Here is a 114,012-nt window from a genome sequence, read left to right as displayed (position 1 = left end):
TAATTTTTTTTTCAGGATCCATCTTCCGAAAAAAGACAGTTCTTGAATGATATACATATTCTATTATATTTCAAACTATTGTTAAACAGATATTACATTTAAATTTTGTTGGTTCAATTTTTTCACCTTTATTTGTTCACCATTTTATTTTTTTTAATAATGTCAGCACCGTGCGTAGCACGGGTATTCACACTAGTGATGTATTAAGTGAGATGAGATTAGACCTTTTGGACAAAGAAATATTTGCAAAATGTGATTTTTTTTTTCTTTACACCACTGTTCATTTAGAATTTGTGAAATTGTCAAAATTATTAGTCCTGTCATAATACTAACAAAGGTAATTATAATTTTTCAAACGTCAAGAAAAGTGGCTGTAATTGTCAGAAAGCTTGGGGAAGTTTATAACATCATCCTTAATAGTAAGGATAAATATAAGCTCTATCTTGACTTTTAAATCCTCTCATTTTATCCTCTAAAATGGAAAGACACGAGTAAAATTTTCCGTATAAATTAAGGACCACCAATACCAATAGCTGCACCACCATCAGCATATTCTCAAGTCTCGTAAGAGCAAAGCTTTTCTCACTTTCTGTAATCTGCACAGACAACGTATCCATCAACAATGTCGGTCCCTGACCTAGAGTTTTCCACTTCACTTCTTCTTTGCCTCATTCCCCTACTCTGCTTCTTCCTGAAAACTACTCTGACAAACTTCTTCTCATCCAAGGCCGGTAAGCTTCCAAGATCATACCCCTTAATCGGTTCATACTTCGCCATTAAAGCAAACATGCACCGCCGAGCTGAATGGACTGGCGAAATCGTGACCACCTTACCCAACTTGACGTTCACTCTTCGCCGCCCACTTGGCCACAGCCAAGTCTTCACCGCCAACCCCGCCAACGTCCAGCACATACTCAAAACCAACTTCTCAAGTTACCGAAAGGGAGAACTCATGCACGTAACCAACAGAGACTTCCTCGGTGACGGTATCTTCAATATAGACGGAGAAAAATGGAAATTCCAGAGACAAGTATCCAGTCACGAGTTCAACACAAAATCCCTGCGTAAGTTCGTGGAAACAGTAGCGGAAACCGAGCTGTCCGAACGCCTCATCCCAATCTTAACCTCGGCTGCAGCTAATAAAACGGTTCTCGATCTCCAAGACATACTTCAGAGATTTGCTTTTGACAATATTTGCAAAGTAGCATTTGGCTACGACCCTGCATATCTATTACCATCTCTCCCTGAGGCCGAATTCCCCGTGGCTTTTGAAGATGCCACTCGTCTCATTAGCGAACGGCTCAACTCCCCTCTACCGCTAGTCTGGAAAATCAAGCGCGTTTTCAATGTTGGGTCTGAAAAGCAGCTCAAGGAAGCTGTGCGGATAGTTCGTGAATTTGCCAAAGAAGTCGTGAGGGAGAAAAAGCAGGAACTGAGAGAAAAGTCATCAATTGGTTCAGTTGATATTCTATCTCGATTCTTGACCTCTGGCTACTACAACGAAGAATTTGTTACCGATGTAGTGATCAGCTTCATCTTAGCCGGTCGGGATACGACATCCGCTGCGTTAATATGGTTCTTCTGGCTAGTCTTTTGCGACCCACGGGTGGAAAAGGAAATTTTGAGGGAAATCAGAGAGAAATCCGAATCCCCAGTTTATGATGAAGTGAAGGATATGACTTACACACACGCTTCGCTATGCGAAACCATGAGGCTTTATCCGCCGGTGCCGCTGGATACCAAGGTAGCTATGAAGCATGATGTCTTGCCTGACGGGACAGCTGTGAAGAAGGGTACGAAGGTAATATACCATCCCTACGCTATGGGGAGAGTGGAGGCAGTGTGGGGGGAGGACTGGGCGGATTTCAGGCCGGAGAGGTGGCTGGAGGAGGAGGCGGCAGGGGACGGGGAGGGGGAGGGGAAGTGGAAGTTTGTGGCAAGGGATCCTTACACGTATCCGGTTTTTCAGGCGGGGCCCAGAGTGTGTCTGGGGAAGGACATGGCGTTCTTGCAAATGAAGAAGGTGGTGGCTGGTGTATTGCGACGGTTCAGGGTAGTCCCGGCGTTGGAAGAAGGAGAGAAGCCGGTGTTCGTATCGTACTTGACATCCAAGATGAAGGGTGGGTTTCCGGTGAGGATAGAGGAGAGGGTGGAGTAGTCTCGCTGTTTGTTGACTGCTCGCAACTGATCACTAAACTGATTAGACTGTTACGCCGTCAGTTTTACAATTGTATCAGTCATAGTCTTGAGAAATTGGATTGTAATGCAATTGCAGCGAACATTCAAATCCAATTTTGGCATAGAATTTTGATGAACCTTTGTTTCTTGAGGCTAATTTTACGCTTTTTAGTGGTGACTTTTGCTTTTATTTTTCTTTTTTGAGGGAAATAGGCATTGAATACTTCGGTTGATGGTTCAAAACTTGTGAACCGGTGTTTCTTCTCGCCTCGGGTGATAGTTGATGACTTCGCTGATCAACCGACAATCTAGTATAGTTTTTTTTTTTTTTAAAATTTACAATTCTTTTCACCTTATCCTCCAAACTCACTCTTAATATAATATAGCATCCAGTGATTCATTAATTTAAGATTTAAAAAAAATAAAGATGGGTTGCACATTTTTTTTTTATTTTTAAGATTGGTTGTGCATTTGAGTATTTCTTATCCAATACTTAAACTTTGTTTGGATTGCTTGTTTCTGTCGGAAAATATTGTCATTTTTCGTGATCACATTTCCCTATCACCTTTTTCTCTCACATATATCAAATCACTACAGTATTTTTTTCATGAAAAATGACGAAAAATGCAATTCAAACACAACCTTATTGTTCTGATCAACACTCAGATTTCATAAGCGGACATCTCATTTCTTACAATAAGTTGGCCCGTTACGTATGCTAGCGAAATTAGTAGTGCTGGTACATGTACTTGTTTATATGCTGCTAGATGTAGTACTGTATATGTACATGGCCTTAAATTTTTTTTTTTTTTTTGGTAATAATAGGGACTATATATTTGAAGGGCTTAAATCTGATGATGTAGTCCATTACGTGTGTACACAGTTCAATTTTAAATCTGATGATGTAGTCCATTACGTGTGTACACAGTTCAATTACTGCTAGATTTGTTGTTTATATGGGACCAGCGGCAAGCCAACGCCAGGCTTAATTACTTTTAAGCGGCAGCCCATCTACCATCTACCACCTCCAAATCCAAGTATTCTAGAGACCCCGAATGACAATATATGAAGGCACTGAATTAGCACCGGTCGAGACGAATGCGCTCCTCTCTGAAGAGATTCAAGAATAATTCGAAGAGAATTAAATCACCATTGATTCAAGTGGAGACAGGAAAGTCTTGAAGAGGCCATCGAAAGAAAGTAGGAAAATCTAGATTTTAGAATGTAGGCAAAAAAATTTGATCACTTAGGCCACATCCAAGTAGAGTTTTCAAACTCCCTTGATGAATATACATCAATCTGTCCTCTACCTACGATCCAGAACATCTAAGGACCTGTTATTGCCTCAAACTTTTGCAGCCTAAAAGGTCGTAGTCCCTCTAAGAAGTTCATTGTTATGGAAAAGATTTAAACATTAATTAACTATTTCCGCCAGAAATTCTTTACTTTCGATTCTGGACGATGGACTCGTCTCAAAAAATATATGTACTCCAGTGTTAGAAATCTCAAATGTGTCGGCACTCAACTTTTAAAAATACACGAACGAATGAAAAAGTGAAAACATGATACCATATAATTGAACTCAAAGTCTCGGAGATTGTGGATGCTGTTTTTTCCCTCTATGGATAAGATAATATGGGCCATTCTTTTTTTTTTTCCCGGTCTTGAATATTAGTGCCTTATTACGTTTATTACGGCGGATTCCAACAATTGCTATCTCTTGATCAAAATAAATAAATTAATTAATAATTGCCATCACTGAACATAAAATGTTTCATGTATACATTTATATATATATATATATATATATATTTTGTATTTACTTTAGATGGTCATAGTTAATAGTTATGGACGGCGATGAACACACGTCATAATTCTCATTCATTTTTTATGCATGTGTTGCATAGTGGCACTCGAGAAATATTCTCTGCAGGCAAATTCTGATAGAAAAAAAAAACACAAGACACAAATTCAATGCCAGAGAAATATAAACCCAAAAAATGAAAAAAGAAAAGAAAAGAAAAGAAAAGATGTCGGTAGAGAGAGATGAGAGATCCACAAGGATAAGGAAGGGAACCACAAATTGAGCCTCATATAGCCTAAGAAGAAACACTTGGGATTCTCGGTGACATGTTTTCTATGCCAATTCAATGCCACCAATAATATTGCGCTGCTAAGTGTCTTGTTATTAATTACACTTTAATTTTCTAATAATTCAACTTGGCTTGATTTAATACAAATATAAATAATAACAAGACACTTGGCGTAATACTATTGGTGGCATTGGATTGGCATAGAAAACATGTCACCGAAGATCCTAAGTGAGGAAGAAAGCCTCATCATGTTTCGGTCAGAGAAGCGAAGAATAGCTTGACAAAGTTTTTTACGCACATACACGTCATGTCATGACCCGTGGATTTCAACGTGGCATCCGCCTTAGCCTTGCCAAAGGCCGTCCAAGTTTCGAAACCTATTTTAACGCGCAAATAAACGAATGATGCCAAGACTTAATAATTATAAGGGTAAAAAATAAAAAAGTCTCCTGTGGTAAGTTTAATACACAAAAAAAATTTCTTATGATTTCAAAATATATAACACAATACCTCATGCTTTGAACTAAATTGTAAATGTGACGAAATCCGTTAAATTTAACGGAAATGACTTATTGGAACCTAAAAATTTTTTTTTTTTATCAAATATACCTATTCTACCCCTTAACCCTCAATTCTCTCTATTTAGACAATAAAACAAATGATTTTTTTGAACTGTCTTTTACATAATTATATCAGGGTATTTTGGTCATTTTGTCCATTTCCGTTAAGTTTAACGGATTCCGTCACCTTTACAATTTAATTCAAAACATGAGGGGTCGTGTTGTATATTTTGAAATCATTGGAGACTTTTCTGTATATTAGATTTATCACAGGAAATTTTTTTGTTTTTTACCCTAATTATAACAATAGAAACATACACTCCCGTCCAACTTAATGCAAAACCGAGTTGCTTCTAGTTTTAAAATAATGTCGTCCCAATCAAAAGCCATCCGCGATGCTAAGCAGCTTTCAAGGACCGTATATGACGTGTTCTATAACTAACGAGGTATTGTTAAAGCTTATTAAAGTCGTTAGTGTTATGTACTTATGTGTTGCAGTAACCTTCATCCTGGACAAAATAATTGGTCTTGAACGGCGCGCCAGAATTAGTACTCCCTCCGTCCCATTTTGTTAGTCTTGGTTTTTTTTCACACAGATTAAGAAAGTGTAATTAATTTGGTTGGAAACATAAATTTAGATTAATAATTTTCTAAAATACTCTTATGCTAATCACGAAGAGTGCCAATTAATATCAGTTACAGCTAATGGGTTAGTATTGGAAAAACTCAATGTATTCAATGTAGTGGGTTAGTATTTAATAACAATGTATTAATAACAAGATATTTAATAATGGTATTTTAGACAATTTGAAAGATTACTACATTTTTTAATGGGAAAGTGGACTATAATTTGGGACAGACAAAAAAGGAAAACAAGACTATCAAAGTGGGATGGAGGGAATACAAGATATAGTTAATTAATGTATGAAAATGAACAGTTTAAGGGCCAAGTCATATTAATGATGCTTGAGACGGGCACGTTGCAATTAATTCCCTGCATGAAAAGGATGTAGATACAACTCCTTTACCTAAAGGAGGTGGCCATCATATGTTTTGTGGGATGAAAGATTAATCTGGTTCAAATCTTATCCCCCGTAAAATAATTGTCACTTAACGTGACTTCTTTAAAATTCATACGGGTGCATTGGTCGATGGTTGTTCAATCCCCGTCCGTTTCCCGTGATCTTGTTGGATCACCTCTCCCCGGAGTAGATATAAATGTTGACAATAGATTAAAAAACAAAAAGGGATGGAGATACAATATAATACTGTTTGACGGCCCAATTTTACTTGGCCCAAATCTACAAGCTGGACTGGACAGCCTACTTCGCCAGCAGCATAGATAGAGTACCCAGTACGCACAAGTCTCACAGTTTGGATTTGACCGCGGTCCATCCTTTGTCTACGACGGACGGTTGTGCCGTGTGTAACATATAATAATAATAATTAATAAGGCAGGGGGAGTCTGGAGTGGGATTGGGAGATCTACGCAGTCCTCAAAATCACGGACGGACGTTTTGCTGTCCTCAAAATCAGTCACATGAAACACGAGCAGCATCTCACTCGTCTGGTCCCTGTTTCGAGGTAAGTAGTGATTTCTACTCCCACCTTCTGATTCCTCCGCTTCTCTTCTGGTACCTGTTCGCCTTCTTACCTCGTTCGCATTTCTCATGTTTGGATATCCTACGTTTTCAGCGGTTCTTTTTGTCTGCACGGGAACAACTTCCCCAAATCTCACAGATAAAACTCAATAATATGAATCTCCATCTTTGTGGTTTCTTCCTAACGAATAAGTTGTGAAATCGCTAAGCAGACCCTTTTGCTTATTATCCTTTTAAGTTCGTCACAAAAAATTTCAGAGATTTACTTCTTGTACTTGTTTTAATTAAGCCAGCTCACGTTTAGAAACTTTGTGAAGTTGAAACCCACGCGGACCGTTTCAGAGTTTTGGGCTTTTTGTTGTAGGATTAATATATCACACAGTATCATTTGTTTAACTTTTCGACAGCTATTCTGGATCCTGGGGTTGCATCGCGAAATAGTCAGATTTTGAACAAGTTTATGACAATTTTCTGGTTGGGAAGTACCGGAAACTTTAGTGTGAATTAGGTCCAGTTGGTGCGGGGACAGTGCAAGGATGGGGGAGAAATTTTGGTTAATTGAAGAGGACAAGGCTCTGGTTGAAAGTGTGCTGGGCGCCGAAGCCGTTCAATTCTTTGTTTGGTTGGCTTCCAGTAATATATTGTCAGAATTTGCTGCACCTGCTGGGGTTGCAGGAGTTCAGGATGGGCTATCCAAGGTTGTCGAGGGGTCTGATTGGACTTATGCCATTTATTGGCAAGTTTCTACGTCAAAATCTGGGAAATCAGCTTTGATTTGGGGGGATGGGCATTGCAGAGATCCCAGGGGAACCGAGAAGATGGATGGAAATGATTATAGAGATCAAAGATTCGCGGGAGGAGACAGGAGAAAGCAGGCGCTTCAAAAGATTCATGCTTGTTTTGGGGGTGCAGAGGATGATAACGTTGCTGCCAAGTTGGATTCAGTTTCAGAGCTGGAAATGTTTTATCTAACATCCATGTACTATGCATTTCCGTTTGACAAGCCTTCTACACCTTCTCAAGCCTTCAATACCAGCAGAACGATCTGGGTTTCTGATCCACGGAGTTGTTCTGAAAATTATCAATCAAGAGCCAGTCTTGCAAAATCAGCTCGGATTGAGACCGTGGTCTTTGTTCCGTTCAAGTCCGGTGTTGTGGAGATTGGTTCTGGAAAATCACTCTCTGAAGATCCGAATGTTGTTCAAATGGTCAAAACGTCTATCACACCTAATGTCGTGCATCCCAAAACGGCTCCGAAGATATTTGGTCAAGAACTTAGTCTTGGAGGAGGGAAATCAGGTCCAATCAGCATTAGTTTTTCTCCAAAAGTAGAAGATGATTCACTTTTTGTTTCTGACTCGTATGAGTTGCAAGCCTTAGCTGGTTATGGACCTTCCAACGGGTACCGGAGCGATGACGGTGAAGTGAAGCTTTTTCCCCAGAGGAACCAAGGCATTCTCTCTAGTTTGGAGCAAGCCAAGGACGATTCCTTGATGCTGTCCGACGATCGTAGGCCTAGAAAGAGAGGTAGGAAGCCCGCCAATGGCAGGGAAGAACCACTGAATCACGTGGAAGCAGAAAGGCAAAGACGCGAGAAGCTGAACCAGCGATTTTATGCACTGAGAGCTGTTGTCCCAAACATCTCAAAGATGGACAAGGCCTCCTTGCTTGGTGATGCAATTGCATATATTACTGATCTACAGAAAAAGATAAGGATCATGGAAGCTGAGAGAGAGATGGTGAATGACAGGCAAAAGCAGCCTGCTGTGACAGATATTGATCTTCAGGAAAGGCATGAAGATGCAGTTGTACAAGTGAGCTGTCCTTTGGATGTCCACCCTGTTTCTAGAGTTATAAAGGCGATGAGGGAACATCAAATTGTTGCTCAAGAGTCCGATGTTTCTTTGACTGAAAATGGTGAAGTTGTGCACACATTCTCCATCAGGACTCAAGGCGGCGATGCTGAACATTTGAAGGAGAAGCTGACTACAGCTCTTTTCAATTGATCCGTCCGTTCAATTGTACTTTGTGTAATGTGTACCTGATTTGAGTCCGTGCAATCTTTTGTAGTAAGAGGGATTCATGACCTACAGATTGATGAGTCCTCAGTGAAGAGAACAGGTGTGCTTAAATTACTTTCTATTGCAGTTGTATTTGACTCGATGGTATGTGTAATAGTTGAAAATTACTTGTTAATAATTTTAATTCTGTTCGCTCGATTTTTTATTTTTTATTTTTTTTGCATTAAGGTTATCATCCCAATTCAAATTTTTTTGGTGAGAGAGGATTGCGAGATTGCGTTAGATTGGAGATTACGTTATGAATTTGCCTTGGCAATACCATTTATCAATCGAGTCATATTATTCTACAATGGTGAAATATCTTTTGCTGCAGTTAGCAACCCACGCCCAGCCAGCGCCGACTTCTGTTATTATAATTTTTTTTTTCTGGACTATTGTATGCTTTTGAATTACAACATAGCATAATTTAGTAGCATAGAACATAGCATAATTACAACATAGCCATGAAAAAAATTAAGTAGCGAATCAAAGAATGAAATACAAAAACGAAAAAATGTTCATCAGCTTGTTTAATTTCTTCTCGTAGTTAATTACTTGGCCACTTGAGTCGAGGACATTAGCGTGATAAAGTGATGAAGCAGCTTCTTCATAACAGCTTGCGATTAGTGGCCACGCCAGACTGAACCATCTGCTGCGGGTACGCATTGCTGCTCGGTGGCGGCGGCGGCGGTGGTGCAGCCACTGCAACAACGCGGCCTGCGAAGTTCTTCTCACTGATGGTGCTAGCGGCGCATGGCGTGCCACCATTGCCGCCGATGAAACTGCACCCACTCGGCGCTGGAGGGTTAACTTTCCGGGACTGCAGAGATTGTACAAAAAGATGCACCTTTCTAACCATAATGCAATCTTCTTCCGCGCCAAAGATTCTAGTGGCTTCATGTGGTTCGATGCTGATTGCAAGAATTATTAGGGCCATGCAGAACATACAGTTTAGAGTTTTCATCTTGATCTCTCTCTCTCTTTGTTTTTTTGGGTCGGACGTAGAAGCAAATTAAGACAGATTACAGCAGATTGGATAATATTTGGTGGGGGGGTTTAGGGGCAAGACGAGCTACTACTTATATACAAACTACCCTGTTCATTCATGAAGCCATGATGAACGACGTTGTATGACTTGGAATTCTTCTTGCATGGTTATTCGTTAGTTTGATTTTGATCAAAAGCTCTGACTTTTGACCTTACGATACACCTTGAATTTTGAAATTGAATGGGTCCTGCAGATGGAAATTTCTGAGGTACGGCATCCCCAAATGATGGCATTATAGTAGTGCATGGATTATGGAGAGTCGAGACTGGATCAAATTCGTAATAACTAGATAAATAAAACAAGGAAAAAGCGTCTAACTTTCACACGATCCCTATTGAAATTCACAATCAGAATAGGACCGAGTTGGCGGGTCATAGTAGTGAATTGGAAAAATCGTGGTGGATGTGGATCTCATTCATTCATTACTAAATGCTGAAGAAAATGAGTGCCAAAAAAAACGAAAGGAGCCCTGGCTCCTACCTCTCTTTATGTCTCTCAACTAAACTCCTTCATTAAAATGCATCGCCAATTCTTCACCACCAGTCGCTTATATTAGTAGTATCATTTAGTAATTCTGTCCATGCCATGCAGGGTCAAGAGGACAGACCCGTTTAATTCTGTCCATGATTAACTAGCAGTGCTACTGCTATTTTAAAACCTTTACGTGCCCATTTCCAAATCGAGAGAGAGTTTATCAGTTTCTTTATTGCCAAATCAAGACTAGTATTAGCTCATTTTTCCTTGATACTATACTATTTACCAAGTAAAAAGTGACGGCATCATAAATTATATTGACCGCGGCGTTGAGTCCTCCCTAAGCCGCTCTACTTACCCCGCGGGCATGGGAATTCGTTTTGCCTGATAGCCGCCTTCCTCACCAGTATTTTTTTTGACATGTTTATTAACGCACGTCTACGGTGTATCCTCCGTCTATGTTGGGGGTTAGTGGGTCTTAGGGTTTGACTGAAGATTTGAATTAGGGGGCGCCCGGACCGGCGGGGGTCTCCGGTGTTTTTTAGTTAGTGGGGAGGATGGACTTTGTGTTTGTCCGAGCTTCACGCGACGGAATGTTTCAACTTTCAACACAAGAAATGGTATTTAAAATATGAACTTGAATTCAATTCCGCGGCCACGACTCTTCTGCTCAAAGTCCAACGAGCCAAATTCTATGCGCCATACGTTGGATGTCCTAAAGACTCTGCTCCCCGTTTGAATTGCATTCACCGTCATTTTTCTTGTTTCTCTTATGCGCAGGCAGATAGACCAAAGTTGGGCTCTCGGTATTTGTCTTCCACTCGGTAAGCAAATCAAGCCTGTTGAATCTGGAAGCAAACCGGGAACAAGTCTTGGACAGAATGAAGGATGAAACTTCCAGTCAATTTTCCCTGCATTAATTATTAGATTTGATTCATTGTTTTCCATTCCATCCTCTACTCCTACTAACTAATCACTTCATGTCTTAAAACTAAACTAATCCTAGTTATGTTATCAAAGAACCCCACCACCCCATAATAAGATAAAGAAGACTATTATCTCCAACCTGTTTTAGATTGAAAGAAGCTGGACCCTGCAACCAACCTCCTGGATCCTTTACTCAGAGCTTATCCTGTACTGCCTGTGTAACTCTCTGTCTGCTCGTAGTGTAGCATTTTCCATGCGCGTGCTTTTGCAGTTCACATTTATACATGTTGTTCATGTTTATCCAGATCTTTTCCATGCGTGCTTGACGATTCACATACATACATGTTGTTCATGTTTATCCAGATATCTACTCAGCTCAGTCTAGTCTTCACAATAATGACACCAAACTAGTCCTTTTTTCATCTTACTCGCTGCTTTAGCTTCATCTCCATCCCGAACCGTTTCTTTCGCCTGTCTTCTTTCTCTTTCAAAGAAGGGTCTCTCATTTTGTGTGCTTCAGATTTAGATTTATTGGAATTCCTTGAACCGGTTCAAGCTCTGAACTTGCACGGGTACCGTACCAAACATTTATTACCACATCCTTACTATTGCACTGCTTAATTTTCCAGCCGCTTGAGGATGGCAAATTCACCCATTAAGGATTAACAGTACTTGTTGCATTTAATCGCCAAACACAGAATGAATGCTTTCTAATATATTTTTTCACATCCATCTCGAAGTAATTTCCAGCTTCACTAAATAAGAAGTGTTCGTAATACTTATGGAGGATCCTGGAAGACAGTCATTCCCGGAGCTAAACCCTTTCCGAGCTGTGCAAGATAATCTGCACAACAGTTTCCTTCATGGCACGAATGTTCCAAGCAGCATTCCCATTCATAGCCTAGCAACTCCCGGATACCCGCAACCATGTTCCAATATGGACTCTCGTCAGATACATTGTTAATCAGTGTCAAAGCCACCTGCGCGTCTGACTCAACAACCACCCTCCTATACCCTTGCTCCCAAGCTAGTCTTAGTCCCAACAAAATCGCCCAGAGCTCTGGTGTTATATTACTTGAACGCCCCAAATTTGCACTAAACCCCTTAAGCCAACATCCTTGATCATTTCTTATAAGACCTCCAGCACTAGATGCACCTGGATTTCTCGTGACTGCGCCATCGAGATTGAGTTTAACCCATTCCATTGGTGGTTTCCTCCAATTGATGAACTTCATTTGTCGCCCATCCACCAAATTGCAGTCAGCATGTAACTCCTGTACTATCCGAGATTGTTATAAGAGAGTCTCAGGCCAAACTCTGACCTTTCTCAGCACACCTTGGTGCGTGACTTCATTCCGTGCAGACCACACCCAGTAAACCACTTGCTGGAATAACATAGGCTAGTACACTTCCTTCATCCTTCCAATGTCCTTCTTCTCAATATTCCAATCAACCCACTGGATTAGAGATTTAGTATTAAATGTTTGCCAATGCAGAGGGTGGACTAACTTTCTCAAAACATCACTGATCCACCGACAGTCCCTGAGCGCATGGAGCGTAGTTTCCCGCCTCGCTTTGCATAGGTCACATAGCCCAGTAGCATGCAACTGCTTGGCTTGTTTATCTGAATTGGTAAGAAGTTTTTTATGTCTCACAACCCAAAGTAAAAATTGCCATCTACCAGGCCCCCTTAATTTCCACAACTTATCCCAATTAGTATCTATGTGCTCGCTAGCATCATGTTCCCCATCTACCTCATAAGCAGATGCCATTGTAAAGTCTCCATTCGCTGTCAGCCCCCATGATAATCTGTCCTCATTCCCAGCTCCTCCATAGACTTGAACTGCTCGTATGGCTTCCAAATGGTCCTGCTGCAAATAATTCCCAAGGGATCTCCAGTCCCATCCTGTGCCAGTCTAGTAATCACTCACCACCTTGTGGACCTCGTCCTGCGGGAGTTCAGTCAAAATATTCTTGATCAAAGGTTCCCGAGTTATCCGGTAATCCAGCCAGAATTTTATCCTTTTACCATTCCCTAGCCTCCATTTTATTCCTTTCTGTAATAATTTAGCCCCTTCCAATAGGCTCCGCTAGGTATATGATTGTTTACTTCTACCTTTGACCGGGAGCTCATCTCCGCTGCAGACGCCATACTTCCCCTTCAGTACTTTGGCCCATATAGCATCTGGTTGTTTTAAAAACCTCCAACATGTTTTTGCAAGCATGGCTCTATTAACTCTCTTCAATTCTCGAACTCCCAACCCCCCTCTATCCTTAGGTTGTGTAATAGTATTCCAATTGATCAGATGCATTCTCCTTTTCTCAACTTCTTCCCAAATGAAATTCCTAATTTTCTTCTCAATGTCGGCTGAGGGGGTGATTTTTGGTTGGTAACTGGGCCGACCTAAATCAGTCCTCTCTGAGATGAGGTGAGGTGAATTCTTGAATGTCTCACCTCGGATGGAATGGAATGAGGTCGTACGGTCGAAGTGAATGGCGGGGCTTCTCCCTTGTTGGGAGTGTGTGTGGGGTATTTATAGGAGAGTAGAGGACAGGACGGAGGGCTCATGCTAGTGGGACCCATCTTGGCATTACGGCTCTGTCCCCTGTCAGGAGGTCTGACTCTGACACTGTAGCCGCCTGAGTATGATGACGGAGAGTATTGTGCAGGTGCCATTAAGTGCCTCCAGTGCTTTTCAGATAAAGCACTGGTCCCGGGTGATGTCAGGTGGCCTGACATCATCAGCGTGCGGCCGAGGTGGGGGTGCCGAGGTCACCCACACGATAGACTAGGGATCCGGCCGAGCACAGGGGTGATGCTCAAGACGCGGATGAGCTCGGATAAGGGACGAGGTGGTGGTCCCTAGAGGTCATCGGAGGAGGTCGCCCAAAGCCTTACTCGACCTCAGGGGTCATTTGTGGGACTTGACCGTGCTTGAGTGGACGGGAGCAGGGTTCACCTCGGCCAGGCGGTGTTGGCCGAGGTGAGCATCTTCAATAAGCCCCCCAAGCCTCGGGAGCTCGGGGGATTACGAGGTGCCGAGGCTTCATGGTGCCGAAATCATTCAAGATCGGGGTCCTGTAAAGGGCTCCGGAAGACGCGGGGGCGTGACACGTGGGCATGTCAGTTGAAGGGACTTGGAGGGTCAGTTGGCACGTAACCGTCACGTCGTGAAGTAGTGGGACGTTTCGTGCAGAGGGTGTCAGCCGAAAGGACGGGGCATTAATGAAGAGAGAGAAAGACAGAAGGGCAGGTACACAGTATCTTGAATTCGAATCGTTGCCGCCTTTCCGTATTCTGACTGCCTCTTCGGATTCTGGCCCTCCCCTATAAATAGGGGGTCCCTTTCACCGTATGGCCCATCACTTTCTTTCTTCGCTTGTGACTTGCAAAATTTGCGTGTTGCCGAAGTCAGTCTATTAGCCGAGATCACAGCCGAGGTCATCAACTTCGTCCAGTTCCGTAGACAATAGTAAGTATCCCTCTTTCTTTCTTATCTCGTCTTTCACTCATTGCCAAAACCGCTAAGACCCATAAAGAAACTGTGACCCCGAGCTACCAGACCGAGGTGAGGCCGGATCCTGGGGAAGAAGCGACAACGTCCAGCTCTGAGGGGTCGACGCCGAGTTCTGAGGAAGGATCAACCGAGGTGAGAGCCGGAGAGACAGCCTCGGAGTTGGAGTCGTCCGAGATGAGCGAAGGTGGTTCCGAGGTGGACTATAACGAGGAGCTTGGCGTCGAGATACCACACGACGAGGGCGTATTGGAACCCGTCGCTCCTAAGGACGTAGCCAACCTTGACTTTGGCAAGATGCCGAAGTTTAGAAGTCGCGTAGGAAGAGATAGGGCCGAGAAGGTGATAAACAAGTACCCCTTCCGGCCGGGGTACGAAATTCTGCCGCCCGAGGTGGATGACACAGCCGCGAAACCCCCCTTTGGCATGGTGCCCGTTTACTTTCAACAGCTGGAGGCCGGGCTGAGGATGTCGACGTCGAAGTTCCTCCGGGACTTACTTCGTCACTTCCACGTGAGGATCACCCAACTCACCCCGAATGCGATCCGCATCATTGTGGGGTTCGAGATGCTGTGCCGACATCAGGAGGTGACTCCCTCCGTCGACCTCTTCCGCCGATGCTACACCCTCAAGGCACACGCGACGGATAAGGGATGGTTTTATGTTGCCAATCGGAACAATGCCATCCCGAAGTTGGTGATTGGTGCTCCCAGCTCGATCAAGAATTGGAAGCGCGACTATTTCTTCGTGTCCGGTGTGGACTTCCCTAGGGGTTTTTGGTGGAGACCAATCAAGGCGAAGGCCGACCCCTCTGCGGGGGATGCCGAAGAGGAATCCTTCCAAAAGTTGATGAAGTCGGACCTTCGGCTGTTCAACCATGACTACCCCGAAGTCGTGCTCGTTGATGGGGGAATAAACCGAGCCGTGATCAATACTACCAAGACTCCCTTCTTTTCCATTAAACTTGAGAAACCTTGTAATTTTCTTTCATGGCTTTTCTTTTCACTTCGGCTATGGCAAATAATAATATTCGTTTCTTGTGCAGTGACTAAACTGTCTGACATCGTCGTCTCGGGCTCATCCGAAGTGGCCAAGAGGCAGAAGAGGAAAAACTCTGACGAGACATCGGCTCCTCCGCCAAAGAAGAAGTCACAAGACCCAGCTGTCAAGACTTCGGTGGCCAAGAGCACTCCCATCTCGGGAGGCCAAAGCAGCTCGGCCGCCGCGGCTATTGGGTCCACCTCGTCTGTGCCAGAGGGGGTGCCCCTTGGAGTCGTCGCGGCACTCCCGCCTCCTCATGGCCGAGGCAAGCAGTTGAAGGCCCCGGTCAATCCAGTCTTAGGGACTCGCTATGGAATCGTTTCCATAGCCCCCCGGTGTTTCCCGGGGACGAGAAGACGCACCCCGGCGGGCATTGGTGTCTGAACTGGAAAATTTCAGTCAACGACAGGTGCCAGTATCCTCGGGTTGCCCAAGAGCTAGTAATGCACTCCCCCTTGCCAAGGGACTTGGAGTTCATGAAGAAGCTGTCCCCGGCTGAGATGGTCCAGAGCCTCATGGTGTCCACAGCCTCCACCTCGGCCTTTGTGGCCGAGATGACACACCGGTACTGTGCTCTGGTAGAGGAGCAGGACACCGGCAAGTTGCAGAATCAGATCTCCAAGTTAGAGAAAAAACTGGCGGTGTCCGAATCCGAGAAATTGGAGCTTCAGAGGCGACTTCAGGAAGCCGAGGCTAAGGGCGAAGAGGCCGAGGCTACAATGAATAGTTTCAGGTCGGCCCTCGAGGAGGAAGAAAAAAGGAGGGACGAAGTGAAGAAGTCCCATGAACAGGCTCTCGAGAGTGCTGGAGCCTCGGCCGTGGAGGCTTTCCTGAAGTCCGAGGCCTTCATCAAGGACCTCGGCCAACTACTTACGCCTAATTTCATGTTTGGCTTCACATCGGCCATTGACGAGGCCGCAGCTCACCTCTCCTCCGAAGCCTTGGGGTCTTTGAAAAATCATGCCAGCTACAATGAGAACTCCAAGGAGTTATGTGATCGGATGGCCGAAGGCATTCAGGCGGGAAGGAATTTGGCCGAAATCCAGGTCGAGTTCAACAAATGGCTGTCCGAGCTCGACGAGGTGCTCGAGGAGGTTGAAGAGGAAGGAGCTGGAGAAAATGCTGAGGGAGACGAAGCCGGAGGGGGCGAAGTAGGAGGAGACATCGGCAAAGAGCATGGAGATGAACTTCACCCTAGCGGAAAGGAGGCCGAAGAGAAGGATGCCCAAGAGGGAGTCAAGACCGGGGATGGAGCCGAGACGGGGGTCTAGGCTTCATAGGCTTTAAGGGGGTGGTCGAGGTGAAGAGTGCTTAGTAGCACTCGGACCTCGGCCTTGTATTTTTTTGTAACGCTCTTTCCTATTGAATGAAAGCCTATTTCTTCTCATCTCAGCGCTTTAATTTCTTACTTTGACTTCATCCTTTGCTTGTCCCCCTTATTTTTTAATAGCGTAACAACGATATTGAAAAATAACATAATAGCTGAAGTCATAACTTGAATAAAAATTCAGGCGTAATACAATATGAGGTTCTCGGCGTGCCAAGACCTCGGCACTAATGAGCCATCTCGGTAACTCAATTTACAATATCCCTTGAGGTCAGATTCCACAACTCGGTAAGGGCACTCCCATTTCGGGCACAGTTTCCCTTGAGGTTCAGCTCGGCTGACTGAGTTTTTTCTGAGAACCAAGTCTCCAGGTTGGAATCTACGGTGTCTGACGCGGGCATTGTAATAGCGTGCCAGTGTGTTCTTGTATGAAGCTATCCGGGCTGAGGCGAGGTCCCTTCGTTCTTCGACGAGGTCGAGATCCAACTGTCTCTCTTCATCGTTCACCTCGGCTGCATAGGATGCCAGCCGGGGACTGGGGGTAAGGATCTCGGCCGGGACGACGGTCTCGGCGCCGTAGGTCAGGGAGAAAGAGGTCTCTTGCGTGGCGGATCTCGGCGTGATCCGATAAGACCACAGGACATTGGGAAGTTCCTCCACCCAAGACGACCCAACTTGGTGGAGTCGAATCTTGAGACCATGCAGGAGAGTTCGGTTGAAGTTTTCTGCTTGACCATTGGCCTGAGGGTGGCCTACCGAAGTGAAGTGTTGTTTGATGCCGAGATTCTCGCACCAGGTCTTGAATGGGTTCTCGGCAAACTGTCTCCCATTGTCCGAAATGATGATCTGAGGTATGCCGAAGCGACAGATAATGTATTTCCAAAAGAATTTTTGAATAGTCAGCCCTGAGATGGTCCGAAGTGGCTCGGCCTCGACCCAGTTAGTGAAGTAGTCCACAGCGGTCACCAAGAAGGTATATCCCCCGACGGCTTTAGGGAAAGGACTTATGATGCCTGTCCCCCATTGCTCAAACGGTCAGGGTGAAGTGATGGGGAACATGAAGTTTGAAGGCAGGTGGTGCTCGGGTACGTGGATTTGGCAGGAAGGGCAGCCGAGAACGAGGTGTTGGGAGTCTTGCCGAAGTGATGGCCAAAAATACCCAAGAAGCATAGCTTTCTTAGCTAACATCCTGTGGCCGATGTGAGCCCCACATAGGCCCTCGTGGAGGATCTCGCGTCCTGCCTCGGGGGTGACACACCTCAGCCATGGGCCGAGGTAGGAGCGCTTATAGAGTTCTCCATCGCGGAGTGCATACCGAGCGGCTTTGCGTTGTATCTTCCTTGCCTCGGCTCGGTCTACGGGAAGGACTCCTTGACCCAAGAAAAGGATGAATGGGGTCATCCAAGTTTTTTCAGAATGCACGGGGCAGGTCACTTCCTCCACGTATTCCGGTTCACTCAGGACTTCTACCAAAACTGCTTTGTTGAGGTCAGAGAATGAGGTGGAAGCCAGCCGGGATAAGGCGCCGGCTCGCTTATTCTGAGACCGGGGTATTCTTTGGATTTCGAAAGACTCGAAGTACGCGGTGAGCTGGTGAATCTTGGAGAGGTATCGTCGCATGGTCTCATCCTTGGCCTCGTACTCACCAAGAACCTGGCGTACCACTAGTTGGGAGTCACTGCGGACATGGATTTGTTGGGCGCCGAGTCTACGGGCTAGTTGGAGTCCAGCAATTAAAGCCTCGTACTCGGCTTCATTATTGGTGGCCGGGAAGCCAAAGCGGAGGGCGTATGAGCACACTTCTCCCTGAGGCCCTTCTAGGAGTAGTCCGGCTCCGCTGTCGTCTCCATTAGAGGATCCATCTACATACAACGTCCACAGGGATGGGATGGACACCTCGGCTAAGGCGGAGGTGGACTCCGGACCTTCCGTGAAGGTGAGCTCGGCAAGGAAGTCAGCTAAAGCTTGTGCTTTTATGGCGGTGCCTGGCTCGTATGACAAGTCATACTCCCCCAATTCGATATCCCACTTGGTGAGTCGACCGGAAGCCTCGGGGCGCACCAATATTTGCCGAATGGGTTGGTCAGTCCGGACGGATATGTGATGGGCGAGAAAGTAGGGCTTCAATCGCCTAGCTGCGTGGACTAGTCCCAGCACCAGTTTTTCCACCTGAGTGTATCGAGTCTCCGGCCCGCGGAGAGCTCGGCTGACGTAGTAGACTGGCACTTGGGTGCCCTCATCTCGGATGAGCACCGCGCTGACAGCCTCGTCGGCTGCGGAGAGGTAGAGGTAGAGCTTCTCCTCGGGCCGAGATGAAGCAAGGGTGGGTAGATGATGCAAGTACTGCTTCAGCTGGTCGAAAGCAGCCTAACACTCTTCAATCCAGGCGAACTGGTCAGCCTTTTTCAGCACCTTAAAGAAGGGCAGAGCTTTCTTGGCGGATTGGGACAGGAAGCGATCCAGCGCGGCCAGACGTCCATTCAATCTTTGTACTTCTCGGACGTTCCGAGGTGGGGACATGTCCTGAATGGCCCTGACCTTGTCGGAGTTGGCCTCGATTCCCCGGTGGGAAACCAGATACCCCAAGAATTTTCCCAAAGTGACGCCGAAGACGCACTTCTTGGGATTCAACTTCATCCTTGAGTCCCGCAGGACGCCGAAGACTTCCTTCACATCGGACAGAAAGGTCGAAGTGGCCTGGCTTTTGACAAGGATGTCATCCACGTAGGCTTCCACATTACGGCCGATCTGATTTCTGAAGAGACGATTTATCAACCTCTGGTAGGTTGCCCCGGCGTTCTTTAGCCCAAATGGCATGGTAGTGTACAATAAACACCTTGGTCGGTGTAGAACGCCGTTTTCTCTTGGTTCTCTTCACTCATTCCTATTTGATGATACCCTTTGAAGGCATCTAGGAAGCAGAGGACTTCATACCCCATCGCCGAGTCGACGAGGGCGTCTATCCTCGACAGAGGATAGCAATCTTTGGGGCAGGCCTTGTTAAGGTCGGTGAAATCTACACACATCCTCCATCCGCCAGTGTCCTTTTTGACCATGACTGGGTTGGACAGCCAGGTAGGATATTGGACCTCGTGGATCATCTTGGCCGGCAAGACCTTATCGACCTCATCCGATATGGCCTTGCTACGCTCGGGGCCGAAGTGCCTCCGTTTCTGCCGCACAGGTCGTGCCTGTGGGTTGACGTTAAGTTGATGAATCATGAGCTCGGGTGGCACTCCCACCACTTCATCGGCGGACCACGCGAAGATGTCTCGGTGGTCCTTGATCAGGGAGATCATTTCTTCCTTCAGGGGTAAGGGGAGTCCGGCCCCTACTTGGACCACTTGGTCAGGTCTCGCCTCATCCAAGACCACTTGTTCCACTTCATCCTCTGACTCAAGCCTGCTGGGCTCTCCTGTCTTGTGAGGGTCGATGCAGTCTATGGAGAGGACCGCGGGCCTCTTATCTTCTGACTTCGGCAAGGGTCGAGGTGCGACTGCTGCTTGAATGGTGGCGAGGTAGCACTCCCGGGCGGCGCCCACGTCGCTGCTCACCTCGGCCACCCCTGCAGATGTTGGGAATTTAAAGCTCAAGTGGTAGGTTGAGTACACAGCTCTCAAGGCATTGAGCGTGGGTCGGCCTATCAGCATGTTGTAAGGAGAATCTGTTTTGACCACCGCAAAGCTGACAGGCACGGTTCGGCAGCGGGGATGGCGCCCAATGGTCACCATCAAGGTCACCATACCCTCCGGGTGGACGACATGTCCCCCGAAGCCGACGAGGGGAGTTCTGACTGGAGTGAGTTGTTCCCGGGTTAGTTTCAAACTCTCGAAAGTTCGGTAGTACAGGACGTCTACCGAGCTTCCGGGGTCAACGTAGACCTTTTTGACGATGTAATTATTAGTGAGGACCTCAATCACGAGGGCCTCGTGATTGCTGGAAGCGGCGGGGACGGGGTCACTGGGACCGTAGGTGATCACATCAGATAGCCGGGAGCTCGGCTCGGCCGCTTCCATACCGGCCTGGCGGTAAGTCCTTTTTCGGGAGTTCTGGCTGTCTCCTCCCGTTGGGTCACCCGCGATCGTGTTGATCACCCCGGCGATGTTTGGGCCGTAGCCTGGTGATCCGTCGCGTTGAGGCCTCTTTCGTTCGTTATGGTCCTCGGGACCTCGGCATTGAAGTTTCGTGTCCCGCCTGTCTTCTCGGCGTGGACCTCGGCTCTCCCGGTGGGAGACGCTTCGATTGAAGCCTCCATCTTTGCGGACAAATTGTTTCAAGTGTCCTTGCCGAATCAGGTTTTCGATCTCTCGCTTCAGATCGTTGCAGTCTTCGGTCTCGTGCCCAACGTCTCGGTGGTAGGCACAATAGAGATTGGAGTTTCTCCTATCCCTCCTCCCCGGAATCTCAGGAGGTGATCGGCCGAAATGATTTTGCCTCATCACCGCCAAAACATGAGACCGGCTTGAGTTGAGCGGGGTCAACTCGGCGTCCGAGGTGGACGACCTTCCCTTCACGATCCGGTCGAAGACACTCCGGCGGTCTCGAAGTTGGGTTGAGGTGCCACTCGGGCTTGGCTCACTTCGGCCGGTGTCTTTCCTTCTCCGGGGATCTTGCCCCGTACGAGATGCTTGGGCTTCTCGCTTCATGCGGTTTACATCTTCACTTCGGATTCCCTGGTCCACTCTTTCCCAAAGTTCCCGAAGTGTACGGGGGTATTCCCGATGGATTTCGGTGTTGAAGATCCCAGCTACTAACCCGTTGGTGAAGGCAGCAATAGTTACCTGCTCGTTTTGATCAGGTATCTGTACATTCTCCTCGTTGAACCTCTGGGCGTATGAGCGAAGTGACTCGCCCTGACCCTGTTGCAGGTTCAAGAGGTAAGCTGAAGTCTTTGTTATTGGACGGGACGACACGAAGCGGTGGATGAACCGGTCTATCAGCTCATCCAGGGAGGAAATGCTCCCCGGTTCCAAACTCCAGAACCATTTTCGGGCAGTCCCATGTAAGAAGATGAGAAAAGCCCGACAAATCACGGTGTCAGGGACGCAGTAGAGGCGGAAAGCGGAGATGAAGGCGCGGAGGTGATCCTCGGGGTCACCTCGGCGAGGATCACCTCCGCGGTCATAAGTGTGCAAGTTTGGAAGCTTGAAGTTCGGGGGCACCATCTCCCCATTGATGTCATCAGTGAAGGGCGGAGCCCTCATGTAATCAGAAGTTAGGCCTGCGGGACGCCGAGGTGGGTCCTCGGCTCGTTTCCCTAACAGTCCCCGGGAAAACGCCCGGAAGATAGAGGCGAGTTTAGAGGTCGCCTTAGAGGAGGCGCGCCTGGAGGTACTCCGAGAGAGACGCCCCTCGTCAGAGTCCTCGCCCGAGGGCACTTCAGGAGGCTTCGTCGGCCTCCTCTTGGAAGATTCGGCCTTTTCTTTCCCCTGTCTTTTGAGGTATCTTCCTAGCTCCTCAAAAATGTTGGGGTTGTCTGATACGAACTCGGCCATCTTGGCGATGGCGTCCTCGTTATTGGACTGGGTCCTTTGGGACCCTTGTTCTTCAGAAATGCGATCATGCTGGGCTCCCGAGGTCTGCCCAGCCCCGTTTGAGGGAACTCTTCCGCTTCTGGAGCGCGTGGATCTCATCTTAGCAAGTCTCGTTCCCACAGACGGCGCCAATTGAGGGGGTGATTTTTGGTTGGTAATTGGGCCGACCTAAATCGGTCCTCTCTGAGATGAGGTGAGGTGAATTCTTGAATGTCTCACCTCGGATGGAATGGAATGAGGTCGTACGGTCGAAGTGAATGGCGGGGCTTCTCCCTTGTTGGGAGTGTGTGTGGGGTATTTATAGGAGAGTAGAGAACAGGACGGAGGGCTCATGCTAGTGGGACCCATCTTGGCATTACGGCTCTGTCCCCTGTCAGGAGGTCTGACTCTGACACTGTAGCCGCCTGAGTATGATGACGGAGAGTATTGTGCAGGTGCCATTAAGTGCCTCCAGTGCTTTTCAGATAAAACACTGGTCCCGGGTGATGTCAGGTGGCCTGACATCATCAGCGTGCGGCCGAGATGGGGGTGCCGAGGTCACCCACACGATAGACTAGGGATCCGGCTGAGCACAGGGGTGATGCTCAAGACGCGGATGAGCTCGGATAAGGGACGGGGTGGTGGTCCCTAGAGGTCATCCGAGGAGGTCGCCCAAAGCCTTACTCGACCTCAGGGGTCATTTGTGGGACTTGACCGTGCTTGAGTGGACGGGAGCAGGGTTCACCTCGGCCAGGCGGTGCTGGCCGAGGTGAGCATCTTCATCGGCAATAATTGTAGCCGATAACAACGAAGTTTGCATAGCGTATATCGGTATGGAGGATATAACCGATTTCACCAAGAGAGCTCGGCCTGCATATGAGAGGCACTTGCTCTCCCAACCCTACAACCTCGTATGAATCTTTTCCAAGATTTCACCATATGTGTTTCGGTTTACCTTAGAGTGTGGTAGCGGCATTCCAAGGTATTTCCATAGATTATTTGTTAAGCCCACTCTTGTTCTAAATTATTCACCCACGGTAAAAACCTAGTGGTCTATATCTTTGCATTCATTAAACAACCTCTCAACGTTTCCCCAAACCAAAAGAAAAAAAAAAAAAGCTCTCTAACCGTTGCATCTCTCAATCGAATATGGCCTAGGTCAAGGTCTCATTCCCTGTTTTAAAACGAATTCCAATTGTGACTTATGACGGCCCATATTTGCGTCCTCTTCGCTATTGAATTTCCTCAAATACAACAAAATGACACTTCTCAGTCTGACGGAGTTCTGAAAGACGTACTAGATAGTTATCCAACAATGATTAAGGTCATAAGGCTTCACCTACCAAGTTATTCATCAGATTCCCGGGCACCATGTTAGTCTGTATCACGATGAGATTTCCGAATTGCACGGCCATCTGTTGGTTTTAACTGAGATTCTGTCACCTCAACGGTCAACACCCGTATAAGCCGATACTTTTATAAGCCAAACAGATGTGTTACTTAGAACTTAGAAGCGCAACTAAGAGAGGTTATTATCAATCCGGGTACATTTGCGAATGCCTAAAACGGCGGGACTGCAGCGCGCGGCCGCTGTAGAGACAAATCCAGGCTTAAATGATAAGAAATTTTGCTACATATACATATTTGCATCCAAAAATTCTGTTGATTAAATGGTGTCTACCAACTTCCAGTGTAGACAACAACAGAATTCCAGAAACTGAACGAGAGCTAGACCATGGGTTTTTTCCCCCTTTCCCTTTCTATTTGCACCGCACACGATGGCATTACAGTAATTCTTCTACGAAGGCTAGCATCCTCGTCAAGCTATAAACCGGCCTTTACAAATAGCATAACAGCATGCACCTACATGACAACATGAACAATCTATGCAAGAATACACAATACATGTATAAAGGAAGTTACCCAACCCTATAGTCCAATGGCGCATATAACAGCCATCCTGAAATTTAAAGGGCGATTGAATGGTGGCTTCGTAATCACGGATCGCCACCTCTCCTTCTTAGGATGATATATCTGTAACAGAAGTGCTGCTGACCTCTTGTTCCGTCTTAATTTCTGAGTGTCTGGTAGTTTAATTCCATCTAAAAGCGTTAGTACATGCAGCTCTCCATCCAGTGCAACAAAACCGACTGATGACTCATCTGATGCTTTTCTAGGGACACTTGTCTCCTTTAACCACTGATTAGAAGCCATGTCGTATCTGCAATATTCGAAGGCTGGAAGATCAATTTAGTGCCCAGAAATATTTGGAAAACTTAAGAGCCTATGTTGGTCAAATAAAAACAACGGTTTCAGGTAGTCAGCAAAGTCCTCACAAAGCAACACGAGACATCGTGTCGTGTAAACAGGCTAGTACACATGCATAATACATTTACTATTAGTACAATAGTGGCATGGAGCAATTCTTTTCCAATAGTGACCGGAAAGTCGTCTTATTTCTTCACTCTCCTACACAGTCCTGAAGCATCAGGTAGAGCCACCAGCCTCATCAGTCGTGGCAGAAAAGAAACCAATAATATGTCATATGCAGGTCAATTACCATTGTGAATCAATTGAATCCCAAAGATGACAGGGCAAGGAGGAACATATTCAATAGAAAATCCTCTGATTATGGCAGGAAAAAACCCCAATGTGCTAATCACAGGGCAGCGAAAGATGGTCGGCATACACTAACAACACTAAATTCAACTGAAAGTCATGAAAAACCTACAATAGCTGCTAGTGTTAGATTACAAGAATAACAAATATTTAATCAAGAAGAACTACAATTCAAGCAACAAACGAAAACAATAAACCACAGGGCACAAATCCTGCTTAGTGTTTCCCGCTAGGATCTGAAGATTTTAAAACTTGTAGCCTCAAAAATTATCTGGCCTCATCCAATTCTAAGATATAATTAGGTATCTTGCTGGCTGTTTATCCACAAAAATCAAAGTATATTAAGGCTGAAGTTGGTGAACGCCATGAATAAGGTACAACCATTCCGTAAAACTGGAAGCCTATGAACAGCATATTAGATTAAAATACCTTGGCTAAAAGTTCATCATACAGAGCACCATCACTATATCTCATGTAAGTTCAATTTAAGTACTTGGGTTAGTCGTTAGAGTGGTCCAAGGCAGACGAGCCACAAAGAAATAAACAATTCCTAGTATGATCACATTGCTGCCAATATTTGTAATAACTGGCAAGAAAATATCATCTATCAACAATATGTACAAACCCAAGAGCATCTCCCACTTCACACAAACAAGCAGTCAAAAGGTTAATTAATCAGAGATAAGCCAAGTGACCAACTTCAATGAATAGTCTAAATCCTCAAATTGTGGCTCAGTATCACAACGTACCTGAAGATGTCACCCCTGTCAAGCATGAAAATGGCAGGAACATGCCAACCGTCACCCTCGAGAACAACGATCTTTCCCAGCATTCTCCTCTCCCCTTCCTCCCACATGTCGCCAACCTCCCTCCACTTGCCACCGCTCTTCAACTCCATCACGACAGCATCCTTATAATACTCATCCACAGGGAACACTCCAGAGATGGTCCGACACTCGCCATACCCTCCCATCACCCAAAACTCCTTCTCCTCTCCATTTCCAACGAAAAACCCAACGCACCCAGCTCTAAACCTCGGCAATCCATCCAGTGGCACCCACTCATCCTTACCAATATCATACATCTCTACCGAGCTCATCCTACTCCCAGCCGCCCCATACATGGGATGCCTCGACCCACCCCCAGCCACGACAATCTTATTTGAATTTGGAATCACGGCGCAGGCAAAACTTCCCCTCGGGGAGAGCATAGAAGAGAGAGACTCCCACTTCCAATTCAGGAAATTAAAACGGAAGGTGGAGGAAGAAGAGCAGGGGCGGTCGAGAGGGAAGGAGCGAGTATCGAAGAGGGATCCGCCAATTACGTATAAGTGAGGCCCGACGGAAATGGAAGTGAAATTACAGAGGCCATAGGCGTGAGGGTTACAGGGCATGGCCGGGAGCTCACGCCAGGCCAGATTTTTGGGGTCGAAAAGGTAAGGAGAGGAAATTGAAGGGTCCTGAGGGAAAATACAGAGTAGGTGAGAGCGGGCGGAGGATGGAAGCAGGGATTGGCGGAGAGAAATTAGGGTTCCGGAAGAGAGGAACAATTTCCATGACTTAGAAACGGATTTGAGGCGGGATTGATGAGAATAAGGAATAAATGCTAGAATCAAAGATGCTAGATCGTTGGGGAGACCAGGAATTAGGGTTAGAGTTAGGGTCTGTAACTGAACCTCTTCAGTCGACATCCACGAATACGGCGGCGCCATTTTCTCCTTTCCTATTTCTGATTCAATGAAAAACAACAATTCAACAGCTCCGAATCGATTTTCTTTGGAAAACTTGAAATAAATCTGAATCAATTATACAAACAAAAATTGTCGATAATCTCAAAATCTGTACAGAAATGATACGATCAGGTACACACACGCTTGCGGAATTTGATTTGATTGATTATTCACAGTCTCTGCAACTCTCTGTGAAGCGTTGGCAGTTATGCAGCATCTAGAGAGTGAGCTCATTCAGTAAGGGGTGAAAATCGTGTACTATCAAAGAATAGAATCTGCAATTATGTTGCGAGTCATGGCGGTTTCTTCTTGAACAAGAATTTCCGAATCGAGCAAATCTAATGTCCATTTCTCCATTTTTCCTGTTGGTTCATTAATTACATTTACCTCCTTAAGGTTTGGAAAATTACAAATTATTCCCTGAAATTTAGTCATATTACGATCACCCCTCGAAACTAACCACCATTCATGCTTAAAGAAAAAAAAAATAGACACAGTGGAAAGCAACAAAAATATCCTTTTGCATGCAATGAATTAAAAAAACCGCATTCAAAGAAGAAATGGAAAAAGACGAACACATTCCCTACCATGCTGCCACTCTCGGTTCTCTTCATTATAAATCCTATCTTACTTGAATAATCACTGCGTTCGTGCATTTGAAGGACTATGGACCCGTTGGTAAAAACCTACTCCGCTCGCAATCATATTTGATGACTAAATAGACCCGATCATCATATGATTTGTCAAATCCAACATAAAAGCTTTCTTGAACTATCGTCGCCACTAATTGTTTCAAATACATACGGGTTAATATACAATTGAATTCATTTTGTTTATGATTATGTATACCAGATGGCATGTATATTTTATATGCAAATCTCGTGGATTCAGAAGTAAAGAGATCATCAAAAGGTGGTGGTGCAAGGAAAAGGAAGATGGCTGTTTTTTCCCCTCATGAGGAAATGCCCGAGTTGAGGATTTTCTATTGTCTAAATTGGATTTAGTATTTGTTGGACTTTACTCATTTTAGAATAAATAAAATATGTTTTAATTTACAATTTGCAATTCTTTAGGGATTTGATGTTTGTGAGCGAAAGAGCTTTTGTTGTTTAGTTGAAGTTGAAAGGCTCTTGTTTAGTACAGGACCTTAGAGAAAAATACATGCTAAACGCTTTAGGCATATGAAAGTCATTAATGTTAGGGGTCTAATTGTTATAGAATCATTGGGATGAAGGACGTTTTGGTAACATTGTCAAATCTCATGATTTAGTTGGCAATTATTATTATTATTTTTTTTTTTTTTTGGGTTAGATTTGAGGGCTTTCTAAACTTTCTGGATTTCTGACACATGGCATAGTCGTCATCTAGACACTAAAACAGAAGGAATAAAAAAGCTAAGTACTTCTAAAGAGTACGGTCATAGGATTCCACCTGCCCCATTTATAAATTGAACTCATAATTTATTAATTACGAGTGAAATGTCTTGCAACTAATAGCTAGTTTGGAAGAGCAGATTTGGTGAGAAAAGAAAAGATTACAAAGGAAAGTTGAATCTTTCTCACATTTGGGACTCTGGATAGGAAATAATTGAATAGAAACCGAAGGATGTCAACTCCCTTCTACGTCAGAAAAACTTTCTGCCCAAAATCGGCGGAAAACGTTAGAAAGTGGAGTGAGTTAAATGAATTATACCATATGTCATTTTTACTCTTAAAAGATTAAAATATAAATATATAACCTAATAAAATTCTCATGGTATCTTAAGGTTTAAGGGTTTTTATGTAAAATTGAATTTTGTCTTTTCAGTTCTCTCCCTTCCAAACAAAGAACGTTATTTCATCTCTTTTCTTCTCCAAAATTCCCAAATAACATGAAATGATATTATAATCTTTTCTTTTTTTCCTAACTTAAGGTTTTTGTTCTTTTCTTTTCTTTCCTAAACTCCCAAACTAGCTATAAATCAAGGAAATAATTTTCCCCAACAGAAATGCAAGGGAAATATTTTTAAATGTGTTGCAATAGCATTTCAAATCAAAAGTAGGACATGTGGATTTATATGTGTTTGTGTCTATATATATGTGTGTGTATGTGTGTGAAGCAATTCTACATTTTTATTAAATGCTCAGGGGGAAAGTGTTTTACGTTTGAACATGATATAAAGTGATTTTCAAAGTCTCGTCCTCCTTGACTCCATTTACCTGGTATATAAGCCCTCATTTATTCCTTAGTAGGATTATTCTATTATGGAACAACATGATAAAAAGAAGGACTAGTTATTCCTTGTATGTAAAAGTTTGAATTTTTAAATATAGGTGAATTAGGAGAAAAGGACAATATTAGAATATTATGTCAGGCTCACACTCTTTTTTTGGGGTGCTCATCCTTTGTACCGTTTACTAATATCATAGATATAGAGCTATGAGATAAAAAAGTGGATGAGGTGTTAAAATTAATAATAGTGAGTATTGTGTCATATAGGGTTTTTCTAATAAGTAGGTATTCATCAATATACTCAAATTATATTCATTTTATCGTGTGAATGTACAAACTGACATTTATCGTCCCCTTGTAAGTTGACACTTTTTAAATTTGATCTTATTTTTCTAAAAAATTAATAGTTAATGTCTCCATTAGCGAGTGTACCCATTAATCAAACCCTATTACATATTTGGTGAAAAAATAACTTTTTTGTTAAATTGTGTGCACACCAATGATTGATGGCAATTTTGGAACCCTATCGGCATGCACTAGGAATACGTATAGAACAAAGCTTTCTTTATAGAACACCAGAGATGGTTTAAAATATGAGCAAGTTATCCGGATGGCTGTTGGACTTTTAGAATCATCGAATTTTGATCACTGAACTATTTAAAGTTTATATTTCAAGCTATTCCTTCAGATTTAATCGAGTTTTGACCACTAAATTATGCTCTTTTCTTTTTGTCTCGTGAATTATGTGAGCATTCAAATCTGTCATGACTCGTGTTTAACGATGAAATATAACAAAATGGTTTGAAATCTAAACTTTAGATAATTTAATAGTCAAAACCAAACTTTTAATAATTCAATGGTCAAAATTCGACGATTCCAAAAGTTTGATGGCCATTCAAATAATTTGCTCTTAAAACATAGAAATTACGTTTGCTTTTGTAGGTAAGGGTTAGAATGGCTATTATTACCTAAAAGAAGGCATTGAGGCCAAAAAGGTTAATCTTAATCTCTGAGAGAGCAAATTAGTACCACCTGAAACTCAGATAACTGCTCATTTTACTGCTGTCACACATCTTAACAAACACAAGACTCGAGAGGGCTCTCAATTGTCATAATCCGATAAGCGTGCAATGTAAAGTGATGTTCTGGCAACGGTTCAAGGGTACTTTGTACAATTAACCATCCCTAGTTTTTTTTTCCCCCAAATAGTTAACTCTTACATTACTCCTAGGGTTGCAAATGAATCGAGTCGCTCGCGAGTCAAGCTCGAATTGAAATTGAACTCGAACTCGAGTTCAAAATATTAAACTCGTTAGCTCGCGAGTTCGAGTATATAAAAAAATATATATATATATATAATATTTTTTATTTTAAGTATATATAAATATTTTTTATTTTAAGTATATATATTTTTTATTTTCTTATTTTAATAGTAAAATTACATATGTATCCTTAATATTTTATTATTTATTAAGAAAAAATATTATTTTATTTTATTTAAATAAAATAATTATTTTTTATTTTTTTTCGAGCTTGAGCTTTAAATTGCCGGCTCGTCGAGCTCGAACTCGAGTTCGAACTTGGTAAAATTTAGTCAAGACTCGGTTCGATTAACCCAAAACTCAACTCGAGTCGGCTCGTTTGCAGGCCTAATTACTCCTACTCAAACTTATTTAGTAGAGGATCTAACATGGTCAATGGGGCTAATCCTACACTAATCTATCTATAAGAGGACTCAATTAGGTCAAAGTGCTAGAGGGAGTGACTCCTACCTTTACACTCGTTGAATTTTATTATAGTTGCAAAGTTTTGAACTCCTGACTTGCAACTAAATTTGCATCTTATGTTGCACCTGATGGGCAACTCACCTAAGACCAGCTAGTTAAATAAACAGTACATATAAAAGGATTGTGTAATTATTTGTTTCAAAGCCTCCACAATTTCTTTTTGTATTCTAACTACAATACCTGTTTGCATTGCAAGAAACAATTTCACTTGTACCTATCAATTACGCGTGTAAACACATATATTCCTATTAGTGATAGATAAAGAAATGCATAATATTTATGATCGATAAATTTTAAATAAACCTTTTTTTATTGTTAATGCAAACTTTAATCTTTTAAATTGGTTTGTGTTATGTTGCCAATTACTACTTAAGGGTAGTTTATATTGAAATATATGTTTAAATGGTCAATTAAAAATGCTTATAGATAATTATGTTGACAACATGCATTTGGGATGTTAATGCAATTAAAACTACTTTATATGAAGATAAATATGAAAGTACATAAAGTGACAATAAAATATTTACATCAAATCAAACTCCCTCATTTCCCTTAATATATAGATATGGGATAATTTCAGATTCCTCCCTTGAGGTTTTTGACAAATTCACTGAGTTCCCTTGAACTTTTAAAAATTGTACATACCTCAATTGTCATTTAAAATGACAACACTACCTTTAAATATTTTAATGAAATTCCCTTATTTGTATGCATATACTAAGAATGAGTTTTAAAATTATTATTTTTTTGTTATTCCTCTTCTTTATTCATTTTTTTATGCCAACAAAATCATGGAACTACTACTATTGCTTTTAACTTCTATCAAAACCAATTGTCCAGCTAATGAGTTAACTTTAAATGCGATCCAACGTATTTGCTGATCTTTATTTTTTTTTTGTATCAAAATTAACAAGAAATAAAAAAGAAATTACCTAAAATTATTACTAAATTATGGTAATTCCACTACTCAAAAATTTCACAAATTTGAAAAGAATTATTTCAACATTTTCTTCTCTATTTTATAAGTATAAATCCATAGTAAAACACCATCAAAAGTATTTTATCATAGTAACAAATTTATTATTATAGTTAATTATCAAACAATAGATATGGACATAAAGAAAAATTGGCACATGTTCTTTATAATTGTGCTAGATATAATCTTACAATTGCATAAGCAATTAAATCAAAATTCATTAAGCAGGGGCATTTACGGCATTCATTAAAAATTTGACCAACTCAATGTTATTTTAAGATTTGGTTGCTAAAACTATCAAATCAAGAGAGGTATCTATAATTTTGCTGATCTTAAGGGAACTCAGCAAAATTGTTAGAAACCTCAAGGGAGGTTTATGAAATTATGCCTTTGGATATTAATTACCTCATTTAATCCTTTCTCAAAATTTCAAAATTGACAAGTCTTAAGGTAAAATTTCAGGGCTTTTGTTGCTGACATTTAATCCTTTCTTGAAATTTCAAGATTGGCAGGTTCTAAGGTAAAATTTCAAGGCCATAGGGATATTAATTATGTTTTTCATAACAATAACGTAGTACAATATTGTTTGTTATGAAAACATAACATGTACCACTTCTCACTTACAATTGTATATGACGAAGATGAGCAGTTGAATATCGGACAACTATTTTTTTAACCTTTTTACAGAAAAATATTGAACTATTATCTGAAAAAGCACTTATGGAATACAACTTTTTTCCTTCATTTTTTTGGAAGGAATTTTTCCCTTTATTGAAAACGTTAATATGTTTCACATTTTCGATAAGTTATAGTTTTTTTTTTAAAACAACGTCGTTTTATTAAAATAAAATTTTAAAAAAAGAAAGAGAAAGTTTGACGACAGTGATACTTAAATAAACAAAACAAGGTCAAGTCAAGATATATATATATATATATATATATGTACACACACACATATACATACGAAGTTTATTGCCAAAATAACTTTTCTTCTAGAATATATACTCAAAGTAACTTAATTTTAAAATTTATTACCTTTGTGATCCTTTTTTGCCACTTAATTTTAAAACTTATTACCTTTGTGATCATTTTTTGCCACTTAGGCTGTATATGTGTCAGGATAGAGATAAAAACGTCCTCTATTTCTCTTTCTCATCTAATATTTTCTTCAATTTTCTCTATAAAGCTTCCCACATTTTTTTCTTTCGTTATCTTTCCCTTGTCAAACATAATCTAAGAAGCCAATCTTTATATTAACAGCATCTAAAAAATATGTTTCGCAAGTCAATAATGTTAAGGTAGATGAAGATTATTTTCGTCTTTTCAAAGAGTAGAAAGGATAACATAAACAAATATGATAATCTTGAAATTTTTGTAATTGATTACAATTTTCGTTGCAATTTTTGTATTTTTAAAATTATTTTTTGAAAAAATATATATGCAATAGGTTTGATACATTTAAAAAAATTCGGAGACCAATAATAGTAAGGTTAATAATGGTAAATTTTATTTTAGATAATTATAAGGAAATTATAAAAGTTATGCAATCTTCTTGTGCCTCTATAATAAAAAAAATTAAAATTTTAGTTAATGTTAGAAACTATAAATTGGATTAGAACTTTCCTTTCTTGTTATTCTACATGACAATCAGGATAATTAGATGAGAACAATAATATCATTATGGTAATAAAATTTGAAAGTGAATCACATTGGGAATATTTTGTAGTAAGAGTGTTATTTTGGCAAAAAACTCTATACATACGCTACCGTCCCGCCAAAAACTCCAGCGGACGCACACAAGAGTGAAAGAGAACCACAAGACCCTGAGATCAATCGGCGAAGAATTCAACCTGCACTCCGATCGCGTAGGCTTCTCAAAATAATGTCAGCTCTACACGACGTATCTGTCTGGGAACTTGGTTCCATACCCAGAAGGAGATCAGACAACCAAGATTATCCATCATCAATCAACGGTCATTCCACCAGATTTGTCCTCAAGCCCCCAAAAAGAACCAAAAGGAAAAACCCGCAAAAAGAAAAAAAATCACCTCTTTATTATTTGCCGATCGTACCGCTCCTTCAATCTCCGCTGATTCTTCAAGATTCCGACGTCTTCTCCGATTAGTCAACTTGTGCGAAACCATTTGCGGATTCGTGAGTTTGTTCTCTCAAGATTGAGAGTCGTAGGGATATGTTTGGACGGTGAAGGACTGACTTTTTTCCTCCTAAATTCGTAAATGGTATTAAACTTTTCCAAATTATTAATGCTATATTGTGCTCATGCTGATTATTGTAACGTTTTAATCTTGAGAAAGGATCCGAAGATTGTTTACAGTATTCCAATGTTGTCTCTCGCTGGTTTCAGCTTAATCTTTGAGTTTATCGTATGGACATGCTTTTATGTGTCTACGTAATTTGTCATAGTTCCTTAGGAGTGAATTTGGGGCTGTTCTCTGAATAACTGGTATGGGATGATATTTTATTAAAATGTAGTACCAAGTGTTGTTGGTGTCTAATTTACAGCAGATTACCAACTTGACTGAGGGGGTTTAACCCGGATAGGTCATATGGTTTGGCTTGTTAAAACCTATGCTTTGGACGGTCAATCAAGAGTAGTTTTGTGTAAACATTCTGCTGAAGTACTGTTGGTGGATTTAGAGCAAGTGTTACATTGTAGTGCTACCACCTTAGCTCAGGGGATAGCAGTGTTCTTTTATAGCTTATTCAACTTCATGAGCCAGGTATCTTACTTTGATGATGAACTCAACTACGGAGGAGGATTTATAACCAAATTAACAGTGAAATTTTTTTTACAATCTCACATTCTAAAAGAAAACCTGTACATTCTAGACTCAAATTATTAAGTATTCGGGTTGTCGACAACTTTTCTGGAAATGCATATTGAATTCTTCCCCCAATTATTTACTATTTAATAAGTTCTAGGCGCTTCCATTACTTCAATTGCATAGCTCATCCTTATTCAAGATCTCAGGTTATGACAAGAAAGCTGACTTTCACGTGCAGGGTACTCCAGTAAATATCATTGTTGGGAGTCATGTTTGGGTTGAAGACCCATCTGTTGCTTGGATAGATGGACAAGTAACTAAGATAAATGGAAATGAAGTTGAGATCCAGTTGTCTGATGGGAGGACGGTAGGCCAAGCTCTTCTGCAGTAGTGAATATAAACTCAATTGAGTCTGTGGTCTTCAAAATGATCTTTTCAAGAGCAGTTGCTTCCAGGCATATAGGAGGCAATCCATTGTTTACATGCAACTACTAAACCTAATCAGATGTAGAGTAGCATTCAAAGTCTAATCAGGAATTCCCTGAATTGGCAATGAAGAGTATCCAAGATTCGTTAACTGTGCAAAACGGCTTATTCTAGAAAATAAGTTCTCTTTTTTAATTTTTCCACACAAAATTGTTTGAATGGTTGATTACATTGATTCTCTGTGAATAAGTATTTGTAGTAAAGTGCTTCATCTGGATGAATGTTATTTTTCATCAATAACATGTGCTAATTTCCTTTTTTCTTTTTATTACCTTATGAACGTCCTCCTTCCTTTGTCTTTTTTCCTTTCCTGAATATCTCCAGTTTTTCACAAAAATAAAAGGAATGATTAAAGAGACAGGCTTTCTTTGATCTCCATCTTTTCTTTTGGGCTGCTTACGAGAAATCAAAGGGCATTTTACATGCTTGATGGAATATTTCTTTTGAAAAAAATTTAGGGTTCTTGTTGCTTCTTCTACAACCTAAGCAGTGTTTTTGCTAATTTGAAACTTGCAGAATTCAACTTTTGGCATTTCACTGTAATTTAAGCTGTTAAGATGTTTTTGGGAAATCTGTAATTTGGAACTTTATTATCCACTCATGCATATTTGTCTAATCCAACCAGGTCGTTGAGAAATTGTCAAAGATCTATCCCAAAGATGAAGAAGCTCCTGCTGGTGGAGTGGATGATATGACGAAATTATCATATTTGCATGAGCCTGGAGTACTGCAGAACTTAGCTGCAAGATATCAACTCAATGAAATCTATGTAAGATGACTTTTTCTCATTGATATTTTTTACTTAACCTATGGCCATCCTGGTGAGAGAAAGTAATGAATTACTGCAGCTATGGGGGGCTCTGTCATAATATTATATCCTACTCTGACATTATGGCAGACTTACACTGGAAGTATTCTTATCGCCATTAATCCATTCCAAAGACTACCTCATATATATGATTCCAGCATGATGGAACAATATAAGGGAGCTCCATTTGGGGAATTAAGCCCTCATGTTTTTGCAATTGCAGATGTTGCCTATAGGTGATCTTTTGAGTATTGTTTTGCTACATAATTCTTCCAAATCATGATGTAAACTATAGACTGAAATGTTTGAATTTAACCAGGGCAATGATTAATGAAGGAAAGAGTAATTCTATTCTGGTCAGTGGCGAAAGTGGTGCTGGTAAGACTGAAACAACCAAAATGCTTATGCGATATCTTGCCTTTCTGGGTGGACGTAAAGGCACTGAAGGAAGGACTGTGGAACAACAGGTTTTAGAGGTGAGATAAATAATGTGACTTCTTTCCATGCTCGTAATATCAATTGTTCTAATTTTTTTGTGCCCTGCTAATCCTTTGATATAAGAGTTGTTTCAACATGATAGATTTTGAGATTAAAATATAAGAACATATCTGGAACTCGTCTTACTGTTTAGCCCGCATATCTGGCTTTTACATTCTTTATATAAGCAATTGCTATGCTTAATTCTTTGGTTGATCAAAATTGTATATTGCTGAAACAACATCAATGTACAAGGCATGGATGGGCATATGGTGTTGATGCTAGGGATAGTTTTGAAATGTGAAAGGTAAAGAAGTAAAAGGAGGAAATGTGTAAAGGGTTTACAAGGTAGAGCTGAAATTGCACATTGGAGGTCCACAGGGAAAATGGAGCTTTCAGTTCCACTAGTTCTCTGTTCATATTTTTTGTGTAGATATGTAAAATGTAAAGGGCTCCTTAAGCTTAGCTATAGTAAGCTGGTGCTTTCACTATGCAAAACTAAAGTTGTCCAATACTATGAGGAACTGTTCCCTATTGTTTCTGGAAGAATAGCTCACAACACAAGGCAAGCACCATTTAGGAAGATTAGGATTTTAAGCTGCCTTGTACTTTATAGAGACTTTGTTTAAACTTCGGAGAATAGAATAATAGGACAGCCTATCCATCATCCTCTATTTTGTGGATTGATTTTCCTCATTATCAAACTGAATGAGTTCAGATGTATTGTTTACCTTTACTTTTAAAACGTTTACATATCTGAAGCTGACTTGTGATAAAAATTGCAGTCAAACCCAGTCCTTGAAGCTTTTGGTAATGCAAAAACTGTTAGGAACAACAATTCCAGGTGAGATGCAAATTTCAGTCTTCCAAAGAAAATATTTCTTGTAGTTGTGTTTGAAAATTACTTGGGACATTTAATACACTGCCAATTTTTTGTGGTGCAGCCGTTTTGGTAAATTTGTTGAGATACAATTTAACAAGAATGGAAGAATATCAGGAGCTGCAATTAGAACATATCTTCTTGAGAGATCTCGTGTTTGCCAAGTTTCAGATCCAGAACGCAACTATCACTGTTTCTACCTCCTTTGTGCAGCACCACAGGAGGTAGTTTGCTTATATGTTATACCTTCACACTTGTGTTTTATAGCAATGAGTAACTGCTTGACTGTTCTGAATCTTTACAGGAAATTGAGAAATATAAGTTGGGGCATCCCAAAACATTTCACTATCTTAATCAATCAAATTGCTATGAACTAGTTGGCATTAATGATGCTCATGATTATCTTGCAACAAGGAGAGCCATGGATATCGTTGGCATTAGCCAAAAAGAGCAGGTTTAGTCTTAACATCAATTATGTGGAAGGTATGCTTTTTTAGAATTTCTACACCAAACCTGCAAGTAATTCATCTTCTTTTCTTTTTAAGGATGCAATTTTCAGAGTTGTGGCTGCTATTCTCCATCTTGGTAATATTGAATTTGCGAAGGGTAAAGAAATTGATTCATCGATCCTCAAGGATGAAAAGTCTAAGTTCCATCTGCAAACAACAGCAGAGCTACTTATGTAAGATCAGTGCCTTGATCTAATCACTTTGCCTAATTTTTCCTTGTCAATGACTAGAAAAATTTCAATAGGTGTGATCCTGTTGCACTGGAAGATGCACTATTGAAGCGTGTGATGGTAACCCCTGAAGAAGTTATCAAAAGAAGTCTTGATCCAGATGGTGCAACAGTTAGTAGGGATGGTTTAGCAAAGACAACATATTCCCGTTTGTTTGATTGGTACTTAGAATTACTGATTTTGCTAACACTTAAGTCTATTGTTCAATATTATAGTTTTACGCTGACACACTTATGAATATCTAAACCTTTTACAGGTTGGTGGACAAGATTAATGTCTCTATTGGACAAGATCCTAATTCAAAATCCCTTATTGGAGTTCTTGACATCTATGGTTTTGAAAGCTTTAAACTTAATAGGTAGGTAGTGTGTCATAATTGAAGGTTTTTATACAAATACTCAGGTGATTTTGTTTTTCTTCTCATTTATTTGCATACTTAGAGGTCCTTTAATATGTGCAGTTTTGAACAGTTCTGTATTAATTTCACAAATGAAAAGCTGCAACAACATTTTAACCAGGTATCAGAGGTGAAACTTTTGCAGTAGCACCACTTTTATAACAGTAATGTGAGTATTGTGTTTTCTGCCAGCACGTGTTTAAGATGGAGCAAGAAGAATACACAAAAGAAGAAATTGATTGGAGTTACATCGAATTTGTTGATAACCAAGATGTCTTGGATCTTATTGAAAAGGTCTGCAACTTAGTCTTATGCTGAGTTGTCTTCTTTTCTGTTATAAATATTTTGGTATAAGATACAGTGTGCTGTTGATAATTAATTACAGAACCGGTTATTATGCAATAAACTTTATCTGGAGGATATTAAGTGCTTATAAATTTGAGAGACTATATGTTGAGTTCTTCTGGAATCTGTTATATACGTAAAAGAGGGAATATTAGGTGAACAGGTTTGGGAAGATTACCAAAGAGACTAGGTGAACTAGGTAAAAATAGTTTTTTAGCTGATACTTTTGCTTTTCTAATTCAAATTTATTGTCTGGTACTATATACTTCTGTGCATTATCTACTCATAGGCTTTGATGAAATCAGTTTGACTTTTCCTTATTAGCTTCAAGCAGGAGGATTATTGTAAAGGTCATTTGAATATGTAGACTACAATACTACTATAACAACTTCAACCTTTGTATGCTTAATAGATAGGTCGCTTTAGTTGTGATGGTGATGGTAACATATCGTGAACCTGGAAATATTTGAATTTCCAATTTTTACTAATTGAGTTGTGATCAATTGTATAGCTGTTATTATAGTTTCAATCAACCTAAGTTAGTTTGAGCCTTAATAACATCATAGCTCATTTGTTCAACTTACAGGGTTAGTAATCATACCTGCTCAAGAAATAATGACATCTTTTTATTTTTTTTCCCTTTCTGTTTGGCAGAAACCAGGAGGTATTGTTGCTCTCCTTGATGAAGCCTGGTATGTATTTGTGTATTGTCTTCACACATCTTTCTAAGTGTTGTGTGGAATTTTGGGCACTCCTGTCACAAAGTTGACCATATACAATATATTCACAAACTTGGAACTGACATGCATTCTCTTTCCAGTATGTTTCCCAAGTCAACTCATGAAACGTTTTCTCAAAAGCTTTATCAGACATTCAAATCCCACAAACGCTTCATCAAACCAAAGTTGTCACGTACGGATTTCACAATTGCTCATTATGCTGGCGAGGTGATTGGAACAACATGATTATTAATGAATTTAATGGAGTTCTTCTGCTTGAGTTTGTAGTCCATCATGTATTTCCTACTTTTTGTTTTGCTTCAGGTCCAGTATCAATCTGAGCAATTTTTGGATAAGAACAAAGACTATGTTGTCCCTGAACATCAAGATCTGTTGGTTGCTTCCAAATGCTCTTTCGTAGCTGGGCTTTTTCCCCCACTTCCTGAAGAAACTACTAAATCTTCGAACAAATCTTCCAAGTTCTCATCCATTGGTTCTCGTTTTAAGGTACATTTTGCTAACTTGCTTACAGAGCTGTTCAGTGTTTTGTCACTGGAGTATACCTGACAGTGGCAATTTAGTGTTAATAGTTTGGTGTTTTGGGTACAAGAAAACCTGATCTTCCTGTAAAATGGGTGCAGTTACAACTTCAACAGCTGATGGAAACATTGAACTCTACTGAACCTCACTACATTAGATGTGTTAAACCTAACAATCTTCTGAAACCAGCTGTTTTTGAAAATGCCAACATCATGCAGCAACTGCGTTGTGGTGTGAGTATAGTAAATAATAATGCTGCAAAACATTGATTATGCCATTTGAATTGAATGATGATGTTTTTCACTGCAGGGTGTTCTAGAGGCAATCAGAATCAGTTGTGCTGGATACCCTACACGTAAGACATTCTATGAATTTCTACTTCGGTTTGGTCTTCTAGCACCAGAGTTCTTGGAAGGGAAGTAAGTAATGCTTATTTTTCCTAATTTTAGCAAAAAAATCTTAGTTGTTTTTAACAATAGCTTAATTCTTGGCAAACTCTTCCAATTTTCTGATCTTATTTTCTCATTTGAACAATAAGCAGTACTGATGAAAGGATTGCCTGCAAAAAGATTTTGGAGAAGTTGAATCTGGCAGGATATCAGGTGATGAGAATTTCCGCTGCCCTTACAAAGCACTAGTTCTTATATTTTGACATTTAAATAGAGCAAGTTAAAGTCAATCAATCGCTGTGCCCTTTAATGCTTGTAATTTTGAATTAAGCTTTAACTGAGATATAAAAGACTCTTTAGCTTTTTTGGATTATATCTTATGACCAGAAATATTTTTTTAAGTGTTTCTTCTTTTGCCTTCTTGCATCTAATGATAGCAGGCTCACTTAAGCCAATAGTCCCCGTTAAAAAATGAGAACTTTTAAATTTTCATTAGTAGCAAGTATTGAGTGCGGCTTCCTCATCATGCCAATCTGTAATGAAAGTGTTTATTTTGAATCACCTTTCCTTTATATAAAATTTAAGGTGGGGCTGCAGCTGTTCAGTGTAATTTTAGTATTTTTGATAGAAACTCTTCTAGACAGATATTGTTGCAATCAGATGAAGTCATAAAACAGATATTCTGAATGGCATTTTCATGAATCATCTACCACTGCACTCTCCAACACTTCTTAAGCACACTCATGGATGAATCACTAGATCATATCAATGTTATTCTGCTTTCTCCAGTCTCTGTTTATTGTGAACTGAGTCCTTTATAACATGCTTGATGTGTGTATAATTCTATCTTGTACATGGTGTCTTCTCTGCTCTGTACGCACTGTCTTGAGCCCTAAAATGTGGATTTGGGTATCTATATCTTATGCTCCTTTACAGTGATGGGGTTCTATTAATTTTTTCCAAGAGGTACTCATGGTTGGACTTCACAGATAGGAAAAACGAAGGTTTTCTTAAGAGCTGGTCAAATGGCTGAACTAGATGCACGAAGAGCTCAAAAGCTGAACAATGCAGCTAAGACAATCCAAAGGAAGACTAGAACTCATATTGCTCGGAAGCATTTTCTTGCTTTGCAGGAGGCTGCAGTTTGTATACAATCTGTTTGTCGAGGTTTCTTCAACTGGAAACATATTTACTCTTGAAATCTTTAGCTTGCTAAGTATTCTACTTTTTAATGGGCTTTCTTTAAAATCTCAAGCTGTTTTATTCTTGTTTCATAGCCCATGCAATCTGGTTCATTATAGTCTTTGGCTTAAGATCTCATGTCTGCTTTTCTTAGAGAGTATATAGAGCTAGTCTTTTCTTTTCTTTTATAAGTTTTTTGGTTGCTTATGTACTTGCAGGAAGGCTTGCTTGTAAAGTATATGATGGTATTAAAAAGGAGGCAGCTTCACTTAAAATCCAGGCAAACTTGCGTTGTCATCTGGCCCGGAGGAAGTACACAAACATAAAGCTGGCAGGAGTTGTACTGCAGACAGGAATGAGATCAATGGCTGCACGAAAGGAATTCAGATATAGAAGGCAAACCACGGCAGCAACTCTTTTGCAGGTTATCAATTTGCTTCTGATTTTTGTTGCTTTGTATAGTATGTCCATTTTGCTATTAACAGGTAAAGATGTTTGCAGGCCAATTGGCGTGGTCATAGAGCCTTCTCATACTATAAGAAACTTATAAGAGCAGCCATTATAACACAATGCAGATGGAGGGGAAGGGCGGCTAGAAGAGAACTCCGAAAATTGAAGATGGTATGTCATTGTGCTATTGTGAAAAGAACAATGTAATGACTAGTTTATGTTTGGGAAGCAAGTTTCCACAATTACTGCTGCTTGATACTAATAATTTGCTGATGCATGCTTATATTACCAAGTATATCACATTTGTTTATCTTCGAATACTTTGTCACATTCTCAGGTGGAATAAAGTCATATATATGCTGTGTTATTGTGATTGGCCATTTATTTTACAAATTCATACTTGCACTTAGAGGAATGCTTCTTTTCCTATCATTTCAAATGGGAGTATGGGCTTGATAACTGATGCATTTCTCCTGGAATATCCCTGTAGAAGCCTTAAGTAATTTATTTTAAGTTGCCTGCACTTCTTGTTAGCCTCTACATACTAATATTAAAGCTAAACCTATATTAATCTAGTTTTCCTTTGAAAAAACTTTTGACTTGCAGATCTCTAACATTAAGCATGTTTCGTATCTTAGGCTGCAAGAGAAACAGGGGCTCTGCAACAAGCAAAGGATAAGCTTGAAAAACAGGTGGAAGACCTTACCTGGCGATTGCAGTTGGAGAAACGTTTAAGGGTAATGCTTTTCTTATTTAGAGCAATTGTTTCTCTTTTCAGGAGATTTCTCCACTCCCACTAAAAAAAGTTTTGCGATAAATCATCCCTTTTTTTTTTCACTGTACTCATAGACACGCGTGCACAACAATTGTAATTTTTCTGTATTCTCTGGATTGCATTTTCATGTAGGGGGCCCTTGTAAGTGATTTGAACCTTTTGTTGTATTACTGATTATCTTGTTGTTTAAAGGCACCATTTTAGTTCATATGTTTTTTTAATTCTCAACATTTTTTTTGTTGGGTTGAGTGTTGTCATTTCTGGAAATATTTCAGCTCTAAGCAATGCAACTGTAGCTTGACTTTGTATTTTATTGACCATTATCTTTGCAGACTGACTTGGAAGAGGCAAAAGGCCAGGAAATAGCAAAGTTACAGCAATCGTTGCAAGATATGCAAAGCAAAGTGGATGAATCTAATGCATTGCTCATCAAGGAACGTGAGGCTGCTCAGAAGGCAATTGAAGAAGCCTCTTCAATTGTTAGAGAAACACCTGTTCCTGTTGAAGATACTAAAAAGATTGATGCTTTAACTGCAGAAGTTGAAAATTTGAAGGTAGTGCTTGTGACCTAGGATATTAGAATGTCTCCATGCTCTTCAGCATTTTCCCTGGACTTAACCTTCAATTACATTTCACAATCGTGTGGTTTTAAACAATTTAGACTTTGCTACAATCTGAAACCCAAAGAGCCGATGATTCTGAAAGGAGATGTGCGGAAGCTTTGCAGTCAAGTGAAGACAAGCGTCAGAAATTAGAAGAAACCAATAAAAGAGTTCATCAACTTCAGGAATCTTTGAACAGGTAGCATCAACTAAAAAATGGTTTTGCATTGATTTCCTTTCTCTTTCAATATACAGATATTACCCTTATCTGACATATAGCTGAAAATATTTTCTTCCATAAGTAGCCTTAAGCTCATGGTCATCAATGAGTCTGTTTAAATTCAAGTTGTTTCATCTCCCCTATATTTTTGTGGGGACTCCTTACTGGAAATTTGCTTTTGAAGGCCGGAAAAAACCTAAGTTAAAAATTAGGTCCCGATTACAGCACTTGTTGGGGTGTTTTGCTCACATATCTTGAGTATAACACAGAAAACCACTACGCCTGCATAATGCTAGGCATATCATTTTTTGTAAGTAGCAACGTAAGGGATCTTATCTTGAGATATGGTGGATTGGACAGATATGCATGACTCAAATGTATATACATTTTTAAGTAGGATGCCCAAATTGTTAACACAATGGCTTTCAATTACTAAACTTCTGTTAGATGTATCAGTATAGCGTGGAGTTGCATGGTCCCCATTCAAGATCAATGCAGTTAACTACTTTACTTGAATGACATCTAAAAGTTTGTGTTGTTCCACTGCATCTCGAAACAATCTATCTTAAGATGGATGTTTTTGTAGTCTACTGTGGGACATTTATTAGATGTGTTCTTTGGGAATGGCTTGACTTATGACAGATAATTCTGATAAGATAAAACTACTTGAATTCATTTGAACAACAGTAGTACATATGGATTTATCACTTGCAAGGTGGCCGATTTAGCACCCCTTGTTGCCTCTTTACTGAAGCAGATGCACTGCGCTGCCAGCTGTAACCTTGTCTCTCCCACTGTTCTAATGGTTGTGCCACCATCAATCTCAGGTTAAATCTGGGTCTGGCTGCTTCCTGACCTAAGAAAAAACTATTATCCTTGAAACAAACAAGTATTGGCTTTCTTATTTCTCGAGCGATAGTTCCATGATCCTGACCAGCAACTTGGTGGTGTAGGCAGAAAAGCCTTATTTGGAGCAATGTTAACCCCCTTCTTAAGTGATAGATGATTGCACAAACTTGCAAGAAGGTATCATCTTTAACGAAATAATGTTCCTTAAAGAGTTCATAAGGTTAAATTATAATTACTTCAGCAAGTCAATATAGAAGAGATATCAGGGTAAAAAGTGTAGCAAGAAATGATTGAGTGGACTTAAAGTCTAGAGATGATTGATTATTTTTAGCGGACTGATTGAGCGAGAAAGAACTGAAATCTGATATCTATGTGCTTTATCCTGGATTATATGGCCCTGTGGATATGACTAGCTGATGTATATGTCCCATTTTTAAGGTTCATTCTCAAAATTTCCATGCTCTGGTACTACCATCTAAATGACTCTTCTTTTGTTTTATCTATCCCCATCAGTACTCCTCAGTTGGTTCCCACATGATTTGTCTGCTAAAATGCCTCTTTTCTTTCTTAATCTTCTAAAAGAAAATAAATAGTTGCTTTTTGGTTGTCAATTAATGAGCACAAATCTTGTATCAAATGTTTTGTAAGCAATGTACAGGGAGAGCATAATTTTTGGCTTCCTAAAATTATGCTCAACTGAAAATTTAAAACTAAAAAGAAGATAAAAGTTATTTGAGGAGGAGTAGGTGCGCCTTCACCATTTTGAACCTATCTCGGGCTTTTCGATTTTGCCAATTGGTTGCAGGAGATATATCTTACTAACTGAAGAAAAGAGTAAGGATCCCTTGTGCCATCTGACTAATACTAGATATGATCTAGTGTGCCTCAGGATGATATACAGCATGTCGGACCAATTTTTGGAGCTGAAAATGACTTTGTCCTCATCCAACTTCAGTTCATCTTCACGATTTTTTGGTAGAGAAAGTCAGGGTGATGCTACGTCCACTTCTTCCGACACTACATCTACTGATTCTGATTTCACCTTTCCAGCTCCTGCTTCAACTCCAGCAAACTTTTCTTCATTGAATCCTGGTGCTTTTCAGCTCGTAGTTCAGGATCTTTCAGCGGCTGAGATGTCAGGTTAGTCTAGATTTATGGGAGTCTCCAGTCTGCTCTTGAACTCTTTTGATACCTCGTGTAAATTTTGATCCACCAGTCTTTTGCTAGTAGGGGTCTTTCTCTGAGACCCAATCCTTCCACTTTTGGTCTTTCCCACTTCTTTTTCACCTTAAATACTGATCATTTTGTTCCCAAAATGTGTTCACTTTTCTTTAAGTGAGACCCTCTCAAAGTGACTGTATTATATACACCTTTTTCTCTTCATGGTTGCATTGTGCAGGATCCGAAAACTGGGAAAATGATCGGGAGGGGGCATTCGATGACTTCTTCTGAGGAAACTTGCTCTTTCAAACTGTTGTATCTATAATCGTGCTAGCTAGATGTTAGTCTGACACTCTCTTGATCTGGCCATTTTGGCATTTAAGTAGGTACTTCAACCCAAAATTGATTAACATCTTTTGTACTATACAAACCAAGATTGAAAAGTTAGATACTCCTGAAAACTGGTTCAATCATGTACAGATTGTTTCCCATTAAGGTGGATTATCTACTTTTAAAGTCTATGAGATGTTTCTAGTTGATGCAGAGTTCTGTGTTGTTGGGGTGGCACTGTTAATTTTTTGTCCAATTTTTTTTTAGATTTTATGATGAAATTTGCTCCACTGGGTTAGTGATTAAATATTTGATCATGTTGTTAGGCCTGATTATCCTGGGAAGCTCATCATTTTGGTAGATAGGAAACCTGTAAAAGAAGAACCCTGCATGTATAACCAGCTAAATATATCTTTAGCATCTTTACTGATGAGTTAAAAATGATTCTCCTTCTTTTAGTGGTTCCTTTGTGTTGCAAATGGAACCATGATTTCAGGAATGATTCACCTACTGTTATAGCATGAACTGGCCTTCATTCTCCAGTTGGTGCTTAAATCTTTAAAATACCGATAGATTTAGAAGCGTGATCTTTAGTTGCAATACAAACTTTTGGGGTTCATCCTATGTCTTGCCTAAAAATCCTAGAGCTTTGTCAAGCATTTGAAAAGGTCCAAGGTCTTTTTCTTCCCGTTATCTAGAACTTTTTCTCACTATAATCAATCTGCAAGGAAGAAAGATGTTATTCCCCCTCTCACATCAGTACCAGTGGAAGGGCCGCATAAGCAGCACCAGCTGATTCCCTTTATTCAGGTTTTCATCTTCCTCCTCTTCATTTTCTGTACGATTCTGATTTCTTCTCTCTCCTCTTGTTGTCCTCAGATTTCATCTGCTCAATCCTATGCGTCTATGTTCCAATTCTACACATTTGTTGCTCATCCCCCAATTTGGACCCTAAATGTCTATGCTAGGAGAGAGCTGGTATAGAAAATCTTGGAATTATAAGTACGTTATGCATATATTAAGAGTTTGGGAAGATGTTGGATATCACCTTTGTGGGGACATCATTTGCTACTCTTTCATTTATCGTGGAAAATGCATTCTAACCCTTCATATACGGAATGACTACAGCTCTTCATGAGAAAAAAGTGAGAAATTTTAAACATTTATGTATTAGATGTAAATCTAGCTAGTAGCGGATGTTGAGTTTGCTCGAGTGGTGTTATGCTGACAAGTGGTGTAAGCAAAATCCTGTCTCAATACAGGATAAGGATGAAGAAAGCAGTTACTTGGTCAAGTTGTTTGTTGCAGAATCTCTACCGAAAATCTTAATTATGCCTAGTCTGGATTGCCTTCAAGCTGCAAAAACTGTTCTCTTACAATTTCTGTTTAAGGATACGAGCCTGCTGCACCTGATAGATGGACAAATAATCTAAGACAACTATGTTGATATCTTCGAAAGTTTCTTAAACCATTTCAAGTCTCTAAATCTTATCAGTTTTTGTTGAGGCAATCCAGCCTTTTCCTTGGGCTGATATGGTTATTAAGGCTATTTTTAACTTGATTTATGAATCCTTGACTGCTATCCATAAGTTATGTCAAATATTCAGTTATTTCTCAGAGTTCTTTATTGCGGGACGTTGTACTTATGCATATGAACTTATGTAAATATCAGTTCTTCTAGAGAATTTTGTGATACCGAATTTTTTTTGCCTTTTGGCAGAGGGCTCTCTCTCTCTCTCTCTCTTCCTCTACATATAATGCCAATATGTGCATGTGTGACTATGTTTGTGTTAGCCATACCATCTTTTGCCAATTTATTTCTTGCCCACTGTCTTGCTCTTCATTATCCTTTTAAGTAGATCCCATGCTCGTGAGGGTTCTTGCCATGCAATAAATAATGTTCATGTTCGTCCAGGTATGTGAGAGTTCCTAGGCTATTTTCAATTGTGAAATGCTTACTACTAGAACCGAAAAACAGGGAAGATGAGTTTTCACTAACATCAGTTAAAATAGCTTTTGCTTGCTTATGCTTGCTGTAGTTTTCTCTCTGGTAAACAGGATTGAGAAATTAGGACTAAAGAAATATGATCAGAACTTTTACTATTTCTAATTCTCCTTAACAGGAAAGAAAGTGTCTGATTCTCTCATAATGCTTCAGCTGGATTGCAAAATTGAGGATTTCTAGTTTTGATCTCAATTTGTAAGATCCTTGTTAACACAAGTAAACCAAATGATAAATTGCCTTCATAGCATAATCAATAGGTCTGTGTTGCTGGGCTGCTTATAAAATGCTGTTTAGCATTTTGACATTGACAATTTTCATTTGGGAAGTACATGATTTTGGTATATTCTCTTTAGCAGTGCATGCAATATTATTATTATTATTATTATTATTACTTTTTTTTTTTAAACAGTTTTCAGCTGAATATCTTATTCTTGTATAAGAGACAAGCAACAATCTTGAATTACTTTGTTATCCTTATCTATACCTTTTGTGCTTTCATGTTAGTACTGTCCTTGTACTGCAAAATGGATATTATGCTAGGTACAGTTGATGGAAGTATTGTCCTTGTGAAAATAGGCTTGAAGAGAAACTTTCCAACTTGGAATCAGAAAACAAAGTTCTTCGCCAGCAGGCCCTTGCAATGGCACAAAGTAATAAGTTGCTATCCAGCCGCTCAAGGTCAATTATGCAGGTAAATTTCGAAAATTGAACTGTTTGTCTGTGATTACAATGTATTATCAGTTACTAACACCTTCGGTTTCGTTGTTATTTTTTAAAACTGACAGAGGACTGAAAGTACAAAAACCAATGTCGTAAGTTCAACTTTAAGAGTTTATAGTTTAATTCTAATATTTCTGTATATGTTAGGGTTATATTCATATATTCACTGTTACAAATTTATAGGACCTACATAGTGCTTCAATGAATGCAAGGGATTCTTCAGAGGCAGAGGGAAGACCTCAGAAATCGCTTAATGAGAAGCAACAGGAGTATCAGGACTTGCTCCTTCGCTGTGTTGCGCAGCATCTAGGCTTCTCTAAGGGTAGACCAGTTGCTGCCTGCATCATATACAAATGCCTGAGACAGTGGCATTCATTTGAAGCTGAGAGGACAAGTATTTTTGACAAAATAATCCAGACCATCGGCCATGCTATTGAGGTGATAAGAAGAAAACTCACTGTTTACCTGCAATTGAGGACTGGTATTAATAATTGAATTTTCTTTCTAGCAGAAGACTCAGGACAATAATGATGTCTTAGCCTATTGGCTATCCAATGCTTCAACATTGTTGCTGCTGTTGCAACGCACACTGAAAGCTGGTGGCACTACCGGGGTGACTACTCAACACCGGCGATCACCATCAGCAACTCTGTTTGGGAGAATGACACAGGTAAAATATCAGATCTACTTCTAGATTTCACTCCATAAAACATATACATGTTTTACAATACAACCTTCTGCAGAGTTTCCGGGGAACTCCTCAAGATGTCAACCTTTCTCTGATTGATGGTGATTTGGCTCGTAGAGTGGATATTCTACGCCAGGTTGAAGCAAAATACCCTGCGTTGCTTTTTAAACAGCAACTTACAGCTTATGTGGAGAAAATTTATGGAATGATCCGTGATAATTTAAAGAAAGAGATTTCTCCAGTGCTTGGGTTGTGCATTCAGGTGCTAGCCTATATTCAGAAATCATAACATATTTGCACAAAGTATTTGATCTGATTTGAAATTGCATGACTAATGCAAGTTTAATCATCCAGGCACCAAGACTATCCAGAGCAACCTTGCTTAAGGGCACAGCACGCATGCTTGCTAATGCTGCTGCTCAGGAGATTTTAATTGCTCATTGGCAAGGCATTGTGAAGAGCCTAGGAAACTTTTTAAGTATCTTAAAAGCTAATCACGTGAGAATAGCATTTGCTGCATCTTTGTTTGGTGTGCTTTCTTTTATCTTATTTCTTGTTCAGCTTCAGGTTGGCATGATTTTATTATACTATTCAGTTGATGTTGTGTTCTTTTTTTATTTTTATTTGGGTTTAAATACCCAGCCCTGGTTACAGCATAAAACTTTCTGTTACTACAGTTTTGATTAGAATAAACATAGTACCTCTGGGGTTCTGTCATTGCTTCTGTTTTTGAATACATTCAATCATCTTAGATTTCCTTGTAATCAATTCATATACCTTATCATCTGTTTCCATTCAAGAGTTTCATGGTTATACTCGATTAGATCTGTCAGGGTGACCTCCCCATTCTTTAATCTCTGTTTTAGGGGAACAAAAATTGGTGTTGGTGGCCAACATTTTCTGGGGAAATAGTCTCTAAAGGTTGTTGTGTATTCTTTCCCAGTTAGGTCATTGCATCCACTGAACAGAGAAGTTAGAATAAATAAAGTTTTGAACTGTAATAGGACCATTGGGACTGTTTTTGATCCTTTCAAAACAATGGTTTGGGTTTATTCCCGGTACTTGTACCCTTGATCACTTCTTTTCACATCAAAAAGTTACGCTGAATCTTTTAATTATCCTGCTATTTTACTATAAAATTTATTGCTTGTTCTTCTGCTAAGTAATTTAAGTTGTTAATTTTGTTTTCAATTCAACAAATTCAAGTCTTGCAGCTAAGATTATCTGAATGGATCCCGAACCTTGACAGTCCAAATTGGTACCATGGGCCGAATACCCTGATTACATACTCCCCCAAAACATTGACCTCATTGGTTTTCCTGGCTTATAAGACAGTTGAAATATCACTTCCTAGTAGTCAACTGTCATGGCTATGAAGTGTCTCTGTATTTATATAACCTATATCTTCATATCTTCAAGATTTAGGGAAACATATAATGTTAACCATTGTACTACGTATAGGGCAATAACCAACCTTGTTGATACTAGATATTTTGTGGTAACTTGTCTGATTATTGTGTTTAAAATCATGCTAAGTACACATCTCGCTACAGAATGTCGGCAATGTCTTATTTAATGATGGATAGCTACTTAGTCTGATCTTGTAGTTCAAGGATGGTATGATGGAATTGCCAAAAACTTGCGCTTATGATTGACAATCCTTGTTCTATTTATTGTATTTTTGGTGATGGAGAGCTGTGTTTACTTTTAGGTGCCTCCCTTTCTGGTGCGCAAGATTTTCACGCAAATTTTTTCTTTCATCAATGTGCAACTCTTCAACAGGTATGTTGTCTTTTGGCATTTGCTTGTTTCCCAACTGTTTGCTATATTATGGAGTCTAGTTTATCAACTTATTTCAGTTCTTCCCGTGTCTATTTTTCATTGTTATAGCCTCTTGCTGAGACGAGAATGTTGCTCGTTTAGTAATGGAGAATATGTGAAGGCTGGGTTGGCTGAGCTGGAGCACTGGTGCTATAATGCTACTGATGAGGTTAATCTTGCTTTCCTGATATACACTTTCTTGTATTGATTTCCTTGCTAAAGAAGAAATTTTGTTGCAGTATGCTGGTTCATCCTGGGACGAGCTTAAGCATATAAGACAAGCGATTGGGTTTCTGGTACACCACCATCTTCTTCTTGCTGGAAAACTTTCTGCTCGTTATCATGTTAATTGAAGAAAAGGCAGTTACAGTGTCCGTTGGACAATTTGATCCTTTCATTCAAGCATGCACCTTTGATTGGAATCAGTGAACATATTCTGTATTCGGAAAATGTTTGAGGTCTTAATCATTGATTCTGTATTTTTGGGGAAGCTGGGGGGTGGGGGGGAAGCGGGGGCAAGTGAGGTGAGATTGAAATTCCGCACATTTCACCACTTGAAAGTTATGATGATGTCTTTGATTTTTTTGCATCAGGTTATACATCAAAAGCCCAAGAAGACGCTCGATGAAATAAGTCATGATCTATGCCCTGTAAGTAGTGCACATGAAAGACTATGTTTAGGCTTTTGTGATAGAACGTTTGAGATCTTGCTGATTACATGTTGATATGATTTACAGGTGCTTAGCATTCAACAGCTCTACAGGATCAGCACAATGTACTGGGATGACAAATATGGCACGCATAGTCTTTCCCCAGATGTAAGTCCTCCTGACTGATTTACCAATTCAATGTTTAGCGCTACTCTATTGATCTGTTAGTACTCTCTCAGATATCGAGCTTTACTTGAAACTGGGATGATTGCATAGTTTTAATGGCTGACCTAGCTCCTCTGAGATTGTTATTAACATCCGACTAGATATCAAAATACTAATTGATTTGCTCTTTCACGATAGCATGGTATGAGAAAAAGTGCATTAAAAAGAAAAGTACGAATCACTCGTTCGAACCAGGCTCAAGTTGTATCTTAATGTTTGCATTGATAGGTTATATCCAACATGAGGGTGTTAATGACGGAAGACTCCAATAATGCTGTAAGCAGTTCTTTCCTGCTGGATGATGATTCAAGGTTGATCATGAGATTATTTTCTTTATTTCTTCCTTTATGTGCACTGATTTGGTATTTTTCGTCCAAGATTCTTAAATCATTTTGGTCCGGTCCTGTGTTTTCTGTTGCTCCTGCTGCAGCATTCCATTCTCTGTTGATGACCTCTCCAAGTCAATGGATCAGATTGATGTTTTAGACATTGAACCACCCTCACTTATTCGTGAAAATTCAGGGTTCAGCTTCTTACTGCCGGCCACGTCCTGACCAAAGATGGTTAATCGATCGCAATCCAATTCTTTGCTAAGACTTGCATAAACCCTGACTTGATTATTGGCCTATTAAATTGGAACCATTGGCTTTTCCCATCCTCAAATGGCTCGTCGCATGTGTTCTGCACTCTTGGTTTTATTTCTTTGAAACTTTGTCTCATCTCTGCATATGGCTGGCGTACATATTATTGATGGTTAATGCGTTTGATTTTAGGGCTTCACCGCGCATTTGTTCCTCTTAGCTATCTAGCTGCATTGCGGCTTTTCTGTATCCAACGTTAATTCTTCAAAAATGTTAATAGAGTCTATCTAATGCCATTAATAATAATAATGTAATCAAGCTTCCCGGCGCTTTCACCTTGCGGGAGAAAGAAGGATAAACGCACAAAACCCCCCCAAATATGGAGCTACTTCCCCCATAAACATTGACCTTGCTTAGATATGTTTTTTTTTTCTTTTTTTTTTTCAATATGCTATTGTCCATACATTTTTTCTGCTTTCAAAGATTGGCATGCATCTTTTACAGGATTCGACTTCTTGTATCGAGCCATAATACCCCAGTGGATGTTCTAGGCAAACGATGATAATTTCGAAGTCAAATAATCTAACTGACCTTTTGAAACTTGTCGCAAAACTTGAACATTTTCTATATATATATATAACAGAAACGAATTTTCTTATTTTGGCTCCCATATCTTCTTTTCCCTACTTGAAAGCCCAAAAAAAAAAAAAAAAAAAAAAAAAAAAAAAAAAAAAAAGGCAAATGCATTTTCGAAAGAGAGTAGTACGCAGAATAAAAGAAAGATCTTCTTTGGTAGGCTAGTTTTGTCGTAGGAGCCTCTCAATCAGTCCATCAACAGAAAACAAATTGCGCTTAATTCAGGTCCTCGTAATTGTAGTCGTGTCAAAAGAATCTTGAATGAATATCCGCTAGACGGCCCACACCTGCATCTGAAAATAAAGTAAACGCATAATTTGGCAGACCGAGCTTTTTGTATACATTGGCTAACGGGCTGAGTAACAGCTAGATTTGGTAAGAGACATATGCAGGTGGATTTTTACACAGCACATTTACTTACACCCTCCTCCTGCCTTTAGTATAAAGCAATCAATAACAACAGTACACTTGCTGGCTCCTACACCAGAACTCAGTCTCTGCTAGTGCTGCTTTTTCTTCAGCAATATGTTTGGTAATTCAGCTCTCTCTCTCTCTCCTCCCCTCCAAACTCTGAGTTCGGCTACCAATACTTTTAATCTTCTCGAAGCAAAGGTAGGCCGGCATGGAGAAAGTGGACTTGAGTGGTGAAAAGTTGAAGAAAGGGACATGCTGCTGGGACCATGCCAAGTTCAGCTACGAGAAACATGGTGCATATGGATTCTCATGGCAACAAAGAAGCTACAGATGTAGTTTTTGCAATAAAGAGTTCAGGTCTGCGCAAGCTCTTGGTGGTCATATGAACATTCACAGGAGAGAGAGGGCTAGAATGAGATTGTCACCTTCATCGGATGGCCTCAACTCAACCCCTCACACTAACCCTAATTTCAGCTCACCTTCATCAGCTCTTTCTGCGGACACGCTTTCGTCTTTCGCAGGCTTCTCTTCACCAATATCCTCCGCCTCTACTGCTAGTCTGCCACTGCTACTGCTGCTGATGCTGATGCTGATGCTGATGCTGCTAGTGAAGAACAAGCTGCCGCTGTCTGTCAATCTGAATGTGATGATCATCGTTTGACTTGGGCAAGAAGACATGTACCAAAGAATCTCAACAAAAGAGCTCTTCTAGAAGTTAAAGAATTGCCAATTTTGGCTAAAAGAACTGAAACTAGGGTTTGGAAAAAGAAAGAGGTTGTTAGATTGGACTTAAACATGGGTTTTTTCCGGGATGCAAAGGATGATCTGGATTTGGAGCTTCGAGTCGGGCTCTCTTAATTTAGTCGTATTAGGTGAGAGCCGCAGACATTGTTCATTGATCATTGCATTTAGATGTGTGTGCTCTTTCTAAATCTCATGTTTAGCTTCTTTAATTGAATGAAAATACCTTACTTTCATTGTCAACTTTATACTTAATGAGGGTAAACATAGATCAAATGAAAGGGCAAAAAAAAAAAAAAAAAAGTTCCAATGCCTTAGTGATTTCAAAATCCCTCCCTATTAATACTTCTAGATTTGTGCTTCTGTCTGCAGACAGGTAGGGGCAGTATGTGTGGGCGTCATTAGGTACATTTAAAGGGTTCAAGTCCTGAAAAGTGAACGCATCTTCTTGTGTGCTCGTTTTCAGTTTTATCCGGCTGTCGTGATGAACAATGTCTGCATCGGAAGTTAGCTTGAACTTCTCCTCCTTTGATTGCACCACTAGATTGCTGTAAATGTTGCTGCTCCTGCAATCTATGGCGTGTCAACATGAAAAGAAACGCCTAAACTAAATCAACAAGGAGGATGCAAGTCAGAACCCAAGCTACAGAAAACAATTTTCTGGGTGAAGTGACTAGTTCTTAATGTCGTATAAGCTATTATTCCAGTTAGTTAGTTAATATGTTTTCAAGTCTCCACGGGAAAGCAAAGTGTCGTGTCAGCTGAAAAAAGAAAATAAAAAGGAAGTAAAGAATAGATCCTTCTTTATAAGCTTTAATTTGTAATTTGTAATTGGCAAAGAAAAAAAGCATTTCAGTGCCTGCATACCGGGTGGCCGCACAAAATGTCTAATTAATACCCGACATTAATAAAGGATACTCCCTCAGTCCCGTTTTGTTAGTCTTGGTTTTTTTTTTCACACAGATTAAGAAAGTGTAATTAGTTTGGTTGGAAACATAAATTTAGATTAATAATTTCCTAAAATATCCTTATGCTAATCACGAAGAGTGCCAATTAATATCAGTTACAACTAATGAGTTGGTATTGGAAAAGTTCAATGTATTTAATGTAGTGGGTTAGTATTTAATAACAATGTATTAATAACAAGATATTTAATAAGGGTATTTTAGACAATTTGAAAGATTACTACATTTTTTAATGGAAAAGTGGACTACAATTTGGGACAGACGAAAAAGAAAAACAAGACTATCAAAATGGGACGGAGGGAGGGAGTAGTTCGTTACATCTCCATATATATTCCGAGTGCAATGGATTTCAAATGCCCAGTTGTCCTCCAGTCCTTGAATTAAATGTCTTTGAAGATCCCTCAAACTTTTAGGGGCACTTCCCTGTTAACATTTGGAAACGGGTACGTAATGAATGTGTCATAATTATCTCAATTAACATTTAAACGATTCTTTTGCATAACTTGATCAAGTGTACTCCCCCGTTTCTGACGCTGTCAGAAACTCCATCTCTAATGAATGATTCAATTCTAATAAGATTTGCAGTGAAATAAACGTAAACCTTCCGGCCGGGCATCTGCCGGATGGCCAGAAAAGGCTCATCGATCATCGGGACTAGTATCTTTTCTCTTTTGGCATAAAAAGGTAATGATTCATGAAACTTGAAAGCATTAAGGATGATCATCAGAAGCCAGCAATGTTATTATTATTCTTTAACATATGATTGATTACACAACATAAAACCTAAAAACAAACAGCAAGTGAGGAGTTGTCCTTGCTTCCATGGTCCAAACACTAAATTCTCTTGTTGCAAGAAGAACAAGAATGATTTGTATGAAAACTCGATGAGATCACTCGAAAAACAAGTAAAATGGTTTGTGTAGAGAAGTAGAGCAGGAAAGCTAGGACCGCAGGAAGAGAACTGGAGGATGATCAGGAGAGGAAGACATAAATCTCCACGTACGTTCTACTTCTATGTCACTCATTCCCTTGAAAAATCAAAGTGAATGGCTGTAGCGTGGCCCTGCAGGTAGAATTTTGGTGTGCGCACAAATATATCCTATCCTCAACTTTTAACTCCATTGACTATTCTCTCTCTCCCTCTCTTCACCTCTAAAATTTGTGTGCATGCGCTCAACTACTCCTACTTTACTGCCTGCAATTCGCAATGTCAGAAGGGTACCAGTGATTTATATACGCACGTCAATGTATGTATATATATATATATATATACATATATTTCTGTGACTTTCTGTGTATATGTGCAAAATTATGTTCTAACAGTTCGCCCTTCTTTTTATTGGAGCTGGATCCACACACCTGAAATCCTTTTTCTAACAGTTCTCTGGCCTTTTCTTATAATTGTTTCAAATTGTTAAGATTAAAAGTTAATTTGATTAGCATAAAGAAGAATATACCGATCGAGTAGCTGGTAGTACATTTATACTATTCTTTTTTCGCCTTCTGTTTTTGGGTCCTCCAAAATCAACATTGCTCATGACGTATTTCATCACTTATATTAGTTACACATAAAGTTTCATTTCAAACTGATTAAATTTTACCGTCTGATTAATCTTCGAATTTTGTTATAATTTTGATTCATCTTTCACTGTTCAAACGTTTTGTGTAAATTGAATATCAAAATTTTTTCAAAAGAATATCATTTTTTTTTAGTATTTTGATCTAAATATTAAAAGAAAAGTAATGACATAATCGAATGACTTTTAAAATTTTCAATAATTCAAACAAAAATAAATAAAAATTTTATAGAAAAAAAAAATCCAATGAAGAAGGAAGATTCTATTCGTTTTGATCCGCATAGCTTTGTAAAAACCACACTTACACGCCCACTAGTCTGAGCAACGAATTTTAAAACCTCCGTAGTTTTGCCGGATGAACAAAAAGGTATTGCACAAATGACTAGGTCCCATTCCCACCCCAGCTCAAAAAAAGGAAAAAAAACACTAAAGGAGTTTGTCTGAATTGACTTCAAGAGGTGGAAAATCAGCATCAAACAAATGCTACGGGGAGAAAGAAAATCTTGATGAGGAGAAGCGCATACTTCTTGGAAGTGGTTGTTGTTGTTGTTGTGTGATCAAATTTTAATGGAAAAAAGAAATGAAAATTTGCTCGTAGCCCATACTTCTTGGTTCCTCGGCTTAGGCCTTCAGTTCGTTCCCTACACTGCAAAACGAACGTACCATGTTTTCATGTTAGTTAAGGTCATAAATTTTGAATGGTTTTTTATTTCTATCCTGTCTGTCTTAATTGACCTGCCCCCTCCTTGTTAGGTCAATCACGTAGGATCCCTTTTTATCAATGCTTCGTCAAACTACTTTGAAAAAAAAATATGAATCTCGGACTAAAAATATTTAGATGTGTGTAAATACTAACTGTTAATTGAAACATTTTGACTAGATAATTAACACAAGAAATTGTTAGGAAATTGGCTTAATTTCTTTTAGGTAAAATTCCTGTTTTGTGTGGAAGTAACTAGTTTCCTAATTGGATTTAGTTACTTGAAGTAGTAGTCAAGTAAATTCCTATTTAGCTAGATACTATTTTCTACTCTATATGAGTTTAGGAAATAGTATTGATTTCCAATTATTATTTGATTTTTTTTTGGCAGTAATGTTCCCTATAAATAGGTGGGTTGGCATACTACAAAGATACACAAGAAAGGAGTGAGAGAGTTCTTAGTAAGTGAGAGGGTTATACAAGAGTTGGGGCTTGGGAATCAAGTTGTAATCTTGTGATTGTTTTCTCTCATAGTAAGAACAAGTTTTTCTCTCCGTGGATGTAGGCTTGGTGATTAAGCCGAACCACGTTAATTCTTGTGTGTTGTTCATCGTTCGTGTTAGATATTGTTTTCTATTAAATTGTTGATCTTTCTTTTTCAAATAATTGGCCTGATACCCCAACAAGTGGTATCAGAGATCCGTTGGGATTTTGGTTAATTATTTGAAATTGAGCGGGTGGTGGTATACCATGGGGTTTGGAACTATACAGTTTCCAATTCAACCGTTTAATGAAACTACAAGTTTCACTCTTTGGCAAAGAAGAGTGAAGGATGTTCTAGTTCAACAAGGTTTGGCAAAAGCGTTGAATGGAAAGAACAAGAAGCCAGAGAGCATGAATGATGATGAGTTTGAAGAGTTGGACGCAAGATGTGCGAGCACGATTCGGCTCTATGTGGCGGACAACATCATAAATAATGTGATAGATGAGGAAGATTCTGCAGCAGACCTCTGGAAAAAATTGAAAAATCTTTATCTGGCTAAAAACTTATCCAATAAGTTGCATCTAAAGCGGCAACTTAATACACTAAAGATGGTGGAGGGTGGCAGCCTCATGGATCACATGAATACGTTCAACGAAATTTTGGATCAACTCCAAAAGGTTGGCGTAGATATTGAGGAAGAAGATAAGGCCCTTTTACTTCTTACCTCAGTCTCTGATTCTTACGAAAGTGTCGTGACAACGCTGTTGTATGCGAAGGACACTTTAGAGTTCGAGAATGTGCAGTCTTCTTTGTTGGATCATGAAAAACAAAGGAAGGCAAACCAGGATGTGATACAAGAAGCTGCGTTAATTGCTCGAGGTGAGAATAAAAGAGGAAAACAATTTGGCGGTGAATCTAAGGCAGGTGGTTCAAAGGCCAAGGGAAAGGGTGGAATCCAGTGCTTTGGTTGTCATGAGTTTGGCCATATCAAAAAATATTGCCCTCATCGAAAGAAAAATTATGAGAATGACTATGATAATGTTGCTGGATATGCATCGGGTGGAGATATTCTCACAATCTCTAAAGGTAATAATACTTCTTCTCGTGATGGTTGGATTTTAGATTTTGGATGTGTTTCACATGTTTGCTCCAGGTTAGACTATTTTGATACTCTCCAAAGAAAGAATGCAGGTTTTATGTCCTTGGGTGATGGATCTACTTGTCAAGTCAAAGGTGTTGGAGTGGTGAAAATCAAAATGTTGAATGGAGAGATTCGTTCTTTGGGTGGTGTGGCTTATGTCCCAAAATTACGAAAGAATCTAATTTCTTTGAGCCAGTTAGACTCCGAGGGTTACCATTTTTCCGCTGCAGGTGGAGTCTTGAAAATCACACTTGGCAAGACGGTCTTGTTGATGGGGAAGAAGTATGGTAATCTGTACCATTTGAATACCTCAATGAATTGGGAGCGGCAGGGGATCCAAGAATGCTCTCAAATTACAAATAGTGGTGAGAGGAAAAATCCTGCTATGGGAGAGGGTGAATTGAGGCCCCTCTCGCGAGTCAACTAGATGTTGGACTCGGTTAACTACACACGTTCATTTGCCGATTGAATCAATTGAAAACAAAATCGTATTGATTCGGGTGTATAGTTAGACACCAAGGTACTTGGTGGGAAAAGGCAAATGGAGTTTTTTGGATGGTTTGCTGTGTTTGCTAAAAGAAATTTTGCCAAGGTGGAGATTTGTTAGGAAATTGGCTTAATTTCTTTTAGGTAAAATTCCTGTTTTGTGTGGAAGTAACTAGTTTCCTAATTGGATTTAGTTACTTGAAGTAGTAGTCAAGTAAATTCCTATTTAGCTAGATACTATTTTCTACTCTATATGAGTTTAGGAAATAGTATTGATTTCCAATTGTTATTTGTTTTTTTTTTACAGTAATGTTCCCTATAAATAGGTGGGTTGGCATACTACAAAGATACACAAGAAAGGAGTGAGAGAGTTCTTAGGAAGTGAGAGGGTTATACAAGAGTTGGGGCTTGGAAATCAAGTTGTAATCTTGTGGTTGTTTTCTCTCATAGTAAAAACAAGTTTTTCTCTCCGTGGATGTAGGTTTGGTGATTAAGCCGAACCACGTTAATTCTTGTGTGTTGTTCATCGTTCGTGTTAGATATTGTTTTCTATTAAATTGTTGATCTTTTCTTTTTCAAATAATTGGCCTGATACCCAACAGAAATAATTCAAGAGGCAAAGATTTTTATCCTTTGTCCAAGAACAAGAACCCGACCGGCCTGCTTCATCTATTCCTTTCCTTTGTTAAACAAGACTAAACAATACAGTATGTGATAAGGGCAAGCAAGGGCTGACAAAGAATGTTTGAAGCAAAGGCTGGGAAAAGTAAAACAAGACACGGGATGATTTGGCAGGGATCAGTAGTAGTTAAGGAGTACGTTCTCCCGTTGTTATCGTCTCTGAGGATATCGCCTCTGGACTAAAAGGGCCAATGCCATTTGGTCCTTGTGAATCCCGGACAAGATGGATAGGTACTTAGTCATATCAACAGATCTTTGAGGACCATTTCTGGCACAATTACTCATTTAACAGTTCATTTCCCGACAAATCCATTGAGTAGGAATTACAACAGGTTGACGAATACAACTATCCATATTCTCTTTTTGTCTTCTAATTCTTTTGAACCACTTCTATCCTTTTTGTCTGCCCCTCAAGTCAAGGAATTACAAGTGCAGATGAAAGAAATTGATTCGTGTATGGTACAGCCTGCAGGAAGAGTCTTGTAATTTTCTGGTTGACTCATATGGACCATAGTTGGTACTCATCATTAAGAGTAGTGTGCATCCTCAGATCCAACCTTTAAGATGTCCCATCCATACCAAATGTGCATTTTATGGGCAATAATATGCCAAATTACAAATACGCCAGCAATATGATTCTAAAAAGTTCATACAACATATATCCTTGTTTTCTTCCTGATTTCCTTCGATAGGGAGCAAGAAGTAACCTCTGGATTATAATGAGGTGAACGGCTACTGGAAATACTTTAAAATTAAAAAAAAAACAATTACATGTTGCTTGTGCATAATCTTTTACACTTTGCAAGATCCACGCGTAGATTCATTCCTCAAATTGCACAAAAAGGAAAAAAAAAAATCCAGACCACGAAAAGTTATTTGTTCTTGCTAGATGTTACTCTCCAGTCTATTGAGATTTCCTCTGATGCCTTGGCTGCCCCTTTCCACCTCGATATATTGTCGTAAACTAGAGGGCACCTGCTAAAATAAGACGTTACTAAACCACCTAATCCTAAAACATAATCCTGGCCTGCAAGAAATTGCTCTAGAGAAAGAGATCGTGAAGATCTTCTCACTTCTTCCAACTGAAGGAAAAAGGAAACATGCGAAAAGTTCATCTCCTGTTAAAGGTGTTGAAGATCCTGTCTTCAGCATCTATTCCAGACACCCTAAATCTTTAGTGCAAGAACTTGAACCAAAATAACATAAAGGAATAAGCACTTGCAATATATTGGTAAAAAATAAAAATAAAAATAAAAACGGGAGAAGAAAAGATTATAAATTCACCTTTTGCGGATATAGTCCACAAGTTAGGGACAAGAGAAGGTGAAAATACGTTTTTTCCCAGCAACAGTTAGCTAAGCAAATTTGCATAATTAGCACTAAAGATAGCACATCTCTTTGGTGTAAGATCCTTCATATAATTTAATTCCAGATGATTAGACTCAAGGATTGATTTTGATGCGTCTGAGATCATAGCTCCGTTCATCACATGTCATAATTGTGGTTTTCCAATTTTTCCTTTCTTCTAAGCCGTCAGTACTCAAGAAAGCAAAATTACAATCTTCATCAGATCTAGATTAAATTTTTCTTGACACATAAGTTTGATAAGAGTATTATATTGGATGGTGACTGTGATGACACAAAAGGCGGTGTACGTGCAATTAGCTCTGATGTATGAGGCACTTCTGAGCTTGGAACCGGACAAATGCAACCAACAAAATTGCCATATTTTTCTGCTCATTCTAATGTTATCATCATGCAGGAAGCTACCTAACTCTTTCTAAAGAAATAACTTTATAACCCCCCCCCCCCAAACCCCTCGCACCCTGGCCAAAAAAAAAGGACATGATTATGTGAGCGAATTAGGAGTTATATACATCTAACTCTATAAATTCTTTCTTAATTTTGGTCTTCGTTTTTCACCACTCGCTATCATTAGCATGACAGCATTACCTAGTTTTTCTCCTTCTCACCTTGGGTCCTAGTCTTTTGATGATCAGCATTCAGCTGGGTGTACAGCGCACAAGCCTAACAGCTTGGATTTTGGGGTTAGTAGCCTATTTGCTTATTGCTCCTTTTTCTTTTCTGCTTCTGAAAATCGACATACTACAGGAAAATAGAAAAGGTTAGAAAAAAAACCAAAAAAAGTAATATCAGATCCTCGCATCCACAATACTTACGTCTGAGATATGTAGAATATGATGTACTAGTAATCACTGTGAATGAATACCCCAAGTTGTAAAAGCTAAATAGGTACATCAATGTATAGCTGGACTTGCATGGCTAATCCTTCCCGGTTGAGTCATCAACAATTGACACTTCTCCTAATATATAAAATTTAAGGGACTCATAATGATACCGTTAAAGGCCAAAAATCTCACTACCTTTTCTGCTTGGACGATTCACTTGGAGCCTGGCTCTATTTCAACATTTGAAGGGAAAAAAAATGAGAGGGAGAAAACCCTCTAACAATTAATGACGTGACCCTCCGTAATTAGCGGTCAGCTGAGCCATTAGTCGAGTGCCGAATGAGAAATATTTTCATATTTTCTTTACACAAAACCCAGGGCAAAAAATTATAGACAAAGAAATAAGTTTCTCCTGAAAAAAAAAATGAAAGAGAACAAAGAAAAGGATTGATAAGGGACAAGAACTCGAGCAATTAAGCGTGCGATTGCAAGTCTACTTCTATATACCGAATATTTGCATAACAGTTTGAATATGTAACTGAAAACGAGAAAGATAGACAAATTAGGTAATAATTTGCCCCTGCGGTTGAATTTTTCCAGTAGCTAGGAAGAGAAACCCAAACCTTTTGAATTGATATAGAATAAAATGTTTAATTAGTAGTGCGACATTAAATACTTGCAGAAAGGTACATAGATCCACTCAGCAGCAGCGCCGGCCTGTAGCCTGTAGCAGAAGGAGTCCACCCGCAAGCTTCTAAAGCCTTGAACGAGTTATTTCCTTCCTCCCCTCCCCCCCCCCCCTCTCCTCGGGTCCCCTTAGTCCGTATGCAGCCGCTAAAATGAAAATCACTGATGCCCTCAATTAGTCACTTGTCTCAAACCCTCCTCCATGGTGCCTTCATCCTCTATATAAGGCCCTTGTCCCCTCTCTCCTGCGACCTCAATTTGTACATAGCTAGACATTGTCCCTTGCTAAGTACTATATATCATCAGCTTCATTTGCATATACACGTCTATGGGCTCCAATAATATTCAAGAAGTTGACTTGGCGCCGCCGGAGGAAGATAACAGCTTAGGTATGGGCCGATCATATGAGTGTGTATTTTGCAAAAGAGGGTTCAATACGGCTCAGGCTTTAGGTGGACATATGAATATCCACAGGAAAGATAGGGCTAGGAATAAGCCTGCAACTTCGACCAATTCAAGTAAGCATGAAGAGGATTACACGGTTCCAAGATTATCGTACCAGCAAATGAATCCAAGCCACCAACCTTACTATATTGCACCTCACGAGACCACACAATTCAATTATAGTAGATCATGTTTTCCTGCCTCTGGATTGGCTGCGCAGCCCTTTTTCGCGAACCATCATTACAGCGCACAACGTTTCAATCCATTCGGGGTAGATCATTGGAGCATGAGCTTCGGCTTGCCATGTAGCTCTTCTGCACATGTTGAAGACTTTGAAAAGGCCAGAAGAATTGGAGGACAAGAAGATGAACTAGATTTGGAGCTTCGACTTGGTCCCTAGCTAGCTAGCTAGGGAGACTTAGTCTATATCTATCGTATGTAGTTTATGTATGTATGGACTATTGGACTTTGGAGATGTTGTACAGCTGCAGCTGCGAGTTTTCTGGAAGCTGAAAAAGCCTTGTTATGCAAAAAGGCAAAAGCACCATTTTCCTATTGAAGAGTGGGGTGGTCTTTCTTACTCCAAATTTACGTACGTTATAATCTGAAGTTCCATTGAGAAGGCCTATAGATGGTGGAAACACTACGCAGTTGGGGAACGAAGATGACCGGCAGCTGATGGATGCATCACCTTCCGGTAAGAGATTTTTAAAGTGGCTTTTCCCTCTCCAATATTAACCCTAATCTGATTTAGGGTACAGTAATACTGTTCTCCTATCATGTGTTTCCTTCATATCTCTATGTTATTCTATTGAGTGCAAAATCTGTGTATGTACCAATAAAATTTTATAGGCTTCTTCGTGTTGATAGACTTCTCGCTTGGTTCAATGAAATTCATTAGATTTGGCATAACATCAATTTTAACCAAATTTTCCGCGGCTTCATAACATGATTAACCTTTTAATTGAAATCTTGTAAGTTTAGCATTTGTCTTTCTTTTGTAGCAGCCAAAGAAAAGGGGGTCCAAGATAAATTTTCTGGTTAAGCCTGTGCAAGCTAATTTGGTTAAAAAACATTTAGGCAAATCAAGAACATTGCCGTAAATGTAGCACTCCTTGTAAAACCAAACCTGCATTCTAATGCAGCAAAATCCGATGTACGTATGGCAAGCTTTACGTAAATAAGAAGAGCAGAAGGTTCACCAACTAGAAACATGAAACACTGTAAATAAGAACAGCAAATAATTTGATGTGGCTATGTAGCTGTATTCAGTAGTAGCAATTTTCGTTGTCCGGTTGTTCTTGCAGTTTTCTCGTTAGGGAAATGCTGTTCTTAATTATAAGTCTAAAGAAAGACGGGAGACTCTGTAGATGAGGTAGCTAGCTTGGCTAATCTTTCAGTTAATAGTTTATAATTTCTTCATTTTGGCACCCGGGGTAAGGATACAACAGAACTACGATGATATTTTGGTTGATATGGGAGATACGAATATAACATTATCAGCATACAGAACAAATAAGTATAATATATCAACTTGGTCCAGAAGAAGTTTACCATCATAAAAAGTTTTCGTGCATGCATCAAATTCGGATTCTGATGTCCGTAAATTGAAGTTGACCATCATAAAAAGTTTGAGCCTTCAAGCTAATATAGACTTTACAGCATTTTTTCCTTTCCTCTTTCATGCATGTATACTGGTTAACCAATCGGTGTACAATCTGCCTTTTATAAAGAATATAGGACACAGCTTATTAATTAATTACTCGTAAACACCCTTATGCCCACAGCAACTTTGTGTCCAACCACAGCTTACAGTTAAAATTCTGAATATCACTGGGTAGCGTAATAGGCCATTATTCTTGAAGTTTTCATTACCTCAAAAAAAAAAAAGAGAGAGAGAGGAACAATTTGCACCCTAGCTTTTCCCCTCTCTTTTAAATTTCCCCCTCCAACCTCCCTACAGTATATTAGATTGTTTCGTAATCGAGTCTAAGACAGAATCGGTTGGATCCAGTTTGTGTTGATTTTATGAACGCTAGTCATAGCCTTATATCAAGCTTTCTTGGTGAAGTTGGTATGAGCCACTACCAATAGCAAGTACTAGATATACTGGAGAAGGAATCAACACCGCAATATGATTCTGGACTCAATAGGAAGGAAGGGGATGAATATATTCTAAATTCAGTGCTTGTATTTCCCAAACGAACGATGTCTTGTATTTGTCATTTGCTATATCACCACTACATGTGTAGTTATATAGAGTGCAGGTTTGCAGAATCCTAATGCACTTAATTCCCATGCATATATATATATATATATATATATATGCACAGCTTCTCAGCCGCCTGTCTGCTCGAAAAGGTTTGAGAGGTTTGAAGCCTTCAAATCCCGTGGCCACTAACTACTAAAAGAGTTTAATCATGATATAAGTTGCAGGCTACGATAAAGAATAGCGAAACCCCGAAAAAAGAAAAAGAGAAAGAGAAAAAGAAAGAAAGGGCAACCACAGTTTAATAACCAGCAACTTAATCAATTAAGGGGGTTGAGCCAGGTGTCTGATGATTAACTGATTACTGAGTACCGACTCGGTCTGATTAATGCTTGGGGCTAATTAAAGAGCTTCAAAGTCCAGCATTCGGTCATACATACATATATATATATATATATATATATATATATATATATATATATATATATATATATATATTCTGTTGGTTTGTTGATTGGCCTGCAAATTGCTACGGCTAAATATTGTTTATGCTCCAGTCCAGAAGATTGATTAGGCCACAGGTAAAGTGGCAGCGATGTGCAGGAACCGGCAGGGGACTGTAGTGTTTTTGTTTTTTTTGGTGTTTCTTAAGAAATGGATCCCCGCAGACTAAATCCCCCGCCCCGCAATTTACTGGCAGCGAGACTCGAACCAGGGATCAATTCCCTTTTTCAGCAATCTCATGCCACCGGGCCAAACTCCGGGGCCGGCAGGGGACTGTAGTATTACGTGTCAGTACTTATTTTTGTTAATGATTGAGCAATTGAGCTGCCGTTATGACTGAGACCATATTAGAATATCTTCCGTGCTTGAAGAGTAGCAGTAGTTGTTAATTTGTTCATGCTGATGCATGTCGGTCGACTGGTAGCTAAGCTAATTTGGTTTTTTTTTTTCTTTTTTTTCTTTTTGCAGTAGAAGGTTGTTTTTGTTTTACCTTTTGCAAATACTTTGATTTCAGAATACAGCTTAAAGGACTGTACTTTCGTCATATTTTTAGAAATGGGGTTGGGTTTCAACTTTCAATTCAACATCTGAGGTGGTGAAAAATTTCCTCCCTTGCGGCAGTACAAGTTTCTTTTTAACAATAATATTTCATCTAAAGGCTACGCGATGTTTGCCTCCACTTTTAGCAATTTTATTAAGTTGCCAGCAATTACTGTAATCCTTCATATATCCATGCCCTCGAATATTGTGGCTACGGAGGATGCTTGTCTAAATTAATAATATTTAGCTTTTACAGACCTACAGCACCATATCATGGCAGGAATTGGGCAAATGTTAGGAGTTGAACTGCTAATAGTCTATTAAAGATAGAACACAAAACGAGCATGCGTCCAGCACCAGTGGTCTAGTGGTAGAATAGTACCCTGCCACGGTACAGACCCGGGTTCGATTCCCGGCTGGTGCATGTCATTACCTTTTTTGCGTCAACTGCCGCCTCCCATAACATGTTGGCTGCTGTCCTCCGCCTGATTACAGCCTCCCGGCACCCGTCCCATCATCAAATTGACCAGCATTTTCTTCGCCGGGCAAACCCGTTATCGTTACTAACGCGTACAATTACTTGGGCAAACTCAGACTGTCACTAATACCAAAATATACTAGGATAATTTCGTAAAATTTTATTTTGTTACTTGGGCACCAAGCAGGCCACTTTTATGTGATAATGTATTATTGGATCGGAACTCCAGCGGAGATTAAAAACAGAACGTGGGAGTATTTTGTTTGGATAATGTATTATTATTTAAAATATTATTTGAAATAATTACTATAACATTTTTTATGATGTGATATATATGAGATAAAAAAGTGATTGAAAATATAAAAAAATGAGTTAAAAATGTGTTTATGATGCAAGCGAAATATTATATAGAGTAAAAACACTATCCAAACTTGGAAGGTGAGGTAGTAAAAGCTGCAAAAGCTCAGCTAAGGACCAAAGGCAGCATGATTATGGTGCACACTTGTAATTCGCTTCTTCTGATTCTTGTCCAAAAGGCAAGCCAAACAACGAGTAAAAATCATCATACAAACGTTCACTGCCTTTTTTTTATTTATTATTTATTAAAAACAGAAAATGCGTGCTCCAGACAAACAAGCCCCCGTGACACAAGCAAAACCTGCTCTTGACATTTCTCCCACTCCCAAAAATAATAATAATAATAACCATCAGCTCCCCGGATCTAGGCCAAAAAGATAAACGCAAGCATAAAATGGAAGCCAGCTAGAAGAATATCCTATTGAAGTAGAGCCACGAATTCAGATAGCTCTATGAATATGGCTATTCACAGCCTGAGAGACGGCAATTCCAGAAATCAAGTCAACTGCATCCGTAACATGAAAAATGCGTGCATATTCCATCAAAGGTGTAGCGCAGGATAGTAATAGTCATTGCACACGTTCAAAGGTCAGTGCACCAAAACATTTTTTACATAGGCATGCATATGGCAACATCTTACAACTGGTGCTGGTGTTCATTACATTAACAAAGTGAAGAAAGCACTGCTATTCTTGTATACAAGTACATATGATCAGGAAAGATGCCAGGAAGTTCTATGCATGGTTCTAGAAAATGCACCGGCTCTCAACCCCAATTACTTAGTGAGGTAGTATACAACCACGAAAATGACCACAAATGATGCCACTAGTGTAAACATTCTCCTGCTTGATTTGGTCTCAAATACCTAAACAAATAAAAACAGGGAAACCAAATCATAATCTAAACAGCATGCATCAACACAAATGAAATTTTAAGGCAATCTTGTAGAGGTTATTCTTTCAGCAAAATACCATTTTAAATTTGTCCACTGTTCCTGCTAAGATTCCCCTTGAAGCATCCATATCGTTACCCTGAAACAGTAAAACAAATCAATGCGGCGTCAAATCAATTTCAATGACTAGATTATTCAGGTATGAGGCTACATCATTGCTGTCCACGCACCATTCTGTCCAGCATGCGGTTATGATTGTCCACTTCCTCATGTATATCACCAGACAACTGGTAACAGGAAGCATATAGATGAGATGTGAACACCAACTTATAAATCCATCAAAGACAAATTCACATAGTTGCACCAGACTTGACAAGTTCTAATACAAGATAAGATGCTGATTGGGAATATAGACTCAACAAGTTCTAATGCGTCATACTAAACAGTACCAGAAAACTAAGCCCTGAAGCAACCATGTTATCTGCAAAAGGACAACCTTTTTAGCACATATATGGATTTTTCACATAATTCTCATCAGATACTGAACATTGCAATGAAAGCAAATTTGAAAACTAAGAAATTGATGAGCATGATGTTTGATCCCCCTTCCCTAGTTTGTCTATTTATTTGTTTAATACTCGGCAAAGAACTATTAGCAAAAAAAAATTCAGCTACTCTTTCAGTCATCATTATTCAATTCAAAAAATATGCTCCTAAAAGTGTGATAGACAATATGAAAACATACCTCTTAGATAATAAAACATAAGATGTACTTTGTTCAGGCAAAACAAAAGAAATGTTAAACTTACTCTTTTCAGCAGATTAACTCGATCCTGTAACCCATCAATTTCTTTTTCATTCTCCTGCTCATCAATTTCATGAGAGGAGTAAGAAGATGAAGCCCTGATGCCACCTTCTTCAATGCCATCAAAAAGTGCAGCTCTAGCATTACGCTCCCTGTATTTAGGAATAAGAAATAATCAAACCCGACAAAATAAACTGGGCAGAAGTCAATAAGTACATTACATTTGGATCATAAAATAAATTATACAATGTTCAAGCTAAAAACTAAGCAAGCTGAAAGACAAATAGTGACCAGACCAAATTGTAAACCACTGGACAACAGCCCTTGTTCTAATGACATAAAATCTTATGAACCTCAAAGCCTCTTTTGCAGTATAATTTCAGCAAGTATGGCAAGTTCCTTCAATTGTTCATCATTGGACTAAAGAGTAGATTAGATCTTTTAGTATCTGATTTAAACCGACCTTTCTGATATTTTGGTTGAAGCAATTGCGTAAATTTTAACCCTATGACATCTGGTACCACAAAACAGTACACTTCTTGACTTCATAATAAAGTCGCTTCACAAGTATATCATCCCTGGAGCTAAAACATGTTAATAACATCACAATAATTATAGACCATGCTAAATCAGAAAAAACACCAACCGGATTTACTTATATTATAGTTAGGCTAACATGATAATCCTCAACAATATAGAAGATATTAGTGGTGCAGTTTCACTACATTTACTTGAGAGTTGAAATCCCACCCTCTCCACTAAGTCTAACCAAAAAAACAAAAATCCAAGTTTCGTGTAATCCTGAATACTTCAAATTTTCTTCTTGCAGTGGAAATCGTAATGAATTATCAGTGCAGTGATCTAACTTATGCCCTTACGTTCTGCACATCCGCTTAAATATCAACATATATCATCACATGTATACATGCAAACAACGCAAATTAAGATAGATTGAGATGAGGAAGCAAAACCTTCGAGAATTCATGGAGATTCAGATAATGCCCAGCAGCTCACGAGTTTGAAGCAACTAATTGCCCCTGATACATCACAATGTACAAACGATGAACAACAGAGTAATCGAATAACTACGACAATAATTAACTCAACTGTACTAAATGATGATTTTGCAATTTGATCAACCAATTTGCACGATTTTGTCATGAAACTATATGTGCTTAGGGCTTTAGCAAGTACAAATACCCAAAGGAACATTTGAAGAAACTTCCCCGGAAAAAAAAAGAAGGGAAAAAGGAATATTATCCTGAATCTCTGATGAAAGGACAAGAATAGGAACCAAATTACAATACACAAAAGAGGAATTTCAGATCTGGAGAACGATAGCGAAAACACAGGAGCAGTCGGTACCTTTTTCTTCTTATCCTACGGTACGGTTAGTAATTCAGCACGGAGACTTGACACGGAAGAAGAACCGACCGGCTACCACTTCACCGAAACTTTCAACTTAAATTTAAGAACAATTGAACCCCGAAAAATGGAAAAAGGAAACGTAAATTGACCTTTTTGGTCCCTTAACTTTAACCATTCTTCGGCTCAAGTCCCTTCTCTTCAAAATTTCGCACGTTTACCTCCCAATTCCAATTACGCAAGAAAATCCGGGAAGCGGGCCCATTAATAAAGCCGACATATGTCCTTGGGCATTTAAACTATGTATTTACTTATGCGCCCAATCAATTGTGAAGCCCATTACCGACTCAGGAAACACCCGTCCAAAAAGAAGAGTCCAAGTTCCACGGCTATTATTTTGCCATTCAAAACACGTCAATGTTGCACTTGAGTTTATTTGAGATTAATTTTCTTAACCAATTCAATTAAGCTTGAATGAGATTTATCTAGGACTGCAAATGAGCCGAGTTGAATCGAGTTTTAGACTAATCGAGCCGAATCTTGACTAAATTTTACCAAACTCGAACTCGAAAAAAATAATTATTTTATTTTTTAAAAAATAAATAAAATAAATATTTTTCCTTAATAAATAATAAAATATTAAGGATATATATGTAATTTTACTATTAAAATAAGAAAAAATATATATACTTAAAATTAAAAAAAAATAAAAAATATATATATACTTAAAAATAAAAAAAAATTTATATATATATATACTCGAGCTCGCGAGCCGGAGCTTAATATTTTGAATATATACATACTTACCTATTTTTTTCCATTTTCTACATTTGACTCGGGCATTACTTCAACAATTTGGTGTAACTTAGACTTGGGTTTGAATATATATTTTACCAAACTCGAACTCGAAAAAAATAATTATTTTATTTTTTAAAAAATAAATAAAATAAATATTTTTCCTTAATAAATAATAAAATATTAAGGATATATATGTAATTTTACTATTAAAATAAGAAAAAATATATATACTTAAAATTAAAAAAAAATAAAAAAATATATATATACTTAAAAATAAAAAAAATTTATATATATATATACTCGAGCTCGCGAGCCGGAGCTTAATATTTTGAATATATACATACTTACCTATTTTTTTCCATTTTCTACATTTGACTCGGGCATTACTTCAACAATTTGGTGTAACTTAGACTTGGGTTTGAATCCAACCAACGCATAATCTATAAGTGGTTAAAATATTAAACTGATTTAGAAAAACAATTTTGATTCTCTTTGTGTTTATATTGGAGTGAACTAGAAATTAGAAGCCTTCTTGTCTTTTCCTAAGTTTCACCCCCTTTCTTCTTAAAAAAAATGTAAAAATATTAGAATGAACCATAGTCTAATCTTATGTTAGGTTCGACTCATCATTAATAAGTTAAATTATAGTGCGTTGTTAAGTCGTGGATTGTAACTATTGTAGTTAACTATAATGTCACAATTCCTTAAAAAAAAAAAAAAAGCCTATAATGTTACAATTTAAAAATCAAATGAACGGTCGAAGATGTCCCTAGAAACCTGAATTGAAAGAAATCAAAAAGCAAATCACCAGTGAATTAAAAAAGGAATAATTTTAGAAACCATTCCTAATGTTTTGTATAATATCACTTAATGCCCTTTAGATTTTTAAAATCTCATATGCATCCATTAAATTGAGTTTCTTGTAACATTTTAGCCCATTTCGGAAGAAATGCAATAAAGATAAAAAAAAAAAAAAACTTTTGTTCCAATGCTTCTTATGTTATCCTACTCACGGAACTTACAACAACAATAAAGAACAAATATATGGTTAAAAAAATAAAATATGAAAATATGAGCGGTTATAAATGCAACAATGAGTAATTTTATAGATGTAATACAAGTATTATGTAATATAATGCATGATATTTAACAAAAAAGGAAAGGATATTCCAAAATATATATTTGGTCATTAAATAATTTTTTATTATTTTTAAAATTCGAACTTATTTATAAATTTTTTTCTATAAGTAGGATTTAGATTACAAACTACGCATATGAGGAGATTAATTTTGTTTTCAGTACAACTTAAACTATGGGCCTGTTTGGAACCTGAGTTTTTTGGGAGTTTGTCTAAAATTTTACTGTAATGTACTGTAGAAGTTTTTGAAAAAATTTTATAGAAATTTTTGTAAGGTAAAAATTTTTTTTGTAAAAGTTTTTGTAAAGTAAAAAATTTTATAGAAGTTTTTGTAAGGTGAAATTTTTTTTTCCTTTTCTCTTTCTCTTTCTTTTTCTTTTTCTTTCTTTCCTTTTTCTTTTCTTTTCTCTCTTCTCTTCTTCTTCCTTTTTCTTCTTCTTCTTTCTTCCTTTCCTCTCTGAGGCATTCCTCCCAGCACCAACTCACCTCCCGCCACCCCCTTTCCCCTTCTCTTCCCCATTGCCCTCCTACTCCCTCCCCCGCCACCCCCCTCTACCCCGCCACCTCCTGTGTCCCTTCTCCCTCTGTCTTGCCACCCCCTGCCCTTCCCCAGCGCAACTCCCTCTCCCTGCTACCCATCTCTGCCAGCGACCCCCTCCCCTTGCCACCCCCCACCACTCCTGCCTTTTCCCCCCTGCCACCCCTGCCATTTCCCTAGTGTGACTCCCTCCCTCCTGCCACCCCTCTCTGCCAGCGACCCCTTCCCCCTGCCCTTTCCTCCCTCCCCGCTACCACCTGCCCTTTCCCGACCCAGGCGCTACCCCCCACCCTTTCCCCAACCCGACCTAGTGCGACCCCTCCCCTCTGCCCTTTCTCCAACGTGCGCCTTCTTCATAGCCATCAACAAGCCAGGCGCATCTCCGTGTTTTGGGGGACGAAACGGGTCGACACCCGCGGTGGTGGTGGGTTGGGATTGGGGTGGAAGAAGAAAAAAAGGAAAGGGAATTTTTTTGTGTGTTTTGGGTATTTTGAAGTGTGTAGGTAAAAAATTTTGAGAAGGTTTTTTTGGGTTCCTGTAGCAAAAGTTGTTAAAAAACTTGTAGGTAAAAAACTTGTCCAAAAAACTAGCTTCCAAACAGGCCCTATATCGTACATTAAAACATATTTCCTAAAATATTTCTTAACTTTCTTATAACTATCCACAAAAATTTTTACAGAGTGTTAGTTACTCATCAAAATCCCCATAATTAGTTTATATTAACTAGATTTAATTTATCCACGTTCTTTATTGTTCTACCACGACTTCGATTTACCGAAATATAGACCATTATTAGATAATAATTTGCTTTTTAATCTACATTTTTGGTTTAAATATTTTATTTTGTTTTGACTTTTTGGTTAAATAGCTAGTAAGAGCAAGGATAATATTATCAATTTGTGACATTTGATAGACATCAAACAAACTGATAAAGGAGGTAAGTAAGATTTTAAAAATTTTAGGAGAATTTAGTGATATTACAAGAAACCTTCCTAAAATTATCCCATTAAAAAGTCAGCAAGCAACTGACTAGTTCAACTCGGTTTCCGGGAGAGCCCTCCGGCTTCCACGTCACTCTTTTAAGATTAAATGAGAGCCAGCAGGGTGTGTATAAATACTCTGTGACTACTCTCAGAGTGAGTAAAAACAAGGAAGAGCAAAAACGTCGCGGAAAGGGAAAGCGAAAGGGAAAGGGAAAACATAAAAGAAAGAAATACGATGGCAAGCCCTCCAAAGGCGTGGAAGGCAGAGTACGCAAAGTCATCTAGATCATCATGCAAGACCTGCAGGATGCCCATCGACAAAGAGAAACTCAGGCTTGGCAAAATGGTTCAAGCCACTCAATTTGATGGCTTCATGCCTGTACGTACCTTTACCATGTCTGACCTTTTTCCTTTTTTATTTTCGGTCAGGCTTGGCATGTCACTCTTCTTGTTTTCTTGGAGTATTTCAAAAGACATCTATTGATTTGTTTTATATCTGCATTTTTTGTTAGGGTTTAGGGATGTCAGTTGTGTCCCTGTTCTTGGCTTTTCTATTTTCGTTGTTTTGGTAATTTTTTTTTTTGGTTAAACTACAGTCAGCTCCACCTACAAAGTTGTGTCTTTAGCTAAATCCAGCAAAAAATTTGTATATATAATAAAACTCACCAAAAAATTGTATCTTTAACTGAACCTACATTGTGCTCTCTCTCTCTCTCTGTCTCTTTGCGCGCGAGCACGCATACACACACACACAGAGATATATATAAACTCACAATCTTCTTCTCCAAAATTCTCTTCCATGGTCTAATGCACAATAAATTGTTAATGTTCTGGAAGGAGACATTCTTTTAGCTTATCGGATTGAGAATCAACAATAAGTACTTCTTTGTCCTCCTGTCCGGCCTTCCTTTGCATTCAGTGAGGTTGGAAATTAAATTTTCTTTAAGGCCAAAAAGTAGCCCTTTTGTTTTAGTATTCTCTCATTTAAGATAGTGACATGTCAAAGGTTAGTGTTTTCACATTAATGGTGTTGGTGTATACAAGAGGAAGAGTGAGAAAGGGACAGAAAAAAAAATCCTGTCCATTAGAAGTCAAATTGGATGCTTCTACCCTCTTTGTCAAAAAAAAAGGGGGGCATATTTTATAGTTATGAATATTTTAGATGCACAAGCAGAAATGCTCCACCCGTAATGCAATATTTTGAAGATTTTACTTTAGATGGACTGCTTGGTTAGTGACAGAAGCTTTTCTGAATTTTATTGTCCCCTGGCGATATTGGTGTAGCTGGAATATGAGTAAGCTTTTTTTTTTTTTAACTGCCTTAAGTACTAGTGCAACTTTTGCACCAACTCATATTGTTGCTGCTATTTTGAGATGTAGCTATCATGAATTTGGTGGAATGTTCTACAAATCACACTTTTCGTATTGCTCGTAGTTATGACACCTTCATTTTTGCCTTTTGAAGCATTTTGATGTATCTAATTGTGGCCGTTAAAGCCTAAAAGAGTTTTGGTGATACAATATCCAAATGATTTTTTGAATTGGTCTTTGCAACTCTTGATAAAGAGCAAATTCTTCAGTAGCAGATGCTCTCGCTTTTATCTCAAACTAACCTCTTTACTGAACGAGTTGTATGCCACTTCTGCTAGTGCATCTCCCAATCCCCTCTATTTTTTTTTTGGTTTTTTAAAAGAATTTGTTTTTTTGTTGATAATTCTAATTTAGTTTTATACTTGTATCAGTTGTGGAACCACGCAGACTGCATTTTAAAGAAATCAAAGCAAATAAATTCGTAAGTTGTTCATCTGTTCTCTGTTTCCTTTATTTTTGGTTCAAAAAGGATTAATGCATACATACATACATATTTTGTATATTTGATGATTAATGATGTAGCTTTGATGCCTTTTTCGTTTAGTATTGATGATGTAGAAGGCTTAGAATTGCTTCGCTGGGAAGACCAACAGAGGATTAGAAAGTATGTAGATGGTGGTGGGCCCTCAAATGCCTCCACTGCTGCTGTTATTGAACGTGGAGTTGAAGTATCACAAACTTCCCGTGCATCTTGCCGAAACTGCGGTCAAAAGATTATGAAAGGAGAGGTTTGCTTTCATGTTTGTATGTTATTAATTTTGGCTATTGTATTTAGCCTCAACTTCTGATAATACTGTGTGTTTTTTGTATTTTGGGAACATTGATTTTAAAATAAGTATCACATTTGCAGGTCAAATTAATTTATTGATCAGCAGCATCTGCATGTGTTTTGATGACAATGGCTTTTTTTTCTTTTCATGTGTTTGGATGAGCAATAACACCCTTTACCGGAATTAAGACTATGCTAAAAATGAATCAAAAAGTCTTCATAGATCTGCCTGCATTTGGATAACTAGTGCAGTTATGAACTTTTCCTTTTTTATTTTTTTGAACTGAAGCATCACTATAATACTGCAAGCTTGACTCTTTATACCTGTTTTAGTATTTTAAACTTTAACATACTCCTATCTTACAGACTGTGCTTAGACGTGTGCTTGAGAGAGGCAGCATATACTGGATGCCTCCTTTCAATGGGCTGCTACCATAAGTTTCACATATATGCAGCTTTTCACTAAGTGCACGAAATTGGTGTTAGACATCTTGCATTTATTTGAATAAAACGGTCATTTTATGTGCTATTTACTTGCTTTTCTATAGAAATATGTATGAGCTTGCACTACGCTTATATAAGAACATTGTTGTTATATGTTGATGCTTCAAAGATTATGGCACCAATAAAATGATGTTTTACTCCTTTCCTTACAACCTTAAGCACACATGCACAAGAACAGATAAAATTAATGGACACTGTTGAGCTACTTGGAGGTTGGTTTGACTTTGTTAATTGCTGTCCATTTCACTCAGGTCCGGATATCTACCAAGCCTGATGGTCAAGGTCCTAGGGCCTTGGCATGGCACCATGCCAGTTGTTTTATGGAAATGTCACCAACTACACAAGTAGAGGAACTGTCTGGGTGGGATACCCTCTCTTCATCTCACAGGGCAACCCTTCTTGCCTTGGATAAGAAGGCTTCTTCAAATGCAAAAGGTCATTGTTGTCTTGTTATTTGGTGTATTCTGTGAAGTATGCCTTTAATGCTCTTTAAAAGAGTATCTGTATTCATTTTGACCCAAAACTTGAACAGATAAAGAACCTTTACTTGATTCAACATCAAAGGCTGGTGCTAAAAGGAAAAGAGCTGTCGGTGGTAATGGGAAATCAATATGTGCCAAAGGTGAAGAGGATCCTTCTGCAAGTGAAAAACTATCTGACAGGACCAATGACAGTTTGGGAACTAAATCTGCGAAAGCACCTGAACTTGACATCCAACTGGAGGAGCAGACTAGAGCCCTTTGGGCTCTTAAGGATGATCTTAAGAAGCATGTTTCTACCGTGGAGTTGCGAGAGATGCTTGAGATTAATAGTCAAGATTCAACTGGATCAGAACTTGATTTACGAGAACGCTGGTAAGTTCTTCAAGTTGCAGTGTGCAAGTTATCATGGATTAGCTGTTCTGTCTTTGCTGGAATGATTTTGATGCATAGGAAAATAGTTAGGCACATACATTGCATTTTATTTTGGAGAATGAGAAATATTGCATTTTATTTTGGAGAATGAGAAATATCAGGTTGTTTTTGTATAACAATGGTGGATGTGATTTACTTTCCTTAATTATTCCTCTCGTGCTTTTCAGAGGAAATATTCTGCTTAATTTTTTTTAAAGAATTTTATGGGTGTCTTTTCTATTCGTGGTCTGCTGTCTATTTTTCTGTATTCTTAGTCTTGATATCTGACCACCATCAGATTTTAACTACTTTTCCTCTTAAATTGTTATCTTTTAAGTGCTGATGGCATGCATTTTGGAGCATTAGCCAAATGTCCACTCTGTTCTGGAAGGCTTCGTTATCTTGAAGGCATGTATAGATGTCATGGCTATTTATCAGAATGGAGCAAGTGTTCTTATTCCATGACTGAACCAGTACGTGTCAAAGGAAAATGGAAAATCCCAAAAGAAACAAGCAATGAGTATCTCCTGAAGGTATAGAAGTCAAAAGGTGACTTGTAAATGTGACTTCATATTGGATATGTCATGTCTTAAAAAACTATGATCTTTTTTGATGATTCTCAGTGGTTTAAGTCACAAAAGTCAAAAAAACCAGCACGTATAATGCCCCCATCAACACCAACAGGACCCTCTGGAAACCAGGCTGCCAATAGGATCCTTCAGGCATTTAAGAGTGAGAGTCTAGGGGATCTGAGAGTTGCTATTGTTGGAGAGTTGAAAGCTTCTTTGGTATGGTGTTCAATTACAATTTCATATTTTTCTTGTTTATAATTGCATTGAAAAAAAAAAATGACATTAGTTGCTTTTGGAGCATTTTTCATGATCTTAGAGTGTTAATCTGATCCATGGCTACACCGGTTTTATTTGAGGGGTTGATTTTGCAGGAGGAGTGGAAGAGCAGAATTAAAGAAGCTGGTGGACAGGTTCACCTCAAGATAAAAAATGGTCTGTACTTTGTTTACATCATTCTGCATCATGCTGTCTGTCTCATGTCTTTGCCTTACATTTCCTGAATCTTAACTCAGTCGGCAATTGCAGACACAAACTGCTTAGTTGTGGGTGGGCCTTTAAGTGACCAAGATACTGAGATAAAGAAGGCAAGGTAATAGCTACCAATAAGCTGCTGCTGTGAGAACTGCATCAGGACTTTAAACTAAAATGTTTTAATCTGGGCAGGAGGATGAAGTTACCTATTGTTCAAGAGCAATATTTGGTTGATTGCATTAAAAGACGCAAGAAACTTCCTTTTGAGTTGTATAAGATTGAGGCCGTTGGGGAGACACATAGCATGGTTACAGTCAAAGTGAAAGGGCGGAGTGCTGTGCATGAGTCATCCGGCTTGCAAGATTCAGGGCACATCCTTGAGGAAGGGAAAAGAATTTATAATACAACTTTGAGCATGTCTGATCTATCAACTGGTGTCAATAGGTAAATTCTTAGAATTTACTTGTTGTACTTTATCATCAAGTGTTTTTTCTAATATTTTGACACTGCTGTTCAGAGTGTTTGTCTCGTGCTTGTAATGCATTATGCCACAAACAAATTAAAATGATGTTTCTTTTGTTGATGCTATTCTTGTGTTTGCCAGATTGTGATTGTTCCTTTCTAATGGCCTGTTCCAACATAAATCTTTAAATTGCTTCAGATCTGCTATCAACAGTTTATTTTGGTACAAAATATTAGTCTATGGAGCTGAAGGTTTTCTTTTTAAAATTGTCTTTGTTGATAAAAGAGGCCTGTGGAAGCTTGATCTTTTCAATTGGTTGCTTTCATCTGCCAACAAATTGAGATATTACCATGGCCAACAGAATTTACTCACAAGTTATTTGCTTTCTGATTTGGTTATTGCATTACCCTAATACTACGCCTTTCTGCTTCCATGTTAATTTTTCCTTTATTCAAATAACCTTTTTCCCTGCGAAACATCTTCTTTCCATTTTGATGCTGTGGATAATCTGCTCTTGTCGAGACCATGTCAATAAGAACAGAGATGTTTGCGGAAAGTGCGAGTCCCTGAAAGAGTTTCCTTTTTGTATGAACTTGTATTTCTTGACCTCCTATGTAGTTCTGACCTTCTTTGTGTCTGCTGTATGAAGTTACTATATCCTTCAAATTATTCAAGATGACCAAGGTTCAGACTGTTATCTTTTCCGAAAATGGGGCCGAGTTGGGAATGAAAAGATTGGGGGCAACAAGATAGAGGAGTTGGCTAAGTCAGATGCATTAAGTGAATTTAAACGTTTATTTCTTGAGAAGACTGGAAATCCATGGGAGGCATGGGAACAACGGAAAAATTTCCGGAAGCAACCTGGCAGATTTTATCCTTTGGACATTGTAGCCTCTCACCTCCCTTTTCTCATCCTTTCCATTTGAACTTCTGCTTTTAAAATATGAAGCACCTTCTGAGGAGTTTCCAGATTTTTCTTGCTTGCTTTAGTAATACTGCATCATATGCCTTTGCAGGATTATGGGGTTAATAAAAATCTATCTAAAAAGAAAAGCTTTGACAGTACAACAAGCAGACTGCCACCTGCATTGGTAGAATTGATGATGATGCTGTTTAATGTGGAGACATACAGGTTCTGAAATTTATCCTTGTCTTTCGTTAGTTCTCTGTTAATGCATGTAGAATTGTATGAAACAGTTACGGACAAGTAAATTTTTTCAGGTCTGCTATGATGGAATTTGAGATTAATATGTCTGAGATGCCTTTGGGAAAACTAAGTAAACGTAACATTCAGAAAGGTAGCTCCTATGGACATTGTTCATGTTATACCATTATACCTTGGACAAGATGAAAAATACTTGGTGGTATTAGACTTATTTAGTAAGCAAAAGAGTGATCCTGTTACCATATCCTGTTACCATATCCTCTGATACCTTCTCCTGCATCTTTTTTTCAGGTTTTGGGGCGTTAACAGAGATACAGAATTTGCTGAGTAGTACAGCTCATGATCCTGCCAGGCGAGAGAGCCTTATAATTGCTGCAAGCAATCGGTTTTTTACTATGATACCTTCTATTCATCCACATGTGATCCGGGATGAGGATGATTTTAAGTCAAAGGTAGAGGCAGTGCTTACTCCTTCGTCACTCGTTGTACTTTCTAGATCGATCCACTTATATTTGCTTGATAATCCAATCTACCCTGCACCATTCATTTTTCTGTCTTTTGCTTTTATGTCATGAAACTTCATTATTTACTCAATTTTTTCTTAAAAGGAAAAGAAAAATCTTTTGAAAATCTTTTGAACCAAAGAAAAGAAAAACTTGGACTGCTTGGACAAAGTTACATCTCACATTCTTTCGGTAGGTGAAAATGTTGGAAGCTCTTCAGGACATAGAGATAGCTTCAAGACTTGTAGGTTTTGGTGGTGATGATGGTGATTCTCTTGACGACAAGTACAAGAAGTTAAGATGTGATATTTCTCCACTTCCCCATGACAGTGAAGATTATTTGTTGATTGAGAAGTATCTCCACTCTACTCATGCTCCTACACATACTGTGGGTTTTTCCTCTACCTATTTATGTTTCTGCTTGTATGTTTTAAAGTGTGCTTGTGCATGTATATTTTGAGGAGGTACTTTGTCCTGATTTTTCACAATGTGTTCAGCTATGGTCTCTTGAATTGGAAGAAGTCTTTGCTCTTGAAAGGGAAGGGGAGTACAACAAGTTTGCTCCGTACCGAGAGAAACTTGGTAACAAAATGCTTCTGTGGCATGGTGAGTTGAAGCATGCGTGACATATGTATTGTTCTTCCAAGTTGAAAATATAATTATATGAGTAGAACTCTTTTATTATTATTTAGAGGTTCAAAGAGTTGCCCCTCTTCTCCCCACTGTTTTATCTGTGCCATACTACTGCAGAAGTTGAAATTTTCCCTTCCTTCAGGTTCTCGGTTAACAAACTTTGTGGGTATACTTAGTCAAGGACTGAGAATTGCTCCTCCTGAAGCTCCTGCATCTGGATACATGGTCTATCTCCTGTTTTGCTCTTCTCACTCATGTTTGAATAAAGTTTGAAGAATGTAGTTATTTATTGGGGTCTAATAAAAAACTCTCTCTTGCATGTAGTTTGGAAAGGGAATTTACTTTGCTGACCTAGTTAGTAAAAGTGCTCAATACTGCTTCACCGACAAGAAAAATCCTGTGGGATTGATGCTTCTCAGTGAAGTGGCCTTGGGAGAGGTTTATGAGCTTACAAATGCTAAGGTTTGTTTATACTTCAACTTATTACGCCTTTTTTCTTTTTACTTGGTTTATGGACAACATTCTCATATCAATTGATGATGTAGATTCACCTTTTTGTATTGAACTTGACCGTCTCTATGGAATGCATCTGATAATCGCCATGGTGTGTAGTTTCTTGGAACTTATTTCTTTTCAACTGTCATGTAGTATATGGAAAAGCCTCCTGCTGGGAAGCACTCAACCAAAGGTCTTGGCAAGAATGTACCTCAAGAATCAGGCTTTTTGAAGTGGCAGGGCGATGTAGTCGTTCCTTGTGGAAGACCAGTATCAACTCTTAAGCCCTCTGAGCTTTTGTACAATGAGTACATTGTCTATAACACTGCTCAAGTAAGTTTATTTCCTTCTATTGTAGAATCTCTATTGTCAAATTTGAAGTGTCTTGCAGTTCACTAAAAGATTGTGTTCAGTCTGTCTAGGATGATAACTTCTTTGTTCTTTTCAGATTAATACTCTTTATTGTATGAGTCAAACATTGTGGAATTGTAGTTGGAAGTTCTGGCAAAGACTAACATAGTCAAGACAATTGTGGTAGAAGCTTTGTTTGATGTTCTGTTTTCTAATGGCTCTCAAATCAACCGTGTTTATTGTTAAAAACTTGAAAAGCTTCTCTTGATACTTTGATCAGGTGGTAACTCTTGTAACTTATGAGTCTTGTTTTATGGCGATACATAGCTCCTAACTTACTGAGATGAATTACCACTGTGACATAAGCCAGTAGTTTGTGCATGGCGAATGCGGTCAAAACAAGACTCATACAATTAACTGTAGCTGCTCTATAGTTTTTATATGTGTATTGTTTCACTTGTTTTGGGCTTTTGTATTCTACTTTATTCTTAGTTTTCAGCAGAAGATGCATGGTGCCATGGGTTGTGTAGATAGGCAAATTATAGTGTTTTGCACTGATGCCTCAAAAATGACTCCAGTGAATTAGTTCACTGATTTAGAGTTTGTACATTTAGTATCCAGATTATAGCTTAGTCATTGTGGTTAATTGATTTATTCAGTTTCAGTGTTTTCTGTAACTCAGAGCTGGATGCTGACATATCTGACAGGATCGTTTTTCTGACTCGTGTGTCTGTATAGGTTAAGCTGCAGTTCTTGTTGAAGGTGAGGTTTCATCATAAATAGTATTGAGGGGGCCATTGGAAGCTCGGTTTTAGCCCAGGAATGGTGTTATAAACAACTTTTGGTATGGATGATCTATCAACTTTGAAATTGAGCTGGTTGATTGTGCAGTTGTCTCTAAGTTGAAGTTAGCGTTTGTAAAATCTTTATCGAGAAGTATGTTAGTTCTCTCCTATTATGGCTAGCTTCAGATCTGGCTTTTCATGTTGATATTGTAAATGGTTTTTTTTGTAAGTAGTGAAGAGAACTCTCCTTTATCCTAGATTCCTACTTGATCTTTTTGTCGATTATCTGGCTAATATTCGTCTTAGATTAGCTATGGAGGAGTATGTAACCCATTGCTGATTACGATTGGAAATAGAGAGGGTTTTTTCCTTTTGTTTCCATGCATGGTACTTTTTTAGATGATTCCAGCAGTTGAAACCTCCACTCTGCTTCAGACTTGTGAATTGTTAAGATGATTCACTTTGATTGCTGGTTTTTTTACACCTTAAGTGGAAATAGGCTGCCTTTATGAAACAGAATGCTGCAAATAGCTGACTACCAAGTTGCCATTTTTCCGACCTTTGTCAAAGCACCCAATGCTGTGACTAACCACCAGAGAAATTCGTTGGTACTTGATCATCTGGTATAACATAAATAGGCCATTTTAAGGTCCGTCATGAGAGAAATTAGTTGTTTCTTGACTTACAAAAGTTCATTTTAGTGAATCGAACCTGTTGAATTTGTCGATACTACCACCGTAAGAACCTGAATTGGTGCATGGGGATGGAACAGAGTATTTTAAGTCCTGCAATGTTTGGCTGTTGAGATGTCATCACTTGTACGTTTTATCTGGGACTGCATTCACATTCTTGAAACGAGTACTAGTGATTCGAGTCTTTGTCACAGGCTGTGGCTGGCTGCATTTGAAGTGCGGTGGAGGTGGAGGAATCAAAATGGTATTATGTCATGGTTGAGGGGAAAATCATGGCAGTGATGCTGCGGATAGGATAGAAAATTAGAAATTAACCTCCATGCTTAGAAACACAACATATAATATAATGGATTCGGAGCATACTGCCATTTTCCTTGATTAGAGCTGACGATGACTCTATTGATTCTGTTGTTCCTTTTTTTCCCCCAAGCTTCATATGATATGACGAGCTGTTGCCTTGCCAGCTTTTTCCCACCTTTTGCGTGTGCATGATCTGTATGTATGACTCAGAGAGAGGACTGATCATGAAGACAAACAACCAAGGGTGGGTAATGACCCATCAACTGTGTAGCTTGTACAGGAAATGGCGATCATCACTTTTTAACTCAATATCCTACTTGGTTCTGTGTCACAATGGATCTCATTTCTCAACTCTGTAATTCCTGAGCTGCCAATTAATCGGTGCAGTTAGCGACTCTGTGGAGTAACTTGTAGGGGCGAAAAAGTGAAGATGAACGCAGGATGCTGAAAGCTAGCATTGCTGGTAGGTCGATGAAGGAGCATTTTGGAGTCGGTCCATCTCAAGTTCAATATTTGATCGCCGGCTTCAGTGATGTGTAAAGGTGGGATGGAGAGAGAGCGAAGGGGAGCATACATCTGATTTCATGACATTTTTCGGGACTGACAAAACCAAGGCAAATTAAGTAACCCTACTTCTCCTTCCCCAAAGCTTCAAAGTCAAAAGAGTCACAGGTGCCCTTTAATGGTTATAGTGGTTGCCCTATCTCATCAACACGAGTACCAATATTATAATCAAATTCCACGAGGACGGAGGACGAAGCCATCCATTAGCCATTCGGACCATTCCAATTCTTAAATGGGGAACAGTACCAGGCACTACACAAAAATGTGAGAAAGAGAAAACGCAAGCGCTGGTATAATTAATTTTCTATGGTTCTCTTCTCTGGACGTTGCCACCCACTTCATCAAGACACAAGGCATCTTTTCCTGTTTGGTCAATTAATTATTACTAGTACTATCAATTAGTGGTTTATTAAAAGGTTCTCCATTATTGTTAACAATATGTACTCCTGCTAACCTAGTTTTCACTAACCGCTGCTTGGCGCTTAAGTCTAATTAAGTTGCCGGTGAACCTCTCACACGCGCAAGTAAAACCAATCCATTTTTGCTTCTGGACACGATAGAAGACAGGCGATAAAGATACAGTGGTGGTGGTAGTATATATATATATGTGTATATAAAGAAATAGTCGCAGCAGTTCCCAGGTGCGGCGTTCGGCGGGGAAATAATATATAAAACGAGTAGTGATTTTGGATCTGGATTCAATTCTTTATGAAAGTTGAAACTTGAAAGCAAACAAGAACTCTGGTGGCAGCAGACCAGCGGTGTCAAAAGAACAATCACTATAGAAAATGTATCGAATTCATTCGCGAATTTCTTATGTGAATCACAAATCGATCGAGTTGTAAAACTTGTCCAAGTCTCAACTCTCAAGCTAGACTAGAGGCTTTAAAATATTATGCCCGTATTGCATAAGCCATTAAGAGATGTCCCCTTCGAACCCGGCATACAGACCTTCCATGTCCCCCGTACCGCCCCCTTATAAGACCCTCCATCTCCAAACCACACCCCACTTCTTCAACCCTACCCATCCATCCGTCCAAACAACCTAAAACAAGAGAAGTCCCTGCATTTGCACCATTTTCTAGTGTGCCCGTGCGCCACCAAAAAAAAAAAAAAGGGGTAGTATTCTTTCTATATATCTGCACGCCCATAAATTTTTTTCTTTCTTTTAAAGAAAAGAAAAAGAAAAAAAGAGGTACCCAAAGCCAAAAGTCTCTCTTTTAATAACTTGAAGAGAAGATGGCAAATGGTGCCGGTTCTCCGTGTGGTGCATGCAAATTTCTCAGGAGGAAATGTGCCGCGGATTGCATTTTTGCACCTTACTTCTGCTCAGAGCAAGGCCCTGCTAGATTTGCTGCAATTCACAAGGTATTTGGTGCTAGTAATGTATCCAAGTTGTTATTGCATGTCCCAGTGCCTGATCGCTGTGAGGCTGTTGTAACTATAGCTTATGAAGCTCAAGCAAGGATCAGAGATCCTGTTTATGGCTGTGTTGCTCATATTTTCGCCTTGCAGCAACAGGTATGGTACCGATTCCCTTCTCCTTCTACGGCTAGTTGTTGCATGACAGTGAAAGTTACTTTTGTGCCTGAACTTTCTTTTCCTTTTCCCCCTCCCATTTGTGGAGGGTCATCACAAGTTGGCACTCATCCTGTTTTCCAATCCAATCAATTGTTGTCCTTCATGGACTTTGTTATTCTCTTGATAGTTCCATTTTGAAGCTTTTGAAGTCCTAGCGACTTTTAAAATATATACTCTTCAATGGAAGTTCAAATATTCAACTGTACGACTATTTAGAACTGAAGACGAGCCTTGTTGCCGCCTTTTTGTATGTTTGTCAGGTGGCATACTTGCAAGCTCAACTGATGCAAGCCAGAGCTCAGCTGGCGCAAACCATGATTGACTCATCAAGAAGTGCGGAGAATCACTGGCCAAATAACATGGCTGCAATGGGTCCATTTCAGACTTATCCAACTTATGCAAACTCCATCTCGCCCCAGAGCTCAATTTGCTCGCTTGAGTCCATTGACCCCAGCAGCGATGGAATTGGAGTGCAAGAAATGATGAGAGGCTTAGATGACATTTCCTTCCAGGCATATGCCAGGAAAAGGCCTTCACAAACCGACCTGGGGGAACTTCAAGCACTGGCTCTTAGGATGATGAAAAACTGAGTCATCATCATCCATGATATCAGAGATTGATTTTCTATGGCTTCAAATTATGTACATAGAGAGATTAGAAATGAAGTTTGTGGCAGCAGTATAGTTAATTTACTTAGCCTCAAATAGGCATTTTTTTTTTGTTCTTTAGGTTTTTATTTTTTCCCCCTTAAACCAAATATAAAGTGCAACGACTTTGAGATGAACCCTAGTTATCTGTGTCAAGTCTCGAATCCGGGGAACTCAAATCCTCTTACTGTGTTGACTTTTGGGCCCTATCCAGATAGCTAGTTTAATCGCATTAGGAAGAAAATGCTGCATTTACCCATGAACAAGAATAATGAATTTTGACATGTTCTGCAGTATCTTGGACATTTGTGAACTGGTGTGTCTTTAAATTGTTAGTACTTAGACGATGTCCTCTGATCAAGTTGGATAAAACAAAATACGTAGCGTAAGCAAATTTTGCAAACTTTTAATCGGGTACCAAAGCGTATTAACAATTGATGCGGGTTTGAACCCTCTTCTGTCAGTTTCTGAAAGAGCTTTCTTAACAGCATAGGATGATTGATTGGTTGTGTACTCACTGTACTGGGGAATAACAGGACACCGTAAAAGCTGAGTCCTTACTCGTAATCACAAAAGGTCCCGTTGACAGAAACTTCAGTGATCCCCGACAAATTTGATAGCATCTGATGAATCAGGGAACACGTGTAATGATGCCAGCCCCAATGTTAACCTTGCTTGTTTCTAATGTCATCAAGATTTGCTTTCCTCAACGATGCTCTGCGAAACCGACCAATTAATTAATTGGCATTTCCAATGATGGCGTTGTTCCAAGTTAATTTCAATTAACATTGGCATAAAATTTGTGTCAGTTCTTCAATCAATGAGAGGTTTTACGAGTAGAATTAGCCACCTCTCCCGTATACTACTCCCTCTGTCCCACTTTGATAGTCCTGTTTTCCTTTTTTGTCTGTCTCAAATTGTAGTCCACTTTCCAATTGAAAAATATAGTTGTATTTTAATTTTCCTAAAATATGTTTATTCAATGTAAGTTGTTACTATAAACTTACTTTATTTAATGAGAGTTGATTCTTTTTTTACCATCAATTCAAGTTCCCATAAAGTTGTATTCTAATTAATGTGAGGGTATTTTAGAAAAATAGCTACCTAAATTGATTGTTCCAACAAAGTTAACTACTCCCTCCCTTTTTTTATAACTGACGTTTAAGAAATTTGCTCTAGTGTACTTTTATCTGTCGTTTTATTATCCCCATACAATATTAATTATTTTTTCACAATTTTACCCTTTTATTTCTCTTTTCCAATACAGGTAGAGCTGTTAAACAAGCCGAGTCGAGCTCGAGCATAGGACAATCGAGCTCGACTCGAACCCCTAATCGAGCTAGCTCGAGCTCGGTCGATTACTAATTCGAGCTTCACAAGGCGCTCGAGCTCGACTCGATGTGGTGGTAAAAAATTCGAGCTCGGGCTCGAACTCGAATTTGAAATCGAGCCGAGCTCGAGCTCGAGCTCGCGAAAAACTCAAGCCAAGTTTTTTGAGATCGAAGCTCGAGCTCGAGCTCGTTTACGGGAGACACCATATCAGACCCTAGCACACTCGTATTCAACAAGTCCAAACCATCAAATTCAACAATACAAGCTCGAGCCAAATGACAATACAAGCCAAAAACCATAAAATGGAGAAACAAAATGTCCAAACTCGGATTACAATGTCCAAACCACATCAGATTACAACATATCAGTGACCAAAATGTCCAAAACAGATTAGATAACAACATTTCCAAACCAAAATGTCCAAACTCGGATTACAATGTCCAAACCACATCAGATTACAACATATCAGTGACCAAAATGTCCAAAACAGATTAAATAACAACATTTCCAAACCAAAATGTCCAAACCAGATCAGATTACAACATGAAAAAGTACATAAACAGCCACCATCAGGTATAACTCAAGTGTTATTTGACTATAAATATGTAGCATTTCCTTCATATGATCACGGGGGACTACCAAGAGCAATTCAATGAGTTTTCAGAAGCCATCATCTTCACTGGAAAATGCAAAACATGCAGCCCAGCCACGCTCTGCCATCAGTTGGAAAGGAATCAGGAAAAGAACAAATCATTTTTTTTCTTATTTTGTTTCTGTTTTGAAATTATACAGCCAAAAAATTGTATTGAAAATATAACTGCAGAGGGCTGCCCATGCACCCTAAGCATAGTTAGTGAACAATGTATTGAAATGAAAATCGAGCGAGGAAAAGAAAGGAACAAGTTTGGGCATAGAAAGATAACCTAGATTCATAACTAAACTATCAAGAACTTTAGATTCAAATTCTAAAGTTTGGGCACAAAATGGGATCAGTTTGCAAGAAATAGATAGACTCCAAGATTACCAATATCAATAATTTGTTTTTCATTTTGTACCAAACATACTTATTCATCCCAAGTAATTCATCTTCAGCCCGCAAAGATTGAATCTTGAGCTGCATTTGACGTATAATCAGTAATTGAATTTTGATATTTTAAGCAACATAAATCAAGTAAAATGTTAGGAGTTTACCTCCCCTGTCACGGGAAAATAATTTCCCAGCCCTCCCAAGTTTAATTAAAAAAAAAGGGAATCACATTACACCATATCAATTTTGACTGCTGCTGTCCAGTAGCACAATCACTGAAGAAGTTTGGCTAAAAATTAAGGCTTAAAGCTAATTTCAGCTAAAAAAAAGGAAAAAGAAAAGGAAGAAGAACGAGAAAACAAAAGTACAAAGTCATCGTCTATTTTCAGGCTAGCATTAATCTTCCTGTGTCTGAGATCTCTTTAATTGCATTTGAAAGGGAAAAGGGCCAAAACAATAAATCCAAAAAACAAAAAAACTGAACTGTTGGATTAATTTCTAGACCAGGAAAACCAATTAATTATTAGGTCTGCAATCTATGAACAGGAATTTGCAAAATTTGGAGAAGAAATGGTTACTACTTACCAGAATGTAGTGAATCGGGGTATGGTAGAGGCCCCTGGCTCTACCGAGGTGGCTCCGTACGGCGCTGCTCATGAATTCACGAGCAGTGACGGTGGCGAGAATGGAGGGTGCTCCGTATGGTGAGTCAGTGACGGTGGGTGCGGCTGCGGCTGTGGAACGGAAAAAGGGTTGACAGAAATCAGAGGAGGCGCCTGGCCGTTGCTGCTGCGGCTGCGGCTGCGGCTGCGGCTGTGGATGGCGCCTGGCGGTGAGAATGGCGGCTGCGGGGTGTGGCGTGAGAATGGAGGCTGCGGGGATTGGGGTGTGGCTGCTGGGTGACGGCTATGGAACGGGAAAACGAAGGACCAAAAGAGAAAAGGAAGAATTAGGGCTACACGGGACTTAGTTAAAGTACCACATACATATTGAAATGACGAAAATATCCCTATCTTTCGAGCCTACCGAGCTTCTACGAGCCGAGCCTTGCTCGGCTCGTGTTTTAAACGAGTATTGATTAGAACTCGAGCTCGGCTCGTTTCTCTCTGTAAACGAGCCGAGTCGAGCCCTTATCGAGCCGGGTCGAGCTCGGCTCGCGAGTTGGCCGGTTCGATTAATAGCTTTAAATACAGGGTTCTTAATTACTACTCCTAGTAATTATTGCTTCTCTCTTTGCAACAACCCTAGTAAATTATCTGCTCCATATAGTACTCTAGTGAGAGAAAACATGGGTGAATTGGACAATTAATGAGAGTACAAAAGGAAAGTAGTGTACATATTTAAGCAATGAAAAACTTTTCTTAATTGGTGTGCAAAACCTTAAACGTCAGTTATAAAAAAAAGGGAAGGAGTATTTTTTATTGAACTGTGTGAAAAAAGAATCAGAACTATCAAAGTGGGACAGAAGGAGTAGTAGTTTATGGAAACAGTCAACCCAAGCGACTTAATTGGTAGGAGGAGACTGTTATTTATTGCCCTTAGGAATTCATTATTTAAATTTAATATGTTCGAACATCTGAATTAATCAAATGTCACTAGATTTATTTTAGACAAAATTTAATCTAAGTGATGAACTATTCATTTATCACGTAACGTGATGCACATTCAAATGCCTTTGATTTAATACTTAACAACTCACGTAGAAATTTAACGAATTAGATATCGGATTTCAGAGTTTAGATTTGAGTTTTAAGCCTTCAGTTAGTTCTAAGAAACGAAATAAAATTTTTTTCAGACTTCAATTGATCTTGGTCGAATCGGGATTTGTGAGGAAGAGGTGAAGGCTGTCATTATTATTGTTCTCGAGGGCAAGCACACGTTTGGGAAGAGTAGGTAATTAAGTTGAAAAGGTCCCCACTCGAGCAGGGGGTTAAATTAATTAGTAGGTTTACCTAACATAAGTACTAATGTTAACAATAATATGAATACCTGCTGTCATAGAACCCTGTTCTCAAATTGACAGACAAAGTGTCCCCCTGATTGACTGCACGAGGTTACATCATGAGTATTACTAGCAGTTTTGTGCAACTTCCGTTCTGTCCTGACGGTTTAAATTCTTCTCATAATACTAGTGTACTAAGAGCCTAATTATCATCATCCAACAACATAAAATGAGCTCTAATCCATCTCACAAATTTTTTATTTTTATAGTATTAACACAATACATAATTACATCTCATAATATATGTCTCTTGTGGGACGATGGCAAGGTCAAGCGCGGCGTAACCTCTTTCAAACTCCCATTTCGGCGTCAATAATAATAATAAAAAAATAATAATTAAGAAGAGACGACGAAAAAAATTGCTCATCAATCAACCCTATTATTGCCTAGTCAGAAGTCATGATGTCGTACAAGGCTCCGTTACCAGGAAACCAAAAGTTCAATGTTACATGTGGAAATCTCGGAATTCTGGGCCAGGCCTCCAACTATTATTATACTCCTACTTACTTAGCATTATTATGGGATGACCGACCCACTGGGAAAAAGGTCAGATGGGTCCAAACCCACCTTAGTCGAAAAAACAACTTTGGACGGGCAAAGAAGGAGGAAGTCAACAAAGTTGTCGAGGTTGCCATTTGATTTAAGAGAGGATCTTGGGAGGTGAGTTTTGATAAGGAATTGATAAAAAAAAAAAAATAATAAATAAAAAATGTATAACAACAAAAATTGACTGAAGGAAACCATAGAGAACTGACTGCTGTTTTCCGTGTTCAATTTTTGACCGAAGGAAAGCCGACAAAAAGAAGAAGTTTGGTGGACGTGGAGGAGATGCAGTCCGTCCACACTCGAGACAGAAGACGGCCCAAAATCAAATGGCTCTTCTTGGAAAGTAATGGCCCATATAATTAATTTGTCAGTTGATGTGATCTGCACGTGCCGTAATTCTCCACTGACAATCCTTGAGTTATCAGTCAGTATTATTATTATTTTTTTGGGGGGGGCGGGGGGGGAGACGAGCCCACCCAGAGGATTTTTGTTACGACAATTGACATAGGATGGATTCTAAGATTCTTCACAGAACGCAAATCAGATTTTCATTCCTACTACTTCTTTACTACTAAGCAGTATCGGAGTTTAAGGGTTCAATGTTCAAACACGTGACTGATATCTGTGTACTAAGCTACGTGCATAATTTTCCTCCCTGCCAAGGAAGAAAAAAAAAACACAGACAGAGAGAAAAGAGAGAGAGAGAGAGAGAGAGCTTTGAGCAATCATTCATATTTTTTGATTTTGGGCCATGGCCGGCATCGTTTACTAAAGCCGCACGCCTGGACAAGACCACATCTGGATATGGGCTCACCATTTATCTATCATTTCCCCTCCCTCCTCCTTTCTCTGGGAGGCTGCCACACGCCACACGCCATTAATGTCTTATTAGAAAGCAGTAGAAAGTAGAATGAAAAGTTGATAGTAACTTTTTTTTTTTTTTCCCAATTACCCTTTGTCATTCATTATAAAATTTCAGATGAGTTGCTCCGACCGACCACCCTTGAGGTTTATCATAAGATAGTTTTTTGTTTTTTTGGGACGAGTCTATACAAGCTCAGAGGGCAGGAACAATTAAGGGGACCTGAACGGAATACCTTTAACGTCGGGAACTATATCATCCTTTGGGATGCTTGCAACCAACTGTCATCTCATATGGAGCGTGGCATCGTGTTCGCGGATTGAACATTTTCAGCTGACGCAAAAAGGGTTCAGTCAATTAACGAAATGGCTAATTATTTCAACCGTGTATATCTTCCGAATATATGGGAGGCTATTCTGCTGCGAAGCATCTGAAAGTTTCTCTCTTAATCACTAGTAGTATTTATAGACAGAAGAGAGCGGAGGATCAATTGTGAAAAGAGTCCCAAACTTGAGATTGATGAGCTGTTGCACCGCGAAATTAGAAACTGATGAATGAAGTTAATTATCAGCTAAGCAATTTTCAAGTTTGCAAAATTAACAACATGCGGCGAAAGCGAAAATCCTCACTGAATTTTCAAATATAAATGGGCTTCATTAAACCTCCATTCCATACCAGGGAATTTAATTAACTCCTGATAATTGTCTGTCCTCACTTTTGAACATAGGTCAATATTCTCTGGGCCTGAGCAATATGGAAATTGACTAACTTTTAGACTTAATGGTGGAAAGATTCGTTCTTTTGTTTATTTTTTGCTGTTTCCCGAGTGAGTGGCCGCAAAACAAGAATCACTGTTTCAAGTCAGGAAATGTATCTTGGCTTATATGTGAGCATGATGAGGGTGTCTTTGCAAGGACATGCTTGTAGATCATTTTCTTGGCTATTATATATATATATACGTTTCTGTTCTTCTAATTTCTTTTTCCTTTTTTTTTTTTTTTTGATAAATCGTTGTACGTTACTTTTCATGATAGGGATCAGCAATCTCTCTAGCAGACCAAAATTCAGCGACGCCGTAAAGTCGAGAGTAAGATTGCTGAACAATGCCCCTCTATTTGTAATTGATTAGATGCGTTGTAATGTCAAACAAATCAGAGCAATGGCCTCTGTGTGTTTAAACTGCTAATAATCAATCAGATAGTCATGCAAAGGCCTTCATGCAGCTTGAGGGACATCTTTCAAGGAACAGTCAAGCAGTTGCAAACTGCAAAACTTGCTATAGGATTAGAAGGGGCTAAATGACGCAGAAATTTGTGAGGCATTTGTTTTTTTAACAGCTAGCACTACTTAAACCAGTAACTGCATCTGCTCCTCCGCCGCCACCTTCCGACTCTTACAACCAACAAGAAGAAAAAAAAAAAACATGATTGTTCACTTCAAAAAATTTCTTCTGGCGTTTACAGTTCTAAAGCAAATAAATTGAACAATTAAATGAATGTCAGATAATCTTTCCAACTTTTACCGATTGTAACATCTCCAAATATATTCAGCTCATTCATTTCCACTGAATGTTTTCGAGCTCATTCACCGGAGCATACACCCAACTTAGCTTGTGCAGCTCCTCAAATAGGAAAAGGAAAGACAGTTATCATATACGTCAAGTAATGTCGTGCAGAAGTTTAGAGGAATAGAACACTGGAAAGGCAAGCTTAACGCCAAGAACCTTTTCCAACATGAGATGATGAGATGCTTACAAACTTAAATCATGAACTACCATATAGCCGCGACCAGCATACAATAGATTCAGCGTTCTTTTAACAAACTTCAAGCCATGTTACCTTCTTCTTTCTGCTGAGATTCATCTCAACAAGCGACCATGAGATGCAATGCAATTTCCGATCCTTTGGAAAAGGAAAACAATAAAACTTTTTCAATTGTACGTGTTCGGGCTATATGACACCTCTCCGTTTTCTTTAATTATTTTTACCAACTATGTCCTTTTAAACCAACGTTCTCTTTGCTGTAGAATCTAATAAACCCTCCATTGTTTATACTTCCAACTTCTTAAGGTTATAGACAGGCTAACTCAAGCAAATGACACCTATGATCACCTTTTATGTGAAGCTTCCAAACTTGAAATCCCTAAGGAAGCAGGTTTAATAGAACCAGTCTGCTATTGTTTATTCCAACTTTTAAGTCTAACTACTATTATATTGAAAAGATCAGAAGCAGGTTTGCTGCCAAACAGGTAAGCTGCTTTCATATTTTGACCTAAACTTACACATAAAACCTAACAAAGTTCAAGAGTTGAAAGATCAAGTATCGCATAATACCTTTTTCTGATTCAACCTGCAAAAGTACTGGTCCTCGGACTTTGTAAAGATTCAAGCAAACCATCCAACAATGAATATAAAAGGTGAAAGACTGCATGATGAATGATGTTAGGTTTACCACCGGACCTCGACCTAGACTAATTGTCATATTGCAGACCAATAATACATATTTAATGTCCTCGGGATTGCTCATAGCTCAGTATTCTAGATAGTCAGATTCTTGGAATGATGAGATGTTTGACATGCTCTTCCAAGATATCATCAAGTCTACTCTGCTGTAATTAATAACCTAGGGCTAAATCTTATTGCCTATAATGATTAAGTTGCTCCAGTGAATCATTTGATGGAAAAATGAACTTAATTAGTGGGAGAAAGGATCCACAGCGAACATAAAATCAGTTTTTTATTTTTCTAGAAAGAACAATGAAGAACAAAAGGGAAAAAACAAAGACGGAAAAATTGAAACACACTCGAGAGTGTCTTCTGAGGATAAGGGGTGCTCAAAGTTTATGCATAACTTTAAGAGGTGGCAGAAAATTCACATATAAGACCAACATAGGCTCATAATGGGAAAGTTATATATACATAACCACTGTTTTAGTACTGTTTTGATTATGTCCTAAATATAGGTTTAAGTAGCTAAGCTTTTTGGGAAAGCTGATTTAGCTAGGTTGCACGAACATACTTTAGTAATGTAAAAAAAGTAGTAGTATACAATCATATACGTTATCCAGAGCTACAAAAAGATATTAGCTAGCAAACAATCATAGGGTGACTTACAGGTTTCCTGATGAAAATAACATCTTCTAGGGTTTCTAACTGATCATTCATGGCAGCAAAATGCATGTTCATAGTAGTTATCTTCAACCCCCTGATGATATATATATATATATATATATATAGCTACAATCTAGTACCCCTGAAATCTCATGAATGTTGGATGTATCTGAAGGCTACTGACTGGAGATCTTCCATGTCATGATCTGGGAATCCCCATTGCTCGTCTTCAGGTGTTTGCATGTGATCAAGCGAGTCCATTGATTGAGAACCTGTAGAGATGTTCTCTCCCGGGAGATTAACAGGATATTCATAGCTCCCCAGAGAGGTCTGACTCATTAAGCCCCTCTGGAAATGCGACATTTCCCCGTTTTTTGGGACAAAATTGGAATCGAAATGAGGAATGGTGCCTGAATTTTCTGGTTGAAACCAACTTTGAACATCTGGTGAATAAGATAGGCACTTCCCTTCGGACTTAATCTCATTAGGGTTTGCGGCAGTGTTGCTATAGCCATTAGCAAGACATTGAGCTGCTTGTTCCCTGAGAAAAGCCAGTTGGGCTTGTAAATTGACAACCTGCATAATTGAAGCAAAACATTTCCAAACAAACTTAGTAATTAACCTCAATTGGGGTTAAATTGATTGTTCTAGTTCAGGTTCCAAAATTTTCAAGTAGCAATTAAAGAACCTGCTGCTGGAGGGCAAAGATATGTGAGACACAGCCGTAAATGGGGTCCTGAAGCCTAGCCTGGGCTTCGTAGGAGATTGTCACGGCTGCTTCGCAACGATCACTTACAGGTAAATGAGCAAGAAGTTTTGAAACGTTGCTAGCACCAAAAACCTTGTGAATGGCTGCAAAATGGGCTGCCCCTTGTTCATGACAGAAGTAAGGAGCAAACACACAGCCCCTCACGCATTTTCTTCTCAAGAACTTGCAGGCACCACAAGGAGAACCAGAGCCTGTCATCTTGAGAGAGATGATCTTAATTACTGTGTTTTAGCTGGTGATGATGGATTTGTGTGCTCTAATGACAGCCCAGCGCAAGCATAATCACAGTCTTTATAAACACCACAGGAGGAGAGAGGGGATGCTAAACTATTGAATTCTTAATTATATGTGGTTCCCTTATTGGGCTACAGTTTTCATTATTTTTTTCCATTAGAGAACAGCTCTTCATCCCTCATCCCAATTTTATACCCTCGTTTGAGATTCCATTCAACATCCTTAAAGGACAAAAGACCTAGCATGAAACAAATCATGTTTCTATTTCCTAGCTCGATGATTGGATCTTATTCAGCTCCCTCTTATTTTGTTCTTTTATTAATTCGGTGGTTAGATTTCGTAATGTAAATTTGTTTTACATTGATATGGAAGTGTATAATACTATAATATTCGAGAAAACCAGATTTGGTTGATTCGATTTGACACAATATTGGTTGCTCCCATTGCTGTTCCAATGAGATTCATCTATCTTGATTGTGTTTGGGTAATTAAGTAAAAAGATTAACATCCGTCTTTTTATCATTTCTCATTTATTTTCCACCGACATATGATGGCAGTTTGGTGAAGCATAGCATTGCACAGATGGAATTTCAGAGCAAGAGACTTTTTTTTTTTTTTTTTTTTTGCAGTCGACTGGGGTTTCAGACCAGATACAACAAAGTTGTCAGTCCGTTTGAGCCATTTTTATCTGCGGCCATAATTTATAAGATTCAGCAATTTGATGATCCTTTAACAGCTATGTTATAGCCGCAAGAAGATAAATGTATGACATATATATATGAGCCGATGTAATAATGATAATGTCAAACTCCTAGACTTTTTGGTCAAGCTAACGGTGTTTCTCAAACTCAAAACTCCTGGAGAGAAATTCCAAAGGCAGACGCAAACAGCATTCCGATCTTCCACAAGGTAAAATGGATCAAATTGGACCTCGTGGATATCTCATCTTTTCCTTATTTTGCACGCACAGCTCTTGGGTGAGAAATGAGTTTTCTTTGTGTCACAATGTGAGAATATCTTTCCAAGTGTGCCTGGTAGAATTTACTTAGAACTTGTATATTAGAAGTCAATATGGTCTTTTGTGGGCTAGGTCTCCAATTTATTACGCATTTAAACATGGTTTCCACAAGATATTATGCATACTACCTGGCCATTCTTTCAGCAATCTTGGAGGGCTAGGTCAAATTGGTGGAAGTCTTGTAAGTTCAGACTGGAACTTTAATGGTAGTGTAGATACATTTCTTGTTTTCTTCAACCTGGAATAGTATGATAATAAAAGACTCACCATAGTTTTACCTTTCAAAGACAAATAGAGATAGTATTGCACTTTTGTTTTGGCCAAAATAAGTCAGATTGTTTGGAATAAACATGAAGAATTAGCAATTAAAGAGAATGATAATAAGTGGAATCCCTCTTACCATATCATTCAGTGCTCCGATCCCAGTATTTTTTTTTTGTGGGGGGGGGGGGGGAGATTACATCCTAAGGAGCATGGTGGACGTAAAAACAGAATTGACCATTAAACATGTAGTATAAATATAAGAGATGTTGTAAAGCAAAGTGCAGATATGCAGTCTTTATTGTTTGATTCCAACAAATTGCTGCAAGAAATGTGCATAAATATGATTGTGGCTCACCTGTATTTATAGTTAAAAAGCATAAAGCACATGGAATTTGAAAAACAATTGCAGCGGGAGATAAAATCAGGAGAAGATCGAAGATTTAATGGTTAGAAAAAGGAGCATATTCTTCTGCAGTGGAATGAAACAAAAGATAGTGACACTGGAATAGAACCACCTGACTGAGTAGAGGGGGTAAGCAAGCATACATGTTTAGATCTATAATATTAGATTACGGAGAAAAGGGGTTTCCCCTTTCTTTAGACTGTTTTGTTTAAGGCTTGGAGGTTACAGCTTGTCGAGCAATATATTGTGTCATTACCATTAACTAATCCCCTATTATATTATATACTAATAATAAGTTTTTAATCACTTTCAGTCACTTCCTTTTGTCACAAACGAGCACCAACATGTAGACCTTGCCCAAATACGTTATCGGGCCCCACGCCCAACCCTAACAATAATAATGACTCCCCAACCATAGCATTTGTCCTTCACCTGACGGGCCATTGGGCCGAGTCCCACATCTTTCTAACCCGTCGAAGACGAAAGCTCATCAGATGGGTACTGGGTGTGTGTGTGTTTTTTTTAATTACCACTAGGCATTACATTAATTCTGATTTCTAGGTACTTACCTGTTACCCTCTAATTAATTAGCCAGAGAAGAGATAATCATTGGACCCGACACCGCTTTTATAAGTACCACAACCAATTTTTTTTTTTTTTTTTTTGTGGTCAAAAAAATAGCCACGAAGGTATTTGAAAACAAAAATTTCCGAACAAAACAACTCAGCGACACAGAGGGTTCCAGCGACTATGGACGGAACGGAAGGTTCCTGGTGTTCGGAAATGACAAGTTTAACAAGAAGAAGGTCAGGCTTCTGCGTCTGCCTTGTGGTGGTGAAGAGCGAAGACACCCTCCCTGGCAAATAAGCAGTAATAATGGATGGAAAGGCGTTGTGGACGTGGTACAAGTAAACAGGAATGTCGTGCAGTGCATGGCATCATCCGCAAAGATCACCCTCCCTGGCAGCCATTATAAAGCCAAGGCCTGCCTGCTATGGGGAATGGCGATCAGTCATGTGTACTTGTTGGCCACTTTAGCATGGGATGGGAAGGGAAGGGAAGGGGAGGGAGCTCTTGCAGACAACAACAAGGCATGTTAACTAATTGCATCATTATAATAATCTACACTTTAGGCAATAATGTAAGGCCGATTCAAGTAATTTAGTTAAAGAGCACAACACACCACCAAAAAACACTTATCTATTTAGCCTCCCTGTTCAAACTTTTGAACACATCTTAGAAATCTGGAAAAATAAAAAAATATATAAAAACAAAAACCACTCTTTCACTACCCCCTTTTTTTCTCCCACCCCCACTTAATTTAAAGCCACTTTCTTCGTGATTCAACTTTTGTTCTCTTGTGAACCTACTAGCTTTATTATGGTTGATAAGATGGGATCTCTCTTTCTTATCCGCCGTTTATGATTCTGCTGCCTCTTCCATAAAATTCTCTACTTGCACATTTTTTTTTTTCACTCGACCTTTTCACCTTCAATCCATTAATACGGCCGGTTGGTTGGAGGTCCTGCGGTCGAAGTCGTCTTGACTCTTGTATACATATGCCAGACGTCTATTTTGTGTTTCTTGCAACAATAATGAATACACACTATTATTATTATTATATCTATAACAAGAATAGAAAGGACAACTGTCATTCTCCACTAATTATGAAGAAAGAAAATAAGCCAACTTCATAGGCGCAGTGCGTATTTCAGGAGTCTCCCGTAGAGTTTGTTTGTGAGGTCAAATCAACAAATTAACATGCGTGACAATTTAATTACTAAATTACCAACTTGAAGTATGTATGTTATTTTTTAACCATCCTCTAATAACACCTTATTTTGTTGCTTCATGACTGACTTTTACGTTCGTTGTTCTTCAACTTAAAAGTAATTAAGAAAGTTAGCACAATGATTAATTACCGCGGTAGTTGTTTTGCAAATACTTAAATATATATAGCATTACACTTGAAGAACTAATTTTGGTTTTGATGAATGTACTGCATTTTTTTACATATATATATATATATATATAATATAGCTACTTCTATGCTAGCCAGTCCAATCCACAATCCAATCGTTCTAGATTAGTACCATATATAGTAATTTAAGGAAATGCATGACAACACTTGGAAAACAGAATTATGCTTTTTAATCATGATTGGCTTCAAATTCCCTGTGCGTAAGTAAAACAGGCGTAGCAATGGAGAGAGAGACAGAGTTGTCGTTGAGAGGACGGGACGGGAGTAACATCGACGAACTAGACTCATAATCATGCATGTATTCCAACGTCCAAGACGACGAACATGAACATTAACAGTCAATAATGGCGAAGCGACCCATACGTACACAACCGGCCAATATAGCGCCATGCCCCACACGCCACCACTGCACCACCATAACTTGACCGTCAATCATGAACTCTCTCTCTGTTTTTTTTTTTTTTTTTTTTTTTACTTTGCTTTTGATCATCAAGAACTCAAGGTTCAAATGCTAGGCACGTTCCCGTTCCGTACGATCCACCAACTCATCACCGCAGGTATTATTAAGTCGACAAGAGGATCCTGGGTATTTGATTCCATCTTTTTTCCACCAGAAAGTTTTTTGATCAGTTCAGTTCCTGGTAATCAAAGCCGTGCGTGTTTTCATCGATTTGTTTCAGCTTTTCGAAACTGCATAGAGAATCATGTTGTGTATTCCTATTGGCATTGCCTCCCGTATGAGAGGCAGTACGCCATTGTTTTGATACTAGTCTATTTGCAGACTTTTGCATCTCAGCAAAGCAAGCCCTTACATTGGCTTGTATATGCATACTCGTACGTTTTTATGTATACGTGGACGCATACGGGTCGTTGGATGATCTTTGTAGCCTAAAAATTTGTGTTTTTTTTATTGGATTAACACATTTTTCGTACGCATTCGTCACACTTTCACTTGAGAAGCTTGGCATGCAATAGTACTATCAACATTTTATTCCATTGGGGAAGAGAAAAGAAATCATTGTTGCTACAGATTATTGAACTGAAAAATTGCGACAAATTTTATCGAGATACTGCCTTTCCATGAAAGCAAGGAAAGAAGAAGACAATTTAGAGTTCTATGTTTTTGAATTTTTGTCACTATATATATATATATATATATATATATATATATATTAAAAACTAGTTTTTCAAGTTTCAAAGCAGTATATAAAATCTGTCAGCTATGTATAGTTGCCGACTATCTGTAACAGTAATACTATAATTTTCATAATCACGACAGAGGAAATATTGCACGTCATTCGGTTCACAAGCAGATTAATCTTTCATTCGGGAAGAATTTATGATTAGCCTCTTAAATGCCCCTTTAATTAGAGCGATATTATATGCTCTTTAAGCTGTAAACAGACATGAGCAGTCTTTGGATGGTGTGACAAGACAAATTTACCATCTCCAAATATACATTTCCACAAAACTCAATTTTGCAAAATTCTAAACCCTCTAAAAAAACACAGCTAAATGTAAATCCATTCGGAAATAAATTTAACTATGGAGTATCAAATTTCAGGAGAAATCGAATGCATGTAAATAGATTTGAGATAATTAATGTAGCACTTTTTGTGATAGGATGTATGTAAAATAAAAAGGTGATCAAAATTATATGTATGATGCAAGTAAAACAAAATTTTTTTTAAAAAAAAATCTTGTAATCCAAACACTTAAAGGAAGGACCATTTCTCAAAATTTCCTTGCGCAAATTGCAAAAAAAAATGGGGAGGACAAAAGGTCAAATGGAAACTGGCTTTAAGGACGGCCCCACTCCAGTTACAATACTATAATCTTGCACGTAAAATAAAACATTCAACAGTTATTTATCAGGTTTGAAGGACGCAAAACGACAAATTTTTTTTTTTTTTAAAGAGAAAGGGCGAAAAAAAAAAGGGAATTAAGCTATAAAAGAGAGAAAGGATTTGACGCTGACTTGCCGCACGAGTGGCCCTATTAATTTGAAAAACCATTTTTCTATTTCCATGCATTAACCAATCAAGGATTAAAAGGAAGGACAAAAGAAAAGACCTCAAGTCGTCATGTTGAATGTGTGGGTCCGTACTCTTGGGCAGACCCCACAAACTTTGGACCATCCATCCACGTCATCCACCGGCGCCACCACAAGACGACGAAATACGGGTCTATGTATGACTGGGACTCGACTGGTTTGGATCATTCGCGTGCGTCCTCCCTCCTGCGTTTCTTCTGCTTCCGGTTCTTCTCGCTGCTAAGACATGACTCATGTTTTCTATTTTATTCTTAAAAATATTTGTCTTCCTTTTTTTTTTTTTTATGAAAGAAATATATTCAGATGATGATAAATGCCTTGTAGATTTAAAACAGAACAATTTTTTTGTTTTTTTTTTTTAGCTTTTGGTGACTGAGGTGAAATTCAAGTCGGCAGTTGAATGATTCATTAGCCAGCCCCTAAGAACTTGGGGTGATTTTCTAACGTTGTATATGCTCCTCGGAGCTTTAAGTTGACATTTTTCTACCAGCTAATACATGGCAGGTTTAACATAAATTAATGTGCTCAAGAACTCCATGCATGCATTCTAGCTTTTTATCTCTTCGAAGGTTGAATAATAAAGAATGAATTTCAGGTATTTTTAAAGTCCTCTTTTGCAAACACATCCCCTCCCCTCCCCCCCCCCCCCCCCCAACAACCCCCAAAAGAAAAGAAAAGAAAAGAAAAAAGAGAAGGGTTGCCTTTGAAGTTTCTTCTAAATTTGTATCATTCGATCTTTGATCAATTCTTTCCTCAAAATAAATGGTCTTCACGATATTTTTTGTCTGTCATAATTGCAGGTTTCGGATATCCTCATTTACAAACACGCTTTTAAAGAAGGCAATCCGCGCTCTAACAAAGACACGAGTTTAATTTACTGCATGAATCATTTGCCAGTTGAGTTAGGTAAATGAATCGAAGATGACCATAGCAGAGTTTGCTTCCTCCATATCTATATATCTTGGAATAATAGCCAGTTCACAACATTAATACAAATTAATAATATCTTTGGCACAAAAAATAAATAAATAAATAAATAAAAGAAGAAAGAAGAATAAAAATTCATATTTTTTGTCGAGTTTGGAGGAGCTATCAAAGTCATGTTTGTTTGAATGGAGAAGTTAAGGTGTTGGAGAATGATGCGGACATGGACTGGTCAAGCAGACAAAGAGGTTGCTCATGGGGCCATTGCACGTGCAAGGATGATTGCCCAGATCAATTGCATTCAGGCTTCAAGACTAAAATTGTACTATATTCTATCTGTTCTTTAAATTTTGTTCTCTCAATCCAGAAGAAAAAGGGGGGAAAAAAAGAACAATAATAACACGAGAGATGGAACCTACTCATTATTTGATTAATGTACAAGACTTTCTTGACTAAATTTACACATAATCATGTTGTCATTATGCCATACATCCAGTACTCTTAGAAACCATACTTAATGCTACGACTACCATATAATTAAGATTTTATTTAAAAGCCTTTAAAAACAAAACGAAAGGAAGGGGGGGGGGGGAGGGGCCTCATCACTTATCTCATACATAATTGATATTTTAAGCATTCAAAAATTCCGAGTCTTAAAACACGGACTAAATTCTCTCCTCGAAGCTACACCAAGATTAAAGAAATAATTTGACAATGCAGCTCAGCTCGTGAACAATACCCCATTTCAAGTTGAATCATCAGTTTCGATTTGGACAAAAAGAATTTCGTGAGGAAATGCCACCGGTAGCTAGTGCTAGATGCTCGAGGGACAATTGTAGAAAGCTTCCTTTTCAAGACTAAACCTTCTTGTTTACTTTTACTCATTGTCCACACTGTGTGTGATCTACACTCCACTGACATTAATTTCCATCAAGTTGCGTTGTAGTTTGAAGAGGAGGCACTTATTCAAAGTCCAAACCATGAAATGGGGATTGAATTAATTTCTAAGATTAAGAACTCAGAAGAGAGCACAATGCAGAGGTCGTCTTGATTAGTGAAGACAATGAGAGGGATGTTTTTGTTCTTTTTCTCGTGAATGACTTGGGCTGGAATCTGTATATATGAAGTGATTGAGAAATCTAGTGACACGTTATTTAGCAGAGTGCACATTACCTGGAGCGAAGAATAATCCACCCCTACCGTCTACGTACCATTACTGTCTCCAAGATTTAAGAAGGACATCTCCTTCAAACTTCAAACAGTTAGGCGTCATTTGACCAACAGATTGCCGCGTACAAGAATTTCCTCAGAAATTTTTGTCACGACCGGCCTATCGGTTTGTTTAACTTCAAAAGGAGACGGGGAGCCTTTAATTTCTGTTTAGTTGGTTTTTCTTGATCCACGATGGATTTAGAGTGACAACAAAAAAGATATCAATGCGAAAATGTGGATTTTTTAAGTTAGCTTGTTATATTGCAAAAATTTCGTCATGATGGGTGTGAATCTTTTGGACAACAAAGAAAAATTGCTACGTTTTTCGTGAACATATTTTTCAATACATTTTTTGTCTCACATACATCAAATCGCTACAGTAATTTTTCGATAAAAAAAAAAATTTAGAAAAATGCAATCCAAACAGGGAAACGTTACTCATTTTCTTTTTGTAGCGGGCTGAGTATCATTTTTTTTAATTAATAAATCAATACGGAAACGGAATAGTAGTATTTAAAGTTGGGGTGAAGTGTAGGAGAGACACACTTGAACAGTAGAGCCCCACCAAAAGCAGGATTTTATAGCTATGTTCACTTTTGTTGTGGTAAGTAAATGTTTATGAGAATTGTGTCCGTGACACGCGAGAGCATTAAGCGTTAATGCTTCCCAAGAATAGCACTTTTTGGAGCACATGAACTTTTGTTTGACCTTGAACCGGAAAGGGACTGCACTAATTTTTATATGCATATATGGGCTGGCAATGTTTTGAAAAGCCCAACCGGTCTTAGACTGCTAAAGTATTGTACTACTACTACTATTTCGTAATCCAGAAAAGCAATGCTCATTTTTATGTCAACTGCTCCGTTTTCTGACGTAGTGCAGTCTACTTTATCTGAGATTCATAAACCCGACGAGTTTAATAAGTAGAAGCTAATGGACCCAGGCACTTGGTTCTATTTTCCGCAGGCATGGACCTGTACATTCTTAGGCCCTAATCAGGAGCCCCTCGCCCAACTAGCTCAGCTGGGGTTGTAAACGAGTTGAGATTGATCGAGTAACTCGTCGAATTGTTTGGTTAAAGTTCGAGCTCAAAGTCACGTTAATCAAATTTGAGTTTAATCTCGAGCTACTTTATTAGCCAACACATATATGAGTTTTTTTAAAAAAATTTTTTTATCTATTAGTATGAAATACCTATTTTGTCCCGTATTTAAAATTGTATAAAATATAAGTTCATATTTCTCAGACTCAATTAGGTTTGATTAAGGCCAGTTGAGCTCAAATTAAGCTCAACTGTATTCGATGAGCTTGAGGTTGAGTAATGCAAAACAAAATTGAGCTTAACTTTTAAGAATTCAACGAATTCAAGTTCAAGTTTTTTAATTCGAGTAACTACTCGAGTTGAACTTGACTCGATTGCACTCTCAGGATTAGACAACAAAGCATTGGAACAACATATTTTATGAAAGTAAAACTCGAAATTAACTGGGAACAAACTTGAGAAACACAGAAATCTTAGTCCCACATTTCAACCTATGGCCCTGGAAACTTGTTCAGTGTCTTCCGCCTTTCGCTCCCTGATTTTTTTTTTTTTTTTTTTTTTGGGTTTATTCGAGGGAAACTTATGCTTTTAAGTGGAGAATTGAAAAGAAGCAGCACCTAATTAAGCCCGTTTGAGCGTCAGAATAAGTTCCCTCTTCGACCAAGGTCTCTTTCCCTGCTGCAGATTTGATCAAAGTTTTCGCTATAAAGCATTTTACTTTATTCGACAGAGTGAAACTGCATCTATTCGACATTACAGGTGAGTGAAACTGAAAATATTCAAAATTGATCCCTCGGACCAAAAATAACTTCTGTACAGCTTTACGGACGAACCAAAATTTTTATTCATTGGAAAAGCCTGTCATCATGTGAGCCAGGCAAACCTTTGAGTACATCTCTCAAGGCATAAATATGGCTATCACATTTATGGTCTGAAATTAAATTGCTTGAGAGCAGTATCTTCCGCAAATGTTCACCAGGATTCCTCTTCCACAGCGTAAAAAATTCCTCACTTTTGCCATTCCTTTGACAGACAACATTCCTCTTCAAATAGTAAAGGGTGCCAGGTGCATATAATTCCTCGGGCATTGAGCACGATATTTCTTCCTCAGAAAGAGTTTTAGCTGGATCAGCTGAAATTGAAGTCGAAGAAATGCTAGGGCCCCCCATTAGCCCTTCCTTTCTGGCAGGGATTTCTGCACAGTTTTAGTAAATCATCAACAAGACTTCATAACCAAAAATAGTCCCTTTGACAAGATCTCACACCACACACAAGTAATAGCCATTATAATTTCAAACATTTGTCAAATTCTGCATATCCTGGAACATACAACCCTTACGTGAATTCCATAATGAGGAACACATGCTTTGATGAGAAAACCATCAGTCACACACAAAAACCCAAATTTGGAATTGCAAAGAAGTACATATCAGTCAACCTTCTTGATATGTCCAGTCTCCTTTTTCAATTATTTTGAAATATCATGAGTAAATTCAGGGCTTCCTGTGAGAACAAAATTGTTCTTGATATGTCCAGTCTCCTTTTTCGATTACATTGAAATATCACAAGTAAATTCAGGGCTCCCTGCAAGAGAAAAATTAGTCCATTCTAGATGGTGTCCCAATAGTTTTCTTGTTTCATATACCTGCAGATAGTAAATTGGATCGCATTCTGTAACCCATCATAATTTTCAAAGTCAAGGTTGTCCTTACATGCTAGAAACGTCATTACCTCAATATCTAATCCAAAGTGTCCTGAAAAGCAAATTATTGGAATATCAAGAAGTTGCAACTAGTTTTAACAGACGATGGGAACCAGAATTCGCACTGCCAGTATTCTAACTTCTCCAAACTTGACAGGAAAAGCAGCAATACTATGCTCTTAACGTAGATTTAACAAGGCTATAGATCAAATTTTTATATCTAGGCATTTCATGCACCCTTGTCAAGAGAAACATACCAGAAAATTTAGTCTGCCCTCTCAACTTGGCATAATCAGCAAGCTTCCGAGCGACATCCTGCACAGAAGACACAACCTGCTTTGCATTTGTAACAAGTTCTACTATTCTTTTCCAGTCTTCCTTCTCAAAAACAGTCACCCTGTCAAGAAAACATTAAGAATTTCAATGACAAAACATCACAAAAAAGAACAAAATTTCTCATTAACTAATATTATAGTTAAGAAAAATGACCAAATAGTGCGTGCCCACATACACATAAACAGATATTTGAGAATAGAATTTTGAACAACTGAGCCAATATTGGACTCTTTAAGAGTTGTATGAGGTCCCAATGGGTTATTCTCTTACCAATCAGTTTGAAGAATTTCATTTCTCAATCTTGCTAAAGAAGAGACACTTAACCTTGGGATGATATCATCCTGTGATGGAAAAAAGGATATTAGAAGCAACCAAAATGTGGCACAAATAGAAAAATCAACAAGAAGCATGTCCAGGTGCAAAATCTAGTGAAAAGTGAACAGGAAAGCAGAATTTTGTTGATAACCTGCATCATAACGGTTGTAACATAGTTGGAGCAACTTTCAGCCAGTTCCTTTGAGACACAAGGTGGAGTAGCAAACCCAACGGCTGAAACAATTTGAGGGTCAAAACCAAGCTCCTTAATTGACTGTTTGCGGAGCATTATCGCCAGCAAAGAAGCTGTTGCAGCCCCTAGAGAATGACCAATAAGCCTTAACCTAAATCCCTGTAGATAAATCAGTCTCCCAAGTAGAGTTACAAAGCACATAAAACATTAGATAAAGACAAATGTGCCATAGAAGATGTGCAAATGCAGCACCTCATGCTCCTGCAGACACTTCCTTATGGTTCCCAACTCGTGCCGAAGAAACCATCGAGCAGCCTCAGCTGTCCCAAAGTGTGTTGAATAGCCCTCAAATGTAATTTCTTCATGGCTTGAAGTAATAATGTCGGTAATGAGGTCATACACATTGTGAGTTCCTCGTATGCCAAGAATTACATTTTTCCTTTTCATATCAACACCTATGTAATACCCAGGCCTCAAGACACCAGAGTTCTTCACAAATTTTACAACATTGCTTTCTCTGAGCATGCTAATCTTAGCTAGAATGCTAGGGTTATCCTTGTAGGCCCCTTTTGCTAGTTCCATGTGGTATATGAGATCATGAACCTAAAACAAGGAACACTAAGGTAATAAGAATTTGAAAAACATAACAGAAACAAAAATAAAGGAAAACTCTTCAAATCCATTATCTCTCAGCGTAACTTTATGACGATAGATAACCGTAAAAGTTTAAGACTTTGATCAGTACTATTGATTCTGAGGAGATTTGCTCGCCCTTGACATCCTCAACTTTATTTGTTGAAGCTTGCTGAAGATATATGAGATACAAGCCTATAGTAAGATCACTGAGACTCCAATCCTGAAGTCCAATCTTACTCCTTTGGATGCTGGAAATAATCTCTGCAAAGGACCTATTCGTAGGAGGGACTCTATCCCCGTTTCCAGGGGCTGCGATATCAGTATCAAATTAGTCTAAAAAGGTAAGCACTCACAGATTCCACAACAAGCTCTTCTTAACCATAAAGATGATGATTTTATTAAAGTAAAAAACCATTTCCATAGGTAGAATATTTTTTTTCTGTTCTTTTTCTATTTTTAATCTACTCACAGAAAAAGGAAAAAAAAAAAAGAAGCGTAATGTTGAAATTTGTGGTTCCAAAACTGAAAGCTGACAACAAAACACATACTTCCCAAGTCCCAACCAAACAGTATCTAACTTTAGGCCAGGGAAAGCTGAATTCTGTGACAGGGTAACACATACACTTGGATAAGTCAAATACAGTCGTAATTCGCCATTTTGCAGAATGGCGTAGCTTTCAAAGCATCCATCAAACATTACAAGAAATATCAATGAACAAAAGTTAAAAAAGAAAAGAAAAGAAGTAAATTAAAATTAAAAAATAAAACCTGTTGGCAAAGCCCATCTACAGAGCTGAAGTGCAGGTTCAAGAGTTTTAGTGAGCCAAGCAAGTTCAAGCTTCCACTTGTTATTAGTATTCGTAACGAAATCATCTTCATCTGAGGTGTATTTGCTAAAACGAGGTTCATAATCTGGGTAATTAACATTATTAGTTTTCAAAGGAACCTGTGATTCTGGCCCGCCCTTAGAATCTTTGAAAACATCATCCCTTTCCACCTTTTCAGACTTGGACCATTGTGACTGGCATCGATTAACAACGTTATATACAAATTTCTGGTACTCTCGCTTCCTTAACAGTCCGATACTAAAATCTGCAATCAAAAAAAAAGAAGCCTTCATCAAAAGATAAATATAGATAAAGGGCATTTGCCCAAACAAGCTTGGAATCCTAAAAACAGGTGATGCAGAAGTAGTTAAGTGAAAGCTAGCAAGAGCTGAATTTTCACGTACCTATGTTGGTAAGGAAGCGCTTGACTGTCTGATTCTTAGCCATAGGCAAATGCTGGTATTGATAGATAGTAAAACGCAAAGCTACAGAACAGGAATGGGATGTCTAGGCAGTACGCCACCGACCACCGAACTCCCCATTTTATGCGGCGAACGGTGCAGTTAAATTATTAAAGAAGTGGTACTCCAGCCACCAGATCAGATTGTGTTAGGACTTAGGAGGAGGAAAGAGATCACCAGTCTCCACTCGTAGTCGCGGCAGGGAAGGAAAGGAGGTACACTAAACACCGAGACGGCCGACTAAAGCGGGGACGAGATTACATGGTTTGGGCTGTGTTCGCCGCAGGCCAAATCTGTTGGGTCAGATATTTGGACTGTTAGTTGGAGATGGAAAAAGATTTCTCTGTTCCATAGCCTTGGGCCAAAGGAAATTGTTCAATGGGCCCGTCGCCCATTCTTATACCAGGTCAGGCGTGCTACTTCGGAGAGTCTTTTTATTTTTTTATTTTTTTAATATAACGTATGTAAAGAAAAAAATAATTAAAAATATATTAATTATGCAAATAAATAAAATTTGACAAATAAATTACTATCCAAGCAAATCCATGTACGTCTTAACACACCAAGGCATATTATATATTTTTCAAAAAAAAAAAAATCAAGGCCATAGGTAGGAGCAGGTTGCTTGTCTGTCGGTAGCAGCTGGCAATTATATATATAGTAATAAGAAGAAAAAGGAAAGAAAGTAGTGGTAGGTAACCTCTAAATTTATGAAGGCCGATCCGAAAAGAGTTGCTTCTGGACCGCCATGTCTCAATTAATAAAATGGTGGCGCGGTGGCTGTACCTCAGCATCGCAGCAGCTGCGTGTAGCATATTTGTATATACTAATACTATTCTGGCAAGTACTGGTATACTGGCCTGAGATAGAGAAAGAGAAGCAATTGTATTATCTTGCAGAAGAAACATGGAACATCATATTAACAAGGATGATGATAGTCTTCGACATGACTGGGCTCAAGAAGTGAAAGCTTTTGAAGAAAGCAGAGGCGGCGTGAAAGGGTTGGTGGATTCTGGTGTGACCAGGATTCCCAAGTTCTTCATTCAATCCCCGGCTGCAGCAGCCCAGCAGAGTCTGCTATCAACTAGTACTGTTAACAATGTTAATGGAATTAATGATGGGCTGCTGCAGATCCCGTGCGTTGATCTTCAGGGGATTGAAACTGACGGTGCTAGAAGAAAGGAGGCCGTGGACGAGATTCGTAGAGCAGCAGAGACCTGGGGTTTTTTCAGAATAACGAGTCATGGAGTTCCCATCAGCGTAATGGATGGTGTAGTGGGCCCCAGGTCCACTTCGGCCCGGTCCACGCACACGTCGATCCGGCCCACGAGCTCGGACAGGAGGAGCTGGACTGGGGTGCCAGGTCAGCTCGCAGGTCCATGCGAGTGCCGCCTCTTAGACCGATGGGCTTGATGGGCTGCGAGGGCCGCACCTCCAAATCGCATCACGGAGCCCTAAGAACCGCTTTCCTTCCCAGCAAAGACTCCTTGTCTTACCAGGAAACAGCCATTGGAGGCTCTATAAATATCACACGAAGGTAGAACACAAGGTACGCTACTCATAGTGCAGACTCTATTCTTTTTACTTACAAACTAGTTCTGACTTGACCGTCGGAGTTGCTACAGGGGACTCAGCCCAGCAGCTCGCTCACGTGTAAGTCGGACACTCAACCAGCTCGTTCCTCCGAACCCAGGACAGTTCGGATCTTCACTTCGGCAGTCGCATCAATTGGCGCCGTCTGTGGGAAACGTATTCTTCTCTTTTTTTCGCGAACAACATGCCGAAGACCAGATCTCAGAGGAATGTGGATGGTGCTGAGGGGAACGCACAGGGCGGTCCCCAACAAGTTCACCAGGAAACCAACACAGGGGAGGTAAGGGTCGAGCTCTCGCAGATCTCGCCGGAACAACTGGTGCAGTCGGTTGCCGCGAACTTGCCTACCTTTGAGGCTATTGTGACGTACCTGAAGGGACAATCTGGACAATCTGGTGCAGTGAAGGGACAATCTGGAGTCCCCCCCAGTCCGGAGCGTCGGGTGCGAAAAACGGGCAGAACAGGGAGTTCGGAATCTCGATCTGGAAGCCCCAGGTCGAAGAGGGCGCGAAGGGAGATTACACGCGAGCAGGTCCAGGTGCCAGAGCCCTCTCATAGGAATTCCCGAACTAGCCATCCGGAACCCGTTCTGAGGCCTTCTCGGATGGAGGTCCCTCACAGGAAGGAGGATTACCAGGTCCAGGATGAACTGGATCTCCTGCTGGATCCAGAGGCGGATAGGTACACTGCCTCTCCCTTCGTACCGGATATCGAAGATTACCCTCTGCCTGCCAAGTTCAAAATACCATCCATGAAGTCCTACGACGCGACCACGGATCCGGAGGATCACTTGTTTGCGTTCCTGACTCAGATGCGCCTGCAGACAGCCGCGGATGCGGTTAGGTGCAAGACTTTCCCAATGTTCCTGGAAGGAAAGGCTCGACAGTGGTTCCAGGGTTTGCCTCCCAGATCGGTTCGATCGTTCAGCCAGCTCGCGCGGCTGTTTGCGGCCCAGTTCGTCTCCTCTCGCGCTTATTCCAAAACTACGGCCCATTTGATGACTGTTCATCAAGGGCCCGAGGAGTCATTACGTGAGTATATGGTACGCTTCAACAATGAATCCCTTCAGGTGCGGGACCGAGATGACAAGGTGGTGATGGCCGCCTTTGTCAACGGGTTACGCAAGCAGAAGTTGTATACGGAGTTTGTAGAAAGACCTCCCAAATCCGTCCGGGAGATGCTAGATCGAGCCCACGAGAAGGCGAATGCCGAGGAGGCCAACCGTCTGAAGGGCGCCCAGGAAAGGTTGCGGGATGACAAGAGCCGGAAGGGTGCCGACCTGAGGGAGACACGGCCAGGTCAGGGCCGAAAAAGTATACCTGAGCGCTTGCCTCGGAGCCGACCATGGGAGAAGGAAAAGACCTGGACCTCGCTCACTGCGCCCAGAGCTCGGGTTTTGGCTGTGATGGAACAGCAAGGGATCTCTCGCCCTCCTCGGCCGTTGGGGGGTGACAAAACCCAGCGCGACCAGGGCTTGTATTGTGCGTACCACAGGGACGTCGGGCACGACACGGAGGACTGTCGGCACCTCAAAAAGGAGATCGAAAAACTGATACGGAGAGGTCATCTTGGGCAGTTCGTCCGTGACGGACGTGCAGATCAGAAGCAAGGAGGGTTCAAGCGAGATCGGACGGCTAGCTCGCATGACCGACCTCGAGGTCCCCGTGATCGTACTCCGGAGCAGGGGCTCCAGAACCTAACCGGAGTGATCAACACCATTGCGGGGGGACCTGCTGGAGGAGATAGCCACACGGCTCGACGAAACAACCGACCTCCCCCAAGCGGGGAAAGTTCGAGCAAACGTTTGAAAATGTACGAGGAAATCATCTATGGGCCAGAAGACGCGGTACCCTTAGCCTCCAATAACCATGAAGCGATCGTGATAGAAGTTATCACGTGTAACTACAAGGTGAAGAAGGTGTACATCGACAATGGGAGTGCCATCGATGTGCTGTATTACAAAACCTTCAAGGAATTGCAGCTGGAGGACAAACAGCTCATCCCAGTTCGGACTCCTTTGATAGGTTTTGCAAGCCCGCCGGTTAGACCAGAGGGGATGATAACCCTCATGGTCACGGTGGGGGAGTCACCGAAGTGCCGAACTGTCCCGGTGAATTTCGCGGTAGTAAAGGAGCCGTCTTCCTACAATATGATACTAGGGCGACCAACCTTGAA

General features: G+C 39.4%; 11 protein-coding genes and 1 non-coding gene across 28 annotated transcripts; 7 read left to right on the top strand and 5 right to left on the bottom strand.

The window, feature by feature from the left end:
- Positions 1 to 476: 476 nt before the first annotated feature.
- LOC140037741 (cytochrome P450 94A2-like) lies at positions 477 to 2,315 on the top strand. The gene has a single exon (XM_072082745.1). It carries the CDS (start codon positions 623 to 625, stop codon positions 2,156 to 2,158), a length of 1,536 nt encoding a protein of 511 aa, XP_071938846.1. The 5' UTR covers positions 477 to 622; the 3' UTR covers positions 2,159 to 2,315.
- Positions 2,316 to 6,256: 3,941 nt separating this feature from the next.
- LOC113715382 (transcription factor MTB3) lies at positions 6,257 to 9,751 on the top strand. Of its 4 annotated transcripts, none has more exons than XR_011841736.1 (3): positions 6,257 to 6,415; positions 6,840 to 8,553; positions 9,109 to 9,751. XR_011841736.1 is itself a non-coding variant. In XM_027239569.2 (2 exons), exon 2 carries the CDS (start codon positions 6,969 to 6,971, stop codon positions 8,436 to 8,438), a length of 1,470 nt encoding a protein of 489 aa, XP_027095370.2. In that variant the 5' UTR covers positions 6,257 to 6,415; positions 6,840 to 6,968; the 3' UTR covers positions 8,439 to 8,651. The 4 variants fall into 4 exon arrangements, 2 of the variants coding, with proteins under 2 accessions (XP_027095370.2, XP_071938844.1); XR_011841740.1 differs by having other exon boundaries at positions 9,040 to 9,751; XM_027239569.2 differs by lacking the exon at positions 9,109 to 9,751 and having other exon boundaries at positions 6,840 to 8,651.
- A 7,253-nt stretch (positions 9,752 to 17,004) lies between these two features.
- LOC140006045 (uncharacterized) lies at positions 17,005 to 22,319 on the bottom strand. The gene is made up of 4 exons (XM_072047633.1): positions 19,723 to 22,319; positions 19,237 to 19,579; positions 17,914 to 19,176; positions 17,005 to 17,670 (listed from the first exon to the last, which is right to left on the bottom strand). The coding sequence occupies exons 1-4, from the start codon at positions 22,317 to 22,319 to the stop codon at positions 17,005 to 17,007; spliced, it is 4,869 nt and encodes a 1,622-aa protein (XP_071903734.1).
- Positions 22,320 to 23,932: 1,613 nt separating this feature from the next.
- LOC140003657 (F-box/kelch-repeat protein OR23-like) lies at positions 23,933 to 27,037 on the bottom strand. 2 transcript variants are annotated; one of them, XM_072082729.1, is made up of 3 exons: positions 26,826 to 27,024; positions 25,706 to 26,684; positions 23,933 to 24,558 (listed from the first exon to the last, which is right to left on the bottom strand). In XM_072082729.1, the coding sequence occupies exons 2-3, from the start codon at positions 26,665 to 26,667 to the stop codon at positions 24,267 to 24,269; spliced, it is 1,254 nt and encodes a 417-aa protein (XP_071938830.1). In that variant the 5' UTR covers positions 26,668 to 26,684; positions 26,826 to 27,024; the 3' UTR covers positions 23,933 to 24,266. The 2 variants fall into 2 exon arrangements, with proteins under 2 accessions (XP_071938830.1, XP_071938824.1); XM_072082723.1 differs by having other exon boundaries at positions 25,706 to 27,037.
- A 6,405-nt stretch (positions 27,038 to 33,442) lies between these two features.
- LOC113743391 (myosin-11-like) lies at positions 33,443 to 53,227 on the top strand. Of its 7 annotated transcripts, none has more exons than XM_072082699.1 (38): positions 33,443 to 33,899; positions 34,684 to 34,812; positions 35,557 to 35,700; positions 35,830 to 35,975; positions 36,059 to 36,215; positions 37,002 to 37,060; positions 37,161 to 37,320; positions 37,401 to 37,550; positions 37,642 to 37,778; positions 37,850 to 37,996; positions 38,092 to 38,193; positions 38,296 to 38,353; positions 38,425 to 38,526; positions 39,232 to 39,269; positions 39,398 to 39,524; positions 39,621 to 39,803; positions 39,938 to 40,069; positions 40,146 to 40,255; positions 40,378 to 40,438; positions 41,215 to 41,392; positions 41,626 to 41,831; positions 41,909 to 42,028; positions 42,496 to 42,594; positions 42,965 to 43,186; positions 43,294 to 43,433; positions 48,376 to 48,490; positions 48,585 to 48,611; positions 48,703 to 48,957; positions 49,031 to 49,189; positions 49,263 to 49,469; positions 49,562 to 49,705; positions 50,919 to 50,989; positions 51,098 to 51,197; positions 51,268 to 51,324; positions 51,622 to 51,678; positions 51,766 to 51,846; positions 52,132 to 52,179; positions 52,334 to 53,227. In XM_072082699.1, exons 1-38 carry the CDS (start codon positions 33,897 to 33,899, stop codon positions 52,349 to 52,351), a joined length of 4,449 nt encoding a protein of 1,482 aa, XP_071938800.1. In that variant the 5' UTR covers positions 33,443 to 33,896; the 3' UTR covers positions 52,352 to 53,227. The 7 variants fall into 7 exon arrangements, with proteins under 7 accessions (XP_071938800.1, XP_071938795.1, XP_071938799.1 ...); XM_072082694.1 differs by having other exon boundaries at positions 52,132 to 52,214; XM_072082698.1 differs by lacking the exon at positions 39,938 to 40,069 and having other exon boundaries at positions 52,132 to 52,214.
- A 10,286-nt stretch (positions 53,228 to 63,513) lies between these two features.
- Positions 63,514 to 64,029, top strand: LOC113743375 (uncharacterized). The gene has a single exon (XM_027271362.1). The coding sequence runs from the start codon at positions 63,514 to 63,516 to the stop codon at positions 64,027 to 64,029; it is 516 nt and encodes a 171-aa protein (XP_027127163.1).
- Positions 64,030 to 67,235: 3,206 nt separating this feature from the next.
- TRNAG-GCC (transfer RNA glycine (anticodon GCC)) lies at positions 67,236 to 67,306 on the top strand. Its single transcript has one exon. It is a non-coding gene; the product is annotated as a tRNA-Gly (tRNA).
- Positions 67,307 to 68,310: 1,004 nt separating this feature from the next.
- Positions 68,311 to 70,917, bottom strand: LOC113732910 (bet1-like SNARE 1-1). Of its 3 annotated transcripts, none has more exons than XM_027258954.2 (6): positions 70,780 to 70,917; positions 70,386 to 70,451; positions 69,419 to 69,566; positions 68,840 to 68,896; positions 68,689 to 68,748; positions 68,311 to 68,582 (listed from the first exon to the last, which is right to left on the bottom strand). In XM_027258954.2, the coding sequence occupies exons 2-6, from the start codon at positions 70,397 to 70,399 to the stop codon at positions 68,493 to 68,495; spliced, it is 369 nt and encodes a 122-aa protein (XP_027114755.1). In that variant the 5' UTR covers positions 70,400 to 70,451; positions 70,780 to 70,917; the 3' UTR covers positions 68,311 to 68,492. The 3 variants fall into 3 exon arrangements, with proteins under 3 accessions (XP_027114755.1, XP_027114771.1, XP_071938787.1); XM_027258970.2 differs by lacking the exon at positions 70,780 to 70,917 and adding an exon at positions 70,615 to 70,753; XM_072082686.1 differs by lacking the exon at positions 68,840 to 68,896.
- Positions 70,918 to 74,379: 3,462 nt separating this feature from the next.
- Positions 74,380 to 83,590, top strand: LOC113732903 (poly [ADP-ribose] polymerase 1). Its single transcript, XM_027258942.2, has 20 exons — positions 74,380 to 74,615; positions 75,979 to 76,028; positions 76,152 to 76,335; positions 77,132 to 77,315; positions 77,413 to 77,734; positions 78,111 to 78,306; positions 78,397 to 78,561; positions 78,717 to 78,777; positions 78,871 to 78,934; positions 79,009 to 79,260; positions 79,929 to 80,166; positions 80,296 to 80,411; positions 80,501 to 80,577; positions 80,736 to 80,896; positions 81,144 to 81,335; positions 81,445 to 81,553; positions 81,723 to 81,805; positions 81,905 to 82,042; positions 82,229 to 82,408; positions 83,165 to 83,590. The coding sequence occupies exons 1-20, from the start codon at positions 74,472 to 74,474 to the stop codon at positions 83,207 to 83,209; spliced, it is 2,961 nt and encodes a 986-aa protein (XP_027114743.2). The 5' UTR covers positions 74,380 to 74,471; the 3' UTR covers positions 83,210 to 83,590.
- A 2,267-nt stretch (positions 83,591 to 85,857) lies between these two features.
- LOC113730128 (LOB domain-containing protein 16-like) lies at positions 85,858 to 87,132 on the top strand. The gene is made up of 2 exons (XM_027254659.2): positions 85,858 to 86,288; positions 86,609 to 87,132. The coding sequence occupies exons 1-2, from the start codon at positions 86,007 to 86,009 to the stop codon at positions 86,936 to 86,938; spliced, it is 612 nt and encodes a 203-aa protein (XP_027110460.2). The 5' UTR covers positions 85,858 to 86,006; the 3' UTR covers positions 86,939 to 87,132.
- Positions 87,133 to 95,768: 8,636 nt separating this feature from the next.
- LOC113730056 (LOB domain-containing protein 29-like) lies at positions 95,769 to 96,937 on the bottom strand. The gene is made up of 2 exons (XM_027254535.2): positions 96,563 to 96,937; positions 95,769 to 96,450 (listed from the first exon to the last, which is right to left on the bottom strand). The coding sequence occupies exons 1-2, from the start codon at positions 96,839 to 96,841 to the stop codon at positions 96,025 to 96,027; spliced, it is 705 nt and encodes a 234-aa protein (XP_027110336.1). The 5' UTR covers positions 96,842 to 96,937; the 3' UTR covers positions 95,769 to 96,024.
- Positions 96,938 to 106,470: 9,533 nt separating this feature from the next.
- On the bottom strand, positions 106,471 to 111,069 carry LOC113732877 (uncharacterized). Of its 5 annotated transcripts, none has more exons than XM_027258909.2 (10): positions 110,945 to 111,069; positions 110,188 to 110,537; positions 109,725 to 110,048; positions 109,066 to 109,265; positions 108,573 to 108,923; positions 108,279 to 108,479; positions 108,083 to 108,153; positions 107,734 to 107,873; positions 107,506 to 107,528; positions 106,471 to 106,969 (listed from the first exon to the last, which is right to left on the bottom strand). In XM_027258909.2, the coding sequence occupies exons 2-10, from the start codon at positions 110,228 to 110,230 to the stop codon at positions 106,943 to 106,945; spliced, it is 1,380 nt and encodes a 459-aa protein (XP_027114710.1). In that variant the 5' UTR covers positions 110,231 to 110,537; positions 110,945 to 111,069; the 3' UTR covers positions 106,471 to 106,942. The 5 variants fall into 5 exon arrangements, 4 of the variants coding, with proteins under 4 accessions (XP_027114710.1, XP_027114697.1, XP_071938758.1 ...); XR_003458898.2 differs by having other exon boundaries at positions 106,735 to 106,969; positions 107,213 to 107,528; XM_027258899.2 differs by having other exon boundaries at positions 106,735 to 106,969; positions 107,420 to 107,528.
- Positions 111,070 to 114,012: the final 2,943 nt, after the last annotated feature.

The sequence above is a fragment of the Coffea arabica genome, chromosome 1c (assembly GCF_036785885.1).
Source record: "Coffea arabica cultivar ET-39 chromosome 1c, Coffea Arabica ET-39 HiFi, whole genome shotgun sequence".
Classification (NCBI taxonomy): domain Eukaryota; kingdom Viridiplantae; phylum Streptophyta; class Magnoliopsida; order Gentianales; family Rubiaceae; genus Coffea; species Coffea arabica.
The sequence above is the reverse complement of the archived record's forward strand: the minus strand, read 5'-3'. Positions and strand labels throughout refer to the sequence as shown.

What these genes read in the sequence shown, in the direction of transcription:
- LOC140037741 (XM_072082745.1), top strand. Translation starts at nt 623, where the DNA reads ATGTCGGTCCCTGACCTAGAGTTTTCCACTTCACTTCTTCTTTGCCTC.
- LOC113715382 (XM_027239569.2), top strand. Translation starts at nt 6,969, where the DNA reads ATGGGGGAGAAATTTTGGTTAATTGAAGAGGACAAGGCTCTGGTTGAA.
- LOC140006045 (XM_072047633.1), bottom strand. Translation starts at nt 22,319, where the DNA reads ATGGCCGAGTTCGTATCAGACAACCCCAACATTTTTGAGGAGCTAGGA. An exon ending in TTCCTAGATGCCTTCAAAGG is followed by an intron (nt 19,580 to 19,722) that starts GTATCATCAAAT and finishes TCGTCTCTTCAG; the next exon opens with AAATCAGATCGGCCGTAATG. An exon ending in AAGCTCTGCCCTTCTTTAAG is followed by an intron (nt 19,177 to 19,236) that starts GTGCTGAAAAAG and finishes GCTTTCGACCAG; the next exon opens with CTGAAGCAGTACTTGCATCA.
- LOC140003657 (XM_072082723.1), bottom strand. Translation starts at nt 26,667, where the DNA reads ATGGCGCCGCCGTATTCGTGGATGTCGACTGAAGAGGTTCAGTTACAG. An exon ending in GACAGGGGTGACATCTTCAG is followed by an intron (nt 24,559 to 25,705) that starts GTACGTTGTGAT and finishes CGAATATTGCAG; the next exon opens with ATACGACATGGCTTCTAATC.
- LOC113743391 (XM_072082694.1), top strand. An exon ending in ATTGCAGATGTTGCCTATAG is followed by an intron (nt 35,976 to 36,058) that starts GTGATCTTTTGA and finishes GAATTTAACCAG; the next exon opens with GGCAATGATTAATGAAGGAA. An exon ending in GCTCAAGGTCAATTATGCAG is followed by an intron (nt 48,491 to 48,584) that starts GTAAATTTCGAA and finishes TAAAACTGACAG; the next exon opens with AGGACTGAAAGTACAAAAAC.
- LOC113743375 (XM_027271362.1), top strand. Translation starts at nt 63,514, where the DNA reads ATGGGCTCCAATAATATTCAAGAAGTTGACTTGGCGCCGCCGGAGGAA.
- LOC113732910 (XM_027258954.2), bottom strand. An exon ending in ACCGCATGCTGGACAGAATG is followed by an intron (nt 68,749 to 68,839) that starts GTGCGTGGACAG and finishes TTACTGTTTCAG; the next exon opens with GGTAACGATATGGATGCTTC. An exon ending in CAGTGGACAAATTTAAAATG is followed by an intron (nt 68,583 to 68,688) that starts GTATTTTGCTGA and finishes TTATTTGTTTAG; the next exon opens with GTATTTGAGACCAAATCAAG.
- LOC113732903 (XM_027258942.2), top strand. Translation starts at nt 74,472, where the DNA reads ATGGCAAGCCCTCCAAAGGCGTGGAAGGCAGAGTACGCAAAGTCATCT. An exon ending in TAAACGTAACATTCAGAAAG is followed by an intron (nt 80,578 to 80,735) that starts GTAGCTCCTATG and finishes TCTTTTTTTCAG; the next exon opens with GTTTTGGGGCGTTAACAGAG. An exon ending in CAAAATGCTTCTGTGGCATG is followed by an intron (nt 81,554 to 81,722) that starts GTGAGTTGAAGC and finishes CCCTTCCTTCAG; the next exon opens with GTTCTCGGTTAACAAACTTT.
- LOC113730128 (XM_027254659.2), top strand. Translation starts at nt 86,007, where the DNA reads ATGGCAAATGGTGCCGGTTCTCCGTGTGGTGCATGCAAATTTCTCAGG. An exon ending in TTTTCGCCTTGCAGCAACAG is followed by an intron (nt 86,289 to 86,608) that starts GTATGGTACCGA and finishes TATGTTTGTCAG; the next exon opens with GTGGCATACTTGCAAGCTCA.
- LOC113730056 (XM_027254535.2), bottom strand. Translation starts at nt 96,841, where the DNA reads ATGACAGGCTCTGGTTCTCCTTGTGGTGCCTGCAAGTTCTTGAGAAGA. An exon ending in TCTTTGCCCTCCAGCAGCAG is followed by an intron (nt 96,451 to 96,562) that starts GTTCTTTAATTG and finishes TCAATTATGCAG; the next exon opens with GTTGTCAATTTACAAGCCCA.
- LOC113732877 (XM_027258896.2), bottom strand. Translation starts at nt 110,230, where the DNA reads ATGGCTAAGAATCAGACAGTCAAGCGCTTCCTTACCAACATAG. An exon ending in GCGCTTCCTTACCAACATAG is followed by an intron (nt 110,049 to 110,187) that starts GTACGTGAAAAT and finishes TTTTGATTGCAG; the next exon opens with ATTTTAGTATCGGACTGTTA. An exon ending in AAATCTCCTCAGAATCAATA is followed by an intron (nt 108,924 to 109,065) that starts GTACTGATCAAA and finishes TCCTTGTTTTAG; the next exon opens with GTTCATGATCTCATATACCA.